Source organism: Gossypium hirsutum, chromosome A01 (assembly GCF_007990345.1).
Source record: "Gossypium hirsutum isolate 1008001.06 chromosome A01, Gossypium_hirsutum_v2.1, whole genome shotgun sequence".
Lineage (NCBI taxonomy): Eukaryota > Viridiplantae > Streptophyta > Magnoliopsida > Malvales > Malvaceae > Gossypium > Gossypium hirsutum.
Window position 1 is genome coordinate 1,622,736 of NC_053424.1, and position 113,686 is coordinate 1,736,421.

General features: G+C 34.7%; 10 protein-coding genes, 1 long non-coding RNA gene and 1 pseudogene across 12 annotated transcripts; 11 read left to right on the forward strand and 1 right to left on the reverse strand.

The window, feature by feature from the left end:
* Window positions 1-3,921: 3,921 nt before the first annotated feature.
* Window positions 3,922-6,945, forward strand: LOC107942185 (disease resistance protein SUMM2). The gene has a single exon (XM_041117538.1). It carries the CDS (start codon window positions 4,142-4,144, stop codon window positions 6,776-6,778), a length of 2,637 nt encoding a protein of 878 aa, XP_040973472.1. The 5' UTR covers window positions 3,922-4,141; the 3' UTR covers window positions 6,779-6,945.
* A 13,771-nt stretch (window positions 6,946-20,716) lies between these two features.
* On the forward strand, window positions 20,717-23,680 carry LOC107942183 (disease resistance protein SUMM2). Its single transcript, XM_016875821.2, has one exon. The coding sequence runs from the start codon at window positions 20,928-20,930 to the stop codon at window positions 23,568-23,570; it is 2,643 nt and encodes an 880-aa protein (XP_016731310.2). The 5' UTR covers window positions 20,717-20,927; the 3' UTR covers window positions 23,571-23,680.
* Window positions 23,681-29,526: 5,846 nt separating this feature from the next.
* On the forward strand, window positions 29,527-30,918 carry LOC107942187 (probable disease resistance protein At1g15890). The gene has a single exon (XM_041116500.1). The coding sequence runs from the start codon at window positions 29,527-29,529 to the stop codon at window positions 30,916-30,918; it is 1,392 nt and encodes a 463-aa protein (XP_040972434.1).
* A 10,153-nt stretch (window positions 30,919-41,071) lies between these two features.
* Window positions 41,072-44,037, forward strand: LOC107942184 (disease resistance protein SUMM2-like; annotated as a pseudogene).
* Window positions 44,038-48,308: 4,271 nt separating this feature from the next.
* On the forward strand, window positions 48,309-50,954 carry LOC107942193 (probable disease resistance protein At5g63020). Its single transcript, XM_016875827.2, has one exon. It carries the CDS (start codon window positions 48,309-48,311, stop codon window positions 50,952-50,954), a length of 2,646 nt encoding a protein of 881 aa, XP_016731316.1.
* Window positions 50,955-55,936: 4,982 nt separating this feature from the next.
* On the forward strand, window positions 55,937-59,218 carry LOC107944563 (probable disease resistance protein At5g63020). 2 transcript variants are annotated; one of them, XM_041117553.1, is made up of 2 exons: window positions 55,937-56,075; window positions 56,231-59,218. In XM_041117553.1, exon 2 carries the CDS (start codon window positions 56,267-56,269, stop codon window positions 59,036-59,038), a length of 2,772 nt encoding a protein of 923 aa, XP_040973487.1. In that variant the 5' UTR covers window positions 55,937-56,075; window positions 56,231-56,266; the 3' UTR covers window positions 59,039-59,218. The 2 variants fall into 2 exon arrangements, with proteins under 2 accessions (XP_040973487.1, XP_040973488.1); XM_041117554.1 differs by lacking the exon at window positions 55,937-56,075 and having other exon boundaries at window positions 56,082-56,486; window positions 56,553-59,218.
* Window positions 59,219-63,153: 3,935 nt separating this feature from the next.
* On the forward strand, window positions 63,154-66,050 carry LOC107942188 (disease resistance protein SUMM2-like). Its single transcript, XM_016875823.2, has one exon. It carries the CDS (start codon window positions 63,309-63,311, stop codon window positions 65,922-65,924), a length of 2,616 nt encoding a protein of 871 aa, XP_016731312.2. The 5' UTR covers window positions 63,154-63,308; the 3' UTR covers window positions 65,925-66,050.
* A 673-nt stretch (window positions 66,051-66,723) lies between these two features.
* On the reverse strand, window positions 66,724-67,993 carry LOC107942195 (uncharacterized). Its single transcript, XR_001695792.2, has 2 exons — window positions 67,385-67,993; window positions 66,724-67,061 (listed from the first exon to the last, which is right to left on the reverse strand). It is a non-coding gene; the product is annotated as an uncharacterized lncRNA (long non-coding RNA).
* Window positions 67,994-77,883: 9,890 nt separating this feature from the next.
* Window positions 77,884-80,037, forward strand: LOC121231078 (uncharacterized). The gene is made up of 4 exons (XM_041116501.1): window positions 77,884-78,313; window positions 78,398-78,615; window positions 78,903-78,976; window positions 79,188-80,037. Exons 1-4 carry the CDS (start codon window positions 77,884-77,886, stop codon window positions 80,035-80,037), a joined length of 1,572 nt encoding a protein of 523 aa, XP_040972435.1.
* A 144-nt stretch (window positions 80,038-80,181) lies between these two features.
* LOC107961051 (probable disease resistance protein At1g12290) lies at window positions 80,182-81,384 on the forward strand. Its single transcript, XM_041116502.1, has one exon. The coding sequence runs from the start codon at window positions 80,182-80,184 to the stop codon at window positions 81,382-81,384; it is 1,203 nt and encodes a 400-aa protein (XP_040972436.1).
* A 2,617-nt stretch (window positions 81,385-84,001) lies between these two features.
* Window positions 84,002-87,147, forward strand: LOC107944830 (disease resistance protein SUMM2). The gene has a single exon (XM_016878665.2). The coding sequence runs from the start codon at window positions 84,352-84,354 to the stop codon at window positions 86,986-86,988; it is 2,637 nt and encodes an 878-aa protein (XP_016734154.2). The 5' UTR covers window positions 84,002-84,351; the 3' UTR covers window positions 86,989-87,147.
* A 12,112-nt stretch (window positions 87,148-99,259) lies between these two features.
* LOC107960113 (probable disease resistance protein At1g15890) lies at window positions 99,260-101,120 on the forward strand. The gene is made up of 3 exons (XM_041116503.1): window positions 99,260-99,479; window positions 99,569-100,011; window positions 100,077-101,120. The coding sequence occupies exons 1-3, from the start codon at window positions 99,260-99,262 to the stop codon at window positions 101,118-101,120; spliced, it is 1,707 nt and encodes a 568-aa protein (XP_040972437.1).
* Window positions 101,121-113,686: the final 12,566 nt, after the last annotated feature.

Sequence of the window (113,686 nt, forward strand, 5' to 3'; positions counted from 1 at the left end):
AAGCAAAATCGGAAGCCCTAGAAAAATTCAAGGAGTTCAAAGCAATGGTGGAAAAACAGAGTGGTCGATATTTGAAGATACTCAGATCCGATAGAGGAGGCGAGTATACTGCAAAGCTTTATGAAAGTTTCTGCAAGGATCATGGAATCATTCATCAGTTAACAGCCAGACGCACTCCACAACAAAACGGAGTTGCAGAAAGGAAGAATCGGACAATTCTGGATATGGCAAGAAGCATGATAAAAGGTAAACACCTTCCGAGAACTTTCTGGGCTGAAGCCGTTGAATGCGCAGTTTATCTGTTGAATCAATGTCCAACAAAAGTGTAAGACACAAGACACCAGAAGAAGCATGGAGCGGTCACAAGCCAAGAGTTGGACACCTCAAAATTTTTGGATGCATTGCATATGCACACGTTCCTGAGCAACAGAGGAAAAAGCTTGACGATAGAGGAGAGAAGTGTATCTTTATAGGCTATGACAAAAGAAGTAAGACCTACAGACTTTATAATCCTCTTACTAAGAAATTGATTATCTCAAGAGATGTCGAGTTCGATGAAGCGGATTACTGGAGATGGAGTGAAGAAGAAAAGAAAGTGGAAGGATTATTTTTCAACGAAGACGACAATGATGTCATCAACCAAGAAGAACAAGGCGATGATCAAAGTCCTGGTACAACAGCCCCTTCGTCACCAACCAGCAGCAGCGGAAGCAGCAGCTCAGATGAAGCACCCACAAGAACACGGAGTCTCAACGACATCTACAATTCTACGGAACCTGTAGAGACGCAGTTCGATTATTCACTATCCTGTCTAATGACAGAATGTGATCCAGTGACATACGAAGAAGCAATTGAAAACAATAAATGGAAGAAGGCCATGGACGAGGAGATTGCTGCAATAAGAAGGAATGACACGTGGGAGCTAACAAGTCTGCCAGAAGGACATAGCCCAATTGGTGTCAAGTGGGTGTACAAGACGAAGACCAACAAAGAAGGAAAAGTAGAGAAATACAAGGCAAGACTAGTCGCCAAAGGCTACAAGCAAAGACAAGGAGTGGACTATGATGAAATATTTGCTCCAGTCGCAAGAATAGACACAATTAGGCTTCTCATAGCGGTCGCAGCACAATACAAATGGAAAATCTATCAGATGGACGTCAAGTCTGCATTCCTGAATGGCTACTTGGAGGAGGAAGTCTACATAGAACAACCACCTGGATATAGCATACAAGGAAATGAGGACAAAGTCTACCGATTGAAGAAAGCTTTGTATGGATTGAAGCAAGCCCCAAGAGCATGGAACACAAGGATCGACGAGTACTTCCGAAGAAATGGATTCATCAAAAGCCCGCACGAGCACACCCTGTACACAAAGAAGAATGGATATGGAGATATCATGATCGTATGCCTATATGTGGATGACATGATCTTCACCGGAAACAATCCAGGTATGTCTGATGATTTCAAGAAAGCTATGACTAAAGAATTTGAAATGACAGATATCGGTGAGATGTCATACTTTCTTGGAGTCGAGGTGAAACAAATGCAAGATGAAATTTTTGTCTCTCAAAAGAAGTATGCGGAGCAGATTTTGAACAAGTTCAAAATGAAGGATTGCAAGCTAGTAGTCACGCCAGCTGATCCAGGGATGAAGCTAAGTGTTGATTCGACAAGGGAGTCGATAAATCCGACGTTGTTTAAAAGTCTCGTTGGAAGTTTAAGGTATTTGACAATCACACGACCAGATATTACATATGCAGTAGGATTGGTGAGCAGATTCATGGAGAAGCCGAAGCAAGACCACTTAATTGCCGCAAAAAGAATTTTGAGATATATCAAAGGTACGATGAACCATGGTTTATTCTATACCCACTCACAAGATTCAAAATTAGTTGGCTACTCAGATAGCGATTATGGGGGAGACTTGGATGATCGGAAAAGCACTTCCGGATATGCATTCCACATCAGTTCCGCAGTTTTTTCATGGTCGTCAAAGAAGCAACAAACAATTGCTCTCTCAACATGTGAAGCAGAGTATATGGCCGCAGCAACTTGTACATGCCAAGCAATGTGGTTGAAGAATATTTTGGGAGAAATAGGTGTTTCAAATGAAGGTCCAATTACCATCTACGTTGACAACAAATCCGCTATATCACTTGCCAAGAATCCGGTGTCGCACAGCCGAAGCAAGCACATCGATACGAAGTATCATTTTATCCGAGAGCAAGTGAAAAACAAAAACGTGGAGTTGGTCTATTGCAGGACAGAAGATCAACTAGCAGATATTTTCACAAAGCCGTTGAAAGTGGAGACATTCAACAAATTCAAAGAGAAGCTCGGTATGAAAGTTGGGTTTGAGGGGGAGTGTTAGAAATCAAACCCACTCCAAGCATAATCTAGAAGCATGAGACGTGGAGCAATTTTGTGCCATGCAAAGTGCTGAAATTTTAGCCATACAAAGTGCTCCATTATTGAGATGTTTTGTGGCTGGAAATTAAGTGGATTAATAGCCACATTTGTTGTCACTTTATCAGCCTATAAATAGAGGCTTGAACTTGTGTTGTAATGAAGAAAAATGAGAAGAAAAAAGAAATAAGAGAAGCAACGTGAGTGAGAGTGAGAAGGTTAGCAAACCTTGAGTGAGTTAAAATCTAGCAGCAGCTAGACTATCTAGTCATTGAGAAAATATTTGTAATCTTCGTATTGTAATATATTGAGTGTGTAATAAAAAGTAAATTTTCGGCCCATCACGTTTCCAACAGTAGCTAGGTGAACATGGTCCTCAAGTTCAGGTTGCAGCAACCAAGGCTCTGTATAATGCCTTGGAGCTTTTGAAGAGATCAACTTTGAGAATGAGACGAGCCTTACATGCAAACCCTATTCAGTTTACATCAAATGCTGTAAAGGGCGATGAAGAGACTTTAGCTCTCCAAGCAATTGAGTTCTGGAGCTGTGTCTGTGGCAAAGAGATTGAACTTCAGGAGCTTGAGAGTCCTGAAAGTGGTGACTCTGGACCTTCCCATTCTGGTATTCCTAAGAAGGCTTTATTGTTGGAAACTTTACTGAAGCAGAAAGAGGATCAAGACCAGGATGATACAATCACAAACATATACATGGCTGGTGGAACTTGTCTTGTTCTTTTTGCCAGAACGGTTGGAGGTTTGATCTGGATATTAGTTGAATCTATTCTGTTTGAATTATTTTTCAAGTATAAAGTCCTCATATTTGTACTTAGAGCATATAATACTCAACTCTAAATTCTCTTATGAGAATTTAAACAGTAAATATTAAATGCATTTCAATTACACTTACACAAATAATTCTACAATGAACAAATAAAATGAACAAATAAAATACTCTCAATATGCTCTCATACAAATCCTATACAAGCCTCGTAATACATGTAAGTGTTTAAGCTTGTTGAGATATTAGTGATTGAATACAATGCAACCCCTTAAAATCAGAAGCTACAAAATAGTAAAGGTAATATACTAATAAAGTCTAATAAAATGAGATATGATGGAGATTCAGTTTTCAAAACAAATCCATCATGCAATTTCGAAGGAATTTTCATAATTTAAGGGTTATAATTGTTGAATCTAGTTCAATATTTAAAAAAGAATTACACATATATTCCAACCTGTGAGTTATTTGTAAACATAAAAATTACATATGTACACACTTTAGTGTATATTCAATAATTGCACATCTTTCTACCCAACATGCTCATCTTACTCGTTATTTTTTGATGGGATCTGTATAATTGAGGTTCCTTTATCTTAGGAAGTAGACCCAACATGCTGATTTTTATAATATACCAACTTTACACCAACTATCTCTAAATTAAATTAAAATATTCTGTATTGATGTTCTAAATTGAAGTAAGAAATTGGCTGTCTTCCCACCGGCAAATCAACTGAATGATTTTCACATCTACACACGTTTTCATCATATTCACCATCATCTTTTAATTCTTTTATTTTTTTAATTTTCTGGCATCATGTGAACTTCCAACAGCTTCTCTCTGTTTCCCCCCCTTATATTCTCAATCTTTCATATAACTCCATAAGCTTCTTTCATTTATTCCTTGCTTCTATTTCCTGAAATTGTTCTACTCACTCTTCTAAAATCAACACCAGGTATGGGTAATATCTTCTCAATCTCACTTTCACTCGATACCATCATTACCCGTTGCTGGGATTGTGCTACTGGACAGGCAAGTTATATATGCAACCTAGAAGATAACCTCCATGCCTTACAAACTGAACTAGCAGAACTGAAGGAGCTCAGGAGTGATCTGATGAGCAAGGTCAGAATTGCTGAAGACGAGCAGCAACTTAAGCGGCTAGACCAAGTTGAGGGTTGGCTTCAGAGGGCTGAAACTCTGATAGCCGATGCTGATAAACTGATTGTCCAAAGTCCTCAGCATGTTGAAAAGTTATGTATGGGAGGTTGTTGTTCCAGGCATCCCAGGTCCACCCACAAGTTCGGGAAGCAAATCGCAAGAATACTCCAAGAGGTGAAACACCTGAAGGAATTGAAAAGAGATTTCAGTGATGTGGCCAGCAAGCCACCACTTCCTTCCGCAACTCAACGACCTTCTGAGCCAACTGTGGGATTAGAGTCCAATTTCAATCATGTTTGGAGTAGTCTTCAAAAGGAACAAGTGGGAGTTATTGGCATATATGGCTTAGGAGGGGTTGGCAAGACAACCCTCCTAAACCAAATCAATAACAAATTCCATGATATGTCCCATGATTACCATGTCATTTGGGCAGTTGCATCACAAGATCAGCCAATTGAGAAAGTTCAGGACCAGATTGCCAAAAGAATAGGCTTGCTGGCCGAGGATCGGAAATCTATTGAAGAGAAAGCTGAAGCAATCTTCAAGGTATTATGTAAAAAGAAGTTTGCACTGTTGTTGGATGATATATGGGAATGGTTTGATCTCACAAGAGCTGGGGTACCTCTTCCAACACAACAAAATGGCTCTAAAGTCATTTTCACAACTCGTCGTCTTGACGTGTGCTGTCAAATGCAGCCGAACATGGATAATAATATCAGAGTGGAATGTTTACCTCCAGGAGAAGCTTTGAAACTGTTCGAGGAGAAGGTTGGAGCAGAAACCCTTCAAATGCATCCAGATATTTGCAAGTTAGCTGAAGCGGTGGTTGAAGAGTGTGCAGGACTACCTCTCGCTCTCATTACAATTGGGCGAGCCATGGCATCCAAGAAGACCCCTCGAGAATGGGAATTTGCTATTGAAGCTTTAAGGCAATCAACAGCTTCTGCTTTCCCAAGGGTAGGGAAAGAGATGTATCCCAAGTTAAAATTCAGTTATGACTGTTTACCTGATGAAAAAGTGAAATCTTGTTTCCTGTATTGTTCTTTATATCCAGAAGATCATATCATCGAAAAAGATGAACTAATACATTGTTGGATCGGGGATGGAATTTTGGACAAACATACCAATTTGAGCAGTGCCAGAAACGAGGGACATTTCATTATAGGTTCTCTTATTGAGGCATGCTTATTGGAGAAAGGAGCTAATAATAATGGTGTAAAGATGCACGACGTGATTCGTGACATGGCTTTGTGGATTGGTGGTGAATGTAAGAAGGTTTTTGTAAAATCAGGTGTTCGGTTAAAGGAACTACCGGAAGCTGATAAGTGGGAGGAGGCTATAAGAATGTCGTTGATGGATAATAAAATTGAAAATCTAACTGAGATATTGGCATGCCCCTATCTCCAAACTTTATTTCTTGGGAGGAATCCTTTGAAGGTGATCATCAATGATTTCTTTAATTTCATGCCGATGCTAAGGGTTCTGGACTTGTCCCACAATCCGCGTTTGGAAGAATTGTCAGTAGGAATTGCAAAGTTGGTTTCACTAGAACATCTCAATCTGTCATTTACAGGAATAAGAAAATTGCCAGTCGAATTGAAGGCCCTAGCAAAGCTAAAATATTTGAATTTGGAGTGGATAGGGAGTCTGAGTGTGATCCCACAACGACTTATATCTAGTTTCTCTAAGTTGCAAGTACTGAAAATGGAGGGATGTGGCTATGGATGTTCATTGGTTTTGGAGGAAATGGAGCATTTCAAATATTTGAATGTGTTGACCATTACTTTTAGAAGCGATTCAGAGTTGGAAAAAACTGTGGGGTTCAACAAGTTCTTTAGCCGTGCCATTGAAAGTGTAACCCTTGAAGATTTCAGAGATTCAAGATCATTGAATATTTTGGCTTTAACAAATGTGCAGCATCTGCAGAGATTATCACTTTCGCATTGTGAGGATCTAGAAGAAGTGAAGATCGAAAGTAACATAATTAAAGGTGCAGGATGCTTCCATAGACTTGGATTTGTATTCCTATTCGACTGCAATCAATTGAGGGATGTGAGTTGGGTAGTTTTTGCTCCACATTTGGAAGTATTAATGATACATGATTGCAAAAGTTTAGAAGAAATTATTAGTGAAGAAAAACTTGGTGAAGTCACTAAGTCGAAGGCAAATACAAACCTATTTTCTAAGCTCGAGGCTTTCTATCTATTTTCTTTGCCCAAAATGAAGACAATATACCGCCATGCTCTGCCTTTCCCGCAACTGGAGGAAATCATAATTCGAAAATGCCCAATGTTGAAGAAGCTCCCTTTAAACTCCAATAGTGCAAAAGGACAAAGGCTGGTCATTGAAGGAGAGGAGGGATGGTGGAAAGATGTAGAATGGGAGGATGAATCCACTCGAATTGCTTTTCTTCCCTCTTTTAAACCTCGGTAATCTACGAAATGTTGGATATTAATTAAGGCTGAAAGCCCTGATTGTATCATAGCATACCTCATTGTAAGTTTTATTTTGCCAGTCCCTAAATTACGTGTAGCTTGGTTCTTTGTTTTACACAATGACTTGTTCATTTACATAAAATAAAATGATTGAATTTAAGAGTATATTATGTTAAAAAATTATAATTTTAAATATTACTCTTAACATAGTACATAATTTTCTTTTAATTTTCATAAAATAATACATGTTTCCATTAAAATGAGGTGTTCCATAAATATAACATCAATTAAAAAAAAAACAGTCACATAATATAAATGCTAGAATATTGCAATATTTGTATATTAAAATTTATTAATACAATTTATTAACATTTTAAAATGTCTTTTCTCTTCTTGAATTTACATAATTGATCATATATGCATAAGCTAAAAACATACCATCATGGTTATCTTTGGTAACAGGTTCAATTGTCAATCTCGTAAATTGCATTTGAAATATATAATATTCATTAGCTTGTATAAATATAAAATTAGATCGAGATTCACCTATTAGTAAATTAGACAAATCAATAAAGAAAAGAATAAGGGACAAAAAGTTGATTATGAAACATATTACAATTTGTGCCAATAATGCTTTGGTTTAATTTCAAATTCATACCATAATAACCTGCTAATTTTAGAGATTTGCTTTTAATGTTGATAATGTAATAGCTAATGGAGGCGAAAGCATCCATTTGGATAACAAAGAAATTATAGTACAAGGCTCTTGGAGCTTTCAATTATTGCTTTTTTATATTTGTGTTTGATGAATTATTAGGGCTACCCAACATGCTCATCTTAATAAAAATATGCTGGTTTTTATAATAAACCAACTTTACACCATCTATGACTAAAATTAAAATATGTTGTATCAATGTTCTAAATTGAAGTAAGAAATTGCCTGTCCTCCCACCAGCAAATCAACTCAATCATTTTCACATCTACACACGTTTTCATCATATTCATTATCATCTATTTATTATTATATATATATATATATATATATTATGGCTTTGGCAATATCATTGAAGGAGAGGAGGGATGGTGGAAAGATGTAGAATGGGAGGATGAATCCACTAGAATTGCTTTTCTCCCTTCTTTCAAACCTTGTGTAATCTAAGAAATGTTGGATATTAATTAAGGCTTAAAGCCTTGATTGTATCATAACATACCTAATTGTAAGTTCTATGTAGCTTGGTTCTTTGTTTTACAGACGTTTTTTTTGGTATGAATTTGAAAATATATTATGTTAATGAATTAAAATTTGAAGTATAACTTTCAACATATCACATCATTTTCTTTTAATTTTATAACTAAATATTTCCATAATTATAGTAAAATTAATTTTTTTCTTATAAAAGTTGTTTTAGTTTGTATTTCTGTATATATTTAAATATGAGATAATTTTTTATAGGAGAGAAAAATATCTTAAGTATAAATTTTGGAATTTAGAATTTTAAAAAATTAAAAATTTAAGTTTTAATAAGTTAATAAAATATAATTTATTTTCATTTATTATACATGTTCTCGTTAAAAAACTTATCATGTAAGATTAGATACTAAATATTGAGAATTATATATTGGAACCCACCATTGTTTGAAAAGTCAAATGGGGTGGGCACCGAAAGTAGAAAGTAATATTGGTTGGCAAGTTGGGTTAAAAGTTGGCATGGGATAATTGCAATTTTGGTCCCTAATTGTATAGGGACATTGCAAGTTGATCCTTGAACCTCAACTATAAATAGGCCTAACCATTGCTTACTTTCTTCATCCCATAATTGCCATTCTCTACTTAAGGCATTATTCTCTCTCTCTATTTGTAAATTTCACTTGTAATTTTTGGAGTGAAATATATTTGGTAGTGCCCGAGGACGTAGGCAAAATTTGCTGAACCTCGTTAAAATTCTGGTGTTCTTTATTATTTGTTTTGCATATTTTGTGAATGTGATTGTAGTGATTTATTGTGCTATTAAATTACGATAGAGGGATATTCTGGCTAGGAAAGACTTGGTATTTAAGTGATCTTCGTGATCTACCTCTCTTTCCTGGGAATTGAACTTAGTGTGATTTTTCAGTACAATAATTTTACTCTTTCACACGCTTCCGCGCAACAATTGGTACCAGAGCCAGGTTCGTACTTGGGGAATACGACTGTTTATGGTACTATTCACGTATACGGCACTATTTACGTATACGGTACTATTCATGTATATGTCACTATTCACATATACGGCACTATTCACGTATACGGTACTGTTCACGTATACAGTAGTTGGGATTGAGGAGAAAAATGGCAGCAGCATCGTCATCAGCAAGGACTACTGTGACAAATGAAAAATTTGAAGTAGAGAAATTTGACGGTACCAATAATTTTGGTATGTGGCAATGTGAGATCCTAGATGTCTTATGTCAGCAAGAGCTAGATATAGCCCTTGAAGAAAAACCTGACAAGATGGATGACAATGAGTGGGCCAAGATCAATAGACAGGCGTGTGGTACAATCCGCCTATGTTTGGCCAAAGAGCAGAAGTACTCTATCATGAGGAAGACATCAGCGAAGAAGTTATGGGATACACTGGAAGAAAAGTTTCTAACGAAAAGTCTTGAAAATAGGCTTTATATGAAAAAGAAACTTTATCGATTCACGTATGCACCCGGTATGTCGATGAATGACCATGTGAACTCATTCAATAAAATTTTAGCAGACTTGCTAAATTTGGATGAGAAATTTGAAGATGAAGACAAGACATTATTGTTGTTGAATTCCCTTCCTAATGAATATGATCATCTTACCACCACATTGCTTCATGGGAAGGACACGATCACATTTGATGCAGTCTGTAGTGCGTTGTATAGATCTGAGACTCGAAAGAAAGATAAAAGAGATCACAGAGATACAACCGCAAAAGTCTTAACAGTAAGAGGTCGTTCACACATCAGCAAATCTGGTAGAAGAGGAAAGTCCAAAGGGAGACCCGCCAAAGATGAATGTGCCTTTTGCCGTGAAAAAGGGCATTGGAAAAAGAATTGTCCTAAGCTACAAAAGGGCAAGGCTATTTCTAATGCATGTGTAGCGGAGCATGATGAGGAGTCAGACTTTAGCTTGGTTGGCATGGCAATGGCATGTCAAACGGATGAGTGAATTTTGGATTCAGGATGTACTTACCATATGTGTCCTAATAAGGACTGGTTTTCTAGTCTTAAAGAGCTAGAAGGTGGAATTGTTCTTATGGGCAATGATAGTGCTTGTAAGACAATGGGAGTGGGTACAGTCCAATTGAAGAATCACGACGGCTCAATCTAAGTCTTGACAGATGTTCGCTACGTACCTAGCCTGAAGAAAAATCTCATCTCATTAGGGGCCCTAGAATCTAAAGGGCTCACAATCACTTTGAGAGATGGATTACTAAAAGTAGTAGCTGGGCAACTGACGGTGATGAAAGGCACAAGAAGAAATAACTTGTATTTTTTAAATGGAAGTACAGTTATTGGATCAACATCAACAGTTTCTACAAAAGATGTAGATTCAGAGGCTACCAGATTATGGCATATGCGATTGGGACATGCTGGTGAAAAAGCTTTGCAGACATTGGTGAAGCAAGGCTTATTGAAAGGTGCAAATTCTTGCAAAATGGAATTCTGTGAACATTGTGTTCTGGGCAAGCAGAAGAGGGTAAAATTTGGTCTAGCAATTCACAATACGAAAGGAATTCTGGACTACGTTCACAGTGATGTGTGGGGACCTACCAAAGTAGCTTCTTTGGGAGGTATGCACTATTTTGTTACTTTTGTTGATGATTATTCAAAAAAAGTATGGGTGTATCTAATGAAAAGAAAAAGTGAAGTTTTGGATGCATTTCTGAAATGGAAGAAGATGGTGGAGACTCAGACTAGTCGAAAGGTCAAACGACTTCGATCAGATAATGGTACTGAGTACAAAAATGATCCATTTCTACAAGTATGCCAAGATGAGGGCATTGTGCGACACTTCACTATTCGGGATACACCACAGCAAAATGGGGTGGCAGAACGAATAAATCGAACTATACTAGAGAAAGTTCGATGTATGTTGTCCAATGCTGGATTGGGCAAAGAATTTTGGGCTGAGGCAGTTACATATGCGTACCATTTAATTAACCGTTTGCCATCAGCTGTAATAAATGGAAAAACTCCTATGGAGATGTGGACTGGTAAATCTACTACTGATTATGATTCTTTGCATGTATTTGGTTCCACTGCATATTATCATGTAAAAGAATCTAAGTTAGACCCAAGAGCAAAGAAAGCATTATTCTTGGGTATAACTGATGGAGTAAAAGGATATCGTCTCTGGTGTCCTGATACAAGGAAGATTGTTTTCAGTAGAGATGTGACTTTTGATGAATCAACCATGTTGAAGTACAAGGATTCACAAAAGGATGACAAAACCAGTAGTACTTTGCAGCAGGTGGAGCTTGAAAAGGTTAACGATGATCCAGCTAATATTGAAGGGACAAATGATGAAGAGGTTCCTACCCAAGAACCTCTACAGCAATAAGATTCAATTGCATATAGAAGGCCAAGAAGAGAGATTCGTAAGCCTGCTCGCTTTGATGATATAGTGGCCTATGCACTTCCAATTACAGATGATGATGTTCCTTCTACTTACACAGAAGTAATAAGTAACCCTGATGGTGTAAAGTGGAAGCAAGCAATGAATGAAGAAATGCAGTCTCTTCATAAAAATAAGACCTGGGAGTTGGTGACACTACCCAAGGGAAAGAAGGCAATTGGATGCAAATGGGTATATGCAAAGAAGGAAGGATTTCCTGATAAAAATGAAATTTGATACAAGGCTAGATTAGTAGCAAAGGGTTACGCTCAGAAAGAAGGAATAGACTACAATGAAGTGTTTTCTCCAGTTGTGAAGCATTCGTCTATTCGGATTTTGCTAGCCTTGGTTGCGCAATATGATCTTGAATTAGTTTAACTTGATGTGAAGACCGCGTTTTTACACGGTGATTTGGAAGAGGAAATCTATATGACTCAGCCAGATGGATTCAAGGTTGCTGGAAAAGAAAATTGGGTTTGCAAACTGACAAAGTCGCTTTATGGATTGAAGTAATCTCCGAGGCAGTGGTACAAGCGATTTGATCAGTTCATGAAAGGGCAAAGGTACACAAGAAGTAAATTTGATCATTGCGTGTATTTTCAGAAGCTACAAGAAGGAACTTTCTTATACTTGCTCTTATATGTTGATGATATGCTAATAGCATCTAAGAGCAAAGTTGAGATTGAAAGATTGAAGACTCAACTCAATCTCGAGTTTGAGATGAAAGATCTAGGAGAAGCTAAAAAGATTCTCGGCATGAAAATATGGAGAGATAGAGCTCATGATAGAGTTAGCTTGTCTCAGAAGCAGTATTTGAAAAAGGTACTATAGTAGTTTGGCATGAACGAGCAGACAAAACCTGTAAGTACCCCGTTGGCTTCTCATTTCAAGCTTTCTGCACAACTATCTCCTTCGACGAATACGGAACGAGAATACATGTTGCAAGTTCCGTATTCTAATGCAGTGGGTAGCTTGATGTATGCAATGGTGTGTACAAGACCCGACATTTCACAGGCAGTTAGTATAGTGAGCAGGTATATGCATAATCCTGGAAAAGGACATTGGCAAGCTGTGAAATGGATTCTACGGTATATTCAGAAGACCGTGGATGTTGGATTACTGTTCAAGCAGGATAATACACTTGGTAAAGGTGTTATTGGGTACGTTGATTCTGACTATGCCGGTGATTTGGACAAGCGAAGATCAACCACTGGTTATGTGTTTACACTTGCTGGAGGACCAATAAGTTGAAAGTCTACACTACAGTCTACAGTTGCATTGTCAACCACAGAAGCCGAGTACATGGCTGTAACAGAGGCTGTAAAGGAGGCTATTTGGTTACAAGGTATGGCTAAAACCTTGGGGTTGGTTCAGGAGCATATTAACGTGTATTGTGATAGTCAAAGTGCTATTCATTTAGCAAAGAATCAAGTCTATCATGCACGTACAAAACATATCGACGTACGATTCCATTTTGTGCGGGAAATTATTGAAGAGGGGAAAATTTGTCTTCAGAAGATCAAGATTGCAGATAATCCCGCAGATATGATGACCAAGGTGGTAACAGCAACCAAGTTCTAACATTGTTTGAACTTGATTAATATCCTGCAAGTTTAACAGTTGAAGAAGGCACTATCAAGTATTGTTGTCAAAAGCAGAAAGAATTGTGTGAAGATAAGATTATCGTAATCAAATCTTCAAGGTGGAGATTATTGGAACCCACCATTGTTTGAAAAGTCAAATGGGGTGGGCACCGAAAGTAGAAAGTAATATTGGTTGGCAAGTTAGGTTAAAAGTTGGCATGGGATAATTGCAATTTTGATCCCTAATTGTATAGGGACATTGCAAGTTGATCCTTGAACCTCAACTATAAATAGGCCTAACCATTGCTTACTTTCTTCATCCCATAATTGCCATTCTCTACTTAAGGCATTATTCTCTCTCTCTATTTGTAAATTTCACTTGTAATTTTTGGAGTGAAATATATTTGGTAGTGCCCGAGGACGTAGGCAAAATTTGCTGAACCTCGTTAAAATTCTGGTGTTCTTTATTATTTGTTTTGCATATTTTGTGAATGTGGTTGTAGTGATTTATTATGCTATTAAATTACGATAGAGGGATATTCTGGCTAGGAAAGACTTGGTATTTAAGTGATCTTCGTGATCTACCTCTCTTTCCTGGGAATTGAACTTAGTGTGATTTTTCAGTACAATAATTTTACTCTTTCACACGCTTCCGCGCAACATTATATTATAATAAAAAATGGTCAATATTTTTTTATTAAAACTCATTAATACAAATTATTAACATTTTAAAATTTTTTATGATTATAATATATGATATTATGCAAGTATAATAATTAACATATTTTTTTAATGATGTTTCAATGTTGAATTATGGTTATATGATTCAAATTTAAATATATATATATAAAATAAAAAAAAATTGGGGAGTACTAAATGTATACCAACTTTTTAATTTCATCCAGTCTCGAGTTTTTAATTTGATACTGTAATTGTGACAAGAAGAATAAAAAAAAAGAATTCAAATGCACTTTAACACGTATTATCCTGAAATCTATTTGAACAAAACTTTAACCCTGACCAGCAATTACTTATGGTTTGATCGTACTGAAATCTCTCATTTTTTACATCTATTTGTCATACCTACTTCCTTTCTATTTTGAATGTACACAGCGGCTTCCAAGGTTGCCAACCAGATGACTGCAAAGGACTTGAAGTCTTTGTGTCTTGTTGTAAAATTCTACCATGTGAAATTTCACCTGAGTAAGATAAAACAAAGGAATTGTCTCATCTATAAATCAAACTCGAAATGATATTCACATCTATCAGTAGACAACATAACTTCTTTCCCCTTCTTCAGACCACATGCCTTAAGTCAGAAACATAAGCATCGTAGTTACCCTTGGTAACAGGTTCCTCTATCAATCCAGTAGACTGCATTTCTAATATACAGACTTTAGGATTCCTTTATCAATAAGTTAGAAAGATTATCAAAGAAAGGCTAAAAGACAAAGAAGGAATACAAAGATTTAATCACTACAGCAAACTGATTAGTTAAATCTTGATCCTTATGTTTATTGGATATCTCTTCAATTGGTTCTTTGCCTTTGGACTGCTGTAGCTGTTTCCTTGACTCAGACTGATAAAAGTTCTATTACCTCTGAATATCTTTGACCATGATCAAGAGAACCAAAAGCTTTATCTTTTTTTCTATGAAAAGCAGCTTTAGTCAGCTCATCTTCATCATCGCTTTCAGTAGCTTTAGTCAACTCATCCTCATCCCCGTCACTTTCAGCTGCATTAGCATCTTCATCTTCATCATTCTCTCCATTATCTTCAGCTGCAAGTTCTTCCCACCTTGACATTATACCAGCATATTCATCCTTCTGGGATGCATCCATTTTTTACATCTATTTTTCTCATACAAGTGCCTACAATGCTATTGAAGCAATGGTTAGCATGTAGCAATCACATGTTTTATTATTATTATTATTATTATTATTATTATTATTATTATTATTATTATTATTATTATTTGGATGTAATGATGTAACTTAGTTGTATTCCAACTAAGTTTGTTAGTGTAGTAGGTGGTGATTTATTTTAAGTGGATGTAATGATGTAACTTAGTTGTATTCCAACTAAGTTTGTTAGTGTAGTAGGTGGTGATTTATTTTAAGTGGATGTAATGATGTAACTTAGTTGTATTCCAACTAAGTTTGTTAGTGTAGTAGGTGGTGATTTATTTTAAGTGGATGTAATGATGAAACTTAGTTGTATTCCAACTAAGTTGTTAAGTTGTAAGCTTGTATAAATAGGCTTTATGCCATTTTAAAAAAATATGAATGAATTCAATCAAGATTTCATCCATATACTCTCTATTTTAGCTTTGCTTAAAATTTATTTCATTTTTCTTCTTTGTTTCTGCCGCAAGTCTCGATTCTTGCTCGGCAAGCTTTTTGTTGAACCTTGCTATTTGTTGCACTTAGCTCCAACAATTGGTATCAAGAGCCTATTTCTTAAGGGATCTGTTATACAAATTCATGGCTTCATCAAGTTTTTCACCAGCTGCACCTCAAGTCTTCAATGGAGAAGGCTACCACATATGGGTGGTTAAAATGAAGACCTACCTACAAGCTTTCGATCTGTGGGAGGTAGTCAACTCAGATGTTGAACCAGAGCCACTTAGAGGCAATCCAACAGTAGCTCAAATCAGGCAGCATGCTGATGAGAGGACCAAGAGGCACAAAGCCATGTCTTGCATCCAGAACTCAGTGTCAGATGTGATTTTCACAAGGATTATGGCCTGTGAATCACCAAAACAAGCCTGGGACAAGTTGCAAGAGGAGTTTCAAGGGACAGAGAGGACAAGGCAGCAACAGTTGCTGAACTTAAGGAGAGATTTCGAGAATTTGAAGATGAAGGAAGAAGAAACTATCAAGCAGTACTCTGACAGGATTATGGCTGTGGTTAACAGCATTAGGCTCCTTGGAGAGCAGCTCAAGGAAGCAAGGATAGTGGAGAAGGTTATTGCAACTCTGCCCGAGAGGTATGAGGCAAAAATCTCATCTCTCGAGGACTCAAGGGACCTGTACACCATCTCCCTGACAGAGTTGATCAATGCTTTATATGCTCAAGAGCAAAGAAGAGCAAGCAGACTGGAGGAGCATCAAGAAGGTGCCTTTCAGGCAAGAACAAACACTGCCTACAAAGGCAAGAAGGCCTGGAGAGACAAGCCAAGGACTGATGTTGCAAGAAAAGAGGGTCAGACTTGCAAGCACTGCAGAAGGGCTGGTCATCCAAAAGAAAAATGCTGGTTCAATCCAGATGCTGTATGTCAGCATTGTAAAAAGAAGGGTCATGTTGAGAGAGTCTGCAAGAGCAAGGCCAAATCAAGGCAGAGTCAGTTTCAACAGATGAAAGCTGAGGCTCGAGTAGCTAAGGAGGATAGTGACCAAGAGGAGCAAGTCTTTGCTATGTTATGCTCAGCTGCTCAAGAAAAGTTCTCATCTGGTTGGCTTCTAGACAGTGGATGCACCAACCACATGACACCTGATGCTGCAATCTTCAAGTCTTTAGACAGAAGCTGCAGAACTAAAGTCAAGATAGGAAATGGACATTTTATTCAAGCTGAAGGCAAGGGTGATGTGCTGATATGCACCCCCACAGGTGCCAAAGTGATTTCAAATGTGCTTTTGGTGCCTGAAATTGACAGAAACCTGCTCAGCATAGCTCAGTTGCTGGAGAAAGGTTATTCTGTTGTGTTCAAAGACAACCAATGCCAAATCAATGATCCAAGTGGATCCAAGCTGATGGCAGTTCCTATGGCTAATAAGAGCTTTGTAGTTGACTGGACCAGGGAGTCAAACATTGCCTACACAGTTACATCAGATGAATCCAAGCTTTGGCATCAAAGACTGGGACATGCCAACTTCAGATCGATGGCTCGAATGGTCAGAGAGGACTTGGCTGAAAACTTCATCAACTCAGTGGATCATGATGATGTGTGTGAAGTGTGTCAGCTAGGAAAGCAGGCCAGACTCCCATTTCCCTCGAATCAAGCCTGGAGTGCCTCTGAAAAACTCCAACTGGTGCACACTGATGTGTGTGGCCCTATGAGGACTGAGTCATTAAGTGGAAACAGGTACTTCATACTGTTCATTGATGATTTTTCAAGATATTGCTGGCTTTACTTCCTAAAACAGAAATCAGAGGCGGCCTCAGTGTTTTGGAAGTTCAAGACTGCTGCTGAGACTGAAACAGGTTGCAAGCTGAAGTCCATAAGGTCTGATAATGGGACTGAGTACACCTCAGCTCAGTTCCAAGCCTTCTGTGATAAGGCAGGCATCAAACATCAACTTACCAACACATATACACCTCAGCAAAATGGTGTAAGTGAAAGGAAGAATAGGAGTTTGATGGATATGGCCAGGTGCTTGATGATTCAGAAGAATCTGCCTAAAGCACTATGGGCAGAGGCAGTTAACACTGCAAACTACATTCAAAATAGGCTTCCAACCAAGGCCTTGGATCAAAAGACTCCATTTGAAGCCTGGTTTGGATTCAAGCCATCACTGGCTCATCTGAAGGTCTTTGGATGCATCTGTTATGCTCATGTACATGCTGTCAAAAGGGACAAATTGTCTGAAAGGGCTCGACCTGGTATTTTGGTGGGCTACAGCACTGTTAAGAAGGGCTATAGGATCTTGGATCCTTCAACAAAGAAAGTGTCAGTCAGTAGGGATGTGGTATTTGATGAAAAGTCATGTTGGAACTGGGAAAAACATGAACCTGAGGAAGTTTCAGAAGGACTTGCAGCAGATCAAGCTGAGCCAGATCAAAATGTTCCTGAAATGGACATTGATGATGAACCAGTTAGAGGAACAAGACCATTGACTGAGATTTATGAAAGAGCTCATGTAGCCATAGCTGAACCAAGCAATTTTGAAGAGGCTGAAGCTCAGCAAGAGTGGAAGCAGGCAATGGCTGAGGAGATTAGCATGATTGAGAAGAACCAGACCTGGGAATTAGTTGAAAGGCCAGTCAAAAGGAAGATAATTGGGGTGAAATGGGTGTACAAAGCCAAGCAAAATGCTGATGGTACCTTGAACAAACTGAAAGCAAGGCTAGTTGTCAAGGGGTTCAGTCAGAGGTATGGCCTGGACTACCTGGAGACCTTTGCACCAGTGGCCAGGCTAGACACCATCAGATTACTGATTGCCTTAGCAGCACAGCTCGAGTGGAAGATCCATCAACTCGATGTGAAATCAGCCTTTCTGAATGGTTTCTTAGATGAAGAGATCTACGTTGAACAACCACAAGGGTTTGAGATAGCTGGCAGAGAGCATATGGTCTACAAACTGAAAAAGGCCTTATATGGCTTAAAACAGGCTCCAAGGGCCTGGTACAGCAGAATCGATGGCTACTTGACTAATTTGGGATTCGATCGAAGCAAGAGTGAGCCAACACTGTATGTCAAGAAGCAAGGGACACAAACACAGCTCATTGTATCCCTATATGTTGATGACCTGCTGGTGACAGGAGGAGATCGAGCAGTGCTGGTCGATTTCAAGACCAAGATGCAAGAAGTATTTGAAATGTCTGATCTAGGGGAAATGTCTTATTTCCTTGGAATGGAGGTGACTCAAGCACAAAATGGGATATTTCTAAGTCAGAGAAACTTTGCCACAAAGATTCTGACCAAGTTCTCCATGCAAAACAGTAAAGCAACTAAAACACCTGTTGCTGTTGGAGAAAAACTATCGAGCCAAGGTGATTTTGAAAAGGTTTGTGAAACAACCTACAGAAGTCTAGTTGGTTGTCTGTTATATTTAACTGCCACTAGACCAGACATAATGTATGCTGTAGGATTGCTCTCAAGGTTCTTGCATTGTTGCAAAAAAAAGCATTTACAAGCTGCTAAGAGAGTGCTTAGATATGTCAAAGGCACTTTGAGCTATGGTTTAAAGTACAGCAAGGAAGGAAATCTGAAGCTGGTTGGCTACACTGATAGTGACTGGGCTGGCTCGATAGATGACATGAAAAGCACCTCAGGGTATGCTTTCAACCTTGGTTCAGCCATGTTTTGCTGGAGCTCGAAGAAGCAAAGTCTGGTGGCTCAATCTACTGCTGAAGCAGAATATGTGGCAGCTGCAAGTGCTGTCAACCAAGCCATTTGGCTAAGGAAAATCTTAGCTGATTTGAAAGTGCATCAAAAGGAAGCTACTGAGATCTTCTGTGACAACCAATCTTCAGTTGCAATTGCTAAAAATCCAGTGTTCCATGGAAGAACAAAGCATTTCAGCATCAAGTTGCATGTTGTTCGAGAAATGGAGCAAGCTCAGGAAGTGAAGCTGATCCATTGTAATTCTGAGGATCAACTTGCAGACATTTTGACTAAAGCCCTTAATGTCACAAGGTTCGAATGTCTAAGAAGGAAGCTAGGTGTTTGCTCCATGCAAACCAAGGAGGAGTATTGAAGCAATGGTTAGCATGTAGCAATCACATGTTTTATTATTATTATTATTATTATTATTATTATTATTATTATTATTATTATTATTATTATTATTATTTGGATGTAATGATGTAACTTAGTTGTATTCCAACTAAGTTTGTTAGTGTAGTAGGTGGTGATTTATTTTAAGTGGATGTAATGATGTAACTTAGTTGTATTCCAACTAAGTTTGTTAGTGTAGTAGGTGGTGATTTATTTTAAGTGGATGTAATGATGTAACTTAGTTGTATTCCAACTAAGTTTGTTAGTGTAGTAGGTGGTGATTTATTTTAAGTGGATGTAATGATGAAACTTAGTTGTATTCCAACTAAGTTGTTAAGTTGTAAGCTTGTATAAATAGGCTTTATGCCATTTTAAAAAAATATGAATGAATTCAATCAAGATTTCATCCATATACTCTCTATTTTAGCTTTGCTTAAAATTTATTTCATTTTTCTTCTTTGTTTCTGCCGCAAGTCTCGATTCTTGCTCGGCAAGCTTTTTGTTGAACCTTGCTATTTGTTGCACTTAGCTCCAACAAATGCTCAACCTCCTTCCTTTGCATTTTGAATCTAGACAATGAACTCAGATTCGAAGTACAAAACTTAACACGTTAGATAAAATTTTTAATTCAGAAGTAAAAAATTTAATAATATATTAAGTTGTTTTTAATTTACAATTGATAATATAAGATGTTTTGATAAGATGGAATAAATGTGTTAAATATAAGTTTAAAATCAAAATTTAGGTTTGAACATGTGCTGAAGAGCCTATTTTTTGACTTTTTGGTGTGCATGAGATCCTGCTGATTTTGGTTGTTTTCAAGACTTGGCTTTCCCCTTTTTAATTATTTAAAATTTAGAAGTTTAATTATTTATTTTTATAAATAATTTAATTAATGTTAAATAAATTAAAAAAGAGATTGTATATGAAAAGAGTAGGTATAACAAAAGCTTTCAACTGTTTATTTTAGTGTTGATAATGTAACAGCTAATGCAGGGCAAAGCATCCATTTGGATAACAAAGATGTTGAAGGCTCTTGGTGCTTTCAATTATTTCTTTTCTATATTTGTGTTTGATGAATTATTAGCAAGTTGTGAGTATTCTTTCTTGATGGGATCTGTATAATTGAGGTTCCTTTATCTTAGGAAGTTGACCCAACATGCTGATTTTTATAATATACCACCAACTATCACTAAATTAAAATATATTGTATTGATGTTCTAAATTGAAGCAAGAAATTGCCTGTCTTCCCACCAGGAAATCAACTCAAATCATTTTCACATCTACACACGTTTTCATCATATTCACTATCATCTTTTAATTCTTTTATATATTTTTTTTATTTTTCTGGCATCATGTGAACTTCCAACGGCTTCTCTCTGTTTTCCCCCCTTATATTCTCAATCTTTCATATAACTCCATAAGCTTCTTTCATTTATTCCTTGCTTCTATTTCCTGAAATTGTTCTACTCATCTTCTAAAATCAAAACCAGGTATGGGTAATAACTTCTCAATCTCACTTTCACTCGATCCCATCATTAACCGTTGCTGGGATTGTGCTACTGGACAGGCAAGTTATATATGCAACCTCGAAGATAACCTCCACGCTTTTAAAAATGAAGTGGAAGAATTGAAGGCAATCAGGAGTGATCTGATGAGCAAGGTCAGAATTGCTGAAGATGAGCAGCAGCTTAAGCGGCTAGACCAAGTTGGTCTTTGGCTTTCGAGGGCTGAAACTTTGATAAACGATGCTGATCAACTGATTGTCCAAAGTCCTCAGCATGTTGAAAAGTTATGTATGGGAGGTTGTTGTTCCAGGCATCCCAGGTCCACCCACAAGTTCGGGAAGCAAATCGCCACAATACTCCAAGAGGTGAAAGGCCTGAAGGAGAAAGGAGATTTCAGTGACGTGGCCTGCAAGCCACCAATTCCTTCCGCAAATAAACGACCTTCTGATCCAACTGTGGGTTTAGAGTCGTATGTCAATCAGGTTTGGAGCTGTCTTCAAAAGGAACAAGTGGGAATTATTGGCATATATGGCTTAGGAGGGGTTGGCAAGACAACCCTCCTGAACCAAATCAATAACAAATTCCATGATACTACCCATGATTACCATGTAATTTGGGCAGTTGCATCGCAAGATCGGCCAATTGAGAGAGTCCAGGATGAGATTGCCAAAAGAATAGGCCTCTCTAATGAAGGTTGGAAATCTATTGAAGAGAAAGCCGCGGACATCTTCAACGTCTTACGTAAAAAGAAGTTTGCATTGTTGTTAGATGATATATGGGAACGGTTTGATCTCACAAGAGCTGGGGTACCTCTTCCAACACAAGGAAATGGCTCTAAAGTCATTTTCACAACTCGTCGTCGTGATGTGTGCTGTCAAATGCAACCGAACGTGGATAATAATATCAGAGTGGAATGTTTACCACCCGGAGAAGCTTTCAAACTGTTCGAGGAGAAGGTTGGATCAGAGACCCTTCGAATGCATCCAGATATTTGCAAGTTAGCTGAAGCGGTGGTTGATGAGTGTGCAGGACTACCTCTCGCTCTCATTATAATTGGGCGGGCCATGGCATCCATGAAGACCCCTCCAGAGTGGGAATATGCTATTCAAGTTTTAAGGCAATCAGCAGCTTCTGTGTTCCCAGGGGTAGGGAAAGAGATGTATCCCAAGTTAAAATTCAGTTATGACTGTTTACCTAATGAAAGGTTCAGATCTTGTTTCTTGTATTGTTCTTTATATCCAGAAGATCATCCTATCGAAAAAGACCAACTAGTAGATTGTTGGATCGGGGAAGGACTTTTGGACGAGCATACCAATTTGAGGAATGCCAGAAACCAGGGACATTACATCATAGGTTCTCTTATTGATGCATGCTTATTGGAGAAAGGGCCTAGTAATGATAGTGTAAAGATGCACGATGTGATTCGTGACATGGCCTTGTGGATTGCTGGTGAATCTGAGAAGGAGAAGTTTTTTGTAAAATCAGGTGTTCAGTTAAAGGAACAACCAAAAGCTAATAAGTGGGAAGAGGTAATAAGAATATCGCTGATGGATAATCAAATTGAAAGTCTATATGAGATATTGGCATGCCCCAATCTGCAAACTTTATTTCTTGGAAGGAATCATTTGGAGGTGATCATAAGTGATTTTTTTAACTTCATGCCGATGCTAAGGGTTCTGGACTTGTCCCACAATAGTAATTTGAGAAAACTGTCGGTTGGAATTGCAAAGTTGGTTTCACTAGAACATCTCAATCTGTCATCGACAGGAATAAGAAAGCTGCCAGTCGAATTGAAGGCCCTAAAAGAGCTGAAATATTTGAATCTAGAGTGGACAAACCATCTAGAAATGATCCCACAACAACTTATATCCAGTTTCTCCAAGTTGCAAGTACTGAAAATGGAGGGATGTGACTGTGACTGTTCATTGGTTTTGGAGGAAATGAAGCATTTAAAATATTTGAATGTGTTGACCATTACTTTTAGAAGCGCTTCAGAGTTGGAAAAAGCTTTGGTGTTCAACAAGTTCTTCAGCTGTGCCATTGAACATGCAACCCTTCAACATTTCAGAGGTTCAAGATCATTGAATATTTTTGATTTAGCAAATTGGCAGCATCTAAAAAGTTTAATACTTTTGGGTTGTATGGATCTAGAAGTGAAGATCGAAAGTAACGTAATTGAAGGTGCAGGATGCTTCCATAGCCTTCGATTTCTATACCTAAACGACTGCAATCAATTGAGGGATGCGAGTTGGGTAATTTTTGCTCCACTCTTGCAACAATTACTGATAAATGGCTGCAAAAATTTAGAAGAAGTTATTAGTGAAGAAAAACTTGGTGAAGTCACTAAGTACAAGGCAAATACAAACTTATTTTCTAAGCTCGAGGTTTTGAATCTATATTTTTTGCCCAAAATGAAAACAATATACTGCCATGCTCTGCCTTTTCCGCAGTTGGAAAAAATCAAAATTCTAGGATGTCGAATGTTGAAGAAGCTACCGTTAAACTCCAATAGTGCAAAAGGAAAAAGGCTCGTCATTGTAGGAAGGGAGGAATGGTGGAATGATCTAGAATGGGAGGATGAATTCACTCGAATTGCTTTTCTCCCCTCTTTCAAATCTCGTGATCTATGAAATGTTGGATATTAATCAAGGCTTAAAGCCCTCATTGTATCATAGCATACCTCACTATAAGTTGTATTTTGCCTATCCCTAAATTACATGCAGCTTGGTTCTTTGTTTTACACAATGACTTGTTCACTTACATAAAATAATGTGTTTGAATTTGAGCGTAAATTTAACTGTATTATGAATTACTGAGTGTAAGCCTTCCGGAGGGAGGTATGGAAGGTTAACGGTACATCTAACCAATTGAGCATTCCGTGACTCAAGTTGTTGAGAATCATCGACAATTGTCTATTAAATGTCATGATTTCGTGTTCTTTTATAAAGCGATGGGTCATGGTTTTAGTGGCATTATATGATGCCACTAAGAGTGCTTGTTTTGGTCATTGAATTAATGCGCTACCTGCGGTCTTTAGGAAGGAACTCTACAGTACTGAAATACCCCCCTAAGGCGAGGGCTGCCTCTCACTCTGCTTCACCTCCCGAAAAAAGCTTTTAAGCCTCAATCAATTCTCCAACCATACAGCTTGGCCCGCAGCAGTACCTTGACCAACTCCAGGTCCAATAGAATTAAGCCCGACAGCCAACCCAGCAGCAATAACGGAAGCGGCAGAAATCAGTGGATTCATGATAAGTTCCTGGCACCAAAATAAAGAAATGATTAATGATACAATCATCCAATGAATTTTGACTTAATTATATTATGTATATTATGTTAAAGAATTATAATTTGAAATATTACTCTTAAAATATTAGATAATTTTCTTTTAATTTTGATTTATGATACATGTTTTCATTAAGATGAGGTGTTCCATAACATAATTGCACAAAGTTAAGCAAAATTTTAGCAACTAAGTATTATTTCGATATGAGTCCGAATTTCAGAACACTATTACATTTGCTTACCACAACCTTAGCTATAATTGCACAAACCATGAAAAGTTGGAAAAAAAGAAACCAATGTTCCTCTGCATTTGAACAAAACTTTAACCCCATCTCTTTCAGATGCATTGGCATCTTCATCTTCATCATTCTCTCCATTATCTTCAGCTGCAAGTTCGTCCCATCTTGACATTATACCAGCATATTCATCCTCCTCGTATGCACCCATTTTATTGTCTGCTTCAGCCACACTAGGAGTCAGAAAATGGAGCATTTAAAATATTTGAATGTGTTGACAATTAATTAATTCTGAGTTAGAAAGAGATGTATTCTCGTACAAGTTCTTGAGTTGTGCCATTGAAGCCATGATCCTTTAAGATTTCATAGGTTCAAGGTCGTTGAACATATAGACTTTAGTAAATATGCAACATCTATATACTTTAGGACTTTCGAGTTGTATGGATCTAGAAGAAGTGAAGATCAATAGTGCATGGATTGCAAGTGCAGGATGCTTCCATAGCCTTCGATTTCTATCCTTATTTAGCTGCCATAAACTGAGGGATGTGAGTTGGGTAACTTTTGCTCAACATTTGAAAGAACTATCTATATGGAAATGCCTAGGTTTAGAAGAAATTACCAGTTGGGAAAAACATAGTGAAGTTGCTGAGTTGAAGGAAAAATGGCCAATGTTGAAGAAGCTCCCACTAAACTTCAATAGTGCCCTTTATCAACTCTCTCATGAGTCACATCAATTTCCATTCTTTTCCTATGATACTCATGTGAGTTTTAGCCTTCAAATTTTTTGAATCAATGGGAATAAGAAGCTTAGCAGAGGAGGAATTTGAAGCTTCAAGAGACATGATTTTATTTTATTGGTGCTTAAAACTTAAAAATTTTAGAATGATATTAATATAATTTATTCCCTTTAATTAAAAATAACATTTTTATTAAACAAACTTAAATAATTTTAGAAATTATGATTAATCATTTAAGGCTTGTAATTCACGCTAGATCAAACTGGTTAAAAAGATGGTTAGTAGTCCTATCATTGGTGATTTTATATTTTTATTAATACAATTTAACGAACTAACAAGAAATTGATTGTTGCCCCTAACAATGATTTTCCAGGCAATCAAGACTCTCGAACATGATATATGAAGATTACCTTGAAATCTGAAGAACATGATGATATTTTGCAGCTTCTTTATTTTTTTTTTGGATTTGGTTTGATTTTAATTTAGATACCAGTTAAATCTATTTAGTTCAAGTATAATGACAAAATGTATTAATGATAAAAATTAACCTATCATGAACTCAAGAATAAAAAGTAGGGTTTATATTTTGTGGTGGATATTGCAGGGTTCAGGAGGTAGAAAAATGGGAAGATGCAAAGAGTGAGGCAGAATTGACCAAATAAACTAGTCTGAGCCAGTTCTTCTTTTTGTTCAACAAAATTGCTTAAGTAGTAATTCAATACCTTTCAATTTCATCATCTAAGTAATTGTTTATTAGTAAGATATGTCAACTGTTGATGACAAAGTGAAAGCCACCTTTCAACAACATACATTATCAGCACTGCAATACAAATAAAAGATATTAAAATGAAGTATTCGCATTTGAATGAATTTTCAATAATAAATATAGTCATTAAATACCAAAGGATTATGAATATCTAAAATGACTAGACGAGGAAAGTACATGTGTAAAGCCCAAAATCTGCCCGGGGCCCGAAACTCAGAAGCCCAAAATCCAAACGCAGCATGCCTAGGGCGCGCCGCTCCAGCCTCTGCCCAACCCCTCGCACGCCTCTACTCCGCGCCAGCCTCCACGACGCCCATACCGTCTGACACCCCACCACTGTCGGCCACGGTCACCTGCAAAGCCAAGAAGCAGGCGCAACAACAAAGAAAATAATGTAAAAAAGGAAAAATAATTCGGTTATAAAAACCGAAAATCTCACTACACCAGGGGGGATTTTTTCTTTGTAAAAACGCATATCAGAGAAAAAATTAAAAAACAAAAGGTTGTTGTTTTCTTCTTTTTTTTTTTCGATTCATCTATTTATTTTATTTATCTTTTTTAAAGAAAAACTATTAATAAAGAGGATAAAAAAGGGAAAGGAAAACTCACCTGAATCGGCCCCTGAAGCTGTCGTCGTCGTCGACCCTTCGCCGTCGTCGGACGCGAGTTTAGGAAGGGGCGGAGACTTTCCGTTTTCCCCTCGTTTCACCGTTTCAGAGCCTTGGTCTCTGAACGCACTCCAAAGCGCTGGTGGAAGACGCCCTCGCATGGCTCCGGCCACCGGGCAGTAGGGAGGCGTGACGGCGGCGGGGCTTCTAGCCTTAGAACCCTAGCAGAAAAGGGATTCTCCCTTTTATTTTTTGCTTTTTTTTGTGATATTCGCAGCAAAATGAAACTGCAGAAAGAAGTAATTTTTTTTAGCTTTATCTTAATTGAAACGGCGCCGTTTGAGGAAGGGAGACCCGCGCATTGCCCTAATGGGTAATTTGCGCACTTGGTCCCTCCATCTTGCGCTTGAAGCGCAATCTGACCTTTCATTTTTTTTGATTTGGGTTGCAAATTTTGATTTCGTTTCAATCTGGTCTATAGACCATGCGCAGTCCCTCACTGCGTTTAGGGCTGTGGAATATTTCCCTATAGGTCCCTCACTCTTTGAGCGCGTCCCAATTCGGTCCCGAACTACCCTCTTTTATTTATTTACAGTTTGGACCCCAAATTTTGGTTTGATTTTAATTTCATCCTTTAGTTCATTTAATTTATTTATTTATTTTAAAAAAAAAGGAAAAGGGGAGTTCCTTTATTATTTATTTTAAGTTATATATATGTGTATATTTTATTTACCTAATATTTTTCTTATTATTTGTATTACTTGATTTAAGTCATTATATATACATACATGTTTTAAATACACATACACGTACATATTTTTCTATAATTTATATATATACATACTCATATACATTTCTTACTATATCTTATAATTTATATATATATATATGTACATATTCTTTATTCATTTTAAATATATATCTTTTATATTTTATGTTTTCTACATGCATATATATATACTTATATATTTACATATTTTAATTCACATACTTATAAATGTATGTACATACTTACGTTATTTTATTTTTTATAATATACACATTTATATCTTTTGTTGTCTTTATGTAATATATATACACATATATATATGTATAGACATACATATTTTCATTATATATATATACCTACATAGTTTTTTTTTGTATTTTAAATTCTTTTTCATACATACGTTTTTAAAATTTTTATAATTTTATTCATTTCTTTATTATTATTATTGTTTTGCTTTATGTTTATTTATTTATTTATGTGTCCATTATTATTTTTAAAAAATGTTTTAGTTTTTTTATTTTGTTTATTTACTTGTTATTGTATATAATTGATTTTTCATATATTTATTTTTGTTATTTTCGCTCGTATTATTTTTACTCGCATTATCGTAATTGTTATTCCGTCACATCAATTTTTACCCAAATTCGTAAAAAAGGGAAAATTTTGGAAATAAAAGCAATACTCGGTACTTGGGATCTTCGAGAGAATTGGGCCCTAACGTGCTGGGTTCTAATTTTCTGTTGAATCTAAATACTCGAGAATGCTCTTTAATAAAAAACATAAATAAAAACTCATTATCGGGATTTCAATATGTCATGTCCTAACGCATTGGATATGACACGTGGTTTTCTCGATATGAGGATTTTTCGAAAGATAAGGCAATATTTCGTATTTAGAAAATTCGAGAAATCATGCCCTAACTTACTGAGCTTCGATTTTTCTCGTTGATTCTAAGTAATCGAATATCCTTTTAAAATTAAAATAAATGAGGTTTAAACAAAAAAATAAAGGCAAGCTTACTCTCGAAAATACGATGTGTTGTATCCTAACTTACTGGATGTGGCATCTTGTTACTTCGAGATAAGAAGGCATTTTCCATTTTGATTTATTCGAGTAAATTTTAAAATAACACAATATAAAGAGGGATCGTATTTTTAAATTCTTTTCGAGTTTTTATTTTCGACATCAAGACATTAAGTAATCAACTAGGTACCAATTTTGGGCGTATCGAGGGTGCTAATCCTTCCTCGTGCGTAACCGACTCCCGAACTCATTTTTCTAAATTTCGTAGACCAAAATCATTGTTTTAATAAAAATTAAATCGTTTATTAAAAACAACCACTTTTCGAGGTGACCCGATCACACCTCATCAAAAAGGATTGGTGGCGACTCCCATTTTTTATTTTATTTTCAAAATCTAAGTCGACCCCGTTTTCATCCAAAAAAATGGTGTCAACAACATGCATGGTTTTGATCAACAAAACTTTGTGGTAGGTATAGCGTAGAGGTTCTAAAATAGAATAAGAAATTGCAGAAACTATTCACTGTCAGCTTCTGGACAAGGATGATGCTTTGCAATGGACCCATTGCGTCTATAATTAATACTGTTACGGCGTTTGCCAATGTTGGCCCGACCAGGATATTACATGAATGATTTTCACAAATGGACTTTTGTGTAATAATAGTGATTATAAATAATCTAATGTTTTAATTTGTTTTCAGGTATCAAAATAGATGTAAACTTCCAACAGTTTGTCTCTGTTTATCTGCAAATTCTTCTATCTCTCCGTTATTTTTCCCTTATATTATCCATTTTTCATATCAATTCATAAGTACTATCTTTTATTCCTTCATTGTCCCTGATTTCAGAAACTGTTGAATCTCAATGGGTAACATCTTTTCATTTCCAATTGGCAATACCATCATTACCCGTTGCTGGGATTGTGCTACTGGACAGCTAAGTTTTATATGCAACCTTGAAGATAACCTCCATGCTTTACAAACTGAAGTGGCAGAACTGAAGGAGCGCAGGAGTGATCTAATGAGAAGGGTCAGAATCGCTGAAGATGAGCAGCAGCTTAAGCGGCTAAACCAAGTTGAGGGTTGGCTTCAGAGGGCTGATCGTGTGATAACCGATGCTGATCAATTGATTCGGGAAAGTCTCTAGTAAATTAATGAGTTATGTATGGGAGGTTGTTGTTCTAGGCATCCCAGGTCCAGCCACAAGTTCGGGAAGCAAATCGTCAAAAGGCTCCAAGAGGTGAAAGACCAGAAGCAAAAAGGAGATTTCGGAATTGTGGCTGAGAAGTCACCACTTCCTTCCGTGACTAAACGTTCTACTGAGCCAACTGTTGGCTTAGAGTCCAATTTGAGTAAGGTTTGGAGCTGTCTTCAAAAGCAACAAGTGGGAATTATTGGCCTATATGGGTTGGGAGGGGTTGGCAAAACAACTCTCCTAAACCAAATCAATAACAAATTCCTTGATATGCCCCATGATTACCATGTCATTTGGACAGTTGCATCACAAGATCGGCCAATTGAGAAAGTTCAGGACCAGATTGCCAAAAGAATAGGCTTGCTTAACGAGGGTTGGAAATCTAAGAGCCTTGATGAGAAAGCTGGAGATATCTCCAGCATATTATGTACAAAGAAGTTTGCACTATTGTTGGATGATATATGGGAGCGGTTTGATCTCGCGAGAGCTGGGGTACCTCTTCCAACACAACAAAATGGCTCTAAAGTCATTTTCACAACTCGTCGCCTTGACGTGTGCTGTCAAATGCAGCCGAACATGGATAATAACATCAAAGTGAAATGTTTATCACCAGGAGAAGCTTTGAAACTATTCGAGGAGAAGGTTGGAGCAGAAACCCTTCATACGCATCCTGATATTTACAAATTATCTGAAGAAGTGGCTAAAGAGTGTGCCGGACTACCTCTTGCTCTCACAACAATTGGGCTGGCTATGGCATCCAAGAAGACCCCTCGAGAATGGGAATATGCTATTGAAGCTTTAAGGCAATCAGCAGCTTCTACTTTCCCAAGGGTAGGGAAAGAGATGTATCCCAAGTTAAAATTCAGTTATGACTGTCTAGCTGATGAAAAAGTGAAATCTTGTTTCCTGTATTGTTCTTTATATCCAGAAGATCATATCATCGAAAAAGATGAACTAATACATTGTTGGATCGGGGATGGAATTTTGGACAAACATGCCAATTTGAACAGTGCCAGAAACGAGGGACATTTCATTATAGGTTCTCTTCTTGAGGCATGCTTATTGGAGAAAGGACCTAATAATAATGATGTAAAGATGCACGATGTGATTCGTGACATGGCTTTGTGGATTGGTGGTGAATCTAAGAAGTTTTTTGTAAAATCAGGTGTTCAGTTAAAGGAACTACCGGAAGCTGATAAGTGGGAAGAGGTTATAATGTTGAAAGCTGGACTGCAATGCAATATGGAGCCAGAAGCATGCTACTGTCGAGACCAGCAGCTATCAAGCTCAGCTCATTTTGCTTGGCGCGCACGAATATTTTTTGGACCAAATGAAGCAACTGACATTGCTGTTTTGTTTTGATGTAATTTAGTTCAGTTTGATTGTAACTAGCTTTAATAGTTAGCAGGATTAAGTTAGTGATTAGATAGCTGATGTAAAAGCTGATATGGCAGCTCATTTTGTATTTGACTTTAACTTATATTGGTTGTAAATTAGTGGAGGCAGTTAGATTAGTAGGTAACTATCAAATGAACAAATTGTAACTCTTTTTTATTTTCAAATTTTGAATGAAAAAATGTAATGTTCAGTTACAATTCTTGCTGTATATTCAAGTTTCTTGCTTGCTGCTCTGCTTGTTTTTTCTTTTCTGCTTCGATTACTCTTGCTTCTGCTTGCAAATCTCTTTGTTGCTGCAGCCATTGTTCCAACAAATGGTATCATGAGCCCGAGTCTTTGAGGGGCCTTTGCTTGCATTCTGTTGATTTCAATTTAAAATCTACAGCAAAGCTTAAAACTAAAAAGGATCGAAGCACTTAAACTCAGTCTAGCAAGATGAGTTTCACTCCACCACCTCCACCAGTGTTCACTGGAGAAAACTATCACATTTGGATAGTTAAAATGAAGACTTATCTTCAGGCACACGATCTTTGGAGTATGATTGAGAATGATGCTGAACCACCTCCATTGAGAGCCAATCCCACCATTGCACAGATGAGGCAGCATGCTGAGGAGCGAGCCAATAAGCATAAGGCTATGGCCTGCTTGCAAAATGGAGTCTCTGATGTGATATTCACTCGCATCATGGCCTGTGACTCACCAAAACAGGCCTGGGAGAAGCTGAAGGAGGAGTTCATGGGGACTGACAAGACAAGGCAACAGCAAGTGATCAACCTCAGGAGAGATTTTGAAAATTTGAGGATGAAGGAGTCTGAGACCATCAAGCAGTACTCAGACAGGATAATGGCCATTGTCAACAGCATTAGGCTCTTGGGAGTGGACTTCACAGAGAGCAGAGTTGTTGAAAAGGTTATTACAACTCTCCCTGAGAAATTTGAGTCTAAAATCTCTTCACTTGAGGACTCGAGGGACTTATCAGCCATTTCATTGTCTGAGCTGATAAACTCCCTGTATGCACTTGAGCAAAGGAGGACAAATAGGCAGGAGGAGAATCCTGAAGCTGCTTTCCAAGCTAAAGCCAGTGAAGGCTCAAGCATGAGTGCAAAAGGCAAGAAGCCTTGGCACAATAGAAAGGCCAAGTCAGGAAGAGATGAAGCAAAAATGGTGTTTCCACCATGTGTTCACTGTAAGAAGACAACACATTCAGAAAAATATTGCTGGTTTAGGCTAGATATTCAGTGCAGAAAGTGCAAGCAGTTTGGTCATGTAGAGAAGGTGTGCAAAGGCAAACCAAGGGAGGCTGCTCTACAACAAGCTAGACCAGCTGAGGACATGCAAGCTCAGGAGGAGCATGTGTTTACAGCAACCTGTTTTGTTGGCACAACAAAAACCAGCAATGATTGGCTACTAGACAGTGGCTGCTCACACCATATGGCAGCAGATGAGAAGTTGTTCAAGGGCTTAGACAGAAGCTTCCACTCTAGGATCAGAATTGGAGATGGCAAGCTGATTGAGGCTAAGGGCAAGGGCAGTGTGCTGGTTAGCACTGGTTCAGGTAACAAGCTGATCTCAGATGTGCTTTTTGTACCTGACTTAGACCAGAATTTACTTAGTGTAGGCCAATTAGTTGAAAAGGGCTATACATTGGTTTTTAAGGATGGTTGATGTACTGTTCAAGACATGAATGGTCTAGAGTTAATCTCAGTCTCCATGACCGATAGATGCTTCATGCTGGATGTTAGCCAAGTAGAAAGAAAGGCATACACTAGCCTTGCTGACATCACTGACTTGTGGCATAGGAGACTAGGCCATGCCAATTTCAGATCGCTTGATCTGCTACATAGGCTGAATTTGGTTGATTGCATTTCAAAAGTTGAGGTTAGTGGGAATGTTTGTGAGGTTTGTCAGCTTGGTAAGCAGGCTAGACTACCTTTTCCTGTTGACAGTGCTTGGAGAGCTCAAAACAAGCTCGAATTGGTGCACTCTGATGTTTGTGGTCCTATGAGAACACCTTCAATCAGTGAGAACAGGTACTTTGCCCTGTTTATAGATGATTTGACAAGGTTGTGCTGGGTCTACTTCTTGAGGCAAAAGTCATAAGTGTTTGAAGCCTTCTGTAAATTCAAGGCTTATGCTGAAAATCAGTCAGACTGCAAAATTAGAGCTTTGAGGACTGATAATGGCTCTGAATATGTGTCTGAGAGATTTCAAAAGCTTTGTGACAGTGATGGGATTCATCATCAGCTCACAACTGTCTATACTCCTCAACAGAATGGAGTCTATGAGAGGAAGAATAGGACAGTGCTGAACATGGCCAGGTGCCTCTTGTTTCAAGGCAAGCTTCCAAGTCAGTTTTGGGCTGAGGCAGTTAACACCTCAGTGTATCTGCTCAATAGACTGCCAACTAGAGCAGTCAAGGATAAGACTCCTTATGAGGCTTGGCATAGAGTTAAACCTGTAGTAACACACTTGAAAGTGTTTGGTTGTGTGTGTTATGCTCTTGTTCCAGTGGAAAAGAGAACCAAGCTCGAGAGCAGAGCCACTCCAGGAATCTTTGTTGGCTATAGCAGCAACAAGAAGGGCTATAGAGTTTATGATCCTATAGCAAAGAAAGTCTTAGTCAGCAGGGATGTAAAATTTGATGAAGAAAAGGTGTGGAATTGGAATAGTGCTGAAGCTAACATGTTTGAAATGGATCAGTTGGACTTGGTTGCTGAGCCTACAGAAGAGGAACCAAGTGAAGATGCTGTAGATGACACACCAGTGAGGGGCGCCAGAACTTTGGCTGATGTCTATCAGAGGTGCAATGTTGCTGTGATTGAGCCCTCAGACTTTGAAGAGGCTGCCAAGGACAGAAGCTGGATGGAAGCTGAGCTGGAAATGATCAATAAAAATGAAACATGGGAGTTGGTGAGCAGACCAGAAAATAAGAAGGTTATTGGGGTTAAATGGGTGTACCGGACCAAGTACAATGCTGATGGCTCACTGAACAAGCACAAGGCCAGGCTTGTGGTGAAGGGTTACAGTCAGCAGTATGGTGTGGACTTCTTGGAGACTTTTTCTCTATTAGTAAGACTGGACACAATCAAGCTACTGTTTGCTTTAGTAGCTCAGAAGCAGTGGAAAGTTCACCAATTGGATGTCAAATCTGCATTCCTGAATGGTTTTCTCAATGAGGAGATCTTCATTGAGCAACCTGAAGGTTTTGAAGTTGCTGGACATGAAGACAAAGTGTACAAGTTAAGAAAGGCCCTCTATGGCCTGAAACAGGCACCAATGGCCTGGTATGACAGAGTTGATGCTTATCTGACCAAGCTTGGATTTGTGAAGAGCCTTAGTGAACCTACTCTGTATGTTAAGAGGTCAGAATTTGAAACCTTGCTGATTGTCTCATTGTATGTTGATGACTTGTTAGTGACAGGGAGCAAAGTTGAGCTCATTGATGAGTTCAAGATTCAAATGCAGCAAGTGTTTGAGATGACAGATTTAGGGGTCATGACTTACTTCCTTGGCATGGAAGTTCACCAGTCTGATCGGGGCATCTTCATCAGCCAACAAACATTTGCCTTGAAGATTCTTGGCAAATTTTGCATGCAAAATTGTAAAGCAGTAAGTACACCAGTGGCACAAGGTGAAAAATTAACCAGCAATGGTGATCAGCAAAGGGTTAATGACAGGCATTATCGAAGCCTAGTTGGTTGTCTGTTGTATCTAACAGCAACCAGGCCAGACATCATGTTTGGTGTTAGTCTGTTATTGAGATTCATGCATTGTTGCAATGAGGCATATTTGAAAGCTGCAAAAAGGGTCCTTAGATACATCAAAGGCACAGCTAACTTTGGTGTAATGTTTAAAAGTGGGAAGGAACTGAAATTAGAAGGTTACTCTGATAGTGATTGGGCAGGATCCCTCGATGACATGAAGAGTACCTCTGGATACTTCTTCACACTTGGATCGGTCATGTTTTGTTGGAGTTCAAAGAAGCAACAAACTGTTGCCCAGTCCACAGCTGAAGCAGAGTACATTGCTGCAGCAGGAACAGTTAATCAGGCCATTTGGCTAAGGAAGCTGCTTCATGACCTTAATGAAACTCAAGATGAAGCAACTGAAATTTGGGTGGATAATCAGTCTGCAGTTGCGATAGCCAAGAACCCTGTGTTCCATGGTAAGACTAAGCATTTTAAAATCAAACATCAAACTGCATTTTGTTAGAGAGGCTGAACAAGCAAAGGAAGTCAGCCTTGTGCATTGCAGCTCAGGGGCACAATTGGCTGACATAATGACCAAGCCTTTAGGGCTGCTCGATTTGAATCTTTGAGAAGTGCAATTGGAATGTGTTGCATACAGTCCAAGGAGGAGTGTTGAAAGCTGGACTGCAATGCAACATGGAGCCAGAAGCATGCTACTGTCGAGACCAGCAGCTATCAAGCTCAGCTCATTTTGCTTGGCGCGCACGAATATTTTTTGGACCAAATGAAGCAACTGACATTGCTGTTTTGTTTTGATGTAATTTAGTTCAGTTTGATTGTAACTAGCTTTAATAGTTAGCAGGATTAAGTTAGTGATTAGATAGCTGATGTAAAAGCTGATATGGCAGCTCATTTTGTATTTGACTTTAACTTACATTGGTTGTAAATTAGTGGAGGCAGTTAGATTAGTAGGTAACTATCAAATGAACAAATTGTAACTCCTTTTTATTTTCAAATTTTGAATGAAAAAATGTAATGTTTAGTTACAATTCTTGCTGTACATTCAAGTTTCTTACTTGCTGCTCTGCTTGTTTTTTCTTTTTTGCTTCGATTACTCTTGCTTTTGCTTGCAAATCTCTTTGTTGCTGCAGCCATTGTTCCAACATATTATCCATTTTTCATATCACTTCATAAGTATCTTTGGTTCCTTCATTGTCCCTAATCTCAGAAACTGTTGAATCTCAATGGGTAACATCTTTTATTCCCAATTGGCAATGCCATCATTACCTGTTGCTGGGATTGTGCTACTGGACAGTCAAGTTTTATATGCAACCTTGAAGGTAACCTCCATGCTTTACAAACTGAAGTGGCAGAACTGAAGGAGCTCAGGAGTGATCTGATGAGAAGGGTTAAAATCACTGAAGATGAGCAGCAGCTTAAGCGGCTAAACCAAGTTGAGGGTTGGCTTCAGAGGGCTGATCGTGTGATAAACGACGCTGATCAATTGATTTGGGAAAGTCCTCAGCAAATTAATGAGTTATGTATGGGAGGTTGTTGTTCTAGGCATCCCAGGTCCAGCCACAAGTTCAGGAAGCAACTCGTCAAAAGGCTCCAAGAGGTGAAAGACCAGAAGCAAAAAGGAGATTTCAGAATTGTGGCTGAGAAGTCACCACTTCTTTCCGTGACTAAACGTTCTACTGAGCCAACTGTGGGCTTAGAGTCCATTTTGAGTAAGGTTTGGAGCTGTCTTCAAAAGCAACAAGTGGGAATTATTGGTCTATATGGCTTGGGAGGGGTTGGCAAAACAACCCTCCTAAACCAAATCAATAACAAATTCCATGATATGCCCCATGATTACCATGTCATTTGGACAGTTGCATCACAAGATCGGCCAATTGAGAAAGTTCAGGACCAGATTGCCAAAAGAATAGGTTTGCTTAACGAGGGTTGGAAATCCAAGAGCCTTGATGAGAAAGCTGGAGATATCTCCAGCATATTATGTACAAAGAAGTTTGCACTATTGTTGGATGATATATGGGAGTGGATTGATCTCACGAGAGCTGGGGTACCTCTTCTAACACAACAAAATGGCTTTATAGTCATTTTCACAACTCGTCGCCTTAACGTGTACTGTCAAATGCAGCTGAACATGGATAATAACATTAAAGTGAAATGTTTATTACCAGGAGAAGCTTTGAAACTATTCGAGGAAAAGGTTGGAGCAGAAACCCTTCATACGCATCTTGATATTCACAAATTAGCTGAAGAAGTGGCTAAAGAGTGTGCCGGACTACCTCTTGCTATCACAACAATTGGGCGGGCCATGGCATCCAAGAAGACCCCTCAAGAATGGAAATACGCTATTCAAGTTTTAAGGCAATCAACAGCTTCGGTGTTCCCAGGGGTAGGGAAAGAGATGTATCCCAAGTTAAAATTCAGTTATGACTCTTTAACTAGTGAAAGAGTCAAATCTTGCTTCTTGTATTGTTCTTTATATCCAGAAGATGAACCCATCAAAGAAGATGAACTAATACATTGTTGGATCGGGGATGGAATTTTGGACAAGCATACCAATTTGAGCAGTGCCAAGAACCAAGGACATTTCATTATAGGTTCTCTTATTGAGGCATGCTTATTGGAGAAACAAGGTAATCAGCATATAAAGATGCACGATGTGATTCGTGATATGGCTTCGTGGATTACTGGTGAATCTGGAAAGGAAAAGTTTTTTTGTAAAAGCAGGTGTTCAATTGAAGGAACAGCCGGAAGCTGAAAAGTGGGAAGAGGTCATAAGAATATCGCTGATAGATAATCGAATTGAAAATCTAACTGAGATATTGGTATGCCACAATCTCCAAACTTTATTTCTTGGGAAGAATCGTTTGAAGGTGATCATCAATGATTTCTTTAATTTCATGCCGATGTTAAGGGTTCTGGATTTGTCCTATAATATGAATTTGGAAGAATTGCCGGTTGGAATTGCAAAGTTGGTTTCACTAGAGCATCTCAATCTGTCATTTACAAAAATAAGAAAGTTGCCTATCGAATTGAGGGCCCTAGAAAAGCTGAAATATTTGAATCTAAAGAAGACACCCTATCTGAAAATGATCCCACAACAACTGATATCCAGTTTCTCAAAATTGCAAGTACTGAAAATGGAGGGATGTGGCTATGGATGTTTATTGATTTGGGAGGAAATGGAGCATCTAAAATATTTGAATGTGTTGACCATTAGTTTTAGAAGCGCTTCGGAGTTGGAAAAAGCTTTGGGGTTCAACAAGTTTTTTAGCTCTGCCATTGAACATATAAGTCTTCTAGATTTTAAAGATTCAAGGTCATTGAATATTTTGGCATTAGCAAATCTGCAGCATCTATGTACTTTGCACTACTACAATTGTATGGGACTGGAAGAAGTGAAGATCGAAAGTAACATAATTAGAGGTGCAGGATGCTTCCATAGCCTTCGATTTGTATCCCTATTCCTCTGCAATCAATTGAGGGATCTGAGTTGGGTAATTTTTGCTCCACATTTGGAACGTCTACTTATACGTAAATGCAGACGTTTAGAAGAAATTATCAGCAAGGAAAAACTTGGTGAACCGAAGAGAAATTCAAACTTATTTTCTAAGCTCGAGCTTTTGTATCTACGTTGTTTGCCCAAAATGAAGACAATATATTACCATGCTCTACCTTTCCCACAGCTGAAGGAAATATCAATTGTAGAATGCCCAATGCTGAAGAAGCTGCCACTAAACTCCAATAGTGCAAAAGGACAAAGGCTCATCATTGAAGGAGAGGAGGGATGGTGGAAAGATGTAGAATGGGAGGATGAATCCACTCGAATTGCTTTTCTCCATTTCTTCAAACCTCGATAATCTACGAAATGCTAGATATTAATTAAAACTTAAAACCTTTGTTGTATCATAGCATATTTCACTATAAGTTCTATTTTGCTTATCCCTAAATTACATGCAGCTTGGTTCTTTGTTTTAATTTTTTCATTTATATAAAATAAAATGTTTGAATTTGAGAGCAAATCATGTTAATGGATTAAAAATTGTAGTATAACTCTTAACACGTTAGATAATTTTCTTTTAATTTTATAAGTAAAATTTTTAATAATTATGGTAAGGCTATAAATTTTTTTATAAATATGGTTAGCATAATTTCTTTTCCCTTCTTAGATAAAATTGAGGAATTGTGTGATCTATAAATCAAACTCTGAAATGTGTTACAAGATGACCAACCATGCATTGGATAACATATTTGGTGAATAGACTAAGACTGACATATTGTCTAAACCCGGTGAATCGACTAAGCCCACCGTATTAACTAAGTGCAAGCTGTCTTCCTGAGAGTGGAAAGTCAATGTTTTGGTTTTAATCTTTTGTTAAGATACTTAGTTAGGAACAAATTTGATAATGACCAGGGGCGTAGCTAGGGGGCTGGCATGGGCCCCGACCCCCCTAAAATAGAAAATTTCATTTTAGGCCTTTGAAATTTTTTAAAAATTTTAAATTAGTAAAGATAAAATTACACTTTGGCCCCCCTAAAATTATAAAAATTTAATTTAATTCTTTATAAATTATAAAAATATAAACTATAAAAAATTAAAATTTCATTCGGCTCTCCCTAATAAATTTTTCTGACTTTGCCCCTGCTAATGACTTGATATGTTAGGTGCTGATTTGATTTCAGAATCAATTTATACACAAGTTAAGTTTCCCTATTTCCAAGAATTTAGTTGGATTAGTTGAGTTATTTTGGAAAACAAACTAAGTTGGCTTTCTTTTTTTAATTTAGTTGTTAGAATTGAAAATGAATCGAGCTTGAATGAATAAATTTCTGTTCATGTTTATTTATTTATTTTTAAGTTTGTTTGTGTTCAATTTGTGTTCGTTAAAAATTATAAATTTTTTATTCATGTTCATTTTTTTAAAATTATGTGTGTTCATGTTCATTTGTTTAATGTTTACGAACATGTTTATTTAACTTAATCGAACATGTTCATGAACATATAATTAAACATGTTCACAAACATTGTTAATGAATAATAAATAGACAAACAAACAAACGATAAATACATACACATATATTATTTTAATATTTTTATAAGAAAATATTAATAATAAATAAACGAATCATAAACGGGCTTATAAATGAGTTTGTTTGTGAACATAAACGAACCGAACACACCTCTGTTCATGTTTGTTCGTTTATTAAACGAACATAAAAAATTTGTTCGTACTCGTTTATTTAGTTTAGTAAACGAACATAAACGAACATTATATGAATAGTTTATCGAACGTTTTATTCATTTACACTCCTAGCAGTTTGCTACACTTTTCAAAAAAATTAAAATTAAAATATTTATTTTATAAATAATTTAATTAATATTAAATAGATTATAAAAGATATTGTATATGAAATTAATTAGAGATGAGATTGTATGTGGATGTATGTATAATAAAATTTTTATATACCTAAAAATTGATGATATGGCTTTATTTTATTAGTGTCTAAAATTTAAGGATTTTAAAACGATCTCAATATAATTTTTTAGTGTTTAATTCAAGTTTTATAATTGATTTAATAAAACTTCATAATTATTTAACAACATTAACAATTAACTTGAATCAAATCAACTCTTAAACTTGAATCAAATCACATTTATTGAACTATATTTAACAATTAAACTCAAAATTAAACAAATTTACAATTAACAAAAAAAATTCTATTAATAAAATCACGAAAAATTCAAATATTATCATATTAGCAATTAACTTTCATTAAATCAATCATAAAACTTGAATTAAATACTAAAAAGTTAACATTGTTACCTTTGGATACTAAAATATATAACTTTTGTCAAATATAGGTACCACGTTTAAAAAAATTATCAAATTCGAGTACCAAAAAATATATTGAACCTTTAAATAAATATTAGTTTTAAAAATTTAAAAACAATTTTTAATTAAATAAATATAAAACCACTTAAATTTAATACAATATATAAATTTTTTTCATTTTAAATACTTGTATATATATATATATATAAATTTAAAACAGTTTTGAAAGAATATTTTTATTGAAAACATATTTATAAATATAAATAATTTTATTGAAGTCAATCCTTAATTATTAATAATTGAAAACATCCCTTTGGAAGGCTGTTGGAGCTTTCAATTATTGCTTTTCTATATTTGTTTTTGATGAATTATTATGAAGTTGTGAGTTTCTACCCAACAAGCTCATCTTACTCTTTATTTTTTGATAGGATATGTATATATAATTGAGGCTCCTTTATCTTAGGAAGTAGACCCAACATGCTGATTTTTATAATATACCAACTTTACACCAACTATCTCTAAATTAAAGTAAGAAATTGCCTGTCTTCCCACCAGGAAATCAAGTCAATGATTTTCACATCTACACACGTTTTCATCATATTCACTATCATCTTTTTATTATTTTATATGTATTTTTGGCATCGTCTGAACTTCCAACAGTTTCTCTGTTCCCCCCTCCCCCATATTCTGAATCTTTCATATAACTCCATAAGCATCTTTGATTTATTCCTTGCTTCCATTTCCAGAAATTATTCAATCACTCTTCTAAAATCAAAACCAGGCATGGGTAATATCTTCTCAATCTCACTTTCACTCGATACTATCATTACCCGTTGCTGGGATTGTGCTACTGGACAGGCAAGTTATATATGCAACCTCGAAGATAACCTCCATGCTTTACAAACTGAACTAGCAGAACTGAAGGAGCTCAGGAGTGATCTGATGAGAAGGGTTAAAATTGCTGAAGACGAGCAGCAACTTAAGCGGCTAGGCCAAGTTGAGGGTTGGCTTCAGAGGGCTGAAACTCTGATAACCGATGCTGATCAATTAATTCAGGAAAGTCCTCAGCATGTTGAAAAGTTATGTATGGGAGGTTGTTGTTCCAGCCAGCCCAGGTCCACCCATAGGTTCGGGAAGCAAATCACCAGAATACTCCGAAAGGTGAAATACCTGAAGGGGAAAGGAGATTTCAGTGATGTGGCCAGCAAGCCACCACTTCCTTCAGCAACTGAAAGACCTAGTGATCCAACTGTGGGTTTAGAGTCCTATTTGAAAAAGGTCTGGAGCTGTCTTCAAAAGGAACAAGTGGGAATTATTGGCATATATGGCCTAGGAGGGGTTGGCAAGACAACCCTCCTTAGCCAAATCAATAACAAATTCCATGATACTACCCATGATTACCATGTCATTTGGGCAGTTGCATCGCAAGATCGGCCAATTGAGAAAGTCCAGGATGAGATTGCCAAAAGAGTAGGCCTTTCCAATGAAGGTTGGAAATCTAAGAGCCTTGATGAGAAAGCTGGAGACATACGCAGCATATTACATAAAAAGAAGTTTGCATTGTTGTTGGATGATATATGGGAATGGTTTGATCTCTCAAGAGCTGGGATACCTATTCCAACACAAGAAAATGGCTCTAAAGTCATTTTCACAACTCGTCGTCTTGACGTGTGCTGTTAAATGCAACCGAACATGGCTAATAATATCAGAGTGGAATGTTTACCATCAGGAGAAGCTTTGAAACTGTTCGAGGAGAAGGTTGGGTCAGAAACCCTTCATATGCATCCAGATATTCACAAGTTAGCTGAAGCGGTGGCTGAAGAGTGTGCAGGACTACCTCTCGCTCTCATTACAATTGGGCGAGCCATGGCATCCAAGAAAACCCCTCAAGAATGGGAATATGCTATTGAAGTTCTAAGGAAATCAGCAGCCTCTGTGTTGCCAGGGGTAGGGAAAGAGATGTATCCCAAGTTAAAATTCAGTTATGACTGTTTACCTGATGAAAGGTTCAGATCTTGTTTCTTGTATTGTTCTTTATATCCAGAAGATCATCCCATCGAAAAAGACCAATTAATACATTGTTGGATCGGGGAAGGACTTTTGGACGAGCATACCAATTTGAGCAGTGCCAGAAACCAGGGACATTTCATTAGAGGTTCTCTTATTGACGCATGCTTATTGGAGAATATACGAGGTAATTACTATGTAAAGATGCACGATGTGGTTCGCGACATGGCTTTGTGGATTGTTTGTGAATTTGAGGAGAAGTTTTTTGTAAAATTAGGTGTTCAGTTAAAGGAACTTCCGGAAGCTGAAAAGTGGGAAGAGGTAACAAGAATGTCGCTGATGGGTTATCAAATTGAAAATCTAACTGAGATATTGGAATGTCCCAATCTCCAAACTTTGTTTCTTGGCAGCAATGATTTGAAGGTAATCATGAATGATTTCTTTAATTCTATGCCGATGCTAAGTGTTCTGGACTTGTCCCACAATATGAATTTGAAAGAATTGCCGGTAGGAATTGCAAATTTGGTTTCACTAGAACATCTCAATTTGTCATGGACAGGAATACGAAGGTTGCCAGTAGAATTGAAGACCTTGGCAAAGCTGAAATATTTGAATTTGGAGCTCACAATCGATCTGAGAATGATCCCACAACAACTGATATCCAATTTCTCTAAGTTGCAAGTACTGAAAATGTTGGCTTGTAATGTTGGATGTTCATTGGTTTTGAAGGAAATGGAGCATTTGAAATATTTGAATGTGTTGACTATTACTTTTAGAAGCGCTTCAAAGTTGGAAAAAGCTTTGGGGTTCAAAAAGTTCTTTAACTGTGTCATTGAACGTCTAATGCTTGAAGATTTCAACGATTCAAGATCATTGAATATTTTGGCTTTGGCAAATATGCAGCATCTATATAGTTTAGGACTTCTGCGCTGTATGAATCTAGAAGAACTGAAGATCGAAAGTAACAAAATCGAAGGTGTAGGATTCTTCCATAGCCTTCGATTTGTATACCTTTCCAAGTGCGATCAATTGAGGGATGCGAACTGGATAATTATTGCTCCACATTTGGAAGATTTAGTGATAATTAATTGCAAAAGTTTAGAAGAAATTATTAGTGAAGAAAAATTTGGTGAAGTCACTAAGTCGAAGGCAAATACAAACTTATTTTCCAAGCTCAAGATTTTGCATCTAATTTGTTTGCCTAAAATGAAGACAATATGCTCACATGCTCTACCTTTACCTCGGCTGAAGGAAATTAGAATTAAAAGATGTGCAATGTTGAAGAAGCTCCCTCTAAAGTCCAATAGTGCAAAAGGACAAAGGGTCGTCATTAAAGGAGAGGAGGAGTGGTGGAAAGAGGTAGAATGGGAGGATGAATCCACTCGACTTGCTTTTCTCCCCTCTTTCAAACCTCATGTAATCTAAGAAATGTTGGATATTAATTTAGGCTTAAAGCCCTGATTGTATCATAGCATACCTTACTGTAAATTCTATTTTGCCAAGTCCCTAAATTACATGCAGCCTGATTTTTGTATTAACACAATGACTTATTTATTTACATAAAATAAAATGTTATGTTAAAAAATTAAAATTTGATGTATAACTCTCAGCACATCAGATATTTTATCGGGTTAAAAAGTTTTTATTACTATTGATTAAGTCTTAACTCAATTATTACGGTTATTGGGACAACAATAAGAGGATATAAGTTTGAGTATACTTAAACACCTATTATCCTTTAATTTACGGGTTTAGGAGACGTTATAGTAGGAATTCTTGAAAAGAAGAGTGTGGAATATGATATGTCAAGTTGTAACAAACACTACTACATTTGCATACCACAACCTTGGCTATTATTGCACAAAGCCACAAACCATGAAAAGGAGTTGGAAAAAAAAAGAAAAGCTTTGCATTTCCTGGTATTCAGACAGTAATGAAAACTGTCCCTGAAATCCATTTGAACAAGACTTTAACCCCACAATTAGGATCAGCAATTACTTATGGTTTGATCATATTATACCGTACTGAAATGTCTCATTTTTTACATCTATTTGTCTTACCTACTTCCTTTTTATTTTGAATCTACACACCGGCTTCCAAGGTTGCCAACCAGATGACTGCAAAGGACTTCAAATCGTTGTGTCTTGTAATTCAACCATGTGAAATTTCACCTGAATAAGATAAAATAAAGGAATTGTCAATGATATTCACATCTATCAGTAGATAACATAATTTCTTTCCCCTTCTTCAGACCACATGCCATAAGTCAGAATCATGAGTGACCATCTTCATGCACATAATTGCCAATGGTGAAGCAGTATGTTCCAGACAGATTGTGACAGTTTCAAATATAGTCAAGGAAGAGTAATTGGACTATTTTACTCATTTGACCCAAAAAAATAATATTTATAAAAATAATTCTGGTTCAAAAAATTCACTCAAGTAACTTGAAATGAACACTAAAATTAGGTTATGAGAAATAGATGGTTGGCACCACTAATTTTCTCTATTAAAAAAATAATTTTTAGAGTTTTAGACACTAAATGACTGACACCATGTATTTTTTTTCAAAAATTTTTTTTGGGGTGCTGGCATCCTGATGGCCGGCACCCCTTTATTTGATTAAAAAAATATTTTTGGGGAATGTGGTGCCAGTCATTTTTGTAAATATTAAATTTTTTTTGGATTATATGAGTAAAATAGCCGAGTAATTGCCTATGATAAGCAGTGTTATCTGGTGGCATGGTTCACTGATTTTTCTTTCCGTAAGGTTTTGGAAATGATGGAGAAGAACGCATGGTTTATCATTAAACACATGGTCTTGAATTTAGTTGGCTTCATCTTCCAATGCTGTCTCTTTTGTTTCCTTTTCTGATCATTGCTTAAGTGGCAATAATGGTGCTTGTATGAATGCTACTGATTCAGTCCTATCAATAAGTGAGAAAAGTTTTTTTTTGGAACTCTAGCTTTCATTGGATAACAAAAAGTCCAAGGCTGTAGGTGCTTTAGTTCTTTATTTCTCTTTACATTCGTAGAACAGGGATTTCATTTGCTGATGAATTGCTAGGAAGGTGGCAGAGTAATGTTCAATGTTACTACCTAACATCTTACACATGCTGCTATTAGTATTCCTTTTTCTTTTTTTGATGGGATCTTAGTTCTCCTCAATAATGCAAGTTGCCAATGGGGGGGTGGTTTCCACACAAAAGACAAGAATTTCCTTTCATCTGTCATAAATATCAGCATGCCAGACTTTGTTGAAAATTACCAATCATGCTGTTGATACGTTTTTGTTAAAGTGCATGCTACATAATTTTGTTGAGTAGTGCATACAGTTTGTATGCATGCTGCAGCACTTGTGCATGTTGCAGCAATAAATTTTCTATTTTAGTTGCAATGTAATTTAGTTTAGTTGAAAATGAACTTAATTGTTGATGTTTTGATGGATTTAGGTGATGATTGAGCTAATAAGTTAGTTTATTCATGTGTACAAGCAATTTTTTAATAGTTTCAATATTGATTAGTGGGATTAGTTGAATATTTGATGATGTATTTTGATTATAAATATATTATTTTCATGTTGAATGAGTAAACATATCAGTTATGTAAAGCAGATTACTTATTGCACGTTTGTGAGCAAATAAATTATATCAAGCTTTTTACTCTTTGTTTTCTTCTTTTGTTGCTGTCAAAACCCCAACAGACTTACTGTCAACCCATAATGCCCTGCCCAAAGCTACCAACGAAAGTGGAACCCTTGAAAGAGAAAGAGGGATGTAGGTCCAACCTGTGAGTTCCTTTATTGGATTATTTTAAATACTTGTTCATATAGTTTTTTTTTTAGAATTTAAAACAGTTTTGAAAAAAAAAATATTTTTATTGAAAGCATATTATAAATATAAATAATTTTAAAAAATTAAAAAATATAGTATTTTAATTATTATTATTAATATTTTTAAATTTTTATACATTTTTAATTAACAAGTTGTAATATATTTTAAACCTTTGTAAACATTTCTGTAAATTTTAAAGAATTTCAAAAAGAATAATTGAAATTAATTTTTTAATTGTGCAAGATTTAGTAAGAAACTAAAATTTAAATTAATTAAAGTAAAATATATAAAAGGAATTTAAAAATTAATTAAAATATCAAAATAAATAATAATTCTTTATATAAGGATATTTGAAAGAGCCATCAATTTGACTTTCATATATGAGAATTATATATAATTCCTTTGTTAAAAACATTAAACTAATTTAATTAATTATATTTTAGTAATAAATTAAATTATTTTAACTGCACACCGAAAATGCCTTACAATGGGTTTTTTACTAAAAAAATATAAATAAAATTAAAAAATTCGAAAATAATACACCTAAAAAACTAAATACGAAAATGGTATGGTCAGGGTGGTCACGCCACTCTGACAGGCGGCACCACCCTGACGTGACGGTGAACAGTAACCTCCAATAGTAAAAAAAATTTTGAAAAAGAAAAAAATACTGAAAATGAAAAAAAAAATTAAAAAATAGGTCATCTTGGTGCCAGAGGCGGCACCAGTGTTGCCTCTGGCAGAGGCGTCACTAGTGTATATTTTTATATTAATTTAATAAATAACCTTGATTTTGACACTTTCTTCGTATTTTTTTATTTTCGTATTTTATTTTTTAAAATATATTATATTCGTATTTTATTTCTTCATATTATTTTAGTACATAATGTTTCAAATGTATTATTTAAGTGTTTTTTATGTTTTTTTAATAAATAACCCTTATTTTAGCACTTTATTCATATTTTTTTCGTATATTATTTTTTAAAATATATTATTTTCGTATTTTATTTTTTTATATTGTTTTAGCAAAAAATGTTTCAAATGTATTATGTAAGTGTTTCTTTTACATTAATTTAATAAATGTATTATTTTTTGCTAAAATCAGGGTTATTTATTAAATATATTATTTTCGTATTTTATTTACGAAGAAAGTGCCAAAATCAGGGTTATTTATTAAATTAATATAAAAGAAACACTTAAATAATACATTTGAAACATTTTTCGCTAAAACTATATAAAAAAATAAAATAAGAAAATAATATATTTTAAAAAATAATATACGAAAAAAAATATGAATAAAGTGCTAAAATCAGGGTTATTTATTAAAAAAATATAAAAAAAAACTTAAATAATATATTTGAAACATTATGTACTAAAATAATATGAAGAAATAAAATACTAATATAATATATTTTAAAAAATAAGATACGAAAATAAAAAAAATACGAATAAAGTGCCAAAATCAAGATTATTTATTAAATTAATATAAAAAAAAAATACACTAGTGCCGCCTCTGGCACCAACATGACCCATTTTTTATTTTTTTTTTCATTTTCAGTATTTTTTTTCTTTTTCAGTTTTTTTTTATTGTTGGAGGTTACTGTTCATCATCATGCCAGGGTGGTGCCGCCTGTCAGAGTGGCGTGACCACCCTGAACATACCATTTTCGTATTTAATTTTTTAAGTGTATTATTTTCGAATTTTTTAATTTTTTTAGTAAAAAACCCCCTTACAATGAATGGACCCATTGTGTCAATAAACAAAAGAAGTGAGATAAGAGAGAATCGTATGCGTTGCAAGTCAATGGTAAACTTCCAACAGTTTGTCTCTGTTTGCCTGCGAATTTTCTTTCTCTATGTTTTTGTTTACTAAAATATTCTCACTCTTTCATATAACTCCATAAGCATCTTTCATCTATTCCTTGCTTCTATTTCCTGAAATTGTTCAACTCACTCTTCTAAAATCAAAACCAGGTATGGGTAATATTTTCTCAATCTCACTTTCACTCGATACCATCATTACCCGTTGCTGGGATTGTGCTGCTGGACAGGCAAGTTATATATGCAACCTCGAAGATAACCTCCATGCTTTACAAGCTGAAGTGGAAGAATTGAAGGCGATCAGGAGTGATCTGTTGAGAAGGGTTAAAATTGCTGAAGACGAGCAGCAACTTAAGCGGCTAGGCCAAGTTGAGGGTTGGCTTCAGAGGGCTGAAACTCTGATAAACGATGCTGGTCAACTAATTCTGGAAAGCCGTCAACAAATTAATAAGTTATGTATAGGAGGTTGTTGCTCCACTCATCCTAGGTCCAGCATCAAGTTCGGGAAGCAAATTGCCAAAAAACTCCAAGAGGCGAAAGACCAGAAGGAGAAAGAAAAAGATTTCAGTGATGTGGCCAGCAAGCCACCACTTCCTTCATCAACTGAAAGACCTAGTGAGCCAACTGTGGGTTTAGAGTTCTATTTGAACAAGGTCTGGAGCTGTCTTAAAGAGAAACAAGTGGGAATTATTGGCATATTTGGCTTAGGAGGGGTTGGCAAGACAACCCTCCTAAACCAAATCAATAACAAATTCCATGATACTACCCATGATTACCTTGTAATTTGGGCAGTTGCATCGCAAGATCGGCCAATTGAAAAAGTCCAGGATCAGATTGCCAAAAGAATAGGCCTTCCCAATGAAGGTTGGGAATCTAAGAGCCGTGATGAGAAAGCTGGAGATATCTTCAACGTATTATGTAGAAAGAAGTTTGCATTTTTGTTGGATGATATATGGGAATGGTTTGATCTCACAGGAGCTGGGGTACCTCTTCCAACACAAGATAATGGCTCTAAAGTCATTTTCACAACTCGTCGTCTTGACGTGTGCTGTCAAATGCAACCGAACATGGCTAATAATATCAAAGTGGAATGTTTACCACCAGGAGAAGCTTTGAAACTGTTCGAGGAGAAGGTTGGGTCAGAAACCCTTCAAATGCATCCAGATATTCGCAAGTTAGCTGAAGCGGTGGTTGAACAGTGTGCAGGACTACCTCTCGCTCTCATTACGATTGGGCGAGCCATGGCATCCAAGAAGACCCCTCCGGAATGGGAATATGCTATTAAAGTTTTGAGGCAATCAGCAGCTTCTGTGTTGCCAGGGGTAGGGAAAGAGATGTATCCAAAGTTAAAATTCAGTTATGACAGTTTAACTAGTGAAAGAGTCAAATCTTGTTTCTTGTATTGTTCTTTATATCCAGAAGATCATCCCATCCAAATAGATGAACTAATACATTGTTGGATCAGGGAAGGATTTATGGACAAGCATACCGATTTAAGCACTGCCAGAAACCAGGGACATTTCATTATAGGTTCTCTTATTGAGGCATGCTTATTGGAGAAAGTACGTTTTAGTCGTGTAAGGATGCACGATGTGGTTCGCGACATGGCTTTGTGGATTGTTGGTGAATTTGAGAAGGAGAAACTTTTAGTAAAATCAGGTGTTCAGTTAAAGGAACTACCGGAAGCTGAAAAGTGGGAAGAGATAACAAGAATGTCGCTTATGGATAACAAAATTGAAAATCTAACTGAGATATTGGAATGTCCCAATCTCCAAACTTTGTTTCTTGGCAGGAATGATTTGAAGGTAATCATGGATGTTTTCTTTAATTCTATGCCGATGCTAAGGGTTCTAGACTTGTCCGACAATATGAATTTGGAAGAATTGCCGGTAGGAATTGCAAAGTTGGTTTCATTGGAACATCTCAATCTGTCATTCACAAAAATAACAAAGTTGCCGGTCGAACTGAAGGCCCTGGAAAAGCTGAAATATTTGAATCTAGAGTGGACACGGGATCTAGAAATGATCCCACAACAACTTATATCCAGTTTCTCTAAGTTGCAAGTACTGAAAATGATGAGATGTGGCTATGGATGTTCATTGCTTTTGGAGGAACTGGAGCATTTAAAATATTTGAATGTGTTGACTCTTACTTTTAGAAGCGCTTCAGAGTTGGAAAAAGCTTCGAGGTTCAACAAGTTCTTTAGCTGTGCCATTGAATATGTAAGCCTTCTAGATTTTAGAGATTCAAGGTCATTGAATATTTTGGCTTTAGCAAATCTGCAGAACCTATATTCTATAAAATGTACGAGTTGTATGGATCTGAAGAAGGTGAAGATCGCAAGCAACATAGTTGAAGGTGCAAGATACTTCCATAGCCTTCGATATGTAGGCCTAACCTATTGCAAACAAATGAGGGATGTGAGTTGGGTAATTTTTGCTCCACATTTGGAAAAACTACTTATACGTGATTGTAACAGTTTAGAAGAAATTATTAGTAAGGAAAAACTTGATGAAGTCACTGAGTCGAAGGCAAATAAAAACTTATTTTCTAGGCTCGAGGAGTTGGATCTACGTCGTCTGCCTAAAATGAAGACAATATGCTACCGTGCTCTGCCTTTCCCACAGCTGAAGAAAATATCAATTGTAAAATGCCCAATGCTGAAGAAACTCCCACTAAACTTCAATAGTGCAAAAGGACAGAGGTTCATCATTGAAGGAGAGAAGGAGTGGTGGAAAGATGTAGAATGGGAGGATGAATCCACTCAAACTGCTTTTCTCCCCTCTTTCAAACCTCAGTAATCTGTGAAATGTTGGATATTAATTAAGGCTTAAAGCCATTATTGTATCATAGCATACCTCACTGTAAGTTCTATTTTGCATATCTTTAAATTACATGTAATTTATAATAAAATGTTTGAATTTGAGAGTATATCATGTTGGTTTTCTCTATTTTTGTTTCTCCCAAAGAGCAGAGCTCAAATATTACCTTACTTCATTATGATGGTTCTGCTTTAAACTTATCTTTTCGAAAGGAGCTGATGCATTTATGGAAGGACTTGAAGTCTTTGTGTCTTGTTGTATAATTCGACCATGTGAAATTTCACCTGAGTAAGATAAAACAAAGGAATTGTCTCATCTATAAATCAAACTCGAAATGATATTCACATCTACCAGTAGATAACATAATTTCTTTCCCCTTCTCGAGACCACATGCATAAGTCAGAAACATAACCATCGTAGTTACCTTTGGTAACAGGTTCCTCTGTCAATCAAGTAGACTGCATTTCTAATATAAAGACTTCAGGCTTCATTTATCAATAAGTTAGAAGGATTATCAAAGAAAGGCTAAAAGACAAAGAACGCATACAAAGATTTAATCACTTACAGCAAACTGATTAGTTAAATCCTGATTCTTATATTTATTGGACATCTCTTCAATTGGTTCTTTGCCTTTGGACTGCTGTTGTTGTTTCCTTCACTCAGACTCATACACCTATTTCATAAGTGACACATTCAACATACATTTGTATTAACAGATGAAAAGCACCAAGTCCCAGCATTACCTCTCAATATCTTCGACCATGATCAAGATAACTGTAACCACCATATTTTTTTCTATGAAAACCAGCTTTAGTCCGTCCATCTTCATCACCAACACTTTCAGCAGCTTTACTCAACTCATCTTCAGCTGAAGTTCTTCTTTCTCAAGTTCTTCCAACCTTGACATTATACTGCCATGCTCTGCCTTTTCCACAGCCGAAGGAAATATCAATTGTAGAATGCCCAATGCTGAAGAGGCTCCCACTAAACTCCGATACTGCAAAAGGACAAACGCTCATTTTTTTAGAAGATGAGTAGTAGTGGAAAAATGTAGAATGAGAAGATGAATCCACTCAAATTGCTTTTCTCCTTTTTTTCATACCTCTGTAAACTACAAATGCTGTCTATTTTGTTGTCAAATAACGATAGTTATTCAAATAACAAGTAGGATTTTATTGTCATATATGTATCATTAAACATATGGTCTTAGATTTTGTGGCCTTCGTCTTCCAATGCTGTCTCTTGTGTTTCCTTTTCTGATCATTGTTTAAGTGGCAATAATGGCGCTTGTATGAATGCTACTGATTCAGTCCTATCAGTAAGTGAGAAAAGCTTTTTTTGGAACTCTAGCTCCCATTTGGATAACAAAAATGTCCAAGGCTGTAGGTGCTTTAGTTCTTTACTTCTCTTTACATTCCTAGAACAGGGATTTCATTTGCTGATGAATTGCTAGGAAGGTGGCAGAGTAATGTTAGATGTTACTACCTAACATCTTACACATGCTGCTCTTAGTATTCCTTTTTCTTTTTTTGATGGGATCTTAGTCCTCCTCAATAATGCAAGTTGCCAATGAGGGGAGTGGTTTCCACACAAAAGACAAGAATTTCCTGTCATCTGTCATAACACCTCAGCATGCCAAATTGGAATTCAGACTTTAGAATAAAATTGAGGTTCTAAAATTGCAGATTCACTGGTTGATTGCAAGTTGCAAATGAGGGGAATGGTTTCCACACAAAAGACAAATCCTTTTATCTGTCATAAATATCAGCACCCATAATGCCCTGCCCAAAGCTACCAAAGAAAGTGGAACCCTTGAAAGAGAAAGAGAGATGTAGGTCCAACATGTGAATTCCTGATCATTCTATTAAAATATTCATTCTATTAATAAAATCATAAAAACTTCAAACTTTATAATATTATTACTTTTAGTTATCAAAATATATAACTTTTTTTGAAATACAGGTACCACATTAAAAAAATTTATCAAACTTAAATATTAAATGATATATTAAGCATTTCAATAAACAAACTTTGTAAACATTTATGTAAAATTTTAAACATCTTTGATTATTTTATATTTTAATTATTATTTGGTACCAAAATACATGTGAACTTCCAACAGTTTGTCTTTGTTTACCTGCGAATTTTCTTTCTCTCAGTTTTTCTTTACCAAAATATTCTCAATCTTTCATATAACTCCATAAGCATCTTTGATTTATTCCTTGCTTCTATTTCCAGAAATTTTTCGGCTCACTTTTCTAAAATCAAAACCTGGTATGGGTAATATGTGAAAAATAGAACATAGAAAAGTGTGAATAGTCGACACCACACGGGCGTGAACTACCTGTGTGGTAGCCCATGTGACTAAACATGGGCATACAATCGACGAGGCTGACCATGTTTGAATTCATAGGCTGGGCCGTATTGGGCTGAATTGGGCCTTGTGAGCCCCATGGGCATATGGGCCCCACACGGGTGAACCTCACGGACATGTGAAAATTATTGGGCAAGGCTATGTAATCCACACGGCCAAGGCCATTTTGGGCCGTGTGGGCCCATAATATGGGTTGTAGGCCCATTTTTACTGTTTGACTGTTAAGGTTGCACGGGTCGCCTGAGACGACTGTAGACCTACTGTTGGGTCGGTAAGCTTACTTAGACCCCTAATTGACTGAATGACTGTTATGCCCCTGTGTGATGTATACATATGTATGTTCATGTATGACTATATTTTAGCATGCTATTTTTAACTGTATTGAGTACATGTATAATATTATGATATGACATGACATGTTGCATGATGCATTGCATGGGGATGAGTTTTTATATGATTGGAGGAAGTGTACTATACTGGCAGCTCTGCTGCAAATCACTAATGGCTCTAGGCCTAATATACTGGCAACTCTGCTGCAAATACTGTTTAGTGCCGCAACTGGTACATCTTGGAGTGTAGGGATGGGTGGGTTGATTATATTCCCATATGAAGTGTATGGTTGGACGGAGATGGAGTGTAGAGGCTAGTCGAGTAGGATTTCCTGATTGCATATCCGTACCGTTACTGTTACTGAGATAGGCTTAGGCCCAACCTATTATTGATATTGTAATGGGCTAGGGCCCTAACTGAAACTGAACCGTTATTGAAATGGGCTTAGGCCCAGATTGTATATGCTTTCTGTCTGGTTGTGTTATATGGGATTACACACTGAGTTTTAGTAAACTCACCCTCCTGTTTTAATTGTATAAGTAATCCCCAGACATGGGCGGATCGGTGCAATGGAGGACTCAGCGGTGGCCACACGACCTGTCTAATTTTAAAACAGTATTTTATGATTTCGATTTAATTTTTGGGTATTTTACTGTAATAATGGCCTCTTTGAATTTCTATTTTTAATTTAGGATTTTTATTTTTTTTGGTTTATAACTGCTAGCAGTAGGAAAAGACACGGGTTTTCAAAAAGATAAATATTTTATCAAAGATACCACGAATATGTAACCTGTTTTAAGAGCTTTCGCAATAAATGACGTTTTAAAAATTAATAACGTTCTAATGTGAATAACTTTTTGACAATGACTCACATTTTGAAAATGAACGACACATCTTAGAATCATCATTGAGATCACACAAAGAGGTTAAATAGAAAAAGAATTTTCATCGATATCACACTTTACGAAAAACACTTCAATGTGATATCGCCAGATTCGGCCATAACGTCTAGGCCAGGTTTGGGGTGTTATAACAATACCTGTGATGAAGTTGTATTTGGTAGATTTTTTTTCAACTTTTGAACCCGTGAAAGCCAGCATAGGTAATCAGTAAATCATGAGAAAAGTTAACACTGTAATTTTTGGTACTAAAATCACTAGAAAAAATCAAATACTAAATGATATATTAAGTCTTTAAATAAATATTAGCTTTAAAATTTTAGAAACAAAATTTTTTAATTAAATAAAATATAAAACCACTTACATTTAATACAATATATAATTATTTTTATTATTTTAAATACTTGTTTATATAGTTTTTTTTTTAATTTAAAACAGTTTTGGAAAAAAACTATTTTTTCTGAAAAAATATTTATAAATATAAATCATTTTAAAATATTTAAAAATATAGTATTTTAATTATAATTGTTAATAATTTTAAATCTTCCTACATTTTTTAATCAACAAATTGTGATATATTTTTAGCATATTTTTTAATCAACAAATTATGCCCATTTATCTTAAATTTTAAAGAAGTAATTTAACTATGTTCTAAATAGATAACGTGTTAAGTAAAATATGAATATTGAAATTAGGATATGCAATTAGTTATGGTTTAATCATATTATATCATATTGTAACATGAAGCTTATGAGTGAAAATCCTCATATCTTTTTTATTTTGTCTATAGTGCTCAACTTACCTCCTCTGCATTTTGAATCTAGACACCTGCTTTGAAGGTTGAGAACCAGATGACTGCAGAGGGCATTAATTTTGCAATAAGTTGGTGGCTATACTACTTAATAACTACATACTCACAAAGATGTGTAAGCACAATTTTTTATGTGTTCCATGTCTTTAATTGGATTATGATAACCCCTGAAACAATTTCTGAATTCTTCCATTGGCATATATGGTCATGAATTCAGTTACCTTGATCTTCCACTGTTTTCTGTTTTTTGCTGATGTTTTTTTAAGTGGCAATGATAGTGCTTGTGAATATCTCATACATGAATGCTGTGGGAAGCTAATGCAGGGCAAAGCAAGTTGTGAGTTTCTACCCAACATGCTCATCTTAGTCTTTCTTTTCTGATGGGATCTTAATAATTGAGGTTCCTTTATCTTTGTTGAAGTGGAAGCCTTTAAAGAAAGAGGTAGCTCCCAACTTGCCTGATTTTTATATTAAACAAACTTTACACCTACTATGATTAATTAAAATATGTTGTATTAATGTTGCTCAAGTTGTAAAATAGAATAAGAAATTGCATATGGTATCCACTGCACACAAAATATGCCTTACAATGGACCGATTGTGTTAAAACCAAATAAAGTGGGATAAAAGGGAGCTGTGTGCAATGCAAGTCTTTCCACCAAGTCAATGATTTTACACAATTTACTGTAATTATCATCATATTCACTATCTCTTTTTTTTTTGGGTATCAAAATGCATGTGAACTTCCAACAGTTTGTCTTTATTTTTCTCCCCTTTGTAGTCTCAAACTTTCATAGAACTCCATAAGCATCTTTGATTTATTCCTTGCTTCTATTTCCAGATTGTTGAACTCACTCTTCTACAATCAAAACCAGGTATGGGTAATATCTTCTCAATCTCACTTTCACTCGATCCCATCATTACCCGTTTCTCGGATTGTGCGACTGGACGGGCAAGTTATATATGCAACCTCGAAGATAACCTCCATGCTTTACAAGCTGAAGTAGCAGGACCGAAGGAGCTCAGGAGTGATCTGATGAGCAGGGTCAGAATTGCTGAAGATGAGCAGCAGCTTAAGCGGCTAAACCAAGTTGAGGGTTGGCTTTCGAGGGCTGAAACTCTGATAAACGATGCTGATCAATTGCGGCTAAACCAAGTTGAGGGTTGGCTTTCGAGGGCTGAAACTCTGATAAACGATGCTGATCAATTGATTGTCCAAAGTCCTCAGCATGTTGAAAATCTATGTATGGGAGGTTGTTGCTCCACTCATCCTAGGTCCAGCATCAAGTTCGGGAAGAAAATTGCCAAAAAACTCCAAGAGGTGAAAGACCAGAAGGAGAATGGAGATTTCAGTGAGGTGGCCAGCAAGCCACCACTTCCTCCAGCAACTGAAAGACCTAGTCAGCCAACTGTGGGTTTAGAGTCCAACTTCAACAAGGTTTGGAGTTGTCTTCAAACGGAACAAGTGGGAATTATTGGCATATATGGCTTAGGAGGGGTTGGCAAAACAACCCTCCTAAACTTCCATGATACTACCCATGATTACCATGTCATTTGGGCAGTTGCATCACAAGATCGGCCAATTGAGAGAGTCCAGGATCAAATTGCCGAAAGAATAGGCCTTTCTAATGAAGGTTGGAAATCTAAGAGCCTTGATGAGAAAGCTGAAGGCATCTTCAAGGTATTATGTAAAAGGAAGTTTGCATTGTTGTTGGATGATATATGGGAATGGTTTGATCTCACAAGAGTTGGGGTACCTCTTCCAACACAAGAAAATGGCTCTAAAGTCATTTTCACAACTCGTCGTCTTGACGTGTGCTGTCAAATGCAACCGAACATGGATAATAATATCAGAGTGCAATGTTTACCACCAGGAGAAGCTTTCAAACTGTTCGAGGAGAAGGTTGGCTCAGAGACCCTTCAAATGCATCCAGATATTTGCAAGTTAGCTGAAGCGGTGGTTGAAGAGTGTGCAGGACTACCTCTCGCTCTCATTACAATTGGGCGGGCCATGGCATCCAAGAAGACTCCTCACGAATGGAAATATGCTATTGAAGTTTTAAGGCAATCAACAGCTTCTGTGTTCCCAGGGGTAGGGAAAGAGATGTTTCCCAAGTTAAAATTCAGTTATGACTATTTAACGAGTGAAAGAGTCAAATCTTGTTTCTTGTATTGTTCTTTATATCCAGAAGATTATAGCATCCCAAAAGAGGAACTAGTAGATTGTTGGATCGGGGAAGGACTTTTGGACAAGCATACCAATTTGAGCAGTGCCAGAAACCAGGGACTTTTCATTATAGGTTCTCTTATTTACGTAGGCTTATTGGAGAAAGAAGGTAATCTCTTTGTAAAGATGCACAATGTGATTCGTGACATGACTTTGTGGATTGCTGGTGAATCTGAGAAGAAGTTTTTTGTAAAATCGGGTGTTCAGTTAAAGGAACAACCAAAAGCTAAAAAGTGGGAAGAGGTAACAAGAATGTTGCTGATGGAGAATCAAATTGAAAATCTAACTGAGATATTGGAATGTCCCAATCTCCAAACTTTGTTTCTTAGGAGTAATCATTTGAAGGTAATCATCAATGATTTCTTTAATTTCATGCCGATGCTAAGGGTTCTGGACTTGTCTAGAAATATGAATTTGGAAGAATTGCCGGTAGGAATTGCAAAGTTGGTTTCACTAGAACATCTCAATTTGTCACGGACAAGAATAAAAAAGTTGCCAGTTGAATTGAAGGCCCTAGCAAAGCTGAAATATTTGAAATTGGAGAAAACAAGCAGGCTGAGTATGATCCCTCAACAACTGATATCCAGTTTCTCCAAGTTGCAAGTACTGAAAATGGTGGGTTGTGGTTATAGATGTTCGTTGGTTTTGGAGGAAATGGAGCATTTAAAATATTTGAATGTAGTAACCATTACTTTTAGAAGCGCTTCAGAGTTGGAAAAAGCTTCGAGGTTCAACAAGTTCTTAAGCTTTACCTTTGAATATGTAAGCCTTGAAGATTTCATGGATTCAAGATCATTGAATATGTTGGCTTTAGCTAATGTGCCACATCTACAGAGTTTATCATTTTCTTTTTGTATGTATCTGGAAGAAGTGAAGATTGAAAGCAACATAATTGAAGGTGTGGGACGCTTCCATAGCCTTCAATTTGTAAGCCTATGTTATTGCACTCGATTGAAGGATGTGAGTTGGATAATTTTTGCTCCAAATTTGTTAGGACTATTTATAATCAGCTGCCAAGGTTTAGAAGAAATTATCGACGAGGAAAAACTTGATGAAGTCACTAAGTCCAAGGCAGATGGTAACTTATTTTCTAAACTTGAGGTTTTTTATCTAAAAGATTTGCCCGAAATGAAAACAATATACCGCCATGCTCTGCCTTTCCCGCAACTGGAGGAAATCAAAATTCTAGAATGCCCAGTGTTGAAGAAGCTCCCTTTAAACTCCAATAGTGCAAAAGGACAAAGGCTCGTCATTGGAGGAGAGGAGGGATGGTGGAAAGATGTAGAATGGGAGGATGAATCCACTCGAGTTGCTTTTCTCCCTTCTTTCAAACCTGAGGTGGAATGGTGGAAAGATGTAGAATGGGAGGATGAATCCAGTCGAATTGCTTTTCTCTCTTCTTTCAAACCTGGTCTATTCTAATAAATGTTGGACATTAATTAACGCCTAAAACCTTGATTGTATCATAATATACCTCATTGTAAGTTCTATTGTGCCTATCCCTAGATTACATGTAGCTTGGTTCTTTGTTTTACACAGACTTTTTTCTTTAGTATGATTTTGAAAATATATTATGTTAATGAATTTAAATTTGAAGTATAACTTTCAACCCATCATATCATTTTCTTTTAATTTTATAACTAAAAATTTCCATAATTATAGTAAAATTAAAATTTTCTTATAAATGTTGTTTTAGTTTGTATTTCTGTATATTTAAATATGAAATTTTTTATAGGAGAGAAAAATATGTTAAGTATAAATTCTGAATTTTAAAAAATTAAAAATTTAAGTTTTAATAAGTTAATAAAATATAATTTATTTTCATTTATTATACATGTTATCAATAAAAAAACTTATTAGATACTAAATATTGATAATTATATTATAATAAAATAACGGTGACATAATATAAATTTTAATATTTTTATATTAAAACTCATTAATACAAATTATTAACATTTTAAAATTGTTTATGATTGTAGAATCTGAGATCATGCAAGTACAAATATTAACAATGATGTTTCAATGTGTTTCAATGTTGAAATATGGTTATATGATTAGATTAGGGTGTTTCAAATTTAAATATATATAATAAAAAAATTATTATTATAAAAATTATTTACTGATTATTTTTTTAATATTTTAATAATAAAAAAATTATTATTATACAAATTATTATTAAAAAATTATTAAAAACCAACTTAATCATTGTTTCGATATCATATATGAGCTCAGCTTAATTTGTGAACATCTTTACTCAAACACGATTATTAAAAGTGAGATTATGTATATGAATTCTCTATAATTATAGACTCATAAACAAGTTATTGTAATTAATATTCAAATGGCAATCTCTGAATTTAATAAGTTACAGCAAACTGATTAGTTAAATGTTTGATGAGTATAGTTATTAGACATCTCCTTCTCCCACTTCCTTTGCATTTTGAATTTAGCCCCTCTTGTAACACTAAAATAACATTAACAGAGAAAGATTATGTATAGAGGTAAGAATACTATGCCTAATTTCAACTTGATTTTGTAATATTTCCATCAAATAATTTATGCGCCTTTATCATAATGTTATAATTAAGAGTGTGTGTCCACTTCTGCGGATTCTCGTGTGGTGTGTTAATAATTTTGAGAAATACTCGGTACTAAGTGAGTATAAGCTGATGAAAAAGCGAAATCTTATTTCGTGTATTGTTATTTATATCCAGAAAATGATCTCATTAAAAAAGATGCACTAATGTATTATAGGTAATCAGTATCAGAAATGTTATCACTATAATTTTTGGGTACTAAAATCATGAGAAAAAATCGAATATTAAATGATATATTAGCTTTAAAATTTTAGAAACAAAATTTTTAATTAAATAAAATATAAAACCACTTAAATGAATACAATATACTACCATGCTCTGCCTTTCCCACGGCTGAAGAAAATATCAATTGTAAAATGCCCAATGCTGAAGAAACTCCCACTAAACTCCAATACTGCAAAAGGACAGAGGCTCATCATTAAAGGAGAGTGGGTGGTGTAAAGATGTAGAATGGGAGGATGAATCCACTCGAACTGCTTTTCTCCCCTCTTTCAAACCTCTGTAATCTATGAAATGTTGGATATTAATTAAGGCTTAAAGCCATTATTGTATCATAGCATACCTCACTGTAAGTTCTATTTTGCATACCTTTAAATTACATGTAATTTATAATAAAATGTTTGATTTGAGAGTATATCATGTTGGTTTTCTCTATTTTTGCTTCTCCCAAAGAGCAGAGCTCAAATATTACCTTATTTCATTATGATGGTTCTGCTTCAAACTTACCTTTTCGAAAGGAGCTGATGCATTTATGGAAGGACTTGAAGTCTTTGTGTCTTGTATAATTCGACCATGTGAAATTTCACCTGAGTAAGATAAAACAAAGGAATTGTCTCATCTATAAATCAAACTTGAAATGATATTCACATCTGTCAGTAGATAACATAATTTCTTTCCCCTTCGTCAGACCACATGCCATAATTCAGAAACATAACCATCGTAGTTACCTTTGTTAACAGGTTCCTCTGTCAATCCAGTAGACTGCATTTCTAATATACAGACTTCAGGCTTCATTTATCAATAAGTTAGAAGGATTATCAAAGAAAGGCTAAAAGACAAAGAAGGCATGCAAAGATTTAATCACTTACAGCAAACTGGTTAGTTAAATACTGATGCTTATATTTATTGGACATCTCTTCAATTGGTTCTTTGCCTTCGGACTGCTGTTGTTGTTTCCTTCACTCAGACTCATACACCTATTTCATAAGTGACACATTCAACATACATTTGTATTAGCTGGTAAAAAGCACCAAGTCCCAACATTACCTCTCAATATCTTCGAACATGATCAAGATAACTGTAACCTTCATGTTTTTTTCTATGAAAACCAGCTTTAGTCAGCTCATCTTCATCACCATCACTTTCAGCAGGTTTACTCAACTCATCTTCAGCTGAAGTTCTTCTTTCTCAAGTTCTTTCCAACCTTGACATTATACTGCCATGCTCTGCCTTTCCCACAGCTGAAGGAAATATCAATTGTAGAATGCCCAATGCTGAAGAAGCTCCCACTAAACTCCGATACTGAAAAAGGACAAACGCTCATCATTTTAGAAGATGAGTAGTGGTGGAAAAATGTAGAATGAGAAGATGAATCCACTCAAATTGCTTTTCTCCTTTTTTTCATACCTCTGTAAACTACAAATGCTGTCTATTTTGTTGTCAAATAACGATAGTTATTCAAATAACAAGTAGGATTTTAATGTCATATATGTATCATTAAACTTATGGTCTTGGATTTAGTTGCCTTCGTCTTCCAATGCTGTCTCTTGTGTTTCCTTTTCTGATCATTGTTTAAGTGGCAATAATGGTGCTTGTATGAATGCTAGTGATTCAGTGCTATCAGTAAGTGTGCAAAGCTTTTTTTGGAACTCTAGCTTCCATTTGGATAACAAAAAAGTCCAAGGCTGTACTTCTCTTTACATTCCTAGAACAGGGATTTCATTTGCTGATGAATTGCTAGGAAGGTGGCAGAGTAATGTTAGATGTTACTACCTAACATCTTACACATGCTGCTATTAGTATTCCTTTTTCTTTTTTTTTCGATGGGATCTTAGTTCTCCCCAATAATGCAAGTTGCCAATGAGGGGAGTGGTTTCCACACAAAGGACAAGAATTTTCTTTCATCTGTCATAACTCTCAGCATGCCAAATTGGAATTCAGACTTTAGAATAAAATTCAGGTTTTAAAATTGCAGATTCACTGGTTGATTGCAAGTTGCCAATGAGGGGAATGGTTTGCACACAAAAGACAAGATCCTTTTATCTGTCATAAAAATTAGCATGTCAAATTGGACATACTGTCCACCCATAATGCCCTGCCCAAAGCTACCAAAGAAAGTGGAACCCTTGAAAGAGAAAGAGAGATGTAGGTCCAACCTGTGAATTCCTTTATTGGATCATGCCACTAAAAAATATTCATTTTATTAACAAAATCATAAAAACTTTAAACTTTATAATATTATAAAATTTAAGTATCAAAATATATAGCTTTTCTAAAATACAGGTATCACATTAAAAAAAATTATCATATCAAATAATATATTAAGCATTTCAATAATTATTAACTTTAAAATTTAAAAACAAAATATTTTAATTAAATAAAATATAAAACCACTTAAATTTAATACAATATATAATTATTTATTATTATTTTAAATACTTGTATATATAGTTTTTTTTAATTTAAAACAGTTATGGAAAAAAGATTTTATTGAAAACATATTTATAAATTTAATTTAATTTAATTTTTTTAAAAACATAGTAATTTAATTTTAATTTTGAATAGTTTTAAATTTATATACATTTTTTAATTAACAAATTGTAATATATTTTTAGCATAATTTAAACACTTTGTACATATTTATGTAAAATTTTAAAATTTTTTGATTATTTTATATTTTTATTATTTTTTGGTACCAAAATACATGTGAACTTCCAACGATTTGTCTTTGTTTACCTGCGGATTTTCTCTCTCTCTTTTTGTTTACGAAAATATTCTCAATCTTTCATATAGCTCTATAAGCTTCTTTGATTTATTCCTTACTTCTATTTCCAGCAATTGTTCAGCTCACTCTTCTAAAATCAAAAACAGGTATGGGTAATATCTTCTCAATCTCACTTTCACTCGATACCATCATTACCCGTTGTTGGGATTCTGCTTTTCTATGCAAACTTGAAAAAAACCTCCCTGCTTTAAAAACTGAAGTGGAAGATTTGAAGGCGACCAGGAGGGATCTGATGAGCAGGGTCAGGGTCGCTGAAGATGAGAAGCAACTTAAGCGGCTACCCCAAGTTGATCTTTGGCTTCAGAGGGCTGATCGTGTGATAACCGATGCTGATAAACTGATTGTCCAAAGTCCTCAGCATGTTGAAAAGTTATGTATGGGAGGTTGTTGTTCCAGGCATCCCAGGTCCACCCACAAGTTCGGGAAGCAAATCGCCACAATACTCCAAGAGGTGAAAGGCCTGAAGGAGAAAGGAGATTTCAGTGACGTGGCCTGCAAGCCACCAATTCCTTCCGCAAATAAACGACCTTCTGATCCAACTGTGGGTTTAGAGTCGTATGTCAATCAGGTTTGGAGCTGTCTTCAAAAGGAACAAGTGGGAATTATTGGCATATATGGCTTAGGAGGGGTTGGCAAGACAACCCTCCTAAACCAAATCAATAACAAATTCCATGATACTACCCATGATTACCATGTAATTTGGGCAGTTGCATCACAAGATCGGCCAATTGAGAGAGTCCAGGATGAGATTGCCAAAAGAATAGGCCTCTCTAATGAAGGTTGGAAATCTATTGAAGAGAAAGCCGCAGACATCTTCAACGTCTTACGTAAAAAGAAGTTTGCATTGTTGTTGGATGATATATGGGAATGGTTTGATCTCACAAGAGCTGGGGTACCTCTTCCAACACAAGGAAATGGCTCTAAAGTCATTTTCACAACTCGTCGTCGTGATGTGTGCTGTCAAATGCAACCGAACATGGATAATAATATCAGAGTGGAATGTTTACCACCAGGAGAAGCTTTCAAACTGTTCGAGGAGAAGGTTGGATCAGAGACCCTTCAAATGCATCCAGATATTTGCAAGTTAGCTGAAGCGGTGGTTGAAGAGTGTGCAGGACTACCTCTCGCTCTCATTACAATTGGGCGGGCCATGGCATCCAAGAAGACTCCTCACGAATGGAAATATGCTATTGAAGTTTTAAGGCAATCAACAGCTTCTGTGTTCCCAGGGGTAGGGAAAGAGATGTTTCCCAAGTTAAAATTCAGTTATGACTGTTTAGCTGATGAAAAAGTGAAATCTTGTTTCCTGTATTGTTCTTTATATCCAGAGGATAAATCCATCGAAAAAGATGAACTAATACATTGTTGGATCGGGGAAGGACTTTTGGACGAGCATACCAATTTGAGCAGTGCCAGAAACCGGGGACATTTCATTATAGGTTCTCTTATTGACGCATGCTTATTGGAGAAACAAGGTAATCATCGTATAAAGATGCACGATGTGATTCGCGACATGGCTTTGTGGATTGCTGGTGAATCTGAGGAGAAGTTTTTTGTCAAATCAGGTGTTCAGTTAAAGGAACAACCAAAAGCTAAAAAGTGGGAAGAGGTAATAAGAATGTCGGTGATGGATAATCTAATTGAAAATCTAACTGACATATTGGCATGCCCCAATCTCCAAACTTTATTTCTTGGGAGGAATCGTTTGAAGGTGATCATCAATGATTTCTTTAATTTCATGCCGATGCTTAGGGTTCTAGACTTGTCCCACAATATGAATTTGAAAGAATTGCCAGTTGGAATCGGAAAGTTGGTTTCACTAGAACATCTCAATCTGTCGTTTACACACATAAGAAAGCTGCCAATCGAATTGAAGGCCTTAAAAAATCTGAAATATTTGAATTTGGAGCGGACAAGGAGGCTGAGAATAATCCCACAATTGATATCCAGTTTCTCTAAGTTGCAAGTACTGAAAATGGAGGGGTGTTGCTATCAATGTTCACTGGTTTTGGAGGAAATGGAGCATTTAAACTATTTGAATGTGTTGACCATTACTTTTACAAGCACTTCGGAGTTAGAAAAGGCTTTGGGGTTCAACAAGTTCATTAGCTGTGCCATTGAACATGTAAGCCTTCAAGGTTTTAGAGATTCAAGGTCATTGAATATTTTGGCTTTAGCAAATTTGCAGCCTTTATATAGCTTAGAACTTTCGGGTTATATGGTTATTGAAGATGTGAAGATCGAAAGTAACATAATTGAAGGTGTAGGATGCTTCCATAGCCTTCGATCTATATACCTATTCGACTGCAATCAATTGAGGGATGCGAGTTGGATAATTTTTGCTCCACATTTGGAACGACTATTTATACGTGATTGCCAGGGTTTAGAAGAAATAATCAGTGAGGAAAAACTTAGTGAAGTCGCCGAGCTAAAGGGAAATTCAAACTTGTTTTCTAAGCTAGAGTTTTTGCATCTACATAATCTGCCCAAAATGAAGACAATATACAGACATGCTCTACTTTTTCCGCAGCTGAAGAGAATCACAATTTTAAATTGCCTAATGCTGAAGAAGTTCCCACTAAACTCCAATAGTGCAAAAGGACGAAGGCTCGTCATTGAAGGAGATGAGGGATGGTGGAAAGATGTAGAATGGGAGGATGAATCTACTCAAATTGCTTTTTTCCCCTCTTTCAAACATCGGTAATTTACTAAATGTTGGATATTAATTAAGGCTTAAAGCCATTATTGTATCATAGCATACCTCACTCTAAGTTCTATTTTGTCTATCCACATGACTTTTTCCTTTAAATGAATTAACCCATTTTTATAATTTAATTTTTTTTATTGTAGATTAAGTCTTGGCTCAATTAATATTGTTATTATGGCGACAATAAGAGAATGTGAGTTTAAGCAGAAATAAATATAAATTATTTTTTGATTCACACGTTTAAGAGACTATAAGTAGTAATAGGAAAATCTATAAATTTTTTTATTATTTATATTGGTTTTTGTTTAATAATTTTCTTTAAAAGAAACCAACTTAAGCATTGTTTCGATATCATATATGAGCCTGACTTAATCTGTAAATATTTTACTCAAACCCAATTAGACATCTCCTTCTCCTACTTCTTTTGCATTTTGAATTTAGCCCCTCTTATAACACTAAAATAACATTAACAGGTAAAGACTGTGTAAAGAGGTAAGCATACTATGCCCACTTTCAACTTGATTTTGTAAATATTTCCATCAAATAATTTATGCGTCTTTATAATAGTGTCATAATTAAAAATGTGTGTCCACTTCTGCAGATTCTCATGTGGTGTGCTGATAATTCTGGGAAATACTCGGTACTAAGTCGGTATAAACTGATGAAAAAGTGAAATTTAGTTTTGTGTATTATTCTTTATATCCAAAAGATGATCTCATTCAAAAAGATGCACTAATACATTATAGGTAATCAGTATCAGAAATGTTACCACTGTAATCTTTGGGTACTAAAATCATGAGAAAAAATCGAATATTAAACGATATATTAGTGTAATGGGCCAATTTAACCCGGGCCCGTATAAGCACAAAACCAAAATAAATAAAAATACATTAACAGTCCAATAAAAGTCCATTTAATTAATGTCCTATTACAAGCCCAAAACAGTCCCTCTAGCCCAAATCTAGTGGCCCAATACCCAATTAACCCAAGTGGCCCAAGGTTTGAAAACAGGGCAGAACCCTAGCAGCAAGGAACGCCGCAGCCCTAGCCTCCAGCACGCCTCCGTACGACCCCCTGTGCACCTCCGTACAGCCTTGACGCACCACCCGTACCCGAGCGCCAGCACACTCGCACCTGCAAGGAGACAAACAAGCAACAACAGCAAAGAAACACCAAAAAGAAAAAACATTGTATTTTTTGTTTTTTCGTTAATTTTTCCTCTTTCCTTTCGGCTATAAAGCCAGAGTTTGAGTCTTTGTAAAAGGTTACGTGGAGAGAGAATACACGTACAATACAGATACACATTTTCGCATATTGAATACAAAAGAAACACCAAAAAGAAAAGGTGATTTCTGTTCCTAAGTTTCTGGGTTTATTACACTTTATTCTTGTCCATTCCCGTTGATTTTCTTTCTTTTTAGTATCTAAATAAAAAGAAAAAGGAAACGAAACCTTACCTTGAAAATAGGCCATCGATCCTCCCCTGCTTCGTCGAAATCGAAGTTAAAGGGAGAGGATTTTGAGGCCAAAGAACGACTTGCCGAGGCCAGAAGCACGAAACGCCTTCTCGATGGCGGTTTGGGTGTTCGAAACGGGGCTTTAGGTTTCGGCCAGATGAAGAGGGCAGCAAAGAAAGGAAGGAGGAGGCTAGGGTTTTGAAATGGCTGAATAGCCAAATTTGGGGCTTTTTTTAAAGGTCTGAATACGATGCCGTTTCAAGCCAGTAACCAATGGCATTGAAACGGTGTCGTATCTATCCTCCGACCCGACCCGATCCGGTGTACTACCCCGATGACCCGCGTGTTTTTGCGGTGAGGGATTATTTACAATATTAGTCCCTCCCTTTCGCACCATGTGCAAATCGGTTTATATTCACATTCCTTTTTTCTTAAATTTCCCCTACAATTTGCGCGCACTTGCATTACGGTCCGAGCGTCAACGCCGCGTTTTGGGAGCCTGGAATATTTCCAGATAAAGCCCCTGCGCATTGGCGCGCATCGTGCAGTGGTCCCTTCCTTCATTTTTTTGTTTTCAAATTTTCCCCTTTATTTTGGATCTTTTTTATTAAGTCCTTTTAGTGTATTTTTAATTCATTATATTCTAATATCTTTTCCTTTTTTAATGACTTTAGATGATTGTTTTTTTTATTCTCGTAAATTCATTTCTGTAGCATTAACATTACACTTTGAATACTTCAAATTTTCATCTCATTCGCATTATTATACATATATACATTATAATAATGATTATCTATTTTTATACATAATGGCTTTTGACTCTATATATATCTTTGCATGTCAATATATTTCTTTTATTGTTCTAATATGTTTTATATACGTTTCACATAGGATTTAAGTTATTTTGTATCCATTTATATTAGTACATGTATTTAATTCATACACATTATTAAGCATGTATATACCTTATCTATGAATTTGCATGTACTTACTTTTAGACACATGTATTTATATATTAATATGTTTATTACCCTAATAGACTTCTTATTTTAATATACTTTTCGTTTTATGATTTATTAAATATTCTCTATATATATGAAATAATTCTTGGAAACTTCTTTTTTGTATACTTATAAAATTATTATTTTTGAGTGTATGTATATATTTTATATTGCTTTTGTGTTTTACATATAGCCTATTATCTAAATATTTTGATATAAGGGCATATATATAATTTTTAGACTATTTTAAAATTTTATATACACCTTATTATTAATCTCATGTTCTTTTTTTATAATAAACTTGCATGTACATATTTTTTTTTTGTTATGTCCCTTCTTGTACCTTTATTATTCTTTTGCATTATTAAAATTATCATGTACTTTGTCAACTTTTAAATAAATTTGTGCTGAAATCATTTTACATCCAATTTAATTCAAATTTTCATTTTCTAATATCTATTTCAATAATTATATATATATATTCTTATTTTTATGCAAATCTGTCAATTCATACATTAGGTGTTTTGAAATATTCATTCTACGATATATATATTTTAATGATTGCATGTGTCTATTAAGCTTGACATTATTTTACAATAATCTTATACCATGTTGCTTCTTCGAATTGCATTCTATTTTATGCCTCTAATAATTTTATTATGTCATGTATGCCGTCATTGCATTTTATTCATTATTGCCATGATTAATTGTTCTCCGTACATAATTGAGGTTGAGTCATATTTTCAAGCTAATTGTATTTAATTGCTCATTTTCTTGGTTGATCGATATTCTCATTCATCAAGTATGGTATCTCATATGCACCTATTATCCCATCTCATCGTTTTCATTTGGTTTTTCGAAATGTGGTTTTATAAAATCCAATTTCTACGACTAATGTCATCTTATTTCAAATCGAATTAATATGTTTTTAAGTATTCATCCAAAAATTCTTCAAAATGAAGGCGAAATTTGATGTTCGGCGATTCGCGGAATCGTGCCCTAACGTGTTGGGTTGCAATTTCGTATTTGCTCAGAATAATCGAATTTCCCTTCGAAATTTCATTCATACTTTTTAAAATCCCTTAAATGAATATGAGATTTGATGTTTGGCAATTCGCGGAATTGTGCCCTAACGTGTTGGGTTGCAATTTCGCATTTGTTCAAAATAATCGAATATCATTTTAAAATTTTGCTCGTGTCTCTTAAAATCTCTAAAACGAAGGCGATATGTGATATTTGGCAATTCGCGAGATCGTGCCCTAACGTGTTGGGTAGCAATTTCCCGATTTTTTTAAAATAATCAAATATCCCTTCAAAATTTCACTCGGCTTTTCTAAAAATCTTTTAAAACGAAGGCAATATTCGGTGTTTGACGATTCGGGAATCATGCTCTATCGCGCTGGGTTGTGATTTCTAGTTTAGTCAAAACAATCGAATATTCCTTTAGGTTTTCATTCGCTTTTTGAAAACATTCTTAAAAATGAAGACGATGTTCAATGTTTGGCGATTTGAAAATCGTGCCCTATCGTGCTGGGTTGCGCTTTTTCATTTGTCCAAAATAATCGAATATCTCCTCGGAATTTCACACGTATTTTATAAGGTAAGGCAATGGTCAATGTTTGGAAATTCGAGGAATCGTACCCTACTGTGCTGGGTTTCGATTTTTCATTGGACTAAATAATTGAGCATCCTTTTGTGATTTTCAAATTATAAATTTTTCGGACGTCGAAACAAAAAGGTTTTTGACAATCAACTCGGGTTATTCAACTTTTATTAAAAGGAGCCACATTCCGAAAAACATTTTTTTTAGACATAAGGATAGTATTTAATTGATTTGGTACCAATTTTGAGCGTAGTGAGGGTGCTAATCTTTCCTCATGCGTAATCGACTCCCGAGCCCATTTTTCTAAAATTTTCGTAGACCAGAGTCATTGTTTTAGTAAATCGCAAACCTTTTATTAAAATAACCAAATTTTTAAGTGATCCGATCACACCTAAAACAAAAAGATCGGTGGCGACTCCATATTTCTATTTTCCAAAAAGTCGATTCCCCTCATTTTTTAAACCTAAAATTTTTTAAATCGAGGGATGGTTTCAACAATTAGCTTTAAAATTTAATAACAAAATTTTGAATTAAATAAAATATAAAACCACTTAAATGAAGACAATATACTGCTGAAGAAAATATCACCACTAAACTCCAATAGTGCAAAAGGACAGAGGCTCATCATTAAAGGAGAAAAGGGATGGTGGAAAGATGTAGAATGGGAGGATGAATCCACTCGAGCTGTTTTTCTCCCCTCGTTCAAACCTCAGTAATCTATGAAATGTTAGATATTAATTAAGGCTTAAAGCCATTACTGTATCATAGCATACCTCAGTTCTAATTTACATATCTTTAAATCACATGTAATTTATAATAAAATGTTTGAATCTGAGAGTATATCATGTTGGTTTTCTCTATTTTTCGTTTCTCCCAAAGAGCAGAGCTCAAATATTACCTTATTTCATTATGATGGTTTTGCTTCAAACTTACCTTTTCGAAAGGAGCTGATGCATTTATGGAAGGACTTGAAGTCTTTGTGTCTTGTTGTATAATTCGACCATGTAAAATTTCACCTGAGTAAGATAAAACAAAGGAATTTTCTCATCTATAAATCAAACTTAAAATGGTATTCACATCTGTTAGTAGATAACATAATTTCATTCCCCTTCTTCAGACCACATGCCATAAGTCAGAAACATAACCATTAACAGGTTCCTCTGTCAATCAAGTAGACTGCATTTCTATATACAGACTTCAGGCTTCATTTATCAATAAGTTAGAAGGATTATCAAAGAAAGGCTAAAAGACAAAGAAGGCATGCAAAGATTTAATCACTTACAGCAAACTGGTTAGTTAAATCCTGATGCTTATATTTTTTGGACATCTCTTCAATTGGTTCTTTGCCTTCGGACTGCTGTTGTTGTTTCTGTTGGGGATTTGGCACACTTTAACCAGATGAAGTAAGAACTTCAATCTGGACTTTAACAGCAGTGTATTATACCTAGATAAAGAATGAAGTAAAAATGCTTGGAATTCAAGCTTTGAGCTACTGCTAGAAATGGAGAACAGAATTTTGAAGGCAAAGAGAAGTGGAGCAAATGGAAGTAAAATCTGATGATTTCATTCAAAAAAAAAACTTTGGCTCAAAGCCATTACATATATCAATCATTGACTGATCAAAAAATAAGAAAAAAACAATGCTTACCTAATACCACTAATTACATGGAAACTTGATAAAATAACTTGTACACTTGAACAAAGCTGGTAACCAGCTCTTTGACCATCAAGTTACATCAAGTTGTCATCCAAACATAATTCAAAATGAACTAAGTTACAAAAAAACATTGTTAAAAAGAAACAAAATGAAACTGAGGTGAAACAGTAGCATTAACATCTTCAGTTGCACGTACTTTATCCGGACAACTTATGTGCATGAATTCTTACGTGCATGAATTTGCATGAGCTGCATGGCCATCTTTTCTGGTTCAAGATGCATACTTCACCCGGTAATAATACAACAGTTTGATCTCTTTTCTTTTCTTTACAGCTACATGCATGGCTCGGGCTGCTTCTTGAAACTTTGGCTTCTTCACATGCTGCATGCAGGCCAATTTCCAACAGTTTCCTTCACTCAGACTTATACACCTATTTCATAAGTGACACATTCAACATACATTTGTATTAGCAGGTAAAAAGCACCAAGTCCCAACATTACCTCTCAATATCTTCGACCATGATCAAGATAACTGTAACCTTCATCTTTTTTTCTATGAAAACCAGCTTTAGTCAGCTCATCTTCATCACCATCACTTTCAGCAGGTTTACTCAACTCATCTTCAGTTGACATTATACTGCCATGCTCTGCCTTTTCCACAGCCGAAGGAAAATATCAATTGTAGAATGCCCAATGCTGAAGAAGCTCCCACTAAACTCTGATACTGCAAAAGGACAAACGCTCATCATTTTAGAAGATGAGTAGTAGTGAAAAAATGTAGAATGAGAAGATGAATCCACTCAAATTGCTTTTCTCCTTTTTTTTATACCTCTGTAAACTACAAATGCTGTCTATTTTGTTGTCAAATAACGATAGTTATTCAAATAACAAGTAGGATTTTATTGTCATATATGTATCATTAAACAGATGGTCTTAGATTTTGTGGCCTTCGTCTTCCAATGCTGTCTCTTGTGTTTCCTTTTCTGATCATTGTTTAAGTGGCAATAATGGTGCTTGTATGAATGCTAGTGATTCAGTCCTATCAGTAAGTGAGAAAAGCTTTTTTTGGAACTCTAGCTCCCGTTTGGATAACAAAAATGTCCAAGGCTGTAGGTGCTTTAGTTCTTTACTTCTCTTTAAATTCCTAGAACAGGGATTTCATTTGCTGATGAATTGCTAGGAAGGTGGCAGAGTAATGTTAGATGTTACTACCTAACATCTTACACATGCTGCTATTAGTATTCCTTTTTCTTCTTTTGATGGGATCTTAGTCCTCCTCAACATTGCAAGTTGCCAATGAGGGGAGTGGTTTCCACACAAAAGACAAGAATTCCCCTTCATCTGTCATAACACCTCAGCATGCCAAATTGGAATTCAGACTTTAGAATAAAATTCAGGTTCTAAAATTGCAGATTCACTGGTTGATTGCAAGTTGCCAATGAGGGGAATGGTTTCCACACAAAAGACAAATCCTTTTATCTGTCATAAATATCAGCATGCCAAATTGGACATACTGTCCACCCATAATGCCCTGCCCAAAGCTACCAAAGAAAGTGGAACCCTTGAAAGAGAAAGAGAGATATAGGTCCAACATGGGAATTCCTTTATTGGATCATTCTACTAAAATATTCATTCTATTAACAAAATTATAAAAACTTCAAACTTTATAATATTATAACTTTTGGTTATCAAAATTTATAATTTTTTTAAAATGTAAGTATCATATTAAAAAAATTATCAAACTTAAATATTAAATGATATATTAAGCATTTCAATAAACAAACTTTGCAAACATTTATGTAAAATTTTAAACATCTTTGATTATTTTATATTTTAATTATTATTTGGTACCAAAATACATGTGAACTTCCAACAGTTTGTCTTTTGTTTACCTGCGAATTTTCTTTCTCTGTTTTTGTTTACCAAAATATTCTCAATATTTCATATAACTCCGTAAGCATCTTTGATTTATTCCTTGCTTCTATTTCCAGAAATTGTTCAGCTCACTCTTCTGAAATCAAAACCAGGTATGGGTAATATCTTCTCAATTTCACTTTCACTCGATACCATCATTACCCGTTATTGGGATTCTGCTGTTGGAAAGGCTGCTTTTCTATCCAAACTTGAAGAAAACCTCCACGCTTTAAAAAATAAAGTGGAAGAATTGAAGGCGATAAGGACGTATCTTATGAGCAGGGTCAGGGTCGCTGAAGATGAGCAGCAACTTAGGCGGCTACCCCAAGTTGATCTTTGGCTTCAGAGGGCTAATCGTGTGATAGCCGATGCCGATCAACTGATTGTCCAAAGTCCTCAGCAAGTTGAAAAGCTATGTATGGGAGGTTGTTGTTCCAAGCATCCCAGGTCCACCCACAAGTTCGGGAAGCAAATCGCCACAATACTCCAAGAGGTGAAAGACATGAAGGAGAAAGGAGATTTCAGTGATGTGGCCTGCAAGCCACCAATTCCTTCCGCAAATAAACGACCTTCTGAGCCAACTGTGGGTTTAGAGTCCTATGTCGATCAGGTTTGGAGCTATATTCAAAACTGTTGAAAGCTGGACTGCAATGCAACATGGAGCCAAAAGCTTGCTACTGTCAAGACCAGCAGCTATCGAGCTTAGCTCATTTTGCTTGGTGCGCACGAATGGTTTTTGAACCGAATGAAGCAACCAACTTTGCTGCTTTGTTTTGATGTAATTTGGTTCAGTTCAACTTTAGTTTGTTTGTAATGCTAGTTAAACTTAAGTTAGTGACAAGATCTTTTGATGTAATGGCTGATTGGTCAGCTATGTTTGATTATTTTTTGGCTAGTGATTAGGTTTGTATTAGTTGGGGCAGTTAAATACATTAGGTAACTGTCAATGTATAATGTAACTCTTTTATATATTTCAAGTTGAATGAAAAATGTTCATGTTCAGTCACAACATTGCTGAGTATTTTGATTTTTTTGACCAAATTTTTGCTTTGCTTTGCCTCGATTCTTCTTGCTTCAGTCTTGCAAACACTGTGTTGCAACTTTGTTTTGATGTTTGCTGCTGCCATTGTTCCAACAAATGGTATCATGAGCCCGAGTCTTTGAGGGCCTTTGTATGCAATCTGTTGTGTTCGAATCAAAACCAACAGCAAGTTCAAAATTTGGTAAGGTCGAAGCATTTGGATTCAGTCTAGCAGAATGAGTTTCACTCCACCACCTCCACCAGTGTTCACTGGAGAAAACTATCACATTTGGATAGTTAAAATGAAGACTTATCTCCAGGCACATGATCTTTGGAGTGTGATCGAGAATGATGCTGAACCACCTCCATTGAGAGCCAATCCCACCATTGCACAGATGAGGCAACATACTGAGGAGCGAGCCAAGAAGCATAAGGCTATGGCCTGCTTGCAAAATGGAGTCTCTGATGTGATATTTACTCGCATCATGGCCTGTGACTCACCAAAGCAGGCTTGGGAGAAGCTGAAGGAGGAGTTCATGGGGACTGATAAGACAAGGCAACAGCAAGTGATCAACCTCGGGAGAGACTTTGAAAATTTGAGGATGAAGGAGTCTGAGACCATCAAGCAATACTCAGACAGGATAATGGCCATTGTCAACAGCATTAGGCTCCTCGGAGTGGACTTCACAGAGAGCAGAGTTGTTGAAAAGGTTATTACAACTCTCCCTGAGAAATTTGAGTCTAAAATCTCTTCACTTGAGGACTCGAGGGACTTATCAGCCATTTCTTTGTCTGAGCTGATAAACTCCCTGTATGCACTTGAGCAAAGGAGGGCAAATAGGCAGGAGGAGAATCCTGAAGCTGCCTTCCAGGCTAAAGCCAGTGAAGGCTCGAGTGTGAGTGCAAAAGGCAAGAAGCCTTGGCACAATAGAAGGGTCAAGTCAGGAAGAGATGAAGCAAAAAGGGTGTTCCCACCATGTTTTCATTGCAAGAAGACAACACATTCAGAAAAGTATTGCTGGTTTAGGCCAGATATTCAGTGTAAAAAATGCAAGCAGTTTGGCCATGTGGAGAAGGTGTGCAAGGGCAAACCAAGGGAGGCTGCTCTGCAACAAGCTAGACCTGCTGAGGACATTTAAGCTCAGGAGGAGCAAGTGTTCACAGCAACTTGTTTTGTTGGCACAACCAAGGCCAGCAATGATTGGCTACTAGACAGTGGCTGCTCACACCATATGGCAGCAGATGAGAAGCTGTTCAAAAGCCTAGACAGAAGCTTCCACTCGAGGATTAGAATTGGAGATGGTAGGCTGATTGAGGCTAAAGGCAAGGGCAGTGTGTTGATTAGCACTGGTTCAGGAAACAAGCTGATCTCAGATGTGTTTTTTGTACCTGACTTAGACCAGAATTTGCTTAGTGTAGGCCAATTAGTTGAAAAGGGCTATACATTGGTTTTTAAGGATGGTTGCTGTATTGTTCAAGACATGAATGGTCTGGAGTTAGTCACAGTCTCTATGACTGATAGGTGCTTCATGCTGGATGTTAGCCAAATAGAAAGAAAGGCATACACCAGCCTTGTTGAAAGCACTGACTTGTGGCATAGGAGACTAGGTCATGCAAATTTTAGATCCATCGATCTATTACATAGGCTGAATCTGGTTGATGACATTTCAAAAATTGAAGCTAGTGGGAATGTTTGTGAGGTTTGTCAGCTTGGTAAGCAGGCTAGACTGCCTTTTCATGCTGACAGTGCTTGGAGAGCTCAAGACAAGCTCGAATTAGTGCACTCTGATGTTTGTGGCCCTATGAGAACACCTTCAATCAGTGAAAACAGGTACTTTGCCTTGTTTATAGATGATTTAACAAGGTTGTGCTGGGTCTACTTCTTGAAGCAAAAGTTAGAAGTGTTTGAAGCCTTCTGCAAATTCAAGGCTTATGCTGAAAATCAGTCAGGCTGCAAAATTAGAGCCTTGAGGACTGATAATGGATCTGAATATGTGTCTGAGAGATTTCAGAAGCTTTGTGACAGTGCTGGGATTCACCATCAGCTCACAACAGTCTATACTCCTCAACAGAATGGAGTCTGTGAGAGAAAGAATAGGACTGTACTGAACATGGCCAGGTGCCTCTTGTTTCAAGGCAAGCTTCCAAGTCAGTTTTGGGCTGAGGCAGTCAACACCTCAGTGTATCTGCTCAACAGACTGCCAACTAGAGCAGTCAAGGATAAGACTCCTTTGAGGCTTGGCATGGAGTCAAACCTGTGGTAACACACTTAAAAGTGTTTGGCTGTGTATGTTATGCACTTATTCCAGTAGAGAAAAGGACCAAGCTTGAGAGCAGAGCAACTCCAGGAATCTTTGTTGGCTACAGCAGCAACAAGAAGGGCTATAGAGTGTATGATCCTACAGCAAAGAAGGTTTTAGTCAGCAGGGATGTTAAGTTTGATGAGGAAAAGGTGTGGAATTGGAATGGTGTTGTGGCTGACTTGTCTGAATTGGACCAGTTAGACTTGGTTGCTGAACCTGCAGAAGAAGGACCAAGTAATGATGCTGTCGATGATATACCAGTGAGGGGCACCAGAACTTTGGTTGATGTTTATCAGAGGTGCAATGTTGCTGTGATTGAGCCCTCAGACTTTGAAGAGGCTGCTAAAAACAGAAGCTGGATGAAAGCTATGGAAGCTGAGTTGGAAATGATCAACAAAATCAGACTTGGGAGTTGGTGAGCAGACCAGAACACAAGAGGGTCATAGGAGTTAAATGGGTGTATCGGGCCAAGTACAATGCTGATGGCTTACTGAACAAGCACAAGGCCAGGCTTGTGGTGAAGGGCTACAGTCAGCAGTATGGTGTTGACTACCTAGAAACTTTTGCTCCAGTGGCAAGACTGGATACAATTAAGCTGCTGTTTGCTTTAGCAGCTCAGAAGCAGTGGAGAGTTCACCAATTGGATGTCAAATCAGCATTCCTGAATGGTTTTCTCAAGGAGGAGATCTTCATCGAGCAACCTAAAGGTTTTGAAGTTGTTGGACATGAAGACAAAGTGTATAAGTTGAGAAAGGCCCTCTATGGCCTGAAACAGGCACCAAGGGCCTAGTATGACAGAGTTGATGCCTATTTGACCAAACTTGGATTTGTAAAGAGCCTTAGTGAGCCTACTCTATATGTTAAAAGGTCAGAACATGAAACCTTGCTGATAGTCTCCTTGTATATGGATGATTTGCTTGTGACAGGGAGCAAAATCGAGCTCATTGATCAGTTCAAGGTCCAAATGCAGCAAGTGTTTGAGATGACAGATTTGGGGATCATGACTTACTTCCTTGGCATGGAAGTGCACCAATCTGATCGAGGTATCTTCATCAGCCAACACTCATTTGCTTTGAAGATCCTAGACAAATTTTGCATGCATAACTGTAAAGCAGTCAGCACACCTGTGGCTCAAGGAGAAAAGTTGACTAGCAGTGGTGATCAGCAGAGGGTTGATGAGAGGCACTATCGAAGCCTAGTTGGTTGTCTGTTGTATCTAACAGTAACCAGGCCAGATATCATGTTTGGTGTCAGCCTGTTATCGAGATTTATGCATTGTTGCAATGAGGCACATTTGAAGGCAGCAAAGAGGATCCTTAGATATATCAAGGGCACTGCTAGTTTTGGTGTAATGTTTGAAAGTCAGAACCAACTGAAACTAGAAGGCTACTCTGACAGCGACTGGGCAGGATCTCTCGATGACATGAAGAGTACCTCTGGATACTTCTTCACACTTGGATCGGGCATGTTTTGCTGGAGTTCTAAGAAGCAACAAATTGTTGCTCAGTCCACAGCTGAAGCAGAGTACATTGCTGCAGCAGGAGCAGTTAATCAGGCCATTTGGCTAAGAAAGCTGCTTTATGATCTTAATGAAACACAAGATGAAGCAACTGAAATCTGGGTGGACAATCAGTCTGCAGTTGCAATAGCCAAGAACCCTGTGTTCCATGGCAAGACTAAGCATTTCAAGATCAAATTGCATTTTGTTAGAGAGGCTGAACAAGCAAAGGAAGTCAGCCTTGTGCATTGCAGCTCAGGAGCACAATTGGCTGACATAATGACCAAGCCCTTAGGGGCTGCTCGATTTGAATCTTTGAGAAGTGCAATTGGAATGTGTTGCATACAGTCCAAGGAGGAGTGTTGAAAGCTGGACTGCAATGCAACATGGAGCCAAAAGCTTGCTACTGTCAAGACCAGCAGCTATCGAGCTTAGCTCATTTTGCTTGGTGCGCACGAATGGTTTTTGAACCGAATGAAGCAACCAACTTTGCTGCTTTGTTTTGATGTAATTTGGTTCAGTTCAACTTTAGTTTGTTTGTAATGCTAGTTAAACTTAAGTTAGTGACAAGATCTTTTGATGTAATGGCTGATTGGTCAGCTATGTTTGATTATTTTTTGGCTAGTGATTAGGTTTGTATTAGTTGGGGCAGTTAAATACATTAGGTAACTGTCAATGTATAATGTAACTCTTTTATATATTTCAAGTTGAATGAAAAATGTTCATGTTCAGTCACAACATTGCTGAGTATTTTGATTTTTTGACCAAATTTTTGCTTTGCTTTGCCTCGATTCTTCTTGCTTCAGTCTTGCAAACACTGTGTTGCAACTTTGTTTTAATGTTTGCTGCTGCCATTGTTCCAACAAAAACGAACTAGTGGGAATCAGTGGCATATATGGCTTAGGAGGGGTTGGCAAGACAACCCTCCTAAACCAAATCAATAACAAATTCCATGATACTACCCATGATTACCTTGTCATTTGGGCAGTTGCATCGCAAGATCGGCCAATTGAGAAAGTCCAGGATGAGATTGCCAAAAGAATAGGCCTTTCCAATGAACGTTGGAAATCTAAGAGCCTTGATGAGAAAGCTGGAGACATATGCAGTAGATTATATAATAGGAGGTTTGCATTGTTGTTGGATGATATATGGGAATGGTTTGATCTCACAAGAGCTGGGATACCTATTCCAACACTGGACAATGACTGTAAAGTCATTTTCACAACTCGTCGTCTTGACGTGTGCTGTCAAATGCAACCGAACATGGATAATAATATCAGAGTGGCATGTTTACCATCAGGAGAAGCTTTCAAACTGTTCGAGGAGAAGGTTGGGTCAGAAACCCTTCAAATGCATCCGGATATTCACAACATAGCTGAAGCGGTGGTTGAAGAGTGTGCAGGACTACCTCTCGCTCTCATTACAATTGGGCGAGCCATGGCATCCAAGAAGACCTCTCGAGAATGGGAATATGCTATTGAAGTTTTAAGGCAATCAGCAGCCTCTGTGTTCCCAGGGGTAGGGAAAGAGATGTATCTCAAGTTAAAATTCAGTTATGACTGTTTACCTGATGAAAGGTTGAGATCTTGTTTCTTGTATTGTTCTTTATATCCAGAAGATCATCTCATCGAAAAAGATGAACTAGTAGATTGTTAGATCGGGGAAGGACTTTTGGACGAGCATACAAATTTGAGCAGTGCCAGAAACCAGGGACATTTCATTATAGGTTCTCTTATTGACGCATGCTTATTGGAGAAAGAAGATAATCACCGTGTAAAGATGCACGATGTGATTCGCGACATGGCTTTGTGGATTGCTGGTGAATCTGAGAAGAAGAATTTTTTTGTAAAATCAGGTGTTCAGTTAAAGGAGCAACCAAAAGCTAAAAAGTGGGAAGAGGTAACAAGAATGTCACTGATGGATAATCAAATTAAAAATCTAACTGAAATATTGGAATGTCCCAATCTCCAAACTTTGTTTCTTGGCAGCAATGATTTGAAGGTAATCATGGATGATTTCTTTAATTTCATGCCGATGCTAAGGGTTCTGGATTTGTCCCATAATATGAAGTTGGAAGAATTGCCAGTAGGAATTGCAAAGTTGGTTTCACTGGAACATCTCAATCTGTCATTTACAGGAATAAGAAAGTTGCCAGTCGAATTGAAGACCCTAGCAAAGCTGAAATATTTGAATCTGGAGTGGACACCGTATCTAGAAATAATCCCACAACAATTGATATCCAGTTTCTCCAAGTTGCAAGTCCTGAAAATGGAGGGATGTAGCTATGGATGTTTATTGGTTTTAAAGGAAATGGAGCATTTAAAATATTTGAATGTGTTGACCATTAGTTTTAGAAGCGCTTCGGAGTTGGAAAGAGCTTCGAGGTTCAACAAGTCCTTTAGCTGTGCCATTGAAGCTGTAAGTCTAGTAAATTTTAGACATTCAAGATCATTGACTATTATGGCTTTAGCAAATCTGCAGCATCTATGTACTTTAACACTCTCGAGGTGTATGGATCTAGAGAAAGTGAAGATCGAACGTAACATAATTAAAGGTGTAGGATGCTTCCATAGCCTTCGATCTGTAATCCTAGACGAATGCAATCATTTGAGGGATGTGAGTTGGGTAACCTTGGCTCCACATTTGGAAGTACTAAGGATAACTGAATACAATGGTTTAGAAGAAATCATCAGTGAAGAAAAACTTGGTGAAGTCGCTGAGCTAAAAGGAAATTCAAACTTATTTTCTAAGCTCGAGATTTTGTGTCTACATAATCTGGCCAAACTAAAGACTATATACCATCATGCTCTGCCTTTCCCACAGCTGAAGAAAATCATAATAGTAAAATGCGGAATGTTGAAGAAGCTCCCACTAAACTCCAATAGTACAAAAGGACAGAGACTAGTCATTGAAGGAGAGGAGGGATGGTGGAAAAATGTAGAATGGAAGGATGAATCCACTCGAATTGCTTTTCTCCCTTCTTTCAAACCTCATGTATTCTAAGAAATGTTGGATATTAATTAAGGCTTAAAGCCTTGATTGTATCATAACATACCTCATTGTAAGTTCTATTTTGCCTATCCTTAGATTACATGTAGCTTGGTTCTGTGTTTTACACACAGACTTTTTTTCTTTAGTATGAATTTGAAAATATATTATGTTAATGAATTAAAATTTGAAATATAACTTTCAACATATCACATCATTTTCTTTTAATTTTATAACTAAAAATTTCCATAATTATAGTAAAATTAAAATTTTTCTTATAAAAGTTGTTTTAGTTTGTATTTCTGTATAAATTTGGAATTTGGAAATTTAAAAAATTAAAAATTTAAGTTTTAATAAGTTAATAAAATATAATTTATTTTCATTTATTATACATGTTATCAATAAAAAAAACTTATTAAATACTAAATATTTAGAATTATATTATAATAAAATAACGGTGACATAATATAATTTTTAATATTTTTATATTAAAACTCATTAATACAAATTATTAACATTTTAGAATTTTTTATGAATCTGATATCATGCAAGTACAAAAATTAACATATTTTTTAATGATGTTTCAATGTTGAAATATGATTAAATGATTAGATTAGGGTGTTTCAAATTTAAATATATATATAATAAAAAAATTTATTATTATACAACTTATTGTGGCAACAACAAGAGGACATGAGTTTGAGCACAAATAAATACAAATTATTCTTTTATTCACACATTTAAGAGTCTATAAGTAGTAATAGGAAATGTATAAATTTTTTTATTATTTATATTGTTTTTTGCTTAATAATTTTCTTTAAAAGAAACTAACTTATAGTATTGTTTCGATATCATATATGAGCCCGGCTTAATCTGTAAATATCTTTACTCAAATCTGATTACTAAAAGTGAGATTATGTATATGAATTCTCTATAATTATAGACTCATAAATAAGTTATTGCAATTAATACTCAAATGGCAGTCTCTGAATTTAATAAGTTACAGCAAACTAATTAGTTAAATATTTGATGAGTATAATTATTAGACATCTCCTTCTCCTACTTCCTTTGCATTTTGAATTGAGCCCCTCTTGTAACACTAAAATAACATTAACAGGTAAAGATTGTGTACAGAGGTAAGCATACTATACACAGTTTCAACTTGATTTTGTAATATTTCCATCAAATAATTTATGCGTCATAGTGTCATAATTAAGAGTGTATGTCTACTTCTGCTGATTCTCTTGTGTGGTGTGCTGATAATTTTGGGAAATACTCGGTACTAGATGGGTATAAGCTGATGAAAAAGTGAAATCTTGTTTGTATATTGTTCTTTATATCCAGAAGATGATCTCTTTAAAAAAGATGCATTAATACATTGTAGGTAATTAGTAAATCATGAAAAAAGTTAACACTGTAATTTTTTAGTACTAAAATCATGAGAAAAAATCGAATACTAAATGATATATTAAATCTTTAAATAAATATTTACTTTAAAATTTTAGAAACAAAATTTTTTAATTAAATAAAATATAAAACCACTTAAATTTAATACAATATATAATTATTTTTATTATTTTAAATACTTTTTTATATAGTTTTTTTTTAATTTAAAACAATTCTGGAAAAAAACTATTTTTTTTCTGAAAACATATTTATAAATATAAATCTTTTTAAAAGATTTAAAAATATAGTATTTTAATTATAATTGGTAATAATTTTAAATCTTCGTACATTTTTTAATCAACAAATTGTGATATATTTTTATCATATTTTTTAATCAACAAATTGTGCCCATTTATTTTAAATTTTAAATTAATAATTTAACTATGTTTCAAATAGATAATGTGTTGAATTAAAATATGAATATTAAAGTTGAGTGGCACTCCACAATATTCACTACTACATTTACTTACCACAACCTCAATTATTGCCCATGTTGGAAGAGGACAGCAACTGTCCCTGAAAACTATCTGACCAAAATTTTCATCCCACAATTAGGATATGCAATTAGTTATGGTTTAATCATAACATCAAGCTCATGAGCGAAAATCCTCATATCTTTTTTATTTTGTCTATAGTGCTCAACTTACCTCCTCTGCATTTTGAATCTAGACACCTGCTTTGAAGGTTGAGAACCAGATGATTGGAGAGGGCATTAATTTTGCAATAAGTTGGTGGCTGTACTACTTAATAATTACATACTCACAAAGATGTGTAAGCACAATTTTTTATATGGATTCCATGTCTTTAATTGGATTATGATAACCCCTGAAACAATTTCTGAATTCTTCCATTGGCATATATGGTCATGAATTCAGTTACCTTGATCTTCCACTGTTTTCTGTTTTTTGCTGATGTTTGTTTAAGTGGCAACGATAGTGCTTGTGAATATCTCATACATGAATGCTGTGGGAAGCTAATGCAGGGCAAAGCAAGTTGTGAGTTTCTACCCAACATGCTCATCTTAGTCTTTCTTTTCTGATGGGATCTTAATAATTGAGGTTCCTTTATCTTTGTTGAAGTGGAACCCTTTAAAGAAAGAGGCAGCTCCCAACTTGCCTGATTTTGATAATGGACTAACTTTACACCTAATATGAATAAATTAAAATATGTTGTATTAATGTTGCTCAAGTTGTAAAATAGAATAATAAATTGCATATGGTATCCACTGCACACAAAAGATGCCTTACAATGGGCCCATTGTGTCAAAACCAAATAAAGTGAGATAAAAGAGAGCTGTGTGCAATACAAGTCTTCCCACCAAGTCAATGATTTTACACACTTTACTGTAATTATCATCATATTCACTATCTCTTTTTTTTTTTGGTATCAAAATGCATGTGAACTTCCAACAGTTTGTCTTTGTTTTTCTCCTCTTTGTAGTCTCAAACTTTCATAGAACTCCGTAAGCATCTTTGATTTATTCCTTGCTTCTATTTCCAGATTGTTGAACTCACTCTTCTACAATCAAAACCAGGTATGGGTAATATCTTCTCAATCTCACTTTCACTCGATCCCATCATTACCCGTTGCTCGGATTGTGCGACTGGACAGGCAAGTTATATATGCAACCTCGAAGATAACCTCCATGCTTTACAAACTGAAGTAGCAGGACTGAAGGAGCTCAGGAGTGATCTGATGAGCAGGGTCAGAATTGCTGAAGATGAGCAGCGGCTTAAGCGGCTAAACCAAGTTGAGGGTTGGCTTTCGAGGGCTGAAACTCTGATAAACGATGCTGATCAACTGATTTTCCAAAGTTCTCAGCATGTTGATAATCTATGTATGGGAGGTTGTTGCTCCACTCATCCTAGGTCCAGCATCAAGTTCGGGAAGCAAATTGCCAAAAAACTCCAAGAGGTGAAAGACCAGAAGGAGAATGGAGATTTCAGTGATGTGGCCAGCAAGCCACCACCTCCTTCATCAACTGAAAGACCTAGTGAGCCAACTGTGGGTTTAGAGTTCTATTTGAACAAGGTTTGGAGCTGTCTTCAAAAGGAACAAGTGGGAATTATTGGCATATATGGCTTAGGAGGGGTTGGCAAGACAACCCTCCTAAACCAAATCAATAACAAATTCCATGATACTACCCATGATTACCATGTCATTTGGGCAGTTGCATCGCAAGATCTGCCAATTGAGAGAGTCCAGGAGCAGATTGCCGAAAGAATAGGCATTTCTAATAATGGTTGGAAATCTATTGATGAGAAAGCCGCGGACATCTTCAACGTCTTACGTAAAAAGAAGTTTGCATTGTTGTTAGATGATATATGGGAACGGTTTGATCTCACAAGAGCTGGGGTACCTCTTCCAACACAAGGAAATGGCTCTAAAGTCATTTTCACAACTCGTCGTGTTGACGTGTGCTGTCAAATGCAACCGAACATGGATAATAATATCGGAGTGGAATGTTTACCACCAGGAGAAGCTTTCAAACTATTCGAGAAGAAGGTTGGATCAGAAACCCTTCGAATGCATCCAGATATTTGCAAGTTAGCTGAAGCGGTGGTTGAAGAGTGTGCAGGACTACCTCTCGCTCTCATTACAATTGGGCGAGCCATGGCATCCAAGAAGACCCTTCGAGAATGGGAATATGCCATAGAAGTTTTAAGGCAATCAGCAGCTTCTGTGTTGCCAGGGGTAGGGAAAGAGATGTATCCCAAGTTAAAATTCAGTTATGACTGTTTACCTGATGAAAGGTTCAGATCTTCTTTCTTGTATTGTTCTTTATATCCAGAAGATTATTTCATTGACAAAGACAAACTAGTAGATTTTTGGATCGGGGAAGGATTTTTGGACGAGCATACCAATTTGAGCAGTGCCAGAAACCAGGGACATTTCATTATAGGTTCTCTTATTGACGCATGCTTATTGGAGAAACAAGGTAATCATCGTATAAAGATGCACGATGTGATTCGCGACATGGCTTTGTGGATTGCTGGTGAATCTGAGAAGGAGAAGTTTTTTGTAAAATCAGGTGTTCAGTTAAAGGAACAACCGAAAGCTAAAAAGTGGGAAGAGGTAACAAGAATGTCGCTGATGAGTAATCAAATTGAAAATCTAACTGAGATACTGGAATGTCCCAAACTCCAAACTTTGTTTCTTGGCAGCAATGATTTGAAGGTAATCATGGATGATTTCTTTAATTCTATGCCGATGCTAAGGGTTCTAGACTTGTCCTCCAATTGGAATTTGGAAGAATTGCCGGTTGGAATTGCAAAGTTGGTTTCACTAGAACATCTCAATTTGTCAGGTACAGGAATAAGAAAGTTGCCAGTCGAATTGAAGGCCCTAGCAAAGCTGAAATATTTGAATCTGGAGTGGACACGCGATCTAGAAATGATCCCACAACAATTGATATCCAGTTTTTCCAAGTTGCAAGTACTGAAAATGGTGAGATGTGGCTATGGATGTTTATTGGTTTTGGAGGAAATGGAGCATTTAAAACATTTGAATGTGTTGACCATTACTTTTAGAAGCGCTTCGGAGTTGGAAAAAGCTTCGAGGTTCAACAAGTTCTTTAGCTGTGCCATTGAAGTTGTAAGCCTTGAAGATTTCAGAGATTCAAGATCATTGACTATTATGGCTTTAGCAAAACTGCAGCATCTATGTACTTTAACACTCTCGAGGTGTTGGGATCTAGAGGAAGTGAAGATCGAACGTAACATAACTGAAGGTGCAGGATGCTTCCATAGCCTTCGAACTGTAATCCTAGACGAATGCAATCATTTGAGGGATGTGAGTTGGGTAACTTTTGCTCCACATTTGGAAGAACTATATATATTGGATTGCAAAGGTTTAGAAGAAATCATCAGTGAAGAAAAACTTGGTGAAGTCGCTGAGCTAAAAGGAAATTCAAACTTGTTTTCTAAGCTAGAGATTTTGCATCTATGGGGTTTACCCAAACTAAAGACTATATACCAGCATGCTTTGCCTTTCCCACAGCTGAAGGAAATATACATTAGACGATGCCCAATGTTAAAGAAGCTCCCACTAAACTCCAATAGTGCAAAAGGACAGAGGCTGGTCATTTTTGGAGAGGAGGGATGTTGGAAAGATGTAGAATGGGAGGATGAATCCACTAAAATTGCTTTTCTCCCCTCTTTCAGACCTTTTTAATCTAAAAAAAGTTAGAAATTAAGTCTTAAAACTATTATTGTATCATAACATGTGTCATTACAAGTTCTATTTTGTTTATCCCTAAATTACATGTAGTTTGATTTTGTATTTTACACTAAGACTTTTTCTTTATAAAAGTAAAATGTTTGAGTTTGAGAATATATTATGTTATAAAGTATAACTCTCAACACATCACTTCATTTTCTTTTAATTCTATAACTAAAATTTTTGATAATTATAGTAAAATTAAAATTTTTCTATTCTGTATATTTAAAAATGAGATAATTTTTGTTATAGGAAAGTATACTATAAATATGTTTATTATAAATTAGGAATTTTAAAAAGAGAAAATTTAAGTTTAAATATAATTTACTTTTATTCAAAATGCATGTTATCATAAGAAGAGGTGTTTCATAAGCATAATATCAATAAATCATGTAAAATTAGATACTAAATATTGGAAATTATATTGAGTGACATAATATAAATGCTAGAATATTTCAATATTTGTATATTAAAATTCATTAATACAAACTACTAACATTTTAAAATTTTTATGATTATTGAATGCTACTACCAAAATTCACATATAATTTTTAAAAAAAAATTATTATTCATATCTAATATTTAAATGAATTGGTGATATTATTAGTTTTAAATAATTTTCTTTAAAAGTAACCAACTTAATAGTTTCAGCAACCAAATTATTAAATAGAAAATTAAAGACAAACTTAACTTTTGGAAAAAAGGGTGAGAAAATTAACTCTTTTTCATTTGAAAAATCAATAGCTATTTAATTGCTTATTTATATTTATCTTTTTATCTTTTTATTATTAATTTTAAAAATAAATAAAACTAGACTTCTTACATATATCTATTAAAAATTTAAATGTTTTAGTTATAATTGTTGATCATACATAATGTTCCATCTTAATATCTCATTATAAACAAAATTAGACTTAAATAAGTTTAAAATTAACCATTTACAAATATCAACAAGCAAAAACTTGTAAGATTTGAGCACTGAATTGATCTATGACTACTTATACTCAAAGTGAGATTGTGTGTATGAATTCTATAGAATCACAGTCTCATAAACAAGTTATAACAAGTATAACTTTCGACATATCATATCATTTTCTTTTAATTTTATAACTAAAAATTTCCATAACTATAGTAAAATTTAAAATTTTTCTTATAAATGTTGTTTTAGTTTGTACTTCTGTATATTTAAATATGAGATAATTCTTTATAGGAAAGAAAAATGTGTTAAGTATAAATTTGGAATTTGGAATTTGAAATTTTAAAAAATTAAATATTTAAGTTTTAATAAGTTAATAAAATATAATTTATTTTCATTTATTAAACATGTTATCAATAAAAAAAATTATCATGTAACATTAGATACTAAATATTGAGAATTATATTATAATAAAATAACAGTGACATAATATAAATTTCAATATTTTTATATTAAAACTCATTAATACAAATTATTATCATTTTAAAATTGTTTATGAATCTGAGATCATGCAAGTACACATATTAACATATTTTTTAATGATGTTTCAATGTTGAGATATGGTTATATGATTAGATTAGATTAGAGTATTTCAAATTTAAATATATATATATAATAAAAAAATTGGGGGAGAATTAAATGTATACCAACCTTTTAATTTCATCTCGTCTCAAGTTTTAACTTAATTAATATTGCTATCATGTCAAGGAAAAAAATATAAGTTCAAGTACACTTAAACACGTATTATCCTTAACTAAATGTTATTATTTTTTTAAATAATTTTTTTAAAAAGAAACCAACTTACTATTTTTATAAATTTAACAAAGCAATCAAATTATTAAATAGAAAATTAAAGATAAACAGAATTATAGGAGCTTAAATTTTGGAAAAAAATTGTGAGAAAATTAACTTTATCCATTATTTATTAAAATTCACATAAAAAATCAATTAATATTTTAGTCACAATAATAAAATTAATGGTTTATCATACATAAATATCTCAGTATGATCAAATATATTTAAAAGTAAAAGCAAACTTAAGTAAATTTAAAATTAACCGTTTACAAATATAAACAAACTTAAGCAAAATTTACAAAAAAAAAAAAACAAGTCTGAGAATAATCCCACAATTGATATCCAGTTTCTCTAAGTTGCAGGTACTGAAAATGGAGGGGTGTTGCTATCAATGTTCATTGGTTTTGGAGGAAATGAAGCATTTAAACTATTTGAATGTGTTGACCATTACTTTTACAAGCACTTTGGAGTTAGAAAAAGACTTGGGGTTTCAACAAGTTCATTAGCTGTGCCATTGAACATGTAAGCCTTTAAGGTTTTAGAGATTCAAGGTCATTGAATATTTTGGCTTTAGCAAATCTGCAACCTTTATATAGCTTAGAATTTTCGGGTTATATGGCTATTGAAGAAGTGAAGATCGAAAGTAACATAATTGAAGGTGTAGGATGCTTCCATAGCCTTCGATCTGTATACCTATTCGATTGCAATCAATTGAGGGATGCGAGTAATTGGATAATTTTTGCTCCACATTTGGAACAACTATTTATACGTGATTGCCAAGGTTTAGAAGAAATAATCAGTGAGGAAAAACTTAGTGAAGTCGCTGAGCTAAAAGGAAATTCAAACTTGTTTTCTAAGCTAGAGTTTTTGCATCTAAATAATCTGCCCACAATGAAGACAATATACGGACATGCTCTACTTTTTCCGCAGCTGAAGAGAATCACAATTTTAAATTGCCCAATGCTGAAGAAGTTCCCACTAAACTCCAATAGTGCAAAAGGACGAAGGCTCGTCATTGAAGGAGACGAGGGATGGTGGAAAGAGGTAGAATGGGAGGATGAATCTACTCAAATTGCTTTTTTCCCCTCTTTCAAACATCGGTAATCTACTAAATGTTGGATTTTAATTAAGGCTTAAAGCCCTTATTGTATCATAACATACCTCACTCTTAAGTTCTATTTTGTCTATCTTTAAATTACATGCGGATTGGTTCTTTGTTTTACACAACTTTTTCCTTTAAATGAATTAACCCATTTTTATAATTTAAATTTTTTTATTACATGTGGCAACAACAAGAGAATGTGAGTTTGAGCACAAATAAATACAAATTATTTTTTAATTCACACGTTTAAGAGTCTATAAGTAGTAATAGGAAATTTATAAAATTTTTTATTATTTATATTGGTTTTTGTTTAATAATTTTCTTTAAAAGAAACCAACTTAAGCATTGTTTCGATATCATATATGAGCCCGGCTTAACCTGTGAACATCTTTACTCAAACCCGATTACTTAAAGTGAGATTATGTATATGAATTCTCTAGAATTACAGACTCATAAACAAGTTATTGGAATTAATACTCAAATGGCAGTATCTGAATTTAATAAGTTACGGCAAACTGATTAGTTAAATGTTTGATGAGTATAATTATTAGACATCTCATTCTCCTACTTCCTTTGCATTTTGAATTTAGCCCCTCTTGTAACACTAAAATAACATTAACAGGTAAAGACTGTATACAGAGGTAAGCATAATATGCCTAATTTCAACTTGATTTTGTAATATTTCCATCAAATAATTTATGCGCCTTTATCATAGTGTTATAATTAAGAGTGTGTGTCCACTTCTATAGATTCTCATGTGGTGTGCTAATAATTCTAGAAAATACTCGGTACTAAGTAAGTATAAGCTAATGAAAAAGTGAAATCTTGTTTCTGTATTGTTCCTTATATCTAGAAGATGATCTCATTGAAAAATATGCACTAATACATTATAGGTAATCAGTATCAGAAATGTTATCACTGTACATTTTGGGTGCTCAAGTCATGAGAAAAAATCAAATATTAAATGAAATATTAGCTTTAAAATTTTAGAAACAAAATTTTTAATTAAATAAAATATAAAACCACTTAAAATTTGAATATACTTAATATATATTTTTAATAGGTAAAGATAAAAAAGATTTTCTTAATATATTTAAAATTTTAAAAAAATGAAATATATTAAAAATTAAATATATTAAAAAGGTTAAGTATAACCAATTTTAAAATTTTAATATATTTTTAAAAAATTAAATATATTAAAAAATGTTAAGTATAACCAATTTTAAAATTTTAATATGTTCAATATATTTTTAAAATATATTTTAAAATTTTAATATATTTAATATTATTTTAATAGGTAAAGAGAAAAAAAATTTTAATATATTTAAATTTTTAAAAAACTTAAAAAATTTTAAATATATTAAAATTTTAAATATGTTAAAGAAAATATTAAGTATAACCAATTTTAAAATTTTAATATACTCAATATGTCAAAATATATTAAAATTTTGAACATATTAAAAAATTTTGAAGTATTAAAATTTCAAAATATTTTTTAATAGGTAAAGACAAAAAAAAAGTTTTTCTTAATATATTTAAAATTTTAAAAAAAAAGGGCGGGCAACTTTGGAAACCGATGGCACCAATTTATTTAACTCCACCAAAAAAGGAAAAATTTATTTTTAAGTTCCTCTATTTTTTCAAAAATTACAGTATTTTCTTAATATTTATACAATATATAATTATTTTTATTATTTTAAATACTTGTTTATATAGTTTTCTTTAAAAAAAATTAAAACAGTTTTGGGAAAAACCAATTTTTCTGAAAACATATTTATAAATATAAATCTTTTTAAAATATTTTAAAATATAGTATTTTAATTATAATTGGTAATAATTTTAAATCTTCGTATATTTTTTAATCAACAAATTATGATATATTTTTATCATATTTTTTAATCAACAATTATTTAAAATTTTAAATTAATAATTTAACTATGTTCCAAATACAAAACGTGTTGAATTAAAATATGAATATTAAAGTTGAGTGGCACTCGACAATATTCACTACATTTACTTACCACAACCTCAATTATTGCCCATGTTGGAAGAGGACGGCAACTGTCTCTGAAAATTATCTGACCAAAATTTTCATCCCCACAATTAGGATATGCAATTAGTTATGGTTTAATCATAGCATAAAGCTCATGAGTGAAAATCCTCATATCTTTTTTATTTTGTGTATAGTGCTCAACTTACCTCCTCTGCATTTTGAATCTAGACACCTGCTTTGAAGGTTGAGAACCAGATGACTGCAGAGGGCATAAATTTTGCAATAAGTTGGTGGCTATACTACTTAATAACTACATACTCACAAAGATGTGTAAGCACAATTTTTTATATGGGTTCCATGTCTTTAATTGGATTATGATAACCCCTGAAACAATTTCTGAATTCTTCCATTGGCATATATGGTCATGAATTCAGTTACATTGATCTTCCACTGTGTTCTGTTTTTTTACTGATGTGTCCATTTTTATGGATTCTCGTGTGTTGTGCTAATAATTCTTAGAAATATTCTGCACTAAGTGGGTATAAGCTGATGAAAAAGTAAAATCTGGTTTCATGTATTATTCTTTATATCCAGAACATGATCTCATTGAAAAAGATACACTAATATATTATAGGTAGTCAATTTCAGAAATGTTATCATTGTAATTTTTGGATAATAAAATTATGAGAAAAAATCGAATATTAAATGATATATTAGCTTTAAAATTTTAGAAACAAATTTTTTAATTAAATAAAATATAAAACCACTTAAATAAAATATAAAACCACTTACAATTTGAATATGCTTAATATATATTTTTAATAAGTAAAGATAAAAAAGATTTTCTTAATATATTTAAAATTTTTAAAAATTTAAAAAAATGAATATATTAAAATTTTAAAAATATTAAAAAATGTTAAGTATAATCAATTTTAAAATTTTAATATGTTCAATATATTTTTAAAATATATTTTAAAATTTTAAAATTTTAATATATTTTTAATAGTTAAAGAGAAAAAGATTTTTTAATATATTTAAAATTTTAAAAAAATTTAAAAAATTAAATATATTAAAATTTTAAAATATTTTTTAATAGGTGAAGACCAAAAAAAAAGTTTATTCTTAATATATTTAAAATTTTAAAAGGAAAAAAAGGAGAGCAACTTTGAAAACGGGTGGCACTAATTTATTTAACTCCACTAAAAAAGAAAATATTTTATTTTTTAGTCTCTCTATTTTTTTAAAAATTACAATATTTTTTTAATATTTATACAGGTTGCGCAATTTTACACGGCTCTACTAAAAAATATTTTTTTATCTTAATTGTTGACGTGACATGTTAGTGTCGCCAAACTCTTTAGCTCTATCAACTTTCACGATAAATTTTAAGTCACTTACGTGTTTAATTAAAAAAATAAATTATTTATGTAATTAATTAAAATTTTTTAAATTAGTTTTATAAAAAAAAATATCAGCATGCGAAATTGGACTTCCATTATGTCAATAATTGAGGTTGATTGTAAGTTGCAAATGAGGGGAACGGTTTCCACACAGAAGACAAGAACGGCCTTTCATCTGTCACAAATAAATATCAGCATGCCAAATTGGACTTCCATTTCCACGAAAAAGACAAGAATGTCCTTTCATTTGTCATAAATAAATATCAGTGTTAATAATTTACGTTGATTGAAATGAGGGGAATGGTTTCCACACAAAAGACAAGAAGGTCCTTTTATCTGTTTGGACTTACTGTCCACCCATAATGCCCTGCCCAAAGCTACCAAAAAAAGTGGAACCCTTGAAAGAGAAAGAGAGAAATAGGTCCAACCTGTGAGTTTCTTTATTGGATCATAACAGTAAAAATACACGCATGATTTTGTTAGCTAAAATTCTTTCTTTTAACAAAATCATAAAATATATAAACTTTATAATATTAATATTTAATTTTCATTAAATTAACCATAAAATTTAAATTAAATACTAAAAAATTAACATTATAATCTTTGGGAACTAAAAAAATATAATTTTTCTAAAATACAAGTACTACATTAGAAAAAATTGTCGAACTTGAGTATGAAATGATATATTAAGCTTTTTAATAAATATTAACTTTAAAATTTTAGAAACAAATTTTTTAATTAAATAAAATATAAAACCACTTAAATTTAATACAATATTTAATTATTTTTTTATTATTTTAAATACTTGTATATATATATTTTTTAAATTTAAAATAGTTATAGGAAAAAAAATTTATTGAAAACATATTTATAAATATAATTAAATTTAAATTTTCTAAAAAAACATAGTATTTTAATTTTAATTGTGAGTAGTTTAAATTTATATACATTTTTAATTAACAAATTGTAAAATATTTTTAGCATATTTTAAACACTTTGTAAACATTTATGTAAAATTTTAAACATCTTTGATTATTTTATATTTTAATTATTTTTTGGTACCAAAAATACATGTGAACTTCCAACGGTTTGTCTTTGTTTACCTGCGAATCTTCTTTCTCTCTGTTTTTGTTTACCAAAATATTCTCTGTCTTTCATATAACTCCATAAGCATCTTTGATTTATTCCTTGCTTCTATCTTCAGAAATTGTTCAGCTCACTCTTCTAAAATCAAAAACAGGTATGGATAATATCTTCTCAATCTCACTTTCACATGATGCCGTCATTACCCGTTGTTGGGATTCTGCTGTTGGAAAGGCTGCTTTTCTATGCAAACTTGAAGAAAACTTCCACGCTTTAAAAAATGAAGTGGAAGAATTGAAGGCGATAAGGACGGATCTTATGAGCAGGGTCAGGGTCGCTTAAGATGACCCCAGGTTGATCTTTTCCTTTAGAGGGCTAATAATGTGATGTGAGTCTCAAGCCACAATTTTAGACTCATGAATGTGATGAGTTCACATTACCTCAAGGCCCAACAATAATGTTAAAGGTTAAACAAATCAAATCAGGATTCGATCAAAGATAAGATTCGAGGACGAATCTTTTTGAGGAAAGGGAGAATGATATATGCACATATGAGGTGGAATTTATTAAATTTTAATCACCAAAACTGCCAATTTTCGGGCTTAAAAAATTAGCAAACTTGCGACGACTTTTGATGAGAAACATTTCTGGGTTGAGATGTCTTCATGAGGTTTGAAGATCTATCTCTTAGCTTCAAAACGCATTTAAATCACTCGATAAAGGAGCAACCGAAAGCTAAAAAGTGGGAAGAGGTAACAAGACTGTCGCTGATGGATAATCAAATTAAAAATCTAACTGAGATATTGGAATGTCCCAATCTCCAAACTTTGTTTCTTGGCAGCAATGATTTGAAGGTAATCATGGATGATTTCTTTAATTTCATGCCGATGCTAAGGGTTCTGGATTTGTCCCATAATATGAAGTTGGAAGAATTGCCAGTAGGAATTGCAAAGTTGGTTTCACTATAACATCTCAATCTGTCATTTACAGGAATAAGAAAGTTGCCAGTCGAATTGAAGACCCTAGCAAAGCTGAAATATTTGAATCTGGAGTGGACACCGTATCTAGAAATGATCCCACAACAATTGATATCCAGTTTCTCCAAGTTGCAAGTCCTGAAAATGGAGGGATGTAGCTATGGATGTTTATTGGTTTTAAAGGAAATGGAGCATTTAAAATATTTGAATGTGTTGACCATTAGTTTTAGAAGCGCTTCGGAGTTGGAAAGAGCTTCGAGGTTCAACAAGTCCTTTAGCTGTGCCATTGAAGCTGTAAGTCTAGTAAATTTTAGACATTCAAGATCATTGACTATTATGGCTTTAGCAAATCTGCAGCATCTATGTACTTTAACACTCTCGAGGTGTATGGATCTAGAGAAAGTGAAGATCGAACGTAACATAATTAAAGGTGTAGGATGCTTCCATAGCCTTCGATCTGTAATCCTAGACGAATGCAATCATTTGAGGGATGTGAGTTGGGTAACCTTGGCTCCACATTTGGAAGTACTAAGGATAACTGAATGCAATGGTTTAGAAGAAATCATCAGTGAAGAAAAACATGGTGAAGTCGCTGAGCTAAAAGGAAATTCAAACTTATTTTCTAAGCTCGAGATTTTGTGTCTACATAATCTGGCCAAACTAAAGACTATATACCATCATGCTCTGCCTTTCCCACAGCTGAAGAAAATCAGAATAGTAAAATGCGGAATGTTGAAGAAGCTCCCACTAAACTCCAATAGTACAAAAGGACAGAGACTAGTCATTGAAGGAGAGGAGGGATGGTGGAAAAATGTAGAATGGAAGGATGAATCCACTCGAATTGCTTTTCTCCCTTCTTTCAAACCTTATGTAATCTAAGAAATGTTGGATATTAGTTAAGGCTTAAAGCCTTGATTGTATCATAACATACCTCATTGTAAGTTCTATTTTGCCTATCCTTAGATTACATGTAGCTTGGTTCTGTGTTTTACACACAGACTTTTTTTCTTTAGTATGAATTTCAAAATATATTATATTAATGAATTAAAATTTGAAGTATAACTTTCAACATATCACATCATTTTCTTTTAATTTTATAACTAAAAATTTCCATAATTATAGTAAAATTAATTTTTTTCTTATAAAAGTTGTTTTAGTTTGTATTTCTGTGTATATTTAAATATGAGATAATTTTTTATAGGAGAGAAAAATATGTTAAGTATAAAATTGGAATTTGGAATTTTAAAAAATTAAAATTTAAGTTTTAATAAGTTAATAAAATATAATTTATTTTCATTTATTATACATGTTATCAAAAAAAAAACTTATCATGTAAAATTAGATACTAAATATTAAGAATTATATTATAATAAAATAACGGTGACATTATATAAATTTCAATATTTTTATATTAAAACTCATTAATACAAATTATTAACATCTTAAAATTTTTTATGAATATGATATCATGCAAGTACAAAAATTAACATATTTTTTTAATGATGTTTCAATGTTGAAATATGATTAAATGATTAGATTAGGGTGTTTCAAATTTAAATATATATATATAATAAAAAAAATTATTATTATACAACTTATTGTGGCAACAACAAGAGGACATGAGTTTGAATATAAATAAATACAAATTATTTTTTTATTCACACATTTAAGAGTCTATAAGTAGTAATAGGAAATGTATAAAAAATTTTATTATTTATATTGGTTTTTGTTTAATAATTTTCTTTAAAAGAAACTAACTTAAGGATTATTTTGATATCATATATGAGCCTGGCTTAATCTGTAAATATCTTTACTCAAATCTGATTACTAAAACTGAGATTATGTATATGAATTCTCTATAATTATAGGCTTATAAACAAGTTATTGCAATTAATACTCAAATGGCAGTCTTTGAATTTAATAAGTTACAGCAAACTGATTAGTTAAATGTTTGATGAGTATAATTATTAGACATCTCCTTCTCCTACTTCCTTTGCATTTTGAATTTAGCCCCTCTTGTAACACTAAAATAACATTAACAAGTAAAGATTGTGTATAGAGGTAAGCATACTATGCCCAATTTCAACTTGATTTTGTAATATTTCCATCAAATAATTTATGCATCTTTATCATAGCGTCATAATTAAAAGTGTGTGTCTACTTCTGCTGATTCTCTTGTGTGGTGTGCTGATAATTTTGGGAAATACTCGGTACTAAGTGGGTATAAGCTGATGAAAAAGTGAAATCTTGTTTGTGTATTATTCTTTATATGCAAAAGATCATCTCATTGAAAAAGATGCATTAATACATTGTAGGGAATCAGTAAATCATGAGAAAAATTAACACTGTAATTTTTGGGTACTAAAATCATGAGAAAAAATTGAATACTAAATGATATATTAAATCTTTAAATAAATATTTACTTTAAAATTTTAGAAACAAAATTTTTTAATTAAATAAAATATAAAACCACTTAAATTTAATACAATATATAATTATTTTTATTATTTTAAATACTTGTTTATATAGTTTTTTTTAATTTAAAACAGTTTTGGAAAAAACTATTTTTTTTGAAAACATATTTATAAATATAAATCTTTTTAAAAGATTTAAAAATATAGTATTTTAATTATAATTGGTAATAATTTTAAATCTTCGTACATTTTTTAATCAACAAATTGTGATATATTTTTATCATATTTTTTAATCAACAAATTATGCCCATTTATTTTAAATTTTAAATTAATAATTTAACTATGTTCCAAATAATGTGTTGAATTAAAATATAAATATTAAAGTTGAGTGGCACTCCACAATATTCACTACATTTACTTACCACAACCTCAATTATTGCCCATGTTGGAAGAGTACAGCAACTGTCCCTGAAAACTATCTGACCAAAATTTTCATCCCCACAATTAGTTATGGTTTAATCATATTATATCATATTGTAACATAAAGCTCATGAGTGAAAATCCTCATATCTTTTTTATTTTGTCTATAGTGCTCAACTTACCTCCTCTGCATTTTGAATCTAGACACCTGCTTTGAAGGTTGAGAACTAGATGACTGCAGAGGGCATTAATTTTGCAATAATTTGGTGGGTATACTACTTAATAACTACATACTCACAAAGATGTGTAAGCACAATTTTTTATATGGGTTCCATGTCTTTAATTGGATTATGATAACCCCTGAAACAATTTCTGAATTCTTCCATTGGCATATATGGTCATGAATTCAGTTACCTTGATCTTCCACTGTTTTCTGTTTTTTGCTGATGTTTGTTTAAGTGGTAATGATAGTGCTTGTGAATATCTCATACATGAATGCTGTGGGAAGCTAATGCAGGGCAAAGCAAGTTGTGAGTTTCTACCCAACATGCTCATCTTAGTCTTTCTTTTCTGGTGGGATCTTAATAATTGAGGTTCCTTTATCTTTGTTGAAGTGGAAGCCTTTAAAGAAAGAGGTAGCTCCCAACATGCCTGATTTTTATATTAAACAAACTTTACACCTACTATGATTAACTAAAATATGTTGTATTAATGTTGCTCAAGTTGTAAAATAGAATAAGAAATTGCATGTGGTATCCACTGCACACAAAATATACCTTACAATGGACCCATTGTGTCAAAACCAAATAAAGTGGGATAAAAGACAGTTGTGTGCAATACAAGTCTTCCCACCAAGTCAATGATTTTACACACTTTACTGTAATTATCATCATATTCACTATTTTTTTTTTGGTATCAAAATGCATGTGAACTTCCAACAGTTTGTCTTTGTTTTTCTCCCCTTTGCAGTCTAAACTTTCATAGAACTCTATAAGCATCTTTGATTTATTCCTTGCTTTTATTTCCAGAAATTGTTGAACTCACTCTTCTATAATCAAAACCAGGTATGGGTAATATCTTCTCAATCTCACTTTCACTCGATCCCATCATTACCCGTTGCTGGGATTGTGCTACTGGACAGGCAAGTTATATATGCAACCTCGAAGATAACCTCCATGCTTTACAAGCTGAAATAGCAGGACTGAAGGAGCTCAGGAGTGATCTGATGAGCAGGGTCAGGATTGCTGAAGATGAGCAGCAGCTTAAGCGGCTAAACCAAGTTGAGGGTTGGCTTTCGAGGGCTGAAACTCTGATAAACGATGCTGATCAACTGATTGTCAAAGTCCTCAGCATGTTGAAAATCTATGTATGGAAGGTTGTTGCTCCACTCATCCTAGTTCCAGCATCAAGTTCGGGAAGCAAATTGCCAAAAAACTCCAAGAGGTGAAAGACCAGAAGGAGAATGGAGATTTCAGTGATGTGGCCAGCAAGCCACCACTTCCTTCAGCAACTGAAAGGCCTAGTGAACCAACTGTGGGTTTAGAGTCCAATTTCAACAAGGTTTGGAGCTGTCTTCAAAAGGAACAAGTGGGAGTTAGTGGCATATATGGCTTAGGAGGGGTTGGCAAGACAACCCTCCTAAACCAAATCAATAACAAATTCCATGATACTACCCATGATTACCATGTCATTTGGGCAGTTGCATCACAAGATCGGCCAATTGAGAGAGTCCAGGATCAAATTGCCGAAAGAATAGGCCTTTCTAATGAAGGTTGGAAATCTAAGAGCCTTGATGAGAAAGCTGAAGACATCTTCAAGGTATTATGTAAAAAGAAGTTTGCATTATTGTTGGATAATATATGGGAATGGTTTGATCTCACAAGAGAGGGCTACCTCTTCCAACACAAGAAAATGGCTCTAAAGTCATTTTCACAACTCGTCGACTTGACGTGTGCTGTCAAATGCAACCGAACATGGATAATAATATCAGAGTGGAATGTTTACCACCAGGAGAAGCTTTCAAACTGTTCGAGGAGAAGGTTGGATCAAAAACCCTTCGAATGCATCCAGATATTTGCAAGTTAGCTGAAGCGGTTGTTGAAGAGTGTGCAGGGCTACCTCTCGCTCTCATTACAATTGGGCGAGCCATGGCATCCAAGAAGAGCCCTCGAGAATGGGAATATGCTATTGAAGTTTTAAGGCAATCAGCAGCCTCTGTGTTGCTAGGGGTAGGGAAAGAGATGTATCCCAAGTTAAAATTCAGTTATGACTGTTTACCTGATGAAAGGTTCAGATCTTGTTTCTTGTATTGTTCTTTGTATTCAGAAGATCATCACATCGTAAAAGACGAACTAGTAGATTGTTGGATCGGGGAAGGACTTTTGGACGAGCATGCCACTTTGAGCAGTGCCAGAAACCAGGGACATTTCATTATAGGTTCTCTTATTGACGCATGCTTATTGGAAAAAGGACATTATAATTATGGTGTTAAGATGCACGATGTGATTCGTGACATGACTTTGTGGATTGCTGGTGAATCTGAGAAGGAGAAGTTTTTTGTAAAATCAGGTGTTCAGTTAAAGGAACAACCGAATGCTAAAAAGTGGGAAGAGGTAACAAGAATGTCGCTGATGGATAATCAAATTGAAAATCTAACTAAGATATTGGAATGTCCCAATCTCCAAACTTTGTTTCTTGGCAGGAATGACTTGAAGGTAATCATGGATGATTTCTTTAATTCTTTGCCGATGCTAAGGGTTCTAGACTTGTCTTACAATAAGCATTTGAAAGAATTGCCGGTTGGAATTGCAAAGTTGGTTTCACTAGAACATCTCAATTTGTTAGGGACAGGAATAAGAAAGTTGCCAGTCGAATTGAAGGCCCTAGCAAAGCTGAAATATTTGAATCTGGAGTGGACGGTGATCTAAAAATGATCCCACACCAATTGATATCCAGTTTTTCCAAGTTGCAAGTACTGAAAATGGTGAGATTTGGCTATGGATGTTTATTGGTTTTGGAGGAAATGGAGCATTTAAAATATTTGAATATGTGGAGTCTTACTCTTAGAAGCGCTTCGGAGTTGGAAAAAGCTTCGAGGTTCAACTTCTTTAGCTGTGCCATTGAACGTGTATTCCTTAAAGATTTCAGAGATTCAAGATCATTGACTATTATGGCTTTAGCAAATCTGCAGCATCTATCTACTTTAGCATTCTTGAGGTGTATGGATTTAGAGAAAGTGAAGATCGAACGGAACATAATTAAAGGTGCAGGATGCTTCCATAGCCTTCGATCTGTAATCCTAGAGGAATGCAATCGTTGGAGGGATGTGAGTTGGGTAACTTTTGCTCCACATTTGGAAGTACTAAGGATAGCTGCATGCAATGGTTTAGAAGAAATCATCAGTGAAGAAAAACTTGAAGTCGCTGAGCTAAAAGGAAATTCAAACTTGTTTTCTAAGCTAGAGATTTTGAATCTATATCATTTGCAGAAACTAAAGACTATATGCCACCATGCTCTGCCTTTCCCACTATTAAAGGAAATAGTCATTATAGGATGCCCAATGTTAAAGAAGCTCCCACTAAACTCCAATAGTGCAAAAGGACAGAGGCTGGTCTTTGAAGGAGAGGAGGGATGGTGGAAAGATGTAGAATGGGAGGATGAATCCACTAAAATTGCTTTTCTCCCCTCATTCAAACCATATATAGTCTAAGAAATGTTGTATATTAATTAAGGCTTAAAATCATTATTGTATCATAACATACCTCATTGCAAGTTTTATTTTGTTTATTCCTGAATTACATGTAGTTTGATTTTTTTGTTTTACACAAAGGTGTTTTCCTTTATATAAAATAAAATATTTGAATTTGAGAATATATTATGTTAATGAATTATAATTTGAAGTATAACTCTCTAACACATCACATCCTTTTCTTTTAATTCTATAACTAAAATTTTTGATAATTATAGTAAAATTAAAAATTTTGCTATTTTGTATGACAATGAGATAATTTTTGTTATAGGAGAGTATACTATAAATGTGTTAATTATAAATTTGAAATTTAAAAAAGAGAAAATTTAAGTTTAAATATAATTTACTTTTATTCAAAATATATGCTATCATAAGAAGAGGTGTTTCATAAGCATAATATCAATAATAATAATAACTTATCATGTAAGATTAGATACTAAATATTGGAAATTATATTCAGTGAAATAATATAAATGTCAGAATATTTCAATATTTGTATATTAAAATTGATTAATACAAATTACTAACATTTTAAAAATTTTATGATTATTATTTTTAAAAAAATTATTATTCATATCTAATATTTAAATGAATTTGTGATATTATTAGTTTTAAATAATTTTCTTTTAAAGTAACCAACTTAATAGTTTCAGCAACCAAATTATTAAATAGAAAATTAAAGACAAACTTAATTTTTGGAAAAAAAGGGTGAGAAAATTAACTATTTTTCATTTGAAAAATAAATAGTTTCATTCAAATGTTTTAGTTATAATTGTTGATCATACATAATGTTCCATGCTAATATCTCATTATAAACAAAACCAGACTTAAATAAGTTTAAAATTAATCATTTATAAATATGAACAAACAAAAACTTGCAAGACTTGAGCACTGAATTGATCTATGACTACTTATACTCAAAGTGAGATTATGTGTATGAATTCTGTAAAATTGTTTTGGCCTTGAAATCAGCCAGTATGTTCTGTTCTCCTCCTGTCACCAAGAGGTCATCAACATAAAGGGACACAATGAGCTGTGTTTCAGTTTATTCCTTCTTGACATACAATGTTGGCTCACTCATGCTCCTCTCGAATCCAAGGCTTAACAAATAACTGTCAATCCTAGCATACCAGGCTCTAGGGGCTTGTTTCAGGCCATACAAGGCCTTTTTAAGCCTGTAAACCATGTTCTCTTTACTAGACACAGCAAAGCCTTGAGGCTGGTCAATGTAGATTTCTTTTTCAAGGAGGCCATTGAGGAATGCAAACTTCACATCCAGTTGATGAATGATCCATGCCTTTGTGCAGCCAAAGCAACCAACAGCCTGATTGTGTCTAGCCTGACCACTGGTGCAAATGTTTTCAGGTAGTCCAAACCATATTTCTAGCTAAACCCTTTTCACAACTAGCCTTGCTTTGAGTCTGTTCAAGCTCCCATCAGCATTTTGCGTGGCTCGATAAACCCATTTCACCCCAATGACCTTCCTGTTGACTGGTCTTACAACTAATTCCCATGTCTGGTTCTTTTCAATCATGGTAATCTCATCAGCCATTGCCTATTTCCAACCTTTATTTGCCTCAGCCTCTTCAAAACTGCTTGGTTCAACTGTGGCCACCTGTGCTCTCTCATAAATTTCAACCAATGGTCTGGTACCCCTGATTGGTTCATCATCAATGTCCATGTCAGGATCATTTTGATCTGATTCAGGCTGATCTGTCATGAGTTCTTCAGAAACAGTCTCTGGTTCATTTGTTTTCCAGTTCCAGTATGACTTTTCATCAAAGATTACATCTCTGCTTACATGAACTTTGTTTGTTGAAGGATCTAGGATCCTATAGCCTTTCTTAACCATGTTGTATCCTACCAAAATGCCAGCCTGAGCCTTTTTGGACAATTTGTCCCTTTTTACAGCTGGTATATAGCTGTAACATAAGCAACCAAAGACTCTCTAGTGAGCCAATGAAGGTTTGAACCCGAACCAGGCTTCAAATGGAGTCTTGTGCTTCAATGCTTTGGTTGGTAGCTTATTCTGAATATAGACAGCAGTGTTAACTGTTGTAGCCCATATGGTTTTTGGTAAATTCTTCTGGAATAGAAGGCACCTGGCCATATCCATCATACTTCTATTTTTCCTTTCACTAACCCCATTCTACTGAGGTGTATAAACATTAGTTAGCTGGTGTTTGATGCCAGTATCATTGCATAAAGCTTGGAACTGAGTTGAGATGTACTTAGCTCCATTGTCTGACCTGATGGTCTTGAGTTTACATCATGTTTCTGTTTTAGTTGCAACTTTAAACTTCAAGAATACTTGAGCTACCTCAGACTTATGCTTCAAAAAGAAAACCCAATAATATCTGGCACTATCATTAATGAAAAGAATGAAGTACCTATTGCCATTAAGTGATTCAGTTTTCAAGGGGCCACACACATCAGTGTGCACCAGTTCCAACTTGTTTGATGCTCTCTAGGTTGTGTTTACAGGAAATAGGAGCCTGGCTTGCTTTCCCATGTGACAAACTTCATAAACATCTTCATTTTGAACTGACTTGGTGAAGATTTCAACCATCTCCTTGCTGACCATTCGAGCCATCGACCTAAAGTTGACATGACCAAGCCTTTGATGCCAAAGCTTGGATTCTTCAGTTGAGGCAACACAGGTTGAATGTGAGTCACTTGGCCAGTTGACTTCAAAGTATTTATCAGTCATAGTGACTGTCATGAGGCTTGATCTATTTGGATCAATGATTTGGCACTCCTGGCCCTTAAACACAACAGAGTAACCCTTTTCAAGCAGTTGAGCAATGCTGAGAAGGTTCCTGTCAATCTCAGGCACCAACAACACATTTGTGATGACTTTGTCTCCTGTGGAAGTGCATATTAGCACATCTCTCTTTCCTTCAACCTTGATGAACTGACCATTTCCAATTTTCACCTTGGTTTTGCAAGATCTGTCCAAAGTTTTGAAAATGTTTGCATCTGGTGACATGTGGTTGGTGCAGCCACTGTCCAGCAACCATCCTTTTGAGCCCTTGTTCTGACCAGCTAAACAAGACACAGCAAAGACCTGCTCTTCATGGTCACTACTGTCTTTAGCCATTCGAGCTTCTTCTTTCTTCAGTTGTGCTTGATTCTACCCAGGTCTGTCTTTTTCTTTGCAGACCCTTTCAACATGGCATTTCTTCTTGCAGTGTTGACACAAGGCATCTGGTCTGAACCAGTAATTGTCCTTTGGATGACCAGGACTTTTACAATATCTGCAAAGTTGGTCTCCTTTTCTTGCAGCATCAGATTTAGGCCTGCTTCTCCAGTTCTTCTTGCCTTTATAGGCTGAGGTGCTCGAGGCTGCTTTGGCCTTGGCTTGAAAAGCACCCTCCTGGTGCTCCTCTATCCTGTTGGCTCTCCTTTGCTCCTAAGCATAGAGGGCATTAATGAGCTCAGTTAGGGAGATACTTGCAAGGTCTTTTAAATCCTCCAAAGATGAGATTTTTGCCTCATATCTTTCAGGTAATGTTGAGAGCTCCTTCTCTACAATTCTTGCCTCACTGAACTATTCTCCTAGTAACCTTATGTTGTTCAAACCAGCCATGATTCTATTGAGTACTGCTTCATTGTCTCTTCCTCCTTCATCTTCAAAATTTTAAAATCTCTCCTCAAGTTCAACAACTGTTGTTTCCTTGTACTTTTTGTACCTTGGAACTCCTCTTTAAGCTTGTTCCGAGCTTTCTTAGGAGTCTCACAAGCCATGATTCTAGTGAAGATGACATCTGACACACAATTTTGAATACAAGACATGGCCTTATGCCTTTTGGTCCTCTCATCTTCATGCTGTCTGATTTGAGTCACTGTGGGATTGGCTCGAAGTGGAACTGGCTCAGCATCAGTGTTGACAACTTCCCACAAATCGAACGCCTGCAGGTAAGTCCTTATCTTGGCAACCCATATGTGAAGCCCTTCACTATTAAAAACTAGTGGTGCTGCTGGAGAGAAGTGTAATGACCCCTAACCCCATACCGTCGCTAGAACAAGGTTATGAGACATTACCAATCAGTACAGTACAATATAGACATTAATTAAATATAAACGTTCAGACTCATCATAATTTTAAGATGGCGTCCCTTTAATGGGCCCCCGCGGTCCAATATGAACAGTAAAATCAATTAAGGACTAAATGAGAATTACTACGAATTTTTCTTTCAAATTTCAAATTCATACTACATACTATTGCCAACCATAATTTACTTATTTTATCAATACTTTCACAATCTAAATGACTCTCATAAGACATCTTAGGTACATGTCATTACTAATACTAAACATACTTTACCTCATTGAATTCGAGATTGGCCTGGGATGCTGATTCAACGGTCTAGCCTTAACCTGCGCACGGAAACAAACCGTACGCTGAGTATACACTCAGTGGTATTTCTATAATCTGAACACTTAAACAATTATAAAACATATTAATTTATATATATTGAACTTTTCAAACTCAACGAGTATTCAAACATCCACTTTCCAACCAATATTTTGGTCTACTTTAAATTCAAAATCATTTATTATTTTTCAATAGCAATTAATCAATTATTAATATTCATTAACGATCAATCAATCAGAACAATTATTTATTTAGTAATATTCAGTTATTCAGTATCAATCAATTGATTGGTTATCCAGTAACAGTCAATTATTCAGTAAAAATCAAATATACAGTAACAATTAAATTATTCAGTAACAATCAATCTTTCCAGTTCTTTTATTTACCCCTATTAACATGACTCAGACCTAGACGGATACACGGATCCAACCAACACACCAGTATGGCACATAGTGCCTCATCGGCCAAAGCCGGAACAATAACAGTAACAGTACGGTACACAGAGTACCTCATCGGAACAAATCCAAAACAGTAACAGTAACGGTAACAGTAACAACATCCGACACACAAAGTGCCGAATCGGTAACAGTAACGGTAACAGTAACAGTAGTCGGCACATAAGTGCCTGATCAGTAAACCGGCAAAACCCGTACTCTTCCATATCCTATGGCATGTCAACTATATCCGACTAGCCCAACTAATTAATAGGGTATTTAATTCACTTTCCAGTTTTCAATTAATTCATATTTTAATTAATTAACTATATATTTTCAATTCAATATAATTCCATTCACTTTTCACTAATAAGTATTCAATTTCACAATAATCACAATTTTCTATCAATTTCATCACACTTCCAACTACATATATTTTCTAATATAAAAAATATTTATTATTCAATTTCCACATCAATATTCATTTCAATTCAAAATTTATATATATTCATAAATCAATTCAATATAAATCTATCACACACTAATCAATTTATTTCAATTATAAAGATACAATACAAATAATTCTCATCTTAATTATTTATCATAACATTTATCCAAAATTCAATTATCATAATTGCACAATATCTCAATCACACACATATATATATATTTATATAATATATAATTCAATTTAATTCAATCAATATAAATTCATCACATACCAAATTAATCCATTTCCATTATAAACACAATAATTCTCACTTCAACATTTATTAGTTGCATTGAATAAAAAATATAACAATTAATAACTAGGTTCGGTTATAGAAATACAAACCGTATTTTCTCGTGCTAACTCCCATTGTCTTTGTCATTTTTCCTTGCTTAGCCGAAATTTTCCGAGACAACGTTAACTATTAAACTTTAAAGCTTCAAACCTTGAATTTTCCTTTTTTTCTTTCTTTCCTTTCTTTCTTCCTTTCCTTCCCCTGCTTCACGTTTGCTTATTCTGTTTCTTTTTTTTCTTTTCTTTTTAGTTTTGTTATATATATATAAAATAACATTATAAATATCTATTAATAAAAATCTATTAAATAACCAATACTTATTTAACATTTGTATCCATTTATATCCTTACATTTGTCACACTTTTATTTATTCATCACATAAAAATCATATCATATAATATAATTATTTAATTAATAAATATCTATTTAATATCAAATACACATATTACAAATGTATGTATTTTTATTAATACATTTGTATCAAACCATATCCACACATTTGTCTTTATTTAATTTATTTAATAATATAATATCAATTCAATAATAATAATAACATTAATATTTACTTAAATAATAAGTAAATACACACATGTATTACAAATGTATTTACAATAATTATTACTCATGTATTTATTTACTTATTTTTTTTCCATACACTTGTATCAAATTATCACTATACACTTGCCTTTCTTTTATTTATTTCATAATATAATAATTTAATATCAATTAAATAATAATGACTATAATAATAAATTAATTAATTAATCTAAGAAAATCCTAAATTCTTCCATCTTTTGCCGCCTAAATTCATACATTAGGTATAATTCCCTATTTGGTCCTTTTTATTTTCTTTTAATCTACAATTCAACTTTCATCCTTTATTCAATTTAGTTATTTTTCCTAATTACTCTTAATTAAGTTAAATTCACTTAATTAAAGCCTAGTTAATTACTCAATTAACTTCATAATTATTTTTCATAAATATTTTCTAATCCATTTTTCAGAAACAGATACCTGAAAATATATTTTTTCTATAACCTTGAAGTTCAGGTCGTTACAAGAAGCCTGAGGAAGCCATTCAGTTTTTTGATTGACAAATGAAACAGGTCCACTAAGACAATGGCTCTAGATACCAATTGTTGGTGTTTGAAACAAAGCTAAGCAAGCAGAGTCGAAAGCTTGAGCAGCAAGCCTCGTGACTTGGTGAAGAAACAAAAGTAGAAATTTGCTTAAACACAAGAACAAAATTGAAAGCAAGAAAAATGAAGCTAATGCATGGCAAAGCAAGTTGTGAGTTTCTACCCAACATGCTCATCTTAGTCTTTCTTTTCTGATGGGATCTTAATAATTGAGGATCCTTTATCTTTGTTGAAGTGGAACCTTTAAAGAAAGAGGTAGCTCCCAACTTGCCTGATTTTGATAATGAATTAACTTTACACCTATGAATAAATTAAAATATGTTGTATTAATGTTGCTCAAGTTGTAAAATAGAATAATAAATTGCATATGGTATCCATTGCACACAAAAGATGCCTTACAATGGGCCCATTGTGTCAAAACCAAATAAAGTGAGATAAAAGAGAGCTGTGTGCAATGCAAGTCTTCCCACCAAGCCAATGATTTTACACAATTTACTGTAATTATCATCATATTCACTATCTCTTTTTTTTTTTTGGTATCAAAATGCATGTGAACTTCTAACAGTTTTTCTTTGTTTTTCTCCCCTTTGTAGTCTCAAACTTTCATAGAACTCCATAAGCATCTTTGATTTATTCCTTGCTTCTATTTCCAGAAATTGTTGAACTCACTCTTCTACAATCAAAACCAGGTATGGGTAATATCTTCTCAATCTCACTTTCACTCGATCCCATCATTACCCGTTGCTGGGATTGTGCTACTGGACAGGCAAGTTATATATGCAACCTCGAAGATAACCTCCATGCTTTACAAGCTGAAGTAGTAGGACTGAAGGAGCTCAGGAGTGATCTGATGAGCAGGGTCTGTAATAACTTGAATTTTGCGGTTATCGGAAAAGTGTATTTTCGAGTCTTCGTTACTAAAAAAAAAGGATCCGTAAATATTTATCAAAAATATTTAAAAAGTTCAGAGTGGTTAATTAGAGTTTAATTAAGTGAATTTAGCTTAATTAAGGATAATTGGATAAAAGGATTAAATTGAATAAAGTGTGAAAGTTTAATTATAGATTAAAAGAAAATAAAAAGGACCAAAATAGAAATTATGCCATTTAGCATAAGTGAGGCAGCATATAAAATAAAAATCTAAGATTTTTACTTAGATTTTAATTAATATATATATTAGTAATAAATGATATTAAATTAATTTATTATAATTATATTATAAGATATTTATATGATAAACAAATTAATATAAAGACAAATGTATAGTAAATAAAATATACAAGTGTATGGATAAAAATACATACATTTGTAATACATGTATTAGATATTAAATAGATATTTATTAATTAAATAATTATATTATAAGATTTTATATGATAAATATATTAAATAATGACAAATGTATGGTTATAAATGGATACAAATGTACTAATAATATACACATGAATAAATAAATAATACTTATTATTCAAGTATAAATACATGTGTGTATATATAAAAAAGGAAAAATAAAAAGGAAAAAAGAAATAAAGGAGAGAAATAAAGAAACAAAGCAAACGAAACAGAAAGCAGGGGAAAGAAAGAAAGAAAAAGAGAAAAGAAAGAAAAAAAAGGGAAAATCGAAGATGTGAAGCTTGGAAGTTTAATAGGTAAGTCAATTGAGCCTTTTTTACTTAATTTTGATATTTTAGGAGCTTTGGACAAGATTTTGATGAAATTAAGTTGATATTTTGAAAAGATATTAGATTTTTAGATACTGCTCATGTTGAGTAAAATGATGAAATAAGGGTTAAATTGATAGAAATTCAAGTTAGAAATGAAATAAGGATTGAATTGTAAAGTAATTCATAAGTTTTATGTTGAAGGGCTAATTTGAGGAAATTTTGAAACTAGTTAAATAAGCTGGAAATTTAGGAGTTAAATTTGAGTTGGGATGGAACTTGAATAGAAATAGAGTATGAATTAAGTTAGTAAAATTAATGGAAATTGATTTTAGGACATAATTGTGAAAATGTTGGAATTAAAGTCTAGTGCTGAAATTATGATTTCCAAAAGTTGTAAAGTAGTTTAAAGTGATAGAATAAAGTGTTAATTGAGAAAAATCAGCTCAATTGAGAGGCTAATTGAGTAGGGACGAAATTGTTATTTATTAAAGCTTAAGGGAAAAATGGTAATAAACAACTTGCACTAAAACAATATTGGACAGCAGCAGTAGACTAACTTTGAAAAATCACCATAAATTGTATAAACCAAATTAGAAGATTAAAAGAATATGAAATTAAATCTTATTGAGTCTAGTTTCTCATAGAAGAAACGGTGTAAGCAATAGATTTGTAAATCATGAGATATAATAAATTTTGTGAGACAACATCAAAATGATTTCGGGTTCCCCTGTTCTGACTTTGAAAAATCATAAAAAATTGGATAATCATAATTATGGGCTTAAATTTATATATTTAGAATCTTGAATGAGTATAGTTTCAATAGAAATAAACAGGAACATCATTCGAATTCTGTACAAGAAGATAATTAATTTTTAGTGAAGAAGGGTCACAACTATCAGACAGCAGAATAGGGGTAACTTTAAAGAATAAACTGTACTTATTGACTAAACCAAAATTTCTGAAAATTTTATGGTAAGAATATATATGAGTCAAGTTTTAGGGAAAATTATCAGATCTTAATTTAGAGTTCTAGAGCTCCAGATATAAATAATTTAGTGATATTGACACAGATGGACAGCTTGAATATTCATAAAAGTAAATAATAAAAATTATAGATGATGTTACTTACAAGTATGTTATATACATTAAGGATGTGGAATGGAGAGGAGGAGGAGGAAAAATATATATGAATATCCAGCTTGCATGGCTAATTTGCATGTTTTAGGCTTAAGGACTAAATTGAATAAAAGTAAAACTTCAGGGGCATTTTTGTAAAAATGTCAAAATGATCAAATTGAAGGGAATGAATTGTTTTATTATCTAAATTAATAAATTGAATGAAATTGTCAATTTAATATCGGGTGAAAATTGAGAAAATGGTAAATTACCAAAATATCCCTAAATCTTGATATTTCTACAATTTCGCTAGGTAAGTTTATGTAACTTGAATTATATTCTTTAATGCTTGAAATATATGTTATTGATGTGAATATGATTTGAATGTTCATTGTATGAAAATTGATGAAACATTGATATATTTGATAAAATGGGAAGAAATCCCAGTTGAATGAAAGGAAATTTCGATGGATCTCTGAAAATGAATTGGCAGTAAAAAGGATCTAGCCCGGACGGGTGATCCTATCCTGATATAGCCCTCCTGAAGAATATGTGGAAAATGGATTTAGCCCGGACAGGTAATCCGAATTGGGGTCTGAATTTAGCCTGGACTGGTAATTCAGATCTAAGCTCATTAGAGTAATTGTCGTTGCAGGGGATTTAGCCTGGACTGGTAATCCTGACAATACTCTATGAGTTTATATTATAGGGGATTTAGCCTGGACTGGTAATCCCACTGTAAGGATGAGGTTCGCGGGAGTGTGCTCTCTGATATGAAATGTGTAAGACCATGGTTGAAAGATACCATGGCAACCTGATATGAAATGTGTAAGACCATGGTTGAAAGATACCATGGCAGCCTGATATGAAATGTGTAAGACCATGGTTGAAAGATACCATGGTTGAAAGATACCATGGCAACATTGCAGAAGCTTCTGTCCAGGGTTCTAAAAATAGTTGCATCTGGTGACATGTGGTTAGTGCAGCCACTGTCAAGAAGCCAACCTTTGGTGACCTTGTTTTTTGTAGCTAAGCATGAAACTGCAAAGACATGTTTTTCACTGTCATTGCCTTGTTCAGCTACTCTAGCCTCTTCACTCTTGAGTTGTGGTTGATTTTGACCAGGTTTCCCTTTCTCTTTGCAGACCTTCTCAACATGGCCTTTCTTCTTGCAATTTTAGCATGTAGCATCTGGTCTGAACCAGCATCTGGCCTCTGGGTGACCGGGCCTTTTGCAGTGCCTGCAAGGTTTATCCCACTTTCTCGAGGCATCAGTTTTGGATTTATCCCTCCAATTTTTCTTGCCTTTGTAGGCAGCATTACTTGAGCTAGGCTTGACTTTGGCCTGAAATGCACCCTCTTGGTGCTCCTCGATCCTGCTGGCTCTTCTTTGCTCCTGAGCATAAAGAGCATTGATAAGCTCAGTCAAGAAGATCCTTGTCAAGTCTCTCGAGTCCTCTAAGGAGGATATCTTTGCTTCATATCTCTCTGGTAGGGTAGAGAGAACCTTCTCAACAATCCTTACTTCATCAAATTGCTCACCAATGAGCCTTATGCTATTTACAACAGCCATTATCCTGTCAGAATATTGCTTGACAGTTTCCTCCTCTTTCATTTTCAGATTCTCGAAATCCCTTCTCAAGTTGAAAAGCTGCTGCTGCCTTGTTCTCTCAGTGCCTTGGAACTCCTCCTTAAGCTTGTCCCAAGCCTGTTTTGGGGTGTCACAAGTCATAATCCTAGTAAATATCACATCAGAAACACAATTTTGAATACAGGACATAGCCTTGTGCCTCTTAGTCCTCTCATCTGCATGCTGACGAATCTGAGCCACAGTGGGGTTGGCCCTCAATGGAGCTGGCTCGATGTCTGTGTTAACAACTTTCCACAAGTCAAATGCTTGGAGGTATGTCTTCATCTTGACCACCCAGATATGAAAACCTTCACCAGTGAAGACTGGTGGTGCAGTTGGAGAGAAGCTAGCAGAAGCCATTCAAGTTTTTGAATCAAGCAGAACAGGTCCTCAAAGACAATAGCTCAAGATACCAACTGTTGGTGTTAACGAGCAAGGGAGCAGCCAGTCGAGCTTGACTTGAGCAGCAAGTCACGATGCTTGCTGAACAAACAAGAGGGAATCAAGTAAAAGAAAAGAAGACAGAAGAAGAAGTAATGGAATCAATTGAGAATATTGATGAAAAATGAAGTGTATTTCATTCATACATCACTATTGGC

Coding starts and splice junctions, on each gene's coding strand:
- LOC107942185 (XM_041117538.1), top strand. CDS start 4,142: ATGGGTAATATCTTCTCAATCTCACTTTCACTCGATACCATCATTACC.
- LOC107942183 (XM_016875821.2), top strand. CDS start 20,928: ATGGGTAATAACTTCTCAATCTCACTTTCACTCGATCCCATCATTAAC.
- LOC107942187 (XM_041116500.1), top strand. CDS start 29,527: ATGGGAGGTTGTTGTTCTAGGCATCCCAGGTCCAGCCACAAGTTCGGG.
- LOC107942193 (XM_016875827.2), top strand. CDS start 48,309: ATGGGTAATATTTTCTCAATCTCACTTTCACTCGATACCATCATTACC.
- LOC107944563 (XM_041117553.1), top strand. CDS start 56,267: ATGGGTAATATCTTCTCAATCTCACTTTCACTCGATCCCATCATTACC.
- LOC107942188 (XM_016875823.2), top strand. CDS start 63,309: ATGGGTAATATCTTCTCAATCTCACTTTCACTCGATACCATCATTACC.
- LOC121231078 (XM_041116501.1), top strand. CDS start 77,884: ATGACTTACTTCCTTGGCATGGAAGTGCACCAATCTGATCGAGGTATC. Junction 78,616..78,902: donor AGGCTGAACAAGCAAAGGAA/GTCAGCCTTGTG, acceptor AATTTGGTTCAG/TTCAACTTTAGTTTGTTTGT. Junction 78,977..79,187: donor TTTGATGTAATGGCTGATTG/GTCAGCTATGTT, acceptor TTCTTGCTTCAG/TCTTGCAAACACTGTGTTGC.
- LOC107961051 (XM_041116502.1), top strand. CDS start 80,182: ATGGCTTTGTGGATTGCTGGTGAATCTGAGAAGAAGAATTTTTTTGTA.
- LOC107944830 (XM_016878665.2), top strand. CDS start 84,352: ATGGGTAATATCTTCTCAATCTCACTTTCACTCGATCCCATCATTACC.
- LOC107960113 (XM_041116503.1), top strand. CDS start 99,260: ATGGGTAATATCTTCTCAATCTCACTTTCACTCGATCCCATCATTACC. Junction 99,480..99,568: donor GCGGCTAAACCAAGTTGAGG/GTTGGCTTTCGA, acceptor TATGTATGGAAG/GTTGTTGCTCCACTCATCCT. Junction 100,012..100,076: donor AAGCTGAAGACATCTTCAAG/GTATTATGTAAA, acceptor TGATCTCACAAG/AGAGGGCTACCTCTTCCAAC.